General features: G+C 41.4%; 2 protein-coding genes across 5 annotated transcripts; one reads left to right on the forward strand and one right to left on the reverse strand.

Annotated features, from left to right (window-relative positions):
* The first annotated feature begins 970 nt into the window (after positions 1–970).
* On the forward strand, positions 971–32,744 carry UPK1B (uroplakin 1B). Its single transcript, XM_003893959.5, has 8 exons — positions 971–1,241; positions 13,842–13,929; positions 14,869–15,069; positions 17,320–17,394; positions 18,067–18,189; positions 21,264–21,443; positions 26,102–26,185; positions 31,513–32,744. Exons 2-8 carry the CDS (start codon positions 13,861–13,863, stop codon positions 31,561–31,563), a joined length of 783 nt encoding a protein of 260 aa, XP_003894008.1. The 5' UTR covers positions 971–1,241; positions 13,842–13,860; the 3' UTR covers positions 31,564–32,744.
* Positions 32,745–39,148: 6,404 nt separating this feature from the next.
* B4GALT4 (beta-1,4-galactosyltransferase 4) lies at positions 39,149–68,979 on the reverse strand. 4 transcript variants are annotated; one of them, XM_021934077.2, is made up of 9 exons: positions 68,726–68,979; positions 64,705–64,922; positions 57,497–57,894; positions 54,460–54,692; positions 51,423–51,610; positions 46,020–46,142; positions 43,678–43,782; positions 40,832–40,871; positions 39,149–40,088 (listed from the first exon to the last, which is right to left on the reverse strand). In XM_021934077.2, exons 3-8 carry the CDS (start codon positions 57,747–57,749, stop codon positions 40,868–40,870), a joined length of 906 nt encoding a protein of 301 aa, XP_021789769.1. In that variant the 5' UTR covers positions 57,750–57,894; positions 64,705–64,922; positions 68,726–68,979; the 3' UTR covers positions 39,149–40,088; positions 40,832–40,867. The 4 variants fall into 4 exon arrangements, with proteins under 4 accessions (XP_021789769.1, XP_003894010.1, XP_021789767.1 ...); XM_003893961.5 differs by lacking the exon at positions 40,832–40,871; XM_021934075.2 differs by lacking the exons at positions 40,832–40,871; positions 68,726–68,979 and adding an exon at positions 66,181–66,981.
* Between the last annotated feature and the right edge of the window lie 44,664 nt (positions 68,980–113,643).

Genomic DNA, 113,643 nt, shown 5'->3' on the forward strand with positions numbered 1-113,643 from the left:
GGGAGCTTGCCCTGCTGCTGGGAGTACTTGCAACCTCCAGCCTCCAGTTATCAGCCCCTTTCAGGACTTGCCTCAGCTACAGAAAGCTGCCTTCCCAGGGCAACCCACATTAAAGGGCAGATGATAGAGGAGCCCAGTGGCAGAGCTACATTGACAGGCCATCTTCCTCCAGAGTTTCCCAAGGGGGACTGCTTCAGACTGTCCCACCTATATTGCAGCTCAACTTCTTTCTCTGCCCAGTCCTGTTTCTTCCCTGTCCCTGCCATGGGTGTTCCTCTCAGGGCACTCCCTAATAAATATATTGAACACTAAATTTTGTCTCAAAGTCTGCTCCTGAACAATCTAACCTGAGACAGAGATGATGCTGACCCTTGAGGAACTCCCAAGTCTATTGATTAAAGCACTCAGTAAATTCTAACATTACTGCTGTTACCAACTCCTAACTCAGGTTAAACAAGCTATGGTGCATGTATACTACAATAGGTCATGCAGCCATTAAAATGATGCTCTGGGTGCCATGTATAACACATGATGGCTCCAGAAGTCAGGAAAGAAGGAAAAAAGAAAGGAAGGGAAGAGAAGAGAAAGGAAAGGGAGGAAGGAAGAGGGAAGAGAAGAATTGGACATCAGATAATCACTTGAGCCCTCTCTCTTTGCCTGAATTTTTCTCAATCTGTTTGTTTCCACATCTCTTGCTCCTTATCGGTCTTTGGGCTACCTACTGTATGAGCATTACTTGGGCAATGACTATGTCCATGAATTTGCCTATGCAAGGGTTATAGAAACTAAAACTGGACATGGCCCCGCACAGGTAAGCACGTATCAGTATCTCCGCGAGCGGTCAGGACTAACAAGCCTTCAACACACAAAAGCAGGAGTAAGGATCAAATTACACTAATAAAATAAATCAAAATAAAAGCCCTGAGTTTGTATTCCAGTAAAGTCCAGACCTAGGAGGGATCCAGGCAAGCAATGAGTGTGGCTGTCAAGGTGCTTCCATCTGTCAGAGTCACACATTCCAAAGCAGCAGAAATCTACTGACAGCCTCCGGTTACTCCCCGGTCTCAGCGAGGCAGGGCAGGCAGCGGCAAGCTCAGCCCATGTGAGGTGCTTCCTGCCAATCACAGACCACCCTTCCCTGGTCCTGGAGGTTCAAAGAATTGCAGGAGGGTAGAAAAGCACCTGGGGCTGCTGCAGACTGCGGAGCGGGCCGCACCCTGTGTGCAGAAAGAGGAGGCGCTGTGAGTAGACTGCTTTCCCTCTACAGGGAATCCCGCGGGCTCAAGGGTTGGGTTGCTCTCCTGGGAGGGAAGCTAGTGGTCTGGGAGCGAAAGGGGAAGAAGTTAGATTCCTGATTCGTAAAGTCTGTCATTTTTTTCTTTGTAATTTAGGGTATTGTGACTGTCCTGTTCTCTTTTACTTTGAACCGTTCAAATTGCTTTCTTAAAACCTTTGATATAAGTCTTGTTCTCATTAAAGTTCTGGAGATATTACGCAGCCATCCTGCTTTCAACCTGAAATATCCCCAAAGAAAGAACAAGAGAATCCAAGCACCTGAGAAACCCTGTATCTCCTGATTCAATCGCACATAGACAGACACCTTTGTAGACCCCCAATTTCCTTGTGGAGTCAGAAAAGCAATAGAAAATTTAACGAAATAGCTCGTGTCATTTCTGAATAATCCGTTCAGGCTAGCAGAGAGAAAGTTTCTTGGTCTTCTTGTCAGAAATCATTTGGTCCTGCCAACTTGTAATGAAATGTGTGAGGCAATTTACTCCCAGTTATTCTCTGCAAACACTTCTGCTTAATAAATGTGTCAGTTGAAGTAAGTCAACAAAGTAGCTTTATCTATGCAATGTTATTTTTACATAATTTGTTTTTACTCTTTGCCAATTCTTTGTTCCACAAGGATGTGCAGGACATAAAGATATTTTTCGTTCTACTGACATTTTCATACAAAATACAAATTTAAGTTTCAAATAATGCTAGTATTATTTTATGTTTGCATTTGTTTATAAACCTAAAACTCCACTTCTAACTAGTTTTAAAGATTTTTAAGCCATTTAAGAATTTGTAGCCAGTTGCAGTGGCACATGCCTCCAGTTCCAGCTGTTCGGGAAGCTGAGGCCATGGGATGAGGAGTTCTAGTCCAGGCTGGGCAACAAGTGAGATCCTGTCTCTAAAAAAATATAAATAAATTTTTAAAGAAGTTTTGTTAACTCGAATGTCTTCTTTTAATGAAAGACAATGTTTCTTGACCATTTCTTCCCTGAGTTGCTAAGCACAACAGGAAATGACTCGCTAGGTTTTATAGATATATATATATACTTTGAGTAAAAATAAAATTTAGGTTACATAGTTTTCAGACCCTGTGAAGAAGTGGATTTTCTTTTTATTAACCTTTTCTCCAGTGAGGAGAAAAATTTCTTACTTTGCTTTCGCTCCAACAGATTGTTTTGCTTTCTGCTGTAAAATAGTCTTTAAAATCAACTCACCTATTTTTTTTTTTAACTGCTGGGAAGAATCATAGACTTTTACATTCAAAGGGGACCTTAGACATCCTTTAATCAAGGAGAAGAAAAAAAAACTCAGAACTAGTTTTTGGTTTTTTTGGGTTTTTTTTTTTGTTTTTTTTTTTTTGAGACGGAGTCACTCTGACTCCCAAGCTGGAGAGCAGTAGTGCGATCTCAGCTCACTGCAAGCTCTGCCTCACAGGTTCACACCATTCTCCTGCCTCAGTCTCCCAAGTAGCTGGGACTACAGGTGCCCACCACCACAACCGGCTAATTTTTTGCATTTTTTAGTAGAGACAGGGTTTCACTGTATTAGCCAGGATGGTCTGGATCTCCTGACCTTGTGATCCACCTGCCTCAGCCTCCCAAAGTGCTGGGATTATAGGCGTGAGCCACAGCACCTGGCCAAAACTCAGAACTTCTTTTTGACTTCTCCTGCTTACGTTCTTAACCAGAATAAACACCAGTCAGCCTTTAAATATGCTCTGGAATTTGGGCCTGATAGCCATGCAGGCTGCCCACAAACTTGATGGGCCACCATTCGCCAACTGGGACAGAGACCACATTGGCGAGGGGCACCGTCATCACACACCACCCTCCCCGCCTCGTCCCCCTGCCCCAAGGATTCTCCACGGTACTCCTTTCCTGGAGCTGGGCATCCCTCTGGCAATGCCCACACCTGAGGCCTTCATGCAACTGAGTGCTCCTGAGCCATTGCTTACAGCTAGTCCCTGATTTCCAATAGATGGATGACTCCCATCATACTGGGAGCACCAGGAATCAAGAGTAGTGCTGTCCAGTAAAACTTTCTGTGATGAGGGAAATGTTCTAGACAATAGACACTAACCACATGTATCTAGGGAGTGCTTGAGATGTGGTTGGAGCAACTGAGGAACTGGTTTTTACTTTTATTTGAATTCATTTGACTTTGAATAACTGCACGCAACTACTAACTACTGTATTAGTGAATACAGGTTTTGAGCTTTAAAGCAAGAAAAACTTATGGGCACTGTGAGCTGTGGGTGACGGCCCTGGGAGAAAGCTCCTCTTTTTGTTATTTCCAGGGACTTATCCTACCTTAAATTGAAGCAGACCAGCAATTGTTGTGACCTACAGTCTCCACACCCATCTTTACTCTGAGCCACGCAAGTGTCTTTTCTTGTCCTGAGTTTCAGGGTCAGGGCTAAGGCAATAGCATATTGTGTTTCTTCGTTTCTTCCTCTCCTATTTTTCTTTTTCTTTTTTTCTCCTTTGTTAATTCAAATTTCTCTAGCATGAACTAGAGTTTGAGGTGTGGTTTGTGTGTTCTCTGGTGCAACAAACTTGGGTGAGGAAAAGAGGTAATGAACTTGAAAAAATGATCTCATGCTTACTGGGCGAGTCACACTTCTTTTTCTTCTGCTTTGCAAATTCGTTTGTTTAGTGAGCAATTGTTTTTAGAGCTTTTCAATGTGTCTGGAAACATCAACACTATGGGTATGATTAATTTTTATAAGAAAACAAACTGAATGAAAGCACAAGAAAGAAAAAACAGGAAATATAATTCTAGTTTTTTAAAAATCTGCACTCTTTAAAGCAAAGGAACTCCCAGGGTGTTGAGCAATTTGAGTAAATCACCATCGTACCAGGCCACAGGGCAGTTTTCCCACAGGGCGGGGTGCCTAGGGGCTATTCCTTTACATGGAAAATATTTCTAGGTGAGTTGCGTACTTTCAGTCTGGGGCGTTCCATCTCTAACGTGGGCAGTTGCTGCTCTGCCCTCTGCCTTCCACCACTTTCCACTTGTTAGATTTATCTCATCCCATTGGTTTCCTTCCCACCCCTGCCAGATAAATAATCCAATATATGTGAGGGAGGCATTGGTTTAGAATAATGTGGGGACGGTTCAGAAGACCACATATTTAAACCAGCTTCTACAAACTGTGGGCTAAAAAAGAAGGCAGGAAGGAGGACACATCATATCATTAGAAGTCAGTCTAGCCACAGAGACAGACCCAAACCCCCAAATCATAAGTTATGAGGTTTGTCTTTTTAGGCTCTACCCTCTCCTTGTGTCTCTTTCCTTCTCATGGTGTCTTCCCTCACCCTTTGAAAATTAAATAAGAGAAGGGAGCTGATAAATGAGGCATTGATATGGATGGCTCATGAAACTCAACACGCCTCTTTTATATGAGCTTGTATTTTAATCAGGAACGAAGGAGTGAGTCTCAAGTTGTGGCATTCCAAAGTTAGGGTAAACAGTGAGGAAGCCTTTGAATGAAGGAAGAGGATAGAAGGCTTTCTCCCTGCCAGCTTTGTTTATGTGGCTCCCTTTCTGGCTTACCTTGTAGTGAGTCTCATGGATAGGCTCACGGGTGGGAGGCCAAGAGTTTCTCTTAATTTAAAGAGACAAAAAGGGGAAGTGGATCTCCCTACCTTAAAAAGAATAATGATTGGTGACAAACCCAATAGAAGGCTGGGTTAAGAGTTATGAAACCTGGACTTGAATCTTAACTCTTTTAATAACACGGCATGATCGTGAACAAGTCGCTTCCTCTCTATGAGCCTTAAATTCCTCACCTGTACAAAGCCTCCAAGTTTGCAGCCAGAACTGATGTATCATGCTATGAACAGGCACCTGGCCAATAACTTTCCTAGGATAAATGACACTTTAATTTCTCTCAAATTACATATCTTCTAAGACAAACAAAAACTTCCAAAAGTGTAGTCATTGACTTCTAAGTGTGACACCCATCAATTAATTTAAAAGTTTTTAATTTGCTTTTTAATGCAATTCTTTGTCAAATTGGTTTTTTGATAGCAATCCATTTTTTGTGGGTTCAGAATATCTTATTAAACAAACTTGGGTGAAGAAAAGACGTAACAACATACCAGACTATATGGCTGTGACAGAGGCTAGTATGGAAGAAAAGCCATGAACACATATCCACAATGGTTTGAGCTTCCCTGGAGAGCTAGTTGCTAAAGGCAGAGAGAGGGATATAGGGAAGGAAGGATAATTCTGGGAAGTTGAGGAGAGAAGAGGTTTTTCAGTTGGGCTTCGGAAGATGGTAAAGAGTTCGATAAGCAGAAATGGGAGAAGGGATTCCAAAGACAGGGACACCCTAAGCATAGCATGGTGGCATGACCAGGACACCAAGGGGGGTGGGCAGTGAAAAATGGCAGGCAGGCCATTTGGAACCTGGACGAGTACTGCCTTGAATACAGGCTGAGGAGTTTGTACTTTATCTTTTAGGTGGTCCAACCACTCTTCCACTGGCTGAATGGAGAATAAAATAGTTGACTCTGGCCAAATACTATAAACTGGTCTTTCACAATGGAACAGGAGCAAATCTGGATTCAAAGAAACTGGTCAGCAACAGAGAGTGGGTGGACAAGTGATGCACCTGGCAATAGGAAGTAAGAAGGAGCTGGTACTGGGCTCGTGAGTGTAGAGGGAATGACCTAGGGCTCTCCTTTAAATTTAGGCTACAGGGAACCTTTGAAGGGTTTTAAGCAGTGGGGGAGATATAAATTCAGAGCTGTGTTTTAGGACAATGGATCTCAAGATTGGCTAACTGGCTGGCACTTGGAAGCCATGTTTATCTTTGTGGAATACCAGAACATTTTGGTCTACTAAATTTAAAATAAGTAAGTAGATCATTTTGGCCTAAATTCATACCAAAAACTAGATTCTAGCATAGACAGGTGGTAGTAGCATCCACAATTTAAGAAAAATGTGTAAGAGGAAAATGTTTAAAATGACAAATTTTGATAGTAATTCTTCCTCAAATTAGGAAATGACTGGAATCATTCAATATTGGCATCAAAACATGTCCCAGTAAATGGAACATCTGTGCTTTGGAGGATCATTTGAGAACCTCTGCTTGAGAGAGTTCACCATGGAAGCTCTGTGTGGAATGGAAACAGAAAATGTTTAATTCATCTGATCCAGAAGTTAGGGGCTGGCAGTGGGAATTGGTAAAATGGTATCAGGAGACATCAGAAAATGATCATATGTGCTTCTATCAAAAATATACATCAATCCCAATTGGCATGGTGTGTTACTCAGGGCTCTAACAGAGATAGAACCAAAAGGAGATACATAAAGAGAGAGGCAACATATGGTGGCTCACACCTATAATCCCCACACTTTGGAAGGCAGTTCCACACTTTGAGGACAGGAGTTCAAGACCAGCCTGGGCAACATGGTGAAACCCCTCCTCTACAAAAAATTTAAAAATTAGCCAGACATTGTGCATGCACCTGTGGTCCTAGCTACTTGAGAAGCTAAAGCCAGTGGATCACTTGAGCCTAGGAAGTCAAGGCTGCAGTGAGATATGATTGTGCCCCTGCACTCCTGGGTGACACACCAAGACCCTGTTGAGAGGTTGAGAGAGAGACAGAGAGAGAATGAGAGAGAGAGATAGATTAATTCTAAGGAATTAACCTATGTGATGTGATTGTGGGGGCTGACAAGTCCAAAATCTATACAGCAGGTGGGCAACCTGAAAATTTGGGGAAGAGTTGATGTTGCGGTCTTTTTTTTTTCTTTGAGACAGAGTCTCGCTCTGTCACCCAGGCTGGAGTGCAGTGGTGCAATCTCAGCTCACTGCAAACTCCGCCCTCCGGGTTCACCCCATTCTCCTGCTTCAACCTCCCGAGTAGCTGGGACTACAGGCGCCAGCCACCACGGTTGGCTAATTTTTTGTATTTTTAGTAGAGTCAGGGTTTCACCGTGTTAGCCAGGATGGTCTGGATCTCCCAACCTCGTGATCCACCCACGTTGGCCTCCCAAAGTGGTGGGATTACAGGCGTGAGCCACCACGCCCGGCATTTTATTATTTATTTTATTTATTTATTTATTTATTTTGAGACGTAGTTTTGCTCTTGTTGCCCAGGCTGGAGTGCAATGGCGCAATCTTGGCTCACTGCAACCTCCGCCTCCCCTGTTCAAGCGATTCTCCTGCCTCAGCCTCCTGAGTAGCTGGGATTACAGGCATGCGCCACCACGCCCAGCTAATTTTGTATTTTTAGTAGAGACGGGGTTTCTCCGTGTTGGTCAGGCTAGTTTCAAACTACCAACCTCAGGTGATCTGCCTGCCTCAGCCTCCCAAGGTGCTAGGATTACAGGTGTGAGCCACCGTGCCTGGCCTGATGTTGCAGTCTTAAAGCTAAAATCTGCATACTGAAAACCCAGAGTTTCTATGTTACAGTCCTCTTAGGGCAGAAATGCTGCTTATTCAGGAAACATCAGTTTTTGCTCTTAAGGTTTTCAGCTGATTGGAGGAGGCCAGCCACGTTATGGAAGGTAATCTGCTTTACTCAAAGTCTACTGATTTAAATGTTAATCACATATAAAAAATATCTTCACAGCAATATCTAGACTGATATCTGACCAAACAACTGAACACCATATCCCAGCCAAGTTGATACACAAAATTAACCAGCACAAGGTGTTCATTACAATACTTCTTTATCACGCAGGCAGAGACAAAACTCAAGAAGTTATTAACAAAGGCAAAAGTACTACCAGGACCTAGAGAACACCACAGTTTATATTCTGTATGGAGAGAAGTCACCATTTGTCCTTCCCTTTTGTTCTTCCTCCGTGCCTATCCTCTCTGGAAAGGTCAACAAATTCTTAACGTCTTTTTTTTTGTTTTAATATCCATTAGTGTGGAACTGCGTCAAAGCTTTTCTTTTTTAACCTAAAAAAAAAGTGCATTACTCTACCCCTTTGCACAGGCATTTATTAGTCTTCAAAAAACCCTAAACATCAGCCAGGCCTCATCTTTTCCTTTTGTAGAAATTATGTCACCTTTCCTCTAAGCGTGCCAGAAAAGCAGCTCTTTCTAAAGATCCATCCAGCTAACGTATTATAAAAGTAAAGTCACTTTTCTCAGTTTTCCAGGACTTTTCTAGACGTCTTCCATTGAATGGGGGGCAAGGGGGAGTCTTTGACACAGACTTTGTAAGGTCAGCTTACACGTTGTGACCAGAGTTTTTCAACTTCACTCTTGAGTGTCCTCTTACTTCTTGGGTAACTGCTTTCTGAGCTCAGTAATTTGCCTATTTCTTTCTTTTCCTTTAGTTCTAGAATAGTAGTTTTCAATTGCTCTGGGGCTAGCTATGTGTTTAGGAGGTTTAGAGCTGGTGAGAAGATGCTCTGTGAGCCCAGGATTCCTACTCCTGTTTCAGCCAGAGAAGTACCATTCCGATCTGGTTTCATATATTAGAGTTCCCTATTGAAATCATATTTCCCTATTTCCTTTGAAAATGTTTCTCTGTATCAAAAAAATAATAATAATAAATCACTGGTTTTAGGTACCTTCACCAACCACTGGGCTATTAGCTCTAGTCTGTCTCCTTTATAAGACAAAAATAAGCAAAATGAGTATTGGGTAACTAATATTGTATTAAAACTTCACATATATTCTCATTTAATTTTCGCAGTAACCCTTGAAGTTAAGTATTACCATACTCATTTGAAGATAAAGCTCGAGAGACTAAGTAATTTCTTGGGACCACAAAACTAGTGAGTGGTAGAGCTAAGATTCAAACCCAGGTCTATACAAAGGCCACATTAGTTTCACTTCACCGTATTCTCTAACTTGCTCTTCAACAAAGCTCTAGGCAAATTATTAATCTGCACACTCATTTATTCACATAAACATTTATTTATTTACTTTATCCTTTTATTTAGCAAAATAATTGAGTGTACCTACTATATGTCAGGTACTATGCCGCTTTGGACCTAGAAAGACAAATAAAACAGGGTCCCAAATGCCTCCTCCTACTTCGGAGACTCTTGCAATAAAGTGAAGGATGCCCTCCACAGGTTGGCAATGGGAGGAAAGAATGCAAAAGGGCAGCAGAGCAGAATCCTCTCTGAGTAATGTCTGTGTCAGGGAGAAAGTGGTCCCAGGACAAGCACAACCTCAGGGGCCATCTCTGTATCACCTCGCAGTCTGGGGCAGAAGCCTCAGAGCTGGCCAAAGCCAGAGGGATGAGGCCCAATGGCGAGTGTTAACTGTTCAAGAATGCTAATGGCATGCAAGGCGGGCCCCTCCCATGTGGATGTGCAGCTCGGTACCTGACTCTGGCCTCACCCCAAGCACAACTAGGAAGTGTTTTTCCTTTTCTCTCATGAATTCATCTATGAAAATAAAAAGAAGTACAAATGGGTATCTTTGTGTAAGGCCTCCCAATCCCTCAAGCAGAGCAGCCCCTGTGCAGTGAACAGAGAGAAGGTGGAAGGAAGGCTGCTTCTCCTCAATCTAAGAGTCCTTGGCCTGTGACCAGTCACTGTTAAAACCTCCCTTTTATCCCCCTGGGGTCACTGATGCAGAAAACAAAATCATAACCCAATACCCTGCCCTTCCTGAATATCCTCTGATTATAATTAATAGTTTCTTATGTGTGTAAACAATCTGAGTGCTTACCTATTACTTTTGTATCTTTTATCTCATTTAGTGATCACAGCAACCCCATCTAACAAGTTGTAGTCTACTAATTTTATAAATCAGGAATTAGACACTAAGGAAAATAATTGTCCAACTTTACACAGTAATGATAACGACAACACAAAGCTGGGACTTGAACTCTGGCATTCTGATGCCAAGTCCAGTGTGGTCACCATTATACTGCAGACATTAGACTATGATGTGAGCCACTGGAAGCCTACACTTGGCTCCCTCTTGACATTTGTGGCCATTTGGGGGATGCAGCAAATGTTTTAGGTCCTCTAGACACCAACCTAGTCTAAAATACAAGTGGCCAAGTAGAAGCTATGAAATGCTAACCTCTCATTGACTTGCACATTGCACCTTTTACTTCTAAGAATTCTGGTCTTGGGGGTAGGTGGATGAGCTGTAGATTTTTGATACATCTAGACAGGTTTTCTGGAAAAGCATATGGGTGGAGCACCGAGTTTGGGGGAAGTATGCAAATATGAGCATCATATCAAGGGGTTAAAGAGACAAGAAGCTGGAGATGTGAGTGAAGAAAGGCCTAGTGTTTCTGACCTTCACAAAGGTACAGTCTCCTGAGCAGGGAAATGTAGCTGGTCTCTCCGCTCCAGGTGCTTCTATTTCCACTGAAAGCATTTGCTATGTAGCAGGACTTGATAAACTGTAGAGTGTTTAGCAAATGATCTGGGGCCAGGCAGACCTGTGTTTCAGTCTCATTCAGTCTCAGCTTCTGCACTTTTTAGCAACGTGGCCTTGGGCAAATTAATCTCTCCAAGCTTCCTTTTTTTTTTTTTTTTTTTTGTGTGTGAAGACGGAGTTTTGCTCTGTTGCCCAGTGCAGTGGCCCAATCACGGCTCACCACAATCTCCACCTCCTGGGTTCCAGCGATTCTCCTGCCTCAGCCTCCCAAGTAGCTGGGATTACAGGCATCTGCCACCATGCCCAGCTAATTTTTGTATTTTTAGTAGAGACAGGGTTTTGCCATGTTGGCCAGGCTGATCTCGAACTCCTGACCTCAGGTGATCTGCCCACCTCAGCCTCCCAAAATGCTGGGATTACAGGCGTGAACCACCGCGCCCCGCCCCTTTTCTTTATACAAACAATGACAAGACAACAGATTCTCCCCCTAGATCCTTCGGAAGAAACACAGCCCTGATTTTAGCCTGGCATTTTCTGTCATGTCCTTGCCTAGGTTTCTTCAATTTATGCTTTTCTTTTTGCTCAGAGCAAGTTTCTACCTGTCTTCCTTCTTTTCTCCCACTTTTATCTGCATTTTCCACCCTAATTCTGACTCCTGCAGTTCTCCCACAGAATATTCATTGGCTCTTTCCCCTTTGTAAGGACTAAACTCTGTGTGGCAGAGTCATCTCTGGAAAAGTCTGTAAGTCACGGGGCATAATTGAGTCACCCAGGCCACCTCCCTTGATCAGGGCCCCTGCAGTTCCTTTCTGGACCAGTAAAGCCCCTCAGTAGTGCCTATCTAACTCCGTCCTTCTCCACAGCCCTCCTTGTCCCCTTGATGCGCACAGTCATTTTTGCTTTGAACCCATGCTGTAATCATACTTTAAACTCCTTGAGGTCAGGTGCAGTGGCTCACGCCTGTAATCCCAGCACTTTAGGAGGCCAAGGCAGGAAGATCACAAGGTCAGGAGCTCGAGACTAGCCTGGCCAATATGGTGAAACCCCATCTCTACTAAAAATACAAAAAAAAAAAAAAAAAAGCCGGGTGTGGTGGTGGGCGCCTATAGTCCCAGCTACTAGGGAGGCTGAGGCAGGAGAATAGCTTGAACCTGAGAGGTGGAGGTTGCAGTGAGCCAAGATCACGCCACTGCATTCCAGCCTGGGTTACAGAGTGAGACTCTGTCTCAAAAAATAATAATAAAAATAAAAATAAACTAGTTAAAAGAAGAAATTGTCTTCTTTCACACGGTACATAATCAGCACAAGTTGATATCGGTACTGAATTTGGCCTCTATTGATTTCTGCCCTTTCCTCTCTATGCTTCTTTTATCTGAACCCATACCTTTCACAGTCTATTTACTTTTGTCTCTAGTTTAGATACTAACCCAACTGGTCAGGAATAATGTCTGTACATACCAGTAATGAACTTTACAATGTGACTCAACCAGCTACACGAGTAAGTCTCCCCCTTGGGGGAATTTGTGCAGTCTAACACGCAACAATAACTAGCAAGAATGAATGAAATTTCTAAGCAGAAAGAAATGAATGGCATTTAAGCAGAAACTACACAGAGACCCAATGGCCCAGATTCTTCCATTTCTCCAGCAAACATGAATTGAGTACCCACTGTGTGCCAAATTCTGAGCCAAAAATGCTCATAAATTTTAACTCAAATTGTCACAGCTACCCAGGAAACAGATAAAGGAAAATATTTACAGATGTCTAAACTTACTCGGAAGGTTGTTAATACTTATAGTGTAACAACGAGGTTAAAATTAGCAAGGCTTGAGACAAATAGAAGGTTTGCCTCCCACTGCCACCCTACGAAACTAGGACTTTTGCCAAATTGACTGGTTTGCTATCTTGTGGGCACCTTGCTCTTCTGTCTCTACTCCCTAACTTTCCCTTCCTCTTTACCTGAATGTCACCCACCCCCACCTCACTCCCACACATATCCACCTCCACTCTATGTATCAAACCATACACATCCTGCAAGACTTATGTCTTCCCGCCTCAGGACTCCCACAATATTTAGTCTCACTACATGTAGTATAGTTATGTGGGAATGCATCTTTGTTTCCCTACTAACACAAAAAATCCTAGAATACAATAATCTCCCTTACATATCTTTGTATGCCTCAAAATGCATATTGAACCATTTAATACACTTTTTATTTATAGCAGGAATGCATGAATTGATTAATTAAATGTTGAGAGCTGTAGATCGCTTTTCTCAAGGTGCTTCAAGTGCAGAAGCCCAAGTGATTGACCCACACGCTTACCTTTTGTGTTCCTTCCAGAAAACCCTCAGGGAAGTGAAAGACCCATGTTCAGCTGTGTATGGCACCAAAGTCTATCAATAGTTTCTGGGAGTCATTGTGGGCTGTGGTGAAGCGCGTGGACTCCAGAGTATCTGGAGTCCACACACACCAAGGTCTCTAGCCTAGCTCTGCCACTTACTGGTTGTGTGACCCCAGGGAACTTAATTGACCAATTTAAGCTTTAGTTTCCTCATCTGCAAAATGGAGCCTCCTCACTTTTCTTCTTTTTCTACCTAATTGGGTTATGAGAATTAGATGCGTGCATGCAAAGCATCTGGTAGAGTGGCACACACCTGGTACAAGGAAGTAAATGCTAGTCCCCGTTTTTCACTTCCCCTCATATACAACAGGGCACTTTTCTATTTGCCAACTATTTCTTTGAAGATAATAAAATATTCAGAAAATGATAGTTTTTAAAAGCAACCTACAGTCCAGTCCACATGGGAACCAACCACTAACTGTAGCCATGAGTTTACCCTTTAGGTTTCCACTTGTCATGGCCAAGGGCAGTGAGGGCTATGCCAGTGACCCTCAGTGTGCTTTGGCCCTGCCCAATCACCACCTCAGGTCCACCCCTTGTGCTTTCCACCTTGCGGGGCTCAGTCTACCACTCAGAAGGATGCATTCTGCACACTCCTTGCCTGAAAGAACTCCTGAAAGGCACTGACCAGGCTCTGGAAGGCTATATTCTTTTCCTTCTCTATAAAAGTTATGTGATTACTAAGCTCAATAATCAAATGTCCTTCATTGCTAAAGGATTATATGGCTTTGGTTTGGTTCATTTGGGAACAAGGAGGCAATATGCAATGGCATGGTTTACTCATGTTACAGAAACTGTAGCAGTTATTTGGTAATGCTTTCAACTGTGCCTTCAGCTTGTGGGAAATCCTGAAGATGGCCAAAGACGACTCCACTGTTCGTTGCTTCCAGGGCCTGCTGATTTTTGGAAATGTGATTATTGGTGTAAGTAATGCTTATTTCTCAGGAAACTCTGCTCTTCCTGTAATCATAACTCTAGATTAATCAAAAGTAAGAGTTTCAAGGAAAATAATGCTGTAATTACTGGCTTCCTATATTTTTGCTTCATTTTAAGAAATATGTTAGTAAATATGCTAGCTAGAATTTAACCATATGTCAAAAGATCATGGTTGAAAAAATAGATATTTCCCTCCCAACTTTAAATTATAAGTATCTAAAAGGAGTCATGTCAACCATAGTCAGTGTCTAAACACTCTGACTACAAACACACTTCAGTGTTTCTTTTCTATGTCACCTTGGTTTGATTTCCATGGGACTCTGCTGTTAAGGTTTTTTGGGACAGATGTTTGCATCTTCTTGTTCTTACACAGAGGCCAGTACCAGGGTGTAAGAATAATACAGAGGTCACACTGTGTGGGTCTGATGGCATAGGAGAACATTTGTTTTGGAGTCCAGAGCTCTTGGCCCGGCTCTCCCCCTGACTCCCCACATGACTCTGGCCATCACCTTTCAAGGCCGAGATTCCTCATCTATAAAATGTGGGTGTTGGCAAAGATAAGCAGCAAGGTTCCTCCCAGCTGTCATTGATAAATATGCCCAGGACCAGCTCAAATATTACAACCCAGAAGTGTGGGTCATGACATGGGGGCAGGGGGAGATCATTCTCATACCAGAAGGCATTGTTTGAGTGATTCATGCCCCAAGGACATTGTGGATGGTCTGAAATTGTGTGGGTCTGTTTCTAAATAGACAGAATAACGTGTGAAGGGGTGTATGCAACCAGTTAGTAGGATGGAAGTAGTTGTTTAGATTAGTTGCATAAAGTCTGTGCAGGAAAGGGAGCCAGTCTCTTACCTTCCCCGCCCTCCACCCCCTTTCCCAAAGCTGCACTTCTGATGGAGCCTACCCTTCATTTGCCCCCAGTGTTGCGGCATTGCCCTGACCGCGGAGTGCATTTTCTTTGTATCTGACCAACACAGCCTCTACCCACTGCTTGAAGCCACTGACAATGATGACATCTATGGGGCTGCCTGGATCGGCATATTTGTGGGCATCTGCCTCTTCTGCCTGTCCGTTCTTGGCATCGTAGGTATCATGAAGTCCAGCAGGAAAATTCTTCTGGCGGTAAGACCTCAGATTTCTCTGGAGTTGTCTCCCTGAGCCAATTTTAATGGATTCTTTCTTCTTTACTGAGCAAAGATTTGGCTTTCAGTGGGGGAGCAGCAAGTACCAGATGAGGGGTGAGGAGGGGAACACTTTCCCTGCAGTGAAATTGTCCACGTGGAGGCAAAAATGCCCTCCACTATTGCAAGTCCAGAAGACTCCAGTACAGAGAAGCCAAAGGGGAGACACCTGGGGGTGGCCTGATGAGTATTTTCCATATTGTGCCTCTACAGCTGGTGTCTGCATACACCCAGGTACAACTAGGAGCAATATAGGCCAAAGGAGAGACACAGTGAGAATTCATTCGTTAGATTTTTTCTCTTGGCAATAAGTTGTTCAAAACATTTTATATTAATTAGGCATTAATATATTGGGATATAAAATACAAAATATGCATATATTTTTAAAAGAAAGTATAAGCTTTCAAAGATTTTTGAGCTCAAGGTTGATGATTCTGTATCATACCTATACTCCCCACATTATTATCCAATCTGCTTTTCAGGGACCCCAGAAAACTTTGATAAGCACCACTGTAGAGTTAGCCTTCAGCTCATACCTGCCTGTGGGGGCTTTACCTCTGTGCATCAAATAGAGGCTTCTGCCCCAAACCACAGATAGCAAGACCATGCCCTGCCTTTACAGATGAAAGCAAATTTGCAGGCAGCAGAGCTGAGAAACCTCAGTGTTAGGCCTGGACCCCTACTCTCTGCCCCAATACTTAGGGCAGCCATTTCACACTATGATGGAACACGCCTCCAATGCTCCACCCCTGAAATAAACCTTTTATTCAAATGCTGCAGGACCTCAGTTCCCCCTTTATAGACTCAGTCCAGCAACGTAAGGTGCTTCTTAGTTCACTCTTTCTTTGAACTAACCATTGTCCTGGTTCCAGCGGAATACAGAACATTTACATTCTCTGGTTCCTTAGTGTGGGTAAGTTCCAGGGCAAAAGTACCCACTTTTGGTGGGTGGGGAAAGGAATACAGGAAAAAGGGAGAGGAGACACAGGTGTTCCTAAAGACAAATTTGCCTGCATCCCAGCCTCACTTTGGGCCATCCATGTGCGTGCCTGACAGCCAGGAGAAGTGAGCTGGGGAGGCAAAGGGGCTAAAGGAGGAAACACCTCACTGTGTGCCTCCTTTCTGGAGCGTCTTTATGAGCAGCCAGCAAAGCTCTTGGCAAGGAGCAAGGCAGCAGCTAATACAGGAAAAAAATGTTCTGGGGCCTCTCAAGGTGTTCCTGCTGTTGACTGCAGCCAGAGCTTTATTCTGGGCTGGGTAGTGAGGGCGGCAGAGGGTCCTGCTCGGAGAGCCTCCCATACCCAAAAAGGACAGTTTTCCCTGCCTGCCCTGCTGACACTGACCACAGTGCCCCTTCTCCCAAGAGTGTGTGCAAGGCTGAGGAAGGCAAAAATGGAACTCTTGCAAACAGTCCCCATCCCAGATTCAGAGGTCATTTGCTGCTCAGATATTTTCCAGCCAGAAATCTTCCAGCACTGTCATGTGGAGGCATCACGTGCACATGCACCCATGTGCCCATGCACCCATGTGCCCATGCCCACACACACACACACACAACACCACTACCACACACGGCAAGTACCACTTCACTCACCTGAGCCGATGTACTTTGAGTGCAGGTGCATGTGAAAGAACGCCCGGCAAATCGCTGTGCACTTGGAGGCTGGCTCTCCTCTGATGAGGCTGGATGCTTGTTAGGAAGGACCCTAGATATTCAACATGATCCAGTTCATCTTTTTCTGAACTCTGTGATTCTAAATTCTCAGCAAATTGTAAAGAAAATTTCTCCAAAATTCCAAAATTAAAGTGGATTTATGAGGCCCTATATTGTATGTGATATACTAAGACTCTTTTGGTAGGCACTGAGCATGCACATGCATGTAAATGCACACACACACACACACCAGTTCATTCTCTTGTACTTGTTTCTCCCAGTTAAAATAGAAACTCAGAAAACTGGACTGAGGAAGCTCTCTATTCAATGGCTATTTGTTCTCTGGAGAAAGGGAGAGAATTGAGCTGACTAGCACCAAGCCCCAATCCAAGCCACTGATCAATGAGGGTTTGTTGAATAACTACATGAATGATTACATGATTATATGATGAATTTGCTGAAAAATCATAATTATTTGGGCAAGTCGCTCTTTGACAGGTAAATGTAATTATTTTATCTCATTTGTTTCCCTTCCAGTATTTCATTCTGATGTTTATAGTATATGCCTTTGAAGTGGCATCTTGTATCACAGCAGCAACACAACGAGACTTTGTGAGTACAACCTCAAAAAGCAAAATGATAATATGAATTATCATTATTATAACAACCAACATGTATTAACCCCTTACTGTATGCTCAGGCAATCCAATATGCATGGTAATAATACACACATCACTTCACTTAATCCTTATAAATCTATGAAATAGGCATTATCACTCTTGTCATTTTAGAAAAGAAAAAAATGAGACAGAAAGGTAAAGTGACTTGTCTAAAGTGACATAGTTGGCAACTGAAAGAGCAAGAATTCTGAACTCAAACAGCCTGACTCCCAGGGCCCAAGTTTGTAATCCCCTGTGGGTTTCACCACTCTGCCACGGCCATGGGCCTTCCAATGGGAGGATCTCTATATCTCTATTCTACCTCAGCTAACACTTGCTCTCAATTCTATGTATTTCCTTCTCTCACATTCTCTGTTGCCCTAGCCTAAGCCACGCTACAATATGTGTCCCCCTGGCCTCATAGTGATTTCTTTTAACACGAGAGTCTCTTCTCTGCATGGCGACTTATGCCAACCTCAGCCAGCTGTACTTGGTGTCTCTGAGTACAGTTTTGCTCCAGGAGAGAATGCTCAGTGTCCCCAGGAACTGACAGAGAAAAATATTTTCCTCTCCTTGAAAATTAGTGTGCTAACTCTCCCTCTTGTGTTGCCTCTTCTTATTATAGTTCACACCCAACCTCTTCCTGAAGCAGATGCTAGAGAGGTACCAAAACAACAGCCCTCCAAACAATGATGACCAGTGGAAAAACAATGGAGTCACCAAAACCTGGGACAGGCTCATGCTCCAGGTAAGACCTGGGGTCTTGGGGAGATGCCATTTTTATTTACTGGTGGGAGTGGGTGTCGTACACATGACTCAGTGGGACCCCATATTTTATTCCAAGCCATGATGATTAGCTTACATTCGTTGGAATGATTTTGTCAAGAAATTTAGATTAATCATATACTCTCCTTCTTAGAACTCAGGAATCATTTACATTAAAAGAAAAATATTTTCTCTGCCCCACAGTGAACTCAAGTGGTAATTACTGACCGTTTCGCCTTTTTGGTACCTCTTCACAAGCCCTGTAAGCCAGTCTTGCCAAGGACCAGGCACTATGTCTTGATTTGATCACCCAGTTTTCTCCTGGCAATCATAGTTTATGTCCATGTTTATCTCCAATGCCATCAAAAGTCCAAGTCTTCCAGAATATCCATCATCACCCCCACATTGCCCTCTGCACACAAATTGTTATCCTCTACATAACTACCAATCTGACCCAGCTTCCTCACTGGCCCCTGCTCCTACTCCACACCCCATCACCAACTTTTTACAGTCTGTCATCAGCAAACTCCCTTATAGCCATCACTCCTTCTATGAACTCTTTAGTATCTTTTTCTTGCTTCATTGGAAATTTGGCTATCTCCTGGGAGTATTGCCTGCCCTTCATTTTCCTCCCATATCCATGTACCATAGGACCTGGAAATTGGCTAGGCTCCTTCTTGCTCCCCTTGGCTTTCATACTATTTGCTTCCTCGATCTACATCACCCTTTATCCCTCCTTGTCATTACTTACCAGCCTCCCTACCCCCAATTGTTCTCCTGCCTTCATTAGGGATTTCAATATCTCACTCACTGTCTACCTCTTCAGTCATACTCCTGACATCTCACCTAGAAACTTCAGCAGCCATATGGATGACTCCGCAACATCTGGTCTCACAATTCCTTGTCCTACCCCGTTCCAAAGATTTTGCTTTCCACTCTACCTCCACCCTCTTCCATGACCATAGCCAGCATGCCATCACCAATAACTGTGCCACTAAGAACATTCTACTCTCTGACCACTAATTTCTGTTATTTATTTCATTTATTCTAATATCTCAATTCTAATAATTTTACCCCATTAGGACCTCCAATTAATTGACCACTTTTTAACTTTCTATCACCCCTTTCATGTTTTCTCTTTGCCCTTTGCCTAACCCATATTCAAGTCCAGCCCCATAGCCATTCCTTCCCTACCCTTCTCTGTTGGTCATTCTTTCCTAACCAAGCCCACTGAGTAGAATACAGCTTTTTGCTCACTCTTCATTTAAACTCTAAGAGCTAAACATTGCTGAGAAAAGTCACACAACTGTGATAATTTCAATTTAAACTTGTGACCACAGAGCTCAGATGGGCAGATAATATTTCCTAGTATATTTTCCCAGGAAATTCACTTGTCACTATTTCACATGTTCTTCCTTCATGCCTGCCACATTGCTCCTCACCCTCCCTCTCAGCTGATGACCTGACCTCATATGTTTTTAAGAATATAGAAGCAATTAGACAAGAACCAGCTCATCTTTCTACCACCAAATCTACATTGATCTACACCTGTGCATTTTGCCTTCTCTCTTGTTATGACACACGGGCTGTCCTTTGTCCAGCTCTTTTGCTTCTGTTCTGCATTCCATCTCCTTTGCCCCGACAGTCTTCCCTGCTCTGATCTGCCTCATCAGTTTCTCCCTTTCTTCAGCCTACATGGACACCTTAAATTGTCCATCTTATAAAAAGTCTCCCTTGTCCAACATTCACCCACTCTTCTGTTCTACTACTCTTTTGTTTTATTCCACAGCAAATCTCAGAAGAGACACCTACACTTGTGGTCCCCATTTTCATCCCCCTCATCTTCTTTCATCCAACTACAATTGGCCTCTGGCCCCACCACTCAACAAAAACAACCCTGGTCTTCATTACCAATTACCTCCATCCTGCCAAATCCAATGGCCAAGTTTCTGTCCTCATCTTCTTTGACATCTTATCGGTATTTGTCTCACTGGCTACTCCCGCTTAGTCTCTTCTGCTGGGCTGTCACTCTTTACCCAAATCTGAAGCTTGGAGCACTGCAGAGCTCAATTCTGGATGCTTAACTCTTCTCTGTCCCCATTTAAATCCTAGCTTGAAATAAGCCTGGCTTAGACTTAACCATTTTTTCCCAGAATGCAGAGCAATTCTTTTTCTTAGTTAGATATTTCTCATAATATAGTGACAAAATTGTACATCCTTTAAAGACGGTTGATTTATCATCAAGCTTACTTGAATATATTCATTCTAACAGTTCCAAGATACCCATAGTTTTAACTTCCTCCCTTTTGAAGGATTGTAGCAGAATTGATAATAAAGAAGGAAAGCTATATGAATTGTGTTTTGTCCTGTATTCTCAATTCTATCCAGAGTGTAAGGGATGCATTAACTGATCTCCCTTCCCTACGTGGAGACAGCTGTGTGTCACCAGGTTATTTTTTTCACTTTATTTTCTCCCATTATAAAAATAATACCTAATTACTCTTAAAAAATGTTTAAATGTACAGAAAAGCAAAACAAGAACAATTACTCATAACTTCATCACTAAAATTTTTAATTTTATGATTCTCAATTTGCTCATATATCACAATAATTATTCCTCTCTCACATTGTTATATCAAGATATCAGTACAGTATCAATCATTATTAACATTTATTAAGAGTTTAGCATAAGCCAGGCACTGTATTGAGCACATTAAGTAAATTAACTTATTTAATCCTTAAAAAAACTCTATGAGATAGGTACTATATTCGAATTTTACAGTTAAGGAAACTGAGGCTTAGAGAGTTTAAGTAACATGTCAGTGGCTACAGGGCTCACTAATGACTAGTAAAGTAATAGTGTAAAAATTATTTTACAAACTGTGAAATGTAAGTTGTAAGTTATCAATACCTTCAGCTGTCATTTGGGGACTTCTTAGTAAATGTAAGATACGGTACACTTTCCGTATCTTCTTTCTCTATAAAATTTCAGTTGCTACATCGATGGCTCTAGTAGGGACCACGAAAGAGAATTTTGTATCTCTCATCTGCTGACAGGACAACTGCTGTGGCGTAAATGGTCCATCAGACTGGCAAAAATACACGTCTGCCTTCCGGACTGAGAATAATGATGCTGACTATCCCTGGCCTCGTCAGTGCTGTGTTATGAACAATCTTAAAGAACCTCTCAACCTGGAGGCTTGTAAACTAGGCGTGCCTGGTTTTTATCACAATCAGGTGAGTCCTCTCTCCTCCCAAGACTTGCCAGGAGGTTCTGCTGCTCTTTATGAGGAAAATATTGGTCAACTGTAGGAAATAGTCTTTCAGTAAGGAATTCTACATTCTTTTCCCTAAACCTCATGTTAACTATTTCCTTCTCTGTTAATAAACTGCAAATGCTAAACTAGGACTGACAGGGGCAAATTTACATTTTAATAACATTAACAAAACATGAGAACTGCAATAGCAGAATCCAACTTCGTTTAAATAAAGACAATTTGTTCAATGTATAGAATTGGTATTTCAAGAAATATTTACATTAAACAAAGTTTTCCTCTAGTTTTGCAAAACATAAATTGGAAGGGATGATGTGCAAAAAGAATGTTTTGCCAATTCCAAAGCAATGACTATTGCTGAGGATAAATGTAGTAATTACACATCCACATTCCTTATTCAATGGTAAAGTAGTACAGTCTTAATAAACATTAGGTTGGTGATTTGGATGGAAAGTAGTTTACATACAGATAGTTTTTGAAAAAGTTGCCAGGCTGATGAGGATAATGTGATTACAGTCATGAAAACTAACATTTATTGAATACTTACTAATGCCAAACACTGTTTCAAGTGCCACACATCTACTATCTCCTTTAATGCTCAGTAGTAGGTGCCAGTAGGATCCCTGTTTTACAGATGAAGAACTTAGATATAGAGATGCTAACAAATACCTTGCCGAGGCCACACAACTAGTAAATGTCCATCTTTTCAAAAAACCCTCTGGCTTTTGAAACACGAGTTTTCTGGCTTCAAGCACAGACTCTAAGCCAATGAAGACTTGCTAATATTCCCCAAAAGTCCTGGTGAGGATCCCCATATACTTGCAGTCAGCATCTGCTGACACTGTACACTGAAACGCTGTGCTCTGCCCAGGAAAGCTTTCTTTAAGGAAAGCTAGTGGTGTACCAGCTCATTAAATAACTGAGAAATGTCAGGCTCTTTTGTTTGGGAGTAGAACAAACTGCACTTTCAGATTAAAGGACATGGCACTGTTGATCACCACATACCTGACAGGGTGCCGGGACTGGAACTGGATGCATTATTCCAGAAAAGGGCATGGGAGTGATCTAGATTATTTTGCAGCAGTGTGCAAAGCAACCCTCATTGAGCTTTACTGCAACATTGGCACTGTTTTGATCAATTATATTCAGACTGTTATTAAAAACCAAATTCACTGCTTATAATCATGCTGTGCAATATAATTATTCTCAGGACTATAAAAGGCTTTTGATATTTCAACATTGGAACTGGCTCATGCAAGTTGGATTGTAATTGTGTACAATTGATTGATTGTAATTGTGTACAGACTGTATTACCTCTTTGAAAGGGAAGAAAGTAAGACATTTGTCTTCAGATAACCAGTTTATTTCATAGTTACACATTTTTTTTCTAGCACATATAATATTGTAGTTATGAGGACAAACCTGAAGCAACTTCCTTTTCTCAAGTTTAGATACATGAGAAATTGAGGAGAAGATACAAATGAACTCTTTTCCTCTATCTTGGGACCTCCACACCCATTTTGACAATGCTTCTAACACGTTCCCTTGCAGTTCCCTGGCCTCATCTGTTCTAACAACTCCACCTCCACTGTCTACCAACTACAAATTCATCATCACTCAGCCCTACTCCTCCACTAAATTCCTGAATTCTGAAATTCCTCTTTTTGTTCCTGACATCCTGTGCTCCCTGTTTCTCAACCTCACTCATTCTGCTCCTTTGACATCATCTCTTATCTATTAATCCTTTCTGATTCTCCCTAGCCCAGCCTCCCAGATTCCCACACACCACCATTCTCTCTGGCTCATAGATCTTGCTAAGTCCCCTCTTGCTGTCCTTTTCCACCAAGCAAAAGGTGCCACCCCAAGACCTGGTATACTTTATTTCTATTATTGCATTCACCACCTGGAACTATATGTTGTTCCCAAGTCTATTTTTTTCTGAGTCTCCTTGAGGACTATGTATTATCTGATTCTACAGATTTGATATTTTTAGTACTTAGCATAATGCCTGGCACAAGGCAAGCACCGATGTTTGATAGATGGGTGAATAAAGAAGTGAATAGTGAATGGTTTTCCTTTTTCTTTTTTCTTTTTTTTTTTTTTTTTCCTGGGGATGGGTCCTGCCGTAAGCTGTGTGTAGGCTGAGAAGTGCAGTGGATGCGTTGGCTCACTGCAACTTCTACCTCCCAGGTTCAAGCGATTCTCCTGCCGCAGCCTCCCAAGTAGCTGGGACTACAGGTGCACACAACCACACCCAGCTAATTTTTGTATTTTTAGTAGAGATGGGGTTTCACCATGTTGGCCAGAGATGGTCTCCATCTCTTGACCTTGTGATCCGCCCACCTCGGCCTCCCAAAGTGCTGGGATTAAAGGCATGAGCCACCGTGCCCGGCCTGGTTTTTGTTTTGTTTTGTTTGAGAGACAGGGTATCACTCTGTCACCCAAGCTGGAGTGCCATGCCGCAATCACAGCTTATTGCAACCTGGAACTCCTGGGCACAAGTGATCCTCCCTTCCGCCTCAGCCTCCTAACTAACTGGGATTCCAGGCGTGTACCACCAGGCCTGGCTAATTTTATTTTTTGTAGAGACAAGGTCTCACTGTGTTGCCCAGGTTTCACTTTTTCACATCCATATTGTAGGTTTTCAGGATCTACAATGCACAAATGTGCTGCTATAGCTGTGAAGACTAATGAAATTAGGGAAGTCACTATAAGCCTGGTAATAGTAGAAATTAACTAGAATTTCACACAGCATGTCAGATGCAAATATATATATTCTATGTTCTGGTTTATGTGACTCAGAAATGCTATATGCAAATTGCCATCACTCTACCTCAAAAATGTTATGATGAAATGAAGGAAGATCAAGTAAAGAACCACTAAATTGACTAACATCACGAAAAGGCACTAAATGAGAAGAGGTGAAAAAAAATGGGGCTTCTGTCTGTGACCTTCATGAAGGCAAGGCCTGCTTCTGTTTGCCACAGCTAAATGCCCAGCCAGTACTTGGTACCTGGCATAAGTGGGCTCTTATATATATATAATTAAATGAATGCCCACCTCCTGGGATTGTTGGGAGGACTCAGGAGTAACAGACATGGGAGTGTTCTGTGAACCATCAAGTGTGTTGCAAGTTATACTGCTGTAAACATTACTTAATGTTCCATTCATTCTGTCAATGCTTATTAGGTGTCTACTATGTGCCAGGCACTTATTCTAGGTTCTAGAAATTCAACAGTGAACAACATAAAATCTCTGCCCTCGTGGAGCTTGCATTCTAGCATGGGAGACAGAAAATAAACATGTTACCAAACAAATACATGATAAAATTCCAGGCCCAAAAAGGCCATAAGCAGAAATAAAGCAGGGTGAGTATATAGAGTAGGATGGAGAAAGGGTCTTTTTCTCTGTCACTGTCAGGAAAGGCTTTGTTGAGATGATATTTGCAGAGGTCTGAATTAAGTGAGAAAATGAGACACTGGAAGACTGGGAAGGAAAATTCTACATGAAAGGAGCTGTGAGTGCAAAGGCCCTTAAGTGGGAGCAGGCCCAGCTTTTTGAAGGAGCACAAAGGAAATCAGTATGACAAGGCCAGAATGAGTGAAGGACGAGTAGAAGACAAGGATGGAGCTAGATTTTTTGTGGCTGGAACCCCCCACCCCCACCCTCACACACAAATTATAGGGAAGGATCCTTCTTAGGAAAAACAATAAAAATATGCATAAAAAATTAGGCACAGGGCCTTGAAAGGGTCTTTCAAGTAAGGGGCCCTGAAGCTTAAGCTCATTCGCTTTATAGAGAAACCTCCTCTGGTAGTGGAAGATGGGGTGAGAGGCAGGGCCGCATGGTCCATGGAACCAGCCCTGCTTATAGGATTTCCTAGGCATTCCCTTTGGTTCCCAGAGCTTTGGTAGAGGCTGCTCAGATGGCAGCTCTAGCCTTACACGTGTATATCACTCCAGAACTTAGCACAGTGACTAGGATAGAGTGTGCCATGTATAAATACTTACTGGATTGTGACATGCATGAATGAATGATTTAGTGAATAAAAAAATTATTCTTTTGCATGCTCACTGTGACCCTTCAAGGTCTCATCAGAATTCAGTAATGTTGAAATATAACATCAAATGAGAATTCAGGGAGCATAATGCAGGGGTTCCTTTAGTGATTATTAAAAATGGCAACAGGAGACCTCTGGTTTTCACGGACCGAAGCATTTTTATTTAAAAACAAACAAATCAAAAAGTAATTGCCTCCAAATAAATCACCAATAAAACCTTTGAGGAGGGAAAAATTCTAATTGAATTAAGATTTTTGAATTTATTGTCCACATATTCAGTATAGAAAGAGTGTTATGCTAAAATAGCAGTACTTTGTAGTGAGATTAAGTGATAAAGACACAAATAAATGTGATGTAGAATCACTGTTCAACAGCATTGTTTGTGTTCCCTCAGTAAAGCACTGTTAGTAGCTGGCTGTCCCCAGAGACATGGAAATAGCCTGGGCATGTGAAATCAGACTCTTAGGCAATATCGATTCCAAGAGGAACCTGCTTTCCATCAATCTCTTCTCTGCTTTCTGGTTCTTCTCACACTAATGCGGAATTGCCCACTCCTTCAGGGCTGCTATGAACTGATCTCTGGACCAATGAACCGACATGCCTGGGGGGTTGCCTGGTTTGGATTTGCCATTCTCTGCTGGACTGTGAGTATTTCCCAGCACATATGTTATCTCTGAGAGGATGATGATAGGGAGAGACCTTGAGAGTGCCACTGGTTACCTCAACCACACTAGAAAGTCTAGAAACAAAACCTCAGGCCTGAAGGCTAGCCGGGAAACTTCTGGCACCGGAGGAAGGACAGTGGGTTCCCTTGAGAGGCAAGGAGTTAACTTCCCCTACCAGGGAAAGGCTGTGCCCTGCCCACCAGCTCCTTCTTCCGGCTGACTGATGCGCAGGTGCCTTTAGAGGGCTGGAAAGCCTCTTTCCCTTGCCAGAGTTCTTAGTGAACTGCTCCTCCCGGTCTCCAGATCTCATTCATTCATTTCATCCACATATCAAAGACTGTCACCTATCTAGATGGCCCCTGCCTGACACTAATAAGCCCAGATCCTTCCAAAGAGCTGCCTCTGGCAGATTCATCCTTTCCTGCTGCCCACTTTATCTGACGTGTATGCAGCAAGAGGTTGGAGCAGTGGTTCTCAGCCCCGGCTACACATTAAAACCCTGTGGGGAAACGTTTTTAAAAAATTGCTTGGATCCCAACCTCTGAGACTTTGATTTAGTTGACCTGGGGGTTGAGCCAAGGCATTTTTTATTTCCCTCAGATGATCTGCTGTCAGGATTGAGAACCATTGCCTCAGAGAAGCAGTCACAAACTTTTGATTTCAGAACTCACTTATACTCTCAAAAATTATTGAGGACTCCAAAAGGCTTTTCTCTATGTGGCCTCTATCTATTGGCATTTATCCCATTGGAAATTAACATAGAAAATTTTAAATATTTATTTTAAAATAATAAGCCCATTAAAAATTATCACAACATATTTTTGTGGAAAATAACTATTTTATAATAGTGACTTTTTTGTAAATCTCTTCAATGACTAGCTAAATAGAAGACAGCTGGATTCTCATATTTGCGCCTTCATTCAGTCGGTTGTAATATGTTGCCTCGGTTGAATGATTTGAAGAAAATACATTCTAATTGAAAAAAATAGTATTTTAATAATATTCACAATTATCTGAACTTGTGAAGTGCAATCTGAAGATAATTGTGAATGTGAAGAAAATTGTGAATATTCTTCAATACTACACAAAACTCCACAAGTAGTAGTTTCATTTCATTTCTTTTCTTTTTTTGAGTCAGAGTCTCACTCTGTCACCCATGATGTAGTTCAGTGGCACAATCACAGCTCACTGCAGCCTCCAACTCCTGGACTCAAGTAATCGTCCTGCCTTGGCCTCCCCAGTAACTGGGACTACAGGTGCACACCATTGTGCCTAGGGCTTGCTTTGTTGCCTAGGTTGGTCTTGAACTCCTGGCCTCAAGCAATCCTCCCACCCTGGCCTCCCAAAGCACTGGGATTATGGCCATGAGCACTGCACCAGCCCACAAGTAGTAGCTTCTTAAAGATCAGTTGCAATTTGGAATCTGAAATTCTGTTAATGAGCTTTTCATACTCTGTTATGTTAAAAATACATTACATTAGTTTGTCTTGCACTTTGCATATATCTTTCAGCCATTTATAACTCTATAACATCATAGATTGCTTATTTGGAAAAAATATTAGTTCATTGTATTATGTAGATCTTCCAAATGTTAACTGATTTATTTATGCAATATCCAAAAAATCACATGTGGCATTGATATTGCCACATCAGAAAATACCTTAAGCAATGGGATGCTATCAAGTTCATGGTGACAGCTACAAGTTTTTCAAGGTTCTGATTTTTGCTTGAAAGCTCAAATTTATCATTAGCAATGAATATTGTCAGTTGTTTTCCTTGAAGTGACAGACTCACTTTGTAAATTTTCAAGAAAATATCTGCCACCTGTCCAAGTCTGAACAACCATAGCTTGTCTGTTCCTCATTTTTTCAAGTAAAAGTGGTGTTTCCTTTAAAAAAAAAAAAAAATTCAGTACACAACACAATCATGCAAGTGCTTTCAAGACAACCATATTACACTATGCAACAGACTCCTTTATCAATGAATACTTCCTTTATTGTCATGCAGAATATTTTAAAAGATGTGTACTCAAAGACCAAAATGTAATAAAATTAGTAGTTCTTACTGCTTCATTGAGGACAATCTCAAGTGAAACTGGCTTTTTAAATGTTTTTATTTTTTGGCTGGGCGCAGTGGCTCACACCTGTAATCCCAGCACTTTGGGAGGCCGAGGCGGGCGGATCACGAGGTCAGGAGATCGAGACCATCCTGGCTAACATGGTGAAACCCCATTTCTACTAAAAATACAAAAAAATTAGCCGGGCATGGTGGCAGGCACCTGTAGTCCCAGCTACTCAGGAGGCTGAGGCAGGAGAATGTCGTGAACCTGGGAGGGGGAGCTTGCAGTGAACCGAGATCAAGCCACTGCACTCCAGCCTGGGTGACAGAGCAAGACTCCATATCAAAAAAAAAAAAAAGTTTTTTTTTTTTTTTTACTGCAAATGCATAGCAGTGAAGACACAATGACCACTAACACAGTTTAGTGACTCTGCCTTGATTCTTGCTGATACTCCAGCAGTTTTACTTTCCACTGCTTTTACACCATCAGTGCAAATAGGAAAACAGTGAAAAGGCAAATAAGTTCTCATTATTATTCAGATAGTCTTACATAATGGACTCCTGAACCATCCTTCAGGTGTTTACTATGTGTATTCGTCCATTTTCATAGTCCTATGAAGAAATACCCCAAACCATGTACTTTATAAAGAAAAAGAAGTTTAACGGACTCACAGTTCCACATGGCTGGGGAGGCCTCACAATCATGGCAGAAGGCGAAGGAGGAGCAAAGGCATGTCTTACATGACAGCAGGCAACAGAGCGTGTGCAGGGGAACTGCCCTTTATAAAACCATCAGATCTCACGACACTTATTCACTGTCAGGATAACAGCATGGAAAAAACCCACTCCCATGATTCAATTCTCTCCCATCAGATCCCTCCCATGGCACATGGGGATTACAGGAGCTACAATTCAAGATGAGATTTGATTGGGGACATAGCTGAACCATAACACTATGCTTTAACAAATGCTGGCCTTTGGGAGGCCGAGGCGGGTGGATCACAAGGTCAAGAGATCAAGACCATCCTGGCCAACATGGTGAAACCCATCTCTACTAAAAATACAAAAGTTAGCTGGGTGTGGTGGCATGCACCTGTAGTCCCAGCTACTCGGGAGGCTGAGGCAGGAGAATCACTTGAACCCAGGACACGGAGGTTGCAGTGAGCCGAGATCATGCCACTGCACTCCGGCCTGGTGACAGAGCAAGACTCTATCTCAAAAAAAAAAAAAAAAAAGGAGAAAGAGAGAAATAAATGCTGGATTAGGGGGTGATAAACTGAGTGAGGCAGGAAGGAGAGGGAAATCAACTCCTTCAAGGGGTCTTTCATGATCCCTGAACCCAACCTGTTAGGAGCTCTCACAACATCCTGTGCACACCTCTATGATGGAACATGTCCATGATGACATATTTGACTGCAAAAAGCTGAGAACCAGCTGTTCTTTGTAACCCCAGTGCCAAGCACAGCATGTAATAAGAGCTCAATCATTTGTTGAATGAATGAAAGATAACAGTGAAGTTTCTATTTGTGCCATATTAGCAGGAACTGTGGGATAATGTTTAAAGGCTTTGAGTATCTCAGAACTCCAAACCAGTTGTAACCCTTGATTTTCTACAAGTATCAAATAAACTCTGTATCTAGTTAATTCCCTCTTGAAATTCAAAAGAGAGAAGGGAAGGGAATTAAATGATTAAATGTATTGAGAGCTGCTATAAACAAGGCGCCATGTCAAATATTTTTAATATTAAATCCCCACAACAGTAGCTAAGCAGGTCGCCAGTCTCCCATGTTACAAGGAACAGAGAAATTCAGTGGGGCTCTCAAGAATTGTGCTTAATGAGAGCTTTTAAGCATGCCCGTTTCACTGTTGCTTGCAAGGGGCTTTTTCTTAGTGATTAACTAGCTAAACTCTGAAGCTGACTGCTTGGATTTGAATCCCAGCTCCACCATCTACTAGTTCTATGACCTTGGGTAAGTTACTTCTCTGTGCCTCCATTTCTCCATAGGGTTTTGGAAGCATTAACTTCAGTTACATGGGTAACACTTAGAACAGTGCTTGATGCATAATAAGGTATTCTAATAAACATTAGATCCTATTATTTCATTATCTCATTCACTGCTCTAGCTCTGGGGTAGGCCTCGCCACCTATCCGCATTATGTCAGTTGCCCCATTATGTCAGTCATTTTATAAATTTTATAAAATATAAAATTTATTTTATAAATGTAGAAACTGGAGCTCAGGAAATTTAAGTGACTTGACTAAAGTTACCCAGGAGTAAGTGCCAGATCTAAAACAGAGCCCAAATAAACTAAAATAAAACTCAGCCCTTGCCTAAGTCAGGCATCTTCAGTTCTGTGGCATTCTTCAGAGGAAGCCATTCCAGGTCACAAGCATTTTAGGAAAAAAGAGAAGTTCCCTGGGAGAAGTTTAATACTAGAAGCAAGGAATGCTTACCCCAAAATGGTACATACTAGAAACAGGAAAGCATTGGAGGATAAGTGGCCTTGATGGCAAAAAGAGTTTAGCACAGACGAAAAGGGCAACCCCAGTAGAGAAGGAGTCTAGGATGAGAACTGGGATCAGAATGTGGCGAACAGAGAAGCTGCCTCTGAGTGGCAGGTAATAAGTGATGCTTTGGAGCAGGATGGATTTGGTGTCACATCTGGCCCAGTGATGTTGCTTATAACGAGATTACTCTTAAAAATCTGTTGTCTAACAAAGACATGGAACCAACCCAAATGCCCATCAGCAATAGACTGGATAAAGAAAATGCGGTCCATACACACTAGAATACTATGCAGCCATAAAACGGAATGAGATCACGTCCTTTGCAGGGACATGGATGAAGCTGGAAGTCACCATCCTCAGCAAACTAACACAGGAACAGAAAATCAAACACCGCATGTTCTCACTCATAAGCGGGAGGTGAACAATGAGAACATATGGGCACAGGGAGGGGAACACCACACACCAGGGCCTGTTGAGGGGTGATGGGTGAGGAGAAGGGACCTTAGAGGATGGGTCAATAGGTGCAGCAAACCACCATGGCACACGTATACCTGTGTAACAAACCTGCACGTTCTGCACATGTATCCCATTTTGGTTTTTTTTTTAAGAATAAAGAAAAACAAACAAAAATATCTGTTGTCACCTAAGCCTGAATGAACCTAACATCATTTTTTTCCAAGAATGAGGTGTTTCTAAAACAATCCCTTATTTATTTTTCCTTGTTTTTTTTCTATTCCAGTTTTGGGTTCTCCTGGGTACCATGTTCTACTGGAGCAGAATTGAGTATTAAGCATAAAGGATTGCCACCATACCTCCTTCCCCAAGTGACTCTGGATTTGGTGCTGGAACCAGCTCTCTCCTAATATTCCCAGTTTGTGCCCCACACTAACATGTGTGTCTTACATTGCCAAGTCAGATGGTACGGACTTCCTTTAGGATCTCAGGCTCCTGCAGTTCCCATGACTCCTACTTTTCATCCTAGTCTAGGATTCTGCAACATTTATATAGACTGTTGAAAAGAGAATTTGAAAAATGCATAATAACTACTTCCATCCCTGCTTATTTTTAATCTGGGAAAACAAATACATTCGAAAGAACCTGTGTTATCACAGTAACCCAGAGCTGTATTTGGCTAGCAATCTGCCCGTATCTCTTACCGTTATCTAAAAGAAGCTTCTAAGGATTCTATTGATCTCAGTATTGTCAGGGGAACAGAGAAGCCAGGAAAAGATTACTGAAATATACCTTTTGCATTTCTTTCTAGAGTAGCTCCCATGTATGGAGACAGGTGATTCTCTTCAGGCCACCTTCAGATCCTTTTATTCTCCAGAATAATTCTTAACAGTGGTTCAAATTTTCTTTCATACCTTGCAGAGTGGTATGTGTTTAGTAGCCTCAATTCTCCGTTAATTAAAAGTGTGGGCTGGGCACGGTGGCTCCTGCCTGTAATCCCAGCACTTTGGGAGGCCAAAGCGGACAGATCACTTCATGTCAGGAGTTCAACACCAGCCTGGCCAACATGGTGAAACTCTATCTCTACAAAAATACAAAAATTAGCCAGGCATGATGGCAGGTGCCTGTAATTCTAGCTACTTGGGATGCAGATGCAGGAGAATCACTTGAACCCGAGAGAGAGAGGTTGCAGTAAGCTGAGATCACACCACTGCACTCCAGACCGGATGAAAGAGCCAGACTCTGTCTCCAAACAAACAAAAGAAAGTGTGGGGACTTCTGTGGACAGACAAGGCGCCTGTTATATATTTACTCAGTCTTTGCCCTGAATGGTCTCAGCTTGAGACCTTTTCAAACTGAAGAGAAGCAAGCCAGCCAATAGAATGGGATGATTTACAGGGATTTCTGTTTACTGTCAAAATATTTCTCATCTGAACTGTTTCCATTTGTGGTCCTGAAGGAAATTCTTATAACTCAACATTTGTCTAGTCTTATAAATAAAGAGAGCTTTAAAATCTGTTCACTTTCATTTTTACCAATGTCATATACGACTCTAACAAAACAGTTTTCCAACAGAAAAGCCTAAAGCCTGGGAATTAAAGTGGAGGAAGTAGAAACTGCAGACACAGGGTGTGGCTTCCTGCTGGATGCTGGCAAACCCTGCCATACAGTTGAACGGTGGGAACTTCTACGCTCACTTTTACTTTTCGCTCCTGCTACACTTATCCCAGAAGCAGTGATGAAACTAAGGCTCTGCAAATCCTTTTCCTCTTGCAACTGGCAGCAGTGGAAACCTCGCCAATGCTAACTGCAGAACTGTGCGTTCTTCATGAAGAAAACATACCTGTCACTTTGGCGTCCTGCTCCCAGCTGACTCAGACGCAGGCAGCACCCCCATCCCATGTCCCCACCAGGTACCTGTGAGTGAGGCTGAGCGGTGGGGCAGCGGAGGGACAAGGAGGATTGGACGGGACTTGCCTCGGTTGTAAAGCTGGTGCAGGAGCCCAATCCCTGATTCCCAGAAGAGGGAACCAAAGGTCCATGTCCTGACAGCACAGCCAGCTCTCCTCTCCTTGACCCCCTTGTCTCTCCTGAATGAAGATCATGGGATATCGAGATAAATGACACTTGTGCTTGGCTGAGAAGGTTCTCTCTGTGGTCCTTGAGAAGACGGGAGGAGAGGGAAGAAGGTTCCTCTGGGCAAAGCTTTGAAACAGCTGTGCTCTCATCTCCCTCCCCACACTCTCTCCTGTGTGTTCTGGTGCCTTTTGCCTCTACCACTCACTGGGCTTTCCAGTGCCCTCATCTCCCCACCGCCTAAGCAATTCCTGCCCCAAACCCACTCCTGCCTTCCCTTGCAGGGCTTCATGCTCCAAGATTCTCTCTACATGCAAAATTCCCGTCTTATGATTGGATCTCGGCTAGGTCAGGGGAAGGCCTTTTTGGAAACCAATTCATACTAAGGAGTGGGTGACAACTCATCTCCACTCTCTCAATCTCTATGACATTTTCTTGATAACTGAGGTTGATCTCTAGTTGGTGGAATCCAGCACAGCAGTGGCAGCGTGAAAGAGCCATTGTGGGATAAGATGGCCCACCTGCTGCTCCTTCAATCATATCCCCTGACTTCCTTACCAAGCAATAACTAAAAGAGAAAGGGCCTTCAGTGAGCCCCTGCCCCCTGCCCCCTCTCCAGGTAGCTTCCTTCCTGGAGCCTCAGCCTCCTCCTTAATAGAAGGTGCAAAGTCTGCTGTAAATGGAGGTAGGCTCTGCTCCTTCCAAAACCAAATGAGGTCCTAAACACAGGCACCCACTATGTCCTGGGGCTCCAACACTTGAGGAGGACACACTTTTCAGCTAAGACAGAAACGAGGTCTGAGGATCACCCTGCAGAGTCCGGCCATTCAGGACTCCTGCGCTTCCCTCTAAGGGCTCTCCTGTTTTGACCTCAGGACAGTTTCTGTTCCGCCCAATTCCTGCTCCCACCTCCCTCCACCTTCCCTGGAGGCCCAGCCTTGCCCCTCTTCCTTCTGGCTCCAGGGACTGGAAGTGGCCCCAAGCCAATGCTCAGGCAGGCCCAGGCTCAGCCCCAGCCCCAGCCCCAGCCCCAGCCCCAGCAAAGCAGGGAGGCAAAGGGGAGCCAGGCGGCTTGGCTCTAGGGACCTGGCAGCTTGCTGAGCATGAGACAGGCCCAGACACAACTCTCTCGTGAAGTTTCCTTCTTCAACAGTTGACCTGCTTATCAGGTGGGCAAAGAATGATTACTACCTAACACCAAAAATGTGTCAGGATAATTTGCGCAAGTTTTACTTGATTGCAACACCAGGCGGGTCATCATGCTCTCTTGGCTGGCCATTTCCCTCCCCAGATTGCCCCACAGGCTCCTGGCAGGCAAACAGTTTGTCATTTAATGTTTGAAAGCCCACTGCTCCTACTTGTCAGCCTTGTAGCTTTTCTTTGTCTACATCAGCTGGAATAAACAGGAACTGCTTCTATTTTAAGCAGATCAGATATTTTCTGGCTACCCATAAAGAAAAGGAATACTAGTCATGTGAACTTGAAAATCTAATCTCCTCTCAATCTCACACCCCCACCCCAACCAATCTGACTGACAACCTGTGTTGTGGTTGAGGAATTAGAAACTAAGCTGGTTTCGCCTTTCTATTGATGGAACAATTTCCTTTCTCCTTCTGGGTCTAGTATTTCCTGTAATGCCTCTTCCAGTTCCTTCTCAGCTTGTATAAGTGAGACCGAATCAAAGAAGAACCCCAAGGGTAGCTGTAGACTATTGTGTTTGCTATTGTATTATAAGGCTCAAGTGGCCAGATCCCGTGAAGGGATCCAGGAACATTGCAGAGAAAGGCAGCCTTGCCGAGAAACACAGATCCCATGCCCTTCTCCAACCAACCCTTCCCCCAGCACACCCTCCCACTCCACATTGTTAAGACACAAATAGCCAAATCCTGGAATTTGGAGAAATGGTACTGTCATGCCCTACTTTCTAGAGGTTTCTACCCTGAGTTCCTCTTGAGAAAAAGAACAGAGCAACAGAAGCTGGTGAGGCACTCACAATTAGGCTCAACTATTCTCCTGTTAGACATAAACAATCTCACAGAATACCAGCCTCATAGGGTCACTCTGAGACCATGATAAAATGAGGCAAGCCAAGGCCACTGCATAATTTTGTCTACGCACAAAAACAAGGTCACTGTGCCACCCACAAAAAACCAAACACCTGCTTTCTTGGCTAAAATTAGTGACTGCTATGTCTTCCCAATTACAGCTTTATTCTCTTGCTAGTCTCCCTCCCAACAAATAAAACTTACTGAAATATACAACCACATACTTGCCCCTGCTTTCTGATAATATCCAACAGAGCAAACCCTTTCTTGGACCCTCCCCAAATGACCCAACCAAAGCCCAAATGCTGTAATAGTTCTAACTTCCTTCTACTGAGTTGCTTCATGGATCCCCCATGGTGTGTTCTCACTCACTGCAATGACTGCAACTAGTCACAATCCCAATTTTTTTCCAAACAGAGCTCTTGAATTTATTCCTCCAACTGAAATTTTGTACCTTTGATCAACTCTAACCCAATTAATTTATCTGCAATGTGTTCCTGGGGGGTTTTGGCTGAAAGGCATTGACACTCTCCAAGTTTCCTCAAGGAAACAAGGTTTATTTATTCCTCCCTAGTGTAGGTATATTTATTTATCCATCACCATGAAGTGGTTAAGAACATGAACTTTGGAGTCAAAGTACTTGGCTCCAAATCCCAGCTCTCTGACAAGTCACTTAGCTTCTTGGAGCCTGCTTCAGAAAAACTGGTCTCTCCTCCCACAGGACTGGGAGGATTCAGTAAGATACGTAAAGTGTGCATCAGCCTATAAGAGATGCCAATCAGGAAGTTATATCAGGGAAACTGATACAGAGCAAGCACTTAGTTTATTATTATGTCCCACCCTTCACCAACCTCTGCTCTAAGCCCCCACATCTCTCTCTCATTCTCTCTTTCTCTCTCTCTCTCTCACACACACACACACACTCCACACATGGGCACACAAGGTTTGATAATTTTATTTAAATCTTAAAAATTATCAATGGAACAATGGAGCCTTTACTGTACAGGTATACTTCCTAAGGGTGGAGCCTCTAAACCACTCCCTTGTGTATATTTTTAGAATGGTCATGCCCTCTCAGCAGGTATAAGATGGTTACGCATATACAAAAAAATCAACGATGGTAGAAATAGCGTAAAATATGGAAGGCACTAAGGATAGAGGGCTTTTTTTTAAGTTATAGAATGTGATTGGTGAAAAGGAACTAATGAAATGTACCTAAATATGCTTCATCTTGCAGAACATGTTAATGGTTTTTGGTAGGGACTGCATATATGAATAGGATTGGGGAAAGTAAATTTCAAATCTGGGAGAAAATGTCTTTTATCTCACTCAAGTCCATTCACAGAGCATTTTGGGGCTCCCAGGAAATCTATCCATTGGGGCTTGAGTAGAAGTGACAGGGGTAAGGGCAGAAAAACTAGGGAGGGAGTTGGGGACAAAGTTCTGAGAGCAGCTGAGAACAGGAATGCACTTTTCACGGTCCAGACCATACTAACTCTCTGCAGGAATTCCGACAAGGACATACATTCACGAAAATTACTGCAAAGTATAAGAGAAGCCAAGAAGAAGGCAATATGGTGTAATGGTCTTGAAAGTCAGAAGGCCTGAGTTTGGCTCTGACTCTGCCATTTGCTGCCTGTGAGACTCCTGGCAAGTCACTCTCCTGGCTGGGACCTCTACTTACTCATCTGCCCTCTTACCTCAAGAGTCAGAAGCATCGGCCAGGCACAGTGGCTCACGCCTGTAGTCCCAGCATTTTGGGAGGCCGAGGCAGGCAGATCACCTGAGGTCAGGAGTTCGAGACCAGCCCGGTCAACATGGTGAAACTCTGTCTCTACTAAAAATATAAAAATTAGCAGGGCATGGTGAGGCATGCCTGTAATCCCAGCTACTTGAGAGGCTGAGGCAGGAGAATCACTTGAACCCGGCAGGTGGAGGCTACAGTGAGCCGAGATTGTGCCACTGCACTCCAGCCTCGGTGACAGAGTGAGACTGTCTCAAAAAAAAAAAAAAGTCAGCAGCATCAATAAAGTGTGTCATAAAGATATCACAAACTGTAAAGCACTATAGAAATGAATGCCAGTATAGGTGAGGAAAAAAAAATCAATAAAAACTTCAAAGAACACACTCTTTGTGTTAGGTAGTTGTGATATCCAAATAGCCTGCCCCCATATAATCCTTAGAAATTATAGTAGGCACAGCTATCTCTACAATATTTAAAACGGTAGGCCTCTTTGTGGCAACTATGAAAAAATGCATAGGGCGGGAACTGGAGGAAGCCAGTTCCTTTGAAGCCTAACCCCCGCCCAGCGGGGAGGCAAGAGCATGGAGAGAGGCAGCAGTGAATGGGCAGGTAGCTTCATGCCCCATGTCACCAGTCTTTGACGCTCCAGTGCAGGGAAAGTGCCACAGTGGCAGTGTCAAGGTCTTAAAAATCTATCTTCCATCTCAAGAAGTTTCATAACAAGTCATTTAAGGGACTTTTAGATTATCTTGGTTGAAAGAACTACCTGAAGAAAAGTAAAAGGCATCGTTCAGTGTTTCCAACATTAAAAAATTGCAGATGTCAAAAAAACACAGAGAGTTTCTGCATGGTACTAGCTATGTTCCATTTCCATTGAGTAAGAAATTGAGTTCTCAAATACAGATCTTCAAATTCCTTGCACACACCATTCTCTTCCATTGCCCTTCCCAACCATGATGAGGGAGGGACCTACAACCTCTCAATTACCATCTGTTAATATGGTCATAGTCAAGCAAATTGGGACAGAGCTCTAGAGAAAGGTTCTAGAGAAGAGAAGGGACAGTGAGGGGGAGATTCACTCAACACACTACAGCCCCATTAGCAACTCTCCCAAGAATGAAGCTCCTTTACAAAGTTTGAGCAAAAAACATGAAAACCCTAAGTATTTCTCTGCTAGGTAAAGAAAAACCATGGCTGGGCACTGTGGCTCACACCTGTAATCCCAGCACTTTGGGCACCCTAGCCAGGCGGATTGATTTTGAGCTCTAGAGTTCAAGACAAGCCTGGGCAACACGGTGAGACCCCAACTCCACTAAAAACACAAAAAAAATAGCTGGGAGTGGTGGTGAGCACCTATGGTCCCAGCTATTTGGCAGGCTGAGGTGGAAGGATTGTCACTTGGGCCTGGGGAGCGGAGGCTGCAGGAAGCTGAGACTGCACCTCCACACTCCAGCCTGGGTGACAGAGCAAGACCCTGTCGCCAAAAAAAAAAAAAAAAAAAGGAAAAGAAAAAAAAAACACTTTTGCTCTTTTGCTCCCTGTGCTGAGTTAAAAGCTAAACTAAAACCAAGCCAGCCCTAGGTAAACCTGTCATGTCTATAAAGTGTATTGCCCTTTCAAATTCTCCTTCCCCATTTGGGTGGTGATAACTCTTGTTTTTTCTTAGCACCAAACCTTCCTACTCCCTCTCCCTGCTTGGGAAGGATTAGATGTTATTTAAACTTCCTGGCTGGCACTCATTCATGTTAAAGTTTAACTGTTGAGATGTCACACAATCATCATGGATTGAGAACCCCCAGGGCTTGCGTGATAAGCATAATGCATTCATGGAGGTGCCCAGGGAGTGAGACACAGATGGGCCTATCCTAAGACTGGAGCTGGTTCCACAAGGAGGTCACACATGAGACGAACAAGAGAGAGGAACAGAAGGATGGGAGACAGAGGGAGTGGAGGGCTTTGTTTCATTTGTTCTGTTTTTAACCTCTTTAGAATTATGGATACTGAAATGAATATATCTGTAGGCCTCAAAGATAAAAAAACACGAAGGAACACTGAAAGCTTTTTCACATTTTACTACAGAGGTACTTGATAGACGTACTGATTATCAGTTAATATGTAAACTTGTAAACTGCTAATTCATATCCTACTTGTACAAAATCATTTTACAAAAACTCTAAAAACTAATAGATAACGTGTCCTCTGGTGGGCATCACTGGAAGGCATACCTGGGCAGGTGCCTCCCCTGCAGGCTGTCAGCAGCTGCAACCAGCTCAGCTGCTGCTGCCTCTGCAGGAGACACTCTGCCCTCCTGCTACCTCTTCATTCCCAAGTTCACTCCATCTTGATTCGTCACCTTTTCTCCCCTCTTTTGTGGCCTTCTTCTCACCTGGGACCAACCACTTCACAGACGATTGTACAGGATAAATGAATAACAGTATTGTATCTTCGTACCTTTCTACACTGGACAAGAACAACTCTGGTTCTCTCAGACATTCAGCAGTCTTATTTCCTGTGGCCTTTTATCCCATAATATATCACTTCCAATTTAAATAAATCTCCTTCAACCAGAGTCCTCAAATTGCATTCATTTTATCCTGTGAGTCATCGTTTTATATAAAGTCCTTCAAGTATCCATATTACAATAGTTAACCCTCATGATCAAAACGACTAAGAAAGCTGTCTTGTTACAACTGTTTTATACTCCACATCACCAGGAGCTCTGCTAAGAAAATACAAAAAGGAAAAATTCAGCCCAACAAGGAGCTGAAACAGGTTCTTAATGTGTGCTACTATTTGAAGTCTCTAGGCCAAAATTATTGCAACCAAAGAATCAGTTCTTCCAAACATCACCAAAAGATCCAGGATCATGCACCAGACCAGAAATCCACTGTGATGTTGACATACAAAGGATTGTGTTCCACGGATACTAATTTATAAGAACAACTACTCAACCCATCTGTTCTCCAGACTCGTGACACTTGGTGTAAGAGCTTCATCCTAAAGATAAAAAGAACAAATGTGAATGATAAGACAAGAATTTAATGTATGTCTCCACTGCATTTTGCCTTGCCCCGAAGTGTAGCAAACATATTTTTGTAAATTATTGTACCTGTTGTGTTTCATACTATCACAAAGTTTGTTTTCCCCATTGAAGGTGACAGACGTGATAGCCATGTATTCATGTGTCAGACTACATGTGAGAACCCAGGGACCCATGATGAAAAGGGTCACTGCACTCAGTGAGCCCCCAGTCTACAGGACAGAAGGATGTGCAAGGAACACAGATACAACAGGATATGTGCCATCCACTGCTAACTGATCCTCAGCTGAGCTTCAGGGGATCTCTGAATCTTCCTGTGTTATAAGGAAAGTTTGTGTCTGTACGTGGGTACATAGCCTTCACAAGCCTCCAAAAATTTTGGAATGTATGTAGGTGAGGATGAATGAAGGGCAACCTAACCTAATGAGGAAGTCTGGCGAGGCGTCAGGGAGAAGGGAAATTTCAGTAAGGTTATTAAATGTTTATTAAAACAGAGAAATTCAACAAGTGAAGAAGGTGAAGGAAAGCGCACTCCAGGCAGAGAGACCACCCTGGGCAAGATGCACAGACACGCAAAAGAGCAGGATGCATTTAAAGAAGTCACTAGTGTGGCCACAGCCATGGAATCTGGGAAGACAAGCAGGCAGTGAACTGAATAGGTTCTACTTGCGCAGCAGTGAAAACAATAAATGCTGGTTACCCATGACAATATGGATGGGGATCAGATGCATCACGTTCAGCTAAATAAAGTCAGAGAAGAATAAATGCAGTGTGATTTCATTTACATAAAGTTGAAAAACATGCAGAACTAAGCAATCTTTTGTTTAGGGATATAAACATATGGGAAAACAAGAAAACCAAGAAACAGCAGAAATAACTATCATTATCACAAATACTTATCACGAAAATTCAGAGAGGTGTTACCTGGGTAGGTGGATAGGGGAGATGCAAAGGGGGAGACTACAGGATTAGGGAGGACCACACAGGTCATGCACTCAGAGTGGGGGTGGGAGATACCAGCAGTGCTCATGGCATCAAGAATCTTCACACTTTTCATACAATTTAGGAGCACTCTTGTATCTATTCAATAATTAATTTTTTAATATAAAAGAAAAATGCACACCTATGGACAATGACTAGAAAAACGTAGAAAATAGAAATAGCTATTTTGTTGGAGTGGTTGACTCTATCAAAAGGGCAAAAAGACATTTAATAATGCTTTAAAATATAAACTTTAGGCCAGGCATGGTAGCTCATGCTGTAATCCTAGAACTTTGGGAGGCTAAGGCAGGAGGATTGCTTGAGCCCAGGAGTTTGAGACCAGCCTTTGGCAACACAGGGGGACCCTGTCTTTACAAAAAATAAAAAAAATTAGCCAAGCATGGTGACACATGCCTGTGGTCCCAGCTACCTGGGAGGCTGAGCTGGGAGGATTGCTTGAGCCTGGGAGGTTGAGGCTGCAGTGAGCCATGGTCACGCCACTGCACTCCAGCTTGGGTAACAAACAGAGTGAGATCCTGCCTTGAAAAAAATAAATAAACTTTTAACAGGATTCTTTAATATCAGGCTGAAAGCACTTTAATATTGCTTTAAAATGTAGACTATAACAAAAGCACAAAAAGCCCCTTAATACTGTTTGAAAATTTAAGGGGAAAAATCAAAACAAAGAAATACAGATTCTTCAATCAAAGCCTCATAAGAACTGGCTTATCTGCCAGGATTCCTTGGTGAATAGGCCAATTCCCAAGGCATGAAAAGTACAAGAAGAACCTAGAACATCTCGTCACGGCAGAGCAGAGGGAGGGAAGCTCTTGAGGACTACTGGGATTCAGGACCCAGCTTGAAGAAGATCCCATTGGCCAAAGATGAGACAATATGAGTACCAAAAAGTACAAGAACTACATCCTGAAGGACGCTAGGAAACACCAAGCATTAGTCTGAAAAAATTTTAATCAGTGCTTGACTCTTTCTCTTTATTTTGCCTTTCCTGTAAAAACTATACCCTAGAGTACCCAAATACATGAAAAGAGAAAGTACTTTGTAGAAAAATCTAATAAATGCAGAAGGAACAACAGAATTAGAATATTACAATTTTGCAACTCCTAATTAAATAATACATTTAGAAATCCAGCATCAACGACTGCTGAAGTCATTAGGTAAAAAACTGATGGGGAATCTCACAATGCATAGGTTAGACTGGCGATATCGAAACTCACAGATCAATCCTAATATCCCAAAATGATACAACCAGACATTACATCCTCCTGCTGTGACACTGGAGGAAGTACACAACACCATAGATGAAAATTCTTGCCCACAAATAGTATTCAGATTCTGTTCAAGTCTCCAGAAATGAAGAGAAATCCCAGTATGACGGTTAATACTGAGTGTCAACTTAACTAGATTGAAGGATGCGAAGTATTGTTCCTGGGTGTATCTGTGAGGGTGTTGCCAAAGGAGATTAACAGTTGAGTCAGTGGGCTGGGAGAGGCAGATCTACCCTCCATGTGGGTGGGCACCATCTAATCAACTGCTAGCGTGGCTAAAATAAAGCAGGCAGAAGAAGGTGGGAGAAGCCGACTTGCTGAGTCTTCTAGCCTTCATCTTTCTCCTGGGCTTCCTGCCCCTGAACATCAGATTCCAAGTTCTTCAGCTTTAGGACTCTTGGACCTACACCAGTGGTTTGCCAGGGGCTCTCGGGCCTTTGGCCACAGACTGAAGGCTGCCCTGTCGGCTCCCCTACTTTTGAGGTTTTGGGACTTGGACTGGCTTCCTTGTTCCTCAGCTTGCAGAAGGCCTATTGTGGACTTCACCTGGGGATGGTGTGAGTCAATACTCCTTAATAAACTCCCCTTCATATATACATCTATCCTATTAGTTCTATCCCTCTAGAGAACCCTGACTAATACGCCCAGTTTATGAGAAAACAGAAGTCAGGAGGACACATTAAGTTATACTACCAGGATGCAATTGAAAAAATCCGTAATGTAAGGAATTCTATTGGACAAATAATCTGGCTTCTTCCACAAATAAATATCAAGGAACTCATAAAGAAGGGGAGAGGGAACCTACAGACTAAAAGAGATCATTCAAATGCCATGTGGACCTTGTTTAGACACTGATCTGACCAACTGGTTTTAAAAATAAAAAAGCTTTTAACACTGACTAGACATTTGATGACATTAAGGAGATATTGTTAATTTCATTCTAGGTATGATAATGGTATTGTGATTCCTTTTTTAAAACCGTTTATATTTTAAGATACTGAAACAGTTACACATGAAAGGCTATGACATCTGTCACACGTTTCTAAACCCAGTGGGGTCAGAAAAAAACTGAGGGAAAGAAGAGAGGCCACGAGTTGAGAACTGTAGACGTGAGAGTTCAGTGCACCACTTTCTCTCCTTTTGTGTCTGTTTGAAAATTTCTTTAATACAAATCTTTTAACACAATGAACTGGCTCAAATCTGATCGAATTCAACATAGTCCTTATTGACAGAACACACTAGGGGGGTAGCCTGCCAGGCAGGTGAAGCCAGGACTTACCGTTCCGCGTTCACCTCATTGCCTTTGTCTCTGGTGTGGAAGACCATTGTATATTTACCCACTTCAGGCAGGGGCCGGGATATTTTCATTCTATGGAGCTCAACCCTAGAACAATAATAGAGATTTTTTTTAAGTCCATCCTATTCATCTACCAGTAGGCAAATAAAAAGCATCATTTGCGAAAATTTATACACACACAGAGAGTCACAAACAGCTTGACTACTGGGGTATTAAAAAAAGAGAAACTTCTAAAATTTCCAATTTCTTATAATGGTGGAACTTCAGGTGATAAGCCCACAAAAGAATGAGATTTAACACTTATTCCTGGGGTACAAAGGAGATGCATTAATTTATACTTACTCATTTTCAAAAAGAAAAAAAAAACCTGATAAAGTAGTTATTTCAAAACAACATGAAGAATAGGAGAATCAAGTCTGTTAGGATCCCCAATTTACTTAGAGTTGCCGTCTTTTAACAAAGAAAGGAATGGCCATTTATGGTCACAAGCTTTAAAGCTACAATCCTAGGTTCAAATCTGGAGTCTGTTATTTACAACCTCAGTAAGTCAGTTCACTATTCCAAAGTCTCAGTTCCCTCATCTGTAAAATGACAGTGGTGACAGGGACTTGATTTCAAAGATTCAAATTATATAATCTGCATGGAACATGCTTGTACTCTGTAATGTATTGTATGTACTATATAAGTACAAAGAAGGGTAGTGCCTGTTGCACAGGTGAATAAGTAAGCAGTAAATCTCAACCAACTTTCCTATTCAAATCATCTTAGTTTATCCACCACATTAGTCAAAAACCATTCTGATGGCCACGATGGTCTTTTCAAGTTAAAGCAAAATTGGAGGCTCCCCTCTACTTTGAAGCTGAAGCGTAGCAGGAAAGAAGACAGTGAAGACATGTGATCAGGGCAAAATTCTACTAATCATCCCAGTGAAGTAGATTTGGGGAAGATAATGGGGATTGTTTGTCATTAGCCTTTGCTACTGTTGTCCTGAAATGTAGCAGGTACCCTCCGTCCAGTTCCTAAGTCATGACCACATAGGCTGCTGATGGGCTGGGCTGCGAAGAGCTGTTGCCCATCACTACAGCCATTTCTGTAGAGCCCTTGGTCAGGGAAATGCACTCCCTCCTGCTAGAAACATTCCAGAGGCTCTCAGGCTAGACATGGGAACCAGACCAGCATGGAGCTCCTGGGTTCTTTATCATGAGGCAAGAAAAAAATTTCTAACAGTCACATATCTAATAATTCAGAACCCCAGGTTAGAAATTTCCTTTCCAGCCAGGCATGGTGGCTCACACCTGTAATCCCAACACTTTGGGAGGCCAAGGCAGGCAGATCACCTGAGGTCAGGAGTTCGAGACCAGCCTGGCCAATATGGTGAAACCTGGCCTTTACTAAAAATACAAAAAAATTAGCCAGACACGGCAGCACATGCCTGTAGTCCCAGCTACTAGGGAGGCTGAGGCTGGAGAATCACTTGAACCCAGGAGGTGGAGGTTGAGGTGAGTCAAGATCGCATCACTGCACTCTTCTAAAAAAAAAAAAAAAAAAAAAAAAAGAAATTTCTTTTCCAAGAGGCAACAGCAAGAGGGAAGGGAGTCTCCTGACACCCAGAAGGGCCTTGTGATGACAAGTCTAAAGATACCAGCCCAAGCTCTTGAATAATTACTTATTTCTGCAAGGTAGGGATAACTATAACTATCTGGCCCCCAAATCCAAGTTCAGAGGAAGAAGCTGTGGGTGGAGGCCAGACTTATTCCCTTTGAGCCCCTCAGAGCAGAAAGCAGTCCAAGAGAACTGAGTTAGGCCTGGGGTCAGGCCACCTGCAGTCCCCACAGTGTGCAGGGCTGTCTAAAGCTTGAGGAGAGGACCTCTTTGCCTGCTTCAACATGTGCAGCTCGCCAGAGGCTGCTGGCACTCCCTGCGGAGGACACTGGGAACTGTGTGTGAGGACCCCCTGAGGTCTGACAGAAAGCATGAGGCTCTTAACAACCCGGTCTCCAAACTGCAGTTCAGCAGACATCCTGCAGTTTGAGGTTTCTCACTCACTGGTGTCTAAGTATGTCTTTCCCACTGCCAAGTCTATGAGGCCTCCACCAACACTTCTGGACCCCAAATGCCCCCAGGCCAGGAGTAAACTGTCACTGGCACAGAACGATGTGGGCCATCCTGCCTTCCCTCCACCCCCTGCACCCTTCAAGCCCAAATCTGCAGCCTAGTGACCTGCTGGACTGGCATCTAAAGGAATAAATATAAATGCAGGTCTCCAGAGCCACAGATCTCCAGATCGCAGAGCCCCGTGAAGGGGACCTTTCTCTGTTGTTCACCTGAGTCTGAGGTCATCGTCTTCGCCTCCCCATCCCCAGTAGTTGTTAGAGAATCCATTCACCTTGAAAAACTGCTCTCTGCTTAGGGCAGTAACACCCCCAAAATATCCACTGTAACGTAACCTGGAGCAAAAGAGATGAGAGAAATGGTAAGAATATTAGCACCACAAGTCTTTGATTTCAGGGCTGGCATTCTAGGAACACCTGGGAGACCATGTACTTCCAGCCACCCACTCCTGCTTCTCCTGCTTGACACCCACCTCCCAATGCTCCTGGCCTTCCCTGTCTTGTCTTTTTCCCTCTATCTAGACAAACGTTCACCTCTGCTCACTGAGCAAAGTGCCACCCGGCTGTTAGTGGTGGTGTTTGTGTGTAGAGGCCTACAGAGATACCTGTCAATGTGAACCACACCGTCAGATATTGATAACAGAATTCATCTCATGTGCCAATCCAAGGAATGGTAACAGTTGCCAAGGGCACTGGGTTAAGAAGGATTCTGAGGCTGCATCCGGGTTCTGCATGAATGTGTGTCATGATGAATATACCTTTTTTTTTCACTTTCACTTTTGCAAGGGAGGGTTGAAGGCAGGAGACAGCTCCTGCACACACACTGCATGCACACACTCTGTATGCAAATCTCCACTTCTCAGCATGCATCTCCAGCTCAGAGTCTGTTCCCAGGATAACCCAACATATGTCAACCCCCCTGAAGATTCTGGCCTGTCAGCCAGATAGAGTCTAGGTAGTACTTTTCATGAAAATAGGCTGTACAGAACAAGAACTAGGTTTTGAGAGGAAGGACAGTGAATCATGCTTCAGATAAGGTGAATTTTAGATACACCTGGGGCTTTGCCAGTAGGCAAAATGATACAGGGTCCAAGGTCACAAGAGAGGGGTGACTACAGATATGGTTTTGGAAATAAGCTGTTATCATGTAGTACCTGAAGGCACAGGTCGAGAAATCTCCAACAATCTAGTTGGTGAGAAGAGTACAAAGGGTAGACCCAAGGGGCTCAGCTCTGTGGAACCCTAGGAATACCGAAAAGAAAAGAGGCAAGAGGAGAAAGATCAGGAGGTAAAAGTAAGAGAGCACCTCCCAGCCTCCCAGTTATATAGGACTCTTATTATCAGTGAACGAATTTGTAAACCTCAGAAATAAAGGTATCCCTTAAATATAACATTTCAACAATCCAGAAATGCAGGTTAAGGTAGCTTAACAACTTGGATGTTACTACATAAAAAGATGTGAATATCTAGAGAATTTTTAACTTTAACTTCAGGTCAAACTGTTCCAGGACCGATAAAATATTTATGATTTTCTAGATAAAAAGAAAAACCGAAAAGAAAGATCAATAAACATGTAGACACTGGCCATCGAACAAGTGGCATCCCAAAAGCTAATTTGTAGTTCAGTTGTTTCTTTCTATGTTCTGAGAAAAGACTGGGGACTCTGTTTAACCCATAAGAGAAACAGATTTACTTATATGCCCCCAACTTAAAATTCTGGGAAACTGTATTTTTGCAGCCTATAATAAAAAAAAAAAAAAAGGAAATAAAGTGCTTAGAAGGTAAACATCACTGACCAAGACATCTACTAGGAGTGTCTCATTACCATGGTTATCAGAATGCATTTTATAGAGGGGAGGGATTCTTAGCTGCCTGAACAGGACATGGTGATAAGGCAGGCATAACCTGCTGATACCAACAAGCAATCAGCATGAGAACCAGGGCGATGATGTGGTAGCTTATCACAACCAATATCCACCCCATGCAAGACGGCTGGCTAAACACGGGAATGTAGAAGCCCTGCCCTCAGAGTTTATAACCTAACAAGAGAGGTGAACATTATCAGGGTTCTGAGGAGAGAGGTGTCACTACATCAAGAGGAGGGCACCTGGAAGGATTCAAATAGGCAGAAAAATAGGGGATTTCCTGGTGACCATAACTCTGTGAGGCAAAGCACAGGAGGGAGAAAGGCACAGGCTGCCCGAGGACCACTTGGAGAGGGGTGAGCTGGAGTGGGGAGGGACAGAAGAAGGCAAGTCAGCAAGAAGGGTTAAAGAATTGTTTCTCCACGCCTGTAATCTCAGCCCTGTGGGAGGCTGAAGCGGGTGGATCAAGAGGTCAGGAGATCGAGACCATCCTGGCTAACACCGCAAAACCCTGTCTCCACTAAAAATACAAATTATTAGCTGGGCATGGTGGCACGTGCCTATAGTACCAGCTACTCGGGAGGCTGAGGCAGAAGAATTGCTTGAACCCGGGAGGTGGAGGTTCCAATGAGCTGAGATCGTGCCATTGCACTCCAGCCTGGGTGACAGAGTGAGACTCTGTCTCAAAAAAAAAAAAAAAAAAAAAAAAGAACTGTTTATCGGGTGCCTGTCAGATGGCAACAATCTCTGTGTTTATTGATCTTTGCTTTTGGATTTTCTTCTTACCTGTAAAAGCATAAATATTTAATTGGCCCTGGAACCGTTTTATTTATTTTTTAAAGTGCTGTAAGGCCCAAGGGTGGGGAAAACGTAGTCATAAAATAACAATAGACTTCCTTGTAGGAAGGAGGCAGGTAACAAAGGAGTTCTTGCCAGTAAAATTTGCCACCGGCTGGTCCACAGCTTCATCACTGACCCCACAGCCAGTGAGAAACAAGATTTGTTTCTGGCTTCATCAGAGTCTGAGACATTTGGGGCAACTTACTTTAACTTCTTCACTCTGCATGTGTGTAAGGAGAAAACCTTTTCTGCACCTGTACTCATGGGGCTGGTGTGACAGTGATGAGGCATGTGCTGACTTAAGCTCTGTGGCACGGGGGCACACAGTTGCCAGCACGGGGCAGACACCCAGCTGCCTGGAAACGAACTTGTCTGCCACAGGGACTTTGCTTAGAGCAACAAACGCAAGTAGTCCAGGAGGAGGGCAACTTCTGCCTACATTACTTATACATACCTCTCTCCAGCCACAAAGATGAGGCTGCTTACATGATACATACAAAACAGAGAAAATCATAAATGATAAACCAGGACTCTAGAAACATTTAAATCAGAACAGAAAATTAAGATGGGAAATACATTAGAACTCTGATCTGCAAATAAGATTCTTTTCAATTTCTAAAAGAGGGCCATGGATTTGGCTCAGAGCCTCTCAATCAAAACATTCAATTACCTGAATCATATTAAGAAAACCTGTCAGTTACTCAACAAAGGCTTTCCGATACCTAGTTATAAAAGAAACATCTGGCCAGTTAGAATGGCAAGTTAGAAACAGCAAGAGTCATACATGCGCTGTTTCTCAGAGTGAGCAGCATCTGATGAAATCCACGACTGCGACACCAAAGCATGAGTGAAAATCAATTCCTGGCAGGAATGTCCAAGAGCTCAGCCTTCTTATGGTTCGGCTTAATAGAAAGATAAAATCTAGAAACCCAGCAAAAAAACCTGTCCTTAAGCAAGCCTCTGTGATTGCTTAGAAATGAATGGTGCAACCAGGTGTTTAAAAAAATCTGGGCAATGAGAAGTTTAAGATTATCATCTATGGCAAGTGTCTAAGGTATAGGTGTTCTGTGTTGTAAATAGTGACATCTTACTACGGAAAAAGTGAACAGATAGTGACATGCTTCTGAAAAAACCAAGTTGCCCAGCCATGATGCACTGTTTTCCTCAATGCAGAAGTGACTCAAAGAAACCAGAAAACAAAACCCCTAGATAATAAGATTAGATCCAAAGATCAAGTTTCCCCAAAGAGAAAAATCGTGGGATTCTCTCCTTGCCCTCTGGATCCACAGCCCTCACCCTAACTCAGACATGTAGCATCTCTCCCCTCAGTTTTCCCCTCTTCCCTTGCTTCATCCAATACATTCAAAATCAGCTGAACCAAGCTTTCTCCCGTCCTTCCCCAGCTGTAACATGTGTCAACAGCTGCCCAGCCCCGTCACAGCAAATTCGAACTCTTATCAGAGTAAGCAAGGCCTGCGTCATCTGGCCCCTGCCTAGCTTTAGTTCTTGCCTCTCCTCACAGACGTTCCTTCTAGAGTACCAGTGAACTACTTGCATTTCCCCCAAAACTGTACCGTGCTCTCTGGCATGTCTTGGAACTCTGCTGAGCAGCTCTTGTTGATTCCACAAGATTAAGGTATCACCTTACCTGGGGAACAGCTTTAAACCCTTCCCTTCAAGGTGTTTCTTAAAGGCACTGTGCCCTCACCCACCATAGTTTGTTGTAGGTGTTTATGTCCTGCAGCTTACATAGGGCTTGGGTTTAGTCAGTACCTGAGGCAACAGTCACTTACATCAATGTTACTTAAGAATTCTCTTTAATTGCCCAATGTGAGGGAGCAACATGGAAGCCCAGAACAAATGAGGTATCAAGAGACTCACTTTCCACTTCACACTCACGTAGAGTATATACTGGTGGAATCTCCAGCACCATTTGATAGTTTCACAGTTCTGTCTCTCCTTCTGCCTTCCTCTTCCTCTCTTCATTTGTCCCTCTCTCTCCTCCTTACCAAGTGCTTATAATTTTATTTGCAGAAATGCAAAAGTAACACAACTCCACTGTAGCTACCTGTCCTCCCCACACTGACACTCAACGGGGAGCCCTGTGAGGGCAGGTGCTCTGCCTTATTCAAAGTGGTCTCATGGCCTCCAGCACAGTCAGCACCACAGACATGAGCACCCATGAACGGCAGGGCTTGGGGAAAGCTGACAGGTAAGTGTGCACACAAATGAGGGAATATAATGTTTCATTTGCAGAGAAACATTCTGGGTCACTATTTCCCCATGGTTGTGCTTGAATAGGAGCTGGTGTAATCAAATAAGGCTGAAAAGCAGCTACGCCCTTCTTAGAGGTGGAGGGGATGGGGAATGAAGACACAGATGATGGCATCTGGCGCTTCTCACAGTGGCTTTGAGAGAAACGGACTTGTCCTGGGTGTCCGGGCTCCTGAGAAGACTACTCAGAGGATATGCCCTCCCCACGCTCTAGAAAGAGGCCACAGTCTGGAAAGTGGTATCTCAACAGAGGTCTCACTAAGGCACACCAGCCTGTTGCCTCCTAGAGGGGGAGTCAGGAATAGACAAATAAGTTACTTGCATTCCAGTCAGTGTGGAAAAGCTTGCAGAAGTCCCCGACAGGGGTGCAGTGGCTGAGGCTGGCCACCACCTGCAATGCTCGGACATTTCTCTCCAACGCTTTCCCTTGTCTCTGTGATCCTCTGCTGAAGTTGTTGTAGGGTTTTTTCCTCATTACATTCTCTCACTTCTGTTTTGCACTTTAAGTGATGTATATATCATGGAACATTTTTCCTATTTCTCATTTTCTTAAGACACTCTGGATGCTTGTTCCACCCAGTCTTGATCACAATAGTTGAGCTTCTCGACCTAAGCCACCCTCAGCAGACCACCTTACCTGTACCCAGTGCTGTTCCTGCCAACCACCAGATGCTTGGGATGCTCCTCACACTTGTAAAGGTTAAAGTCATTCTCAGGTACCAGGTCCACGTCATGGAATATAAAGCAGTCCCAATTTTCTTCCTTGAGAGCTTCTAGATAGCCCACATTCAAGAGTTTGGCTCGATTAAACTTTTTACCTTCAGCCTAGAGATACGAAAATTAAAACTTAAAAAGCTCCTGAGATAAAGTTTCATATTGTTCCCCTCTTAGTTAGGATTCAGGAGGTGGTATTATTCTTGTTAACGCACAAGACTATACTTGTGACATAAAGATCTGACAGAGAAGATGCAATGGCAATAAAAGACCATTTGATTTTTTCTTTGTGCTTCACACATACTTATATTCCAGAACTTAGAAACATTCCTTGAAATCTGAAGAGCTGTTGTGTAATGATAGAAAGTTCCAGTTTTGCAAGATTAAGTTCTGGAGATTGATTTCATAAATACACTGCATATATTTATGCAACCAATATATTGCATAATTATGCATAGATACATTGCATGTAAATATTCTTAACATTACTAAACTGTACACTCAATAATGGTTAAGACAGTAAAAATAAATAAAAGTTAAAAAAAAAAGGTTAAGATGGTAAATTTTACATTGTGTGTTTTACCACAATTTAAAAATTTTTAAATGCAGTTTTAAAATACAAAAAACTCAAATTATCAATAATAATGTATTGTACACTTAAAATGTATTAAGAGTACAGATCTCATGTTAAGTATTCTTACCACAGTTAACAAAAATAATTTTCACTTAAAATTTTACAAATACCTTTATGTATTCTGTATAAAACTACAAAACCTTTCTTTTATACTAGTCATGTCAATTAGTATTAGTGATTCACAGTTCAACCCCAGGTAATCCCAATCTTACCCTCTGTTATGAATTTACACTAAGCTTCTAAGAGACTTAGTTAACAGCCTGCCAGAAAGGATCAAGAAATCTCGACCTATAAAAAGAGAAGGTTATTGCTAACATTTCTAAGCTACTTTAAAGTTTCTTAGAAATCCCTGTAAGAGAATCCTGTTATAATGCTACTGGTAGAGGCTAATCCTCCCAGTGGCCTTATGGAGAGAGATTTGTCACTGGGTAATAAAAGAACACAGTTTGACCTGTGATATGATTGAAGCTGTAATAAAAAATTAAATAATTTTTTCATGGCTGCTTCATTCAAATTCCATCAGAATGAATTCCAGTTAAGGGGTTTATCATAAAAGTACAAGTATTTCTCAGAAGTTACCACAATGTTTTCCTGATAAGAATAACACAAAGCAGACATATTTTTCTCTTTCTCTTTCATTTTTAATTTGAGATGGAATCTTGCTCTGTTGCCCAGGCTGGAGTGCAGTGGTATGATCTTAGCTCACTGCAGCCTTCACCTCCTGGGTTCAAGTGATTCTCCTGCCTCAGCCTCCCCGGGTAGCTGGGACTACAGGTATGTGCCACCACACCCAGCTAATTATTTTTTTTTTCTTCGTATTTTTAGTAGAGACAGGGTTTCACCATGCTGGCCAGACTGGTCTCGAACTCCTAACCTCAAGTGATCCACCCACCTCAGCCTCCCAAAGTGCTGAGATCACAGGCATGAGCCACTGGGCCGGGCCCAAAGCAGACACGTTTTTCGATTCATAAAAATAGTACTATACCTTGTGGGTTACTGTCCTGAGCAAAAACTCAGAATCAAATAAATCATACCTATGACCAACAACCTTAAAAACAAAAATAGCTATAAAACAATATAATAGTAACATTCTGTTCCAAGTACTAAAATACAGGCATAGATGTGCTATATAAGCACACTGATTTTCAAGAGCCCCAGTTTATCACCAAGTCTATACTGAAGAGCTGGTCCTCTGAGTTGTCCAAAGTTTTACCTAAAAGACATATTACCAGTTCTAGGCCAGGCGCGGTGGCTCAAGCCTGTAATCCCAGCACTTTGGGAGGCCGAGATGGGCGGATCACGAGGTCAGGAGATCGAGACCATCCTGGCTAACCCCGTGAAACCCCGTCTCTACTAAAAAATACAAAAAACTAGCCAGGCGAGGTGGCGGGCGCCTGTAGTCCCAGCTACTCGGGAGGCTGAGGCAGGAGAATGGCGTAAACCCGGGAGGCGGAGCTTGCAGTGAGCTGAGATCCGGCCACTGCACTCCAGCCTGGGCGACAGAGCAAGACTCTGTCTCAAAAAAAAAAAAAAAAAGAAATATTACCAGTTCTAACAGTAGTCACGATTTTGCTGACATTCTTAGAATTTGTAAGAAGTTGAGGGGGAATTATTTGGATGGCCAAGGATAATTGTGAAAAGTTTAGGCACTGATGTTTAAACTGATGTCTTAGTTTTTTTTCAATAAACTTTAATGCCAAATAGAGGTATCTTTAATCACCCACTCCACTGACCTCAGAGGTAAGCTCTTCAAAAGCAGCCGATGATTATGCTGTGCTCCTACCAAATCATGCTTCTGGAAGCCAAGTAAGTGAATCCAGAAAGTGAAAATCAAACATAACATGTTTCACATAATGAAGAGTGGCAAAGTTCGGGGCAGAAATGTGCTGGCAGCCATAGCTACTGATACAGAATATTCTTTCAAATCCTCTGTCTAGATCCCCATTGAGTAGCTATGGTCGATAATGACAAGACAATTCCAGAATCTCATCATGTAGTGCACGTCACGCACAGAAAGAAACAGAAGGGGCCAGGAAGCCTCCGGGAAAATCTGAAGGCAGTCATTGGCTAACATAGAAGGGTTCACAAAATAGGCTTCCTCCAGAGGTTCCTTTAAGGGTAGTAAAATTTCCCAGAACTTGAACCCATAACTCCATGCTCTGAGACAATAATTTCCTCTACTCCTTTCAAGGATAAATGAGGTAAGAGAACTCTTTTTGATGATAGTCTGATGTTCCTTTTACCCAACATAGACAAAGAGTCACATGGCCAAGTCTGGCAGAGAGAGGAGGGTCTAGGGCAGGCCCTGGTCTGCCCCCACGCTCACCTGGTGGATGACGTAGATGCCATAATCCAGCTGCTGCCTCTGCAGGAAGGGATGCAGATGTTCCAGCAGGTACATCAGGTGTTTCTCTCTGTTCCGGTGGGGAATGAGGATGGCGACCCTCTGTAAAGCTTTACATTCCTCAGGGCGATACCGGCCTCTGGACACCTTGGGATTTTCTGCCTGTACCTCTTCCAAAGTGAGATCTGGTTTGAAAATGAGCTTGCTCTGGCCTCCTACAATGGACATAGAACACAGACAATAACAGTAGCTACTTCAAAAAGTGTTGAGGTTGACATGAGCTAATATGCATAGAAAGAACACTGACCAGTTCACAGTGAGCGCTACAAATGTCAGCTTTTATTATGATTACTTTAAAGACTCATTTAGTCATGATGATAGCCAGAGCATCATGTCACTAAGGTTACTGGCTGCAAAAGCAAGTGGCGGATATATAACATAAGCACTTCCTTGTGGCTGGTAAATCAACCTGCTCTATGATCCATCTGTAAGAAGGAATATCCTGGTGAATCCTGGTAAGAGCAAAGGTCAGGGCTAGACAGAGTAACTTCAACTTTGGTCTATCCTCTTTTCCTTCTCCAAATTCCAGGAGGATGGGAAAATCTCTTAAATGTCAATAGCATTCCACAGAATCAAGCACCTGGACAAGGCACTCTTCCTCCCCCTCCCCTAAACTCTGGAACTACCCCGGCTCCCTGTAAGCAAAGCACTAAAAAGAAGTAGAAACCAGTCTCCCTCCCTAACCCAGCTGTAACAGGTATGTGTGGCACTGCAACAACTCTCCCATTTTGTCACCACAACAGACGTTTCCAATCCAGCACAGCATTTGCTAAGTGTCTGGAAGCAATCCACACAGACGAAGCCCAAAGCCATCCACAGGAGGAAACAGCTCAGGTTTTTTGTGGCTGTTGTTGTTTTCTAAATTCCATGTATACTGGTCAGGCTGTCAAATCTCAAGATGCTTGCAAATTGAGCTATCCCCTTCTGAGTAAAGCAGTCACAGGCCCTTCCTGTGCATGTCTCTATGCCTTGTTCCATGTAATCATCCCCTACCCTGGTCATGGCTGCTTACACCAGGCTCACGTGTCTAATGGCACCTTGGGGCTCTGCCCAATAGCAGGCAAGGTAAGCAACTTCTTCAAGGCACCCAAAGAGAATAATTGGCCTACGAGAGCCTTCCTGAAGGGTCTGCATGCAAGACACAGCAGTCAGTAATGCCCTAAAAACAAAGAGTAAGGAATGGAGTTACACAGATGACAAGTACTACAGCTGATGCTGGGCTCTCGAGCTACCAGAGAAAATGGGGTAGCTGTTAAGATGGTCTCCTGTGTGGCCTGTTCACAATTCCCATCATTAACCTGACTGTGTCTCTGTTCTTGCACCCTCAAAGAGCCTCATGCAACAGGTCTAATATAAACTAGTCCCCCGGCTTACCTTCTCATTGTCATAACTTTTTACATGCCCTAACCTAGTATCTGCTTCCATTTACCCTCTATCAGTCTCCCTATCACTCCCCCTGCTCCAACATCTTCTCAAGATCTGCCCCTCCTTGGGTCACTAATGGCCCATTTTAAGTCATCACCAACCACATCACCAGTACTTGCCCAGTAATGCATCACTGCCCTCTATTCTTTATGAATGAGTTTACTGTTTAAATATACTGTGAGCATTTTAAGCAAGGGGAATAATCAGCCATATTTGCATTTCACTGACTCATTTTTACATCTCAACTTGTACTATCTGTGAAGGAACATACAAAGGAATAACACTTTGGCTCTTCCATGAGTAGAGAAGCAGCACGCCAATATGAATACGATACAGGACTGTGACTCAACTAGGAAAGGGGTGCACAGACTGAATGTTTGTGTCCCCAAAAATTCCTATGTTGAATCCCTAATCTCCACTGTGGGGCCTCTGGAAAGTAACTAGGTTTAGATGAGATCATCATAAGGGTGGAGCTGCCATGTGGGATTAAAGCCCTTATAAAAAGAGCAAGAGGCATGGGATCTATCTATCTCTGTCTTTCTCTCTCCCTCCCTCTTTCCCTTTCCCCCTGCATGTATGTGTGTGCACACACACACCAAGGAAAGGCATGTGAGGACAATATCCAGTAAGAGGGCCCTCACCAAGAAACTGACCATGCTGGCACCCTGATCTTAAGACTAATTTACTGTTTAATATAAGTTGAGAGGCAAGACATAAAAGGTGAACCAAAATATACAACATATTTAAGAAATAAACTACTAAAGACTATATTGAAAAACTTACCTAGTCTATCTCTTGACTCCATAGTTTTGGCCAAAGGAATACAACAGATGTGACCCCAGTGAAGCTTGAATGTGCTTGCATTTCTCCTCCCATGCTCTGGTGCTCTGCCGATGCCATGAGGAGAACATACCCAGGCTAGCCCACTAGTTTCAGCAGGAGAACAGGAGGCACATGGGGCAGAGCCACCAGCCTAGATCAATGGACCCTATAAATGTGTGCTGCTGAGACTTTTGTGGCTGGATAATAAAAGTGGGTCTGTTCCTATGACGGAATACTATACATCAATGAAAATGGACAAACCATAGCCACACGAAACCATAAGAATAGGTCTCACAAAAATAATGTTGAGCAACAGAAGCCAAACACAAAAGAGTACATAACGTATGCTTCTAATTTGTAAAGTTCAAAAATAGGAAAAATCTAATGTGTAGAGTTAGAATCTTGAAGCCAGAGTGGTGACTGAAAGAAGCATGGGAATTCCTATGGTTCCTGCAAGATTCCATTTCTTAATTTACATGCCAGTTAGACAAGTATGTTCATTTTCTGAAACTTAACCAAGTGGTACACTTCTGAGTTTTGTACTTTCTTGTACATGTCATAGTTATTTTATTTGAATTGACAGTTTTTGTGACACAGGAGATATATATATTTATGGGGTACATGAGATGTTTTGATACAAGCAAGTACCTGTTATTTTTAAATTAAAAAAAAAATGCATACTACTTAATCAAAGGAAAAAGAGAACACTTACTGAGGTAAGGAGATACAGAAGGGCAGTTGTCAAGTTCTGCTTTCTTCGTGGATGCTTCATTAGTCAGAGTTTTTCCCTTCCCCAAAATGAGGGCCTTATGGAAATTAGCCACAAGCTCCTTTGCTTTAGGAATCTCTTGAATGGCACCCACGAAGTAGTTACTGGTGGCCCACCCAACCACCGTCAGGCACAAAGTCAGAAGCAACAGTAACCGTAATTTGTAGGAAAGGTGGAAAGTCAGGTTGAAGCCCATGTTTTTTATTACGTGAATAATATGTATCTCTCTGCTTCACTGCAGGCAAGAAAGCTTCAAGTTGAACTTTTCCAATCTGATTGCGAACTTGATGACAACTGAGGATACAATGCCTGCTTTTGCTCAGTAGTTCTGCTCCAACAATCTAAAACACAATCACAAAAGACACGTTGTTTCAAATGGAAATGCTATCCTGAAATGATTCACTCCAGCACAAACTGAAAACCCATCCCTGATGGACCTTGACTAACCATAATGGTAGGTCTCCCACTTAGGGTTTAGAGATCCGAAAACCAGAGGTTTTAGAGGTTCTAAGCACCGATACATCACAGAAGCACTCTCTAGGTTATCGGTCAGGCTGGCTGTCACCCAAGAAGGGAAGCCATTTCCAGATGTTGGACAGAACAAATAGGCAAAGGAGACAAGGGAGACTACAAACGCCCTAAGACCTGAGCTGGGCACAGCCTAAGACACAGCCCTAATGGTTCTCTGCCTCAGCTGCCCCTTCCTGGCACAGTTTTAAGGGAGGATTTTAAAAATGTGAAGCCTTGTTACAGAAGCACATTTTGACCCAAAGAGAAAATGAAAAGGGAAAAGTCCTTCTTCCTTGTGAGAGCCAGAAAAACATGGTCCTCAACAACAGGGAATGAATGCTATATTCTCAAAGAGGCACTGGCACAGGGCACATTGCAATGGGGGCCAGAAAGAAGTCTGTCAAGAAACATAGAGAATCCCTAACAGGAGGTCAACAATCTATCTGTAAGAATAACAAAACTACAGCATAGTGTTTAAGATCAGGAGTCTGGACTTAGACAGAAACTATAGTTCTACTACATAACAGCTACATAACCTTGGGCCAGTCATTTAACCAAGCCTCAGTTTCCTTATCTGTAAAATGGGGATAAAAATAGTATCTACCTAGAAAAGTTATTGTGGGGCTTAGATGACTTAATTTATTAATATATAAAGTGTTATCCCACCTTGGCCAACAAGCAGACACACTGAAACACCACTTTCTGTACTGTATTTCTCACTGTCAGCTGACAAATTGCCACTCTGATTTCATACTTCAGCAGCATGAGATGGGATAATATGAATTCACCTCAAAGAGGGGGCTATGCCCTTAATTATTGACAAAAGTCATGTTTTTAAGATCACCAAGCTGAGGGCCCACCCTGGACCACAGAAAATACACTAAAGTGGTAAAGGCAACCTGACAAGGATCCCTGGGTTGCCGCCAGGAACATCCGCTATATCCTCTCTGTGTGGACAAATCACATCTCTCCTCAAATTCTAAACATGTTCTCAGAAGAACACAGAAAATGCTAAAGCTAAGGCATCATCTCCATAGACAAACATATTCTCAATTACACAAATAAAATGAAGACCAAAATATTTTCTATGCTAAATAATCACATGGAAACACTTATGATTAAATCTTAAATGACAAAAAGAAAAACAAAAAATAAACCCTGTATCTGTGCTATGATTACAACTAAAGACATACAATTAAGGAAAGTCTAGAAAGAAATATACTCAAAAGCTAATAATAATTATATTAGGAGAATGGGATTAGCTAGGGGTGGTTTTTTTCTCTTTTCTTTTTAGAATTTTTAATAATATAGTTTTTATATTATCATACATATTTTTGTATATCACATATTGTCATATTTACATATATTTTACATATATCATTTTAGATACTCTTACAATGAAAACAAAGTGAATTTTTTTAATGGTGAATACAGAGGCAGTAAGTAACTGTAAAAAACAACCACCACCTCAGAAACTCTCAAGATAGTGTCACACTTACTAAAGGATACAATTCCAAAAATTTAGTTTCAGGTTAGTTTGAAGGAAACCTAGAAACTATTTCTCTCTAAACACAATGCTATAGATAAAATGGGAGGTTAGGTTCTTGGGGAATGTTTGACCCAGGAAGCAATTAAACAGTATGGCCTGTGTTCAGGGTCCTGTGAAGGTATCACAGGAAGTCAATGCTGAAGGCAGTAACAACTAATAAAAAAGGGCAATTTATGTGTGCATTTACTCTGTGCCATGCAATGGGGTAAAATCACTTGTATTAACCTATTTAATTCTCATTTAACCATATGATGTAAGAATTACTAGTCTCCTCATCTTACAGGTAAGAAAAGGAAAGGAAGGTTTGGACAGATTTAAGTACCTTGCCAAAGCCCACACAACTAGTAAGTGGTAGCATGCCCTCTCAGCCCAGGTGCTCAGCTCCACATCCTTCACATGGATATTTCCTCTTTTCTCCCCTTGGTGCCTGGGTCGTCCCAACACAAACCCTTGAATATTCAGGTTCCCTTGGGGGCCTTCTATCTCTCTCCCACATCTACCTACCCTTTCCTAGGGCCTGTCTGTTCAAATGCCTTCCTAGAGGTCTATTCTTTTCCCACCTGCTAACAGTAAGTCATCAGGTTCCTGAGGCCAATCAGACAACCTCTTGCAGACTTAATTGTAGGAGGCTTAAATGCTACGATTGGCAATTTTTAAAATAAAGATCTCAATCTTAGAAAATTCAGACTGGGAACATTGCTTTTCTTTATTTTTTATTTTTATTTTTATTTTTTGAGACAGGGCCTCACTCTGTTGCCCAGGCTGGAGTGCCGAGGCGCAATCCCAGCTCACTGCAACCTCCACCTCCTGGGTTCAAGCAATTCTAGTGCCTCAGCCTCCCAAGCAGCTGGGATTACAGGTGTGCACCACTATGCCTGGCTAATTTTTGTATTTTTAGTAGAGCTGAGGTTTCACCATGTTGACCAGGCTGGTCTTGAACTCCTGGCCTCAAGTGATCCATCTACCTTGGCCTCCCAAAGTGCTGGGATTACAGGCATGAGCCATTGCACCCAGCCCTGGAAGCATTGCTTTTCTAAGAACTATTTTCAGAGGGAGAGTCCCCTGGAAGAGAGACTCGCAGAGTGGAAGGAGGTTATGACCCTAAAATTACTGCAGTGTTGAAATCAGAAAATATCTCAAAGAACACACATCGACCTCCCTCATTCTACAGACGGGTACGAGATTTAAAAACCTACACAAGGCAGGGGATACATGGGAAATATCTGTACTTTCTGCTCAGTTTTGTTGAGAATCTAAAACTGTCCTAAAAAATACAGCTGAACCTTGAACAACACGGGTCTGAACTGCACGGCTCCACTTACACTCAGATATTTTTCAAACAAATGCGGACCAAAAATACAATATTCCCGGGATGCAAAACCTGTGTATACAGAGGGCCAACTTTTCCAATATGTGGGTTCCTCAGGGCTCACTACAGTACTTGAGCACGCATGAATGTGGGTAGATGCAAGGGTCCTGAAGCCAATCCCTTCCACATACTGAGGGATGACTGTAATTTAAAAAAACAAAAACAGAAACACCTACCCAAGAACTAAATAGCTGTGAATATTCATAAACTAATATTGCTCAACTGTAGCTTATGGATTCTGTTCAAAGGTAAGACATTTATTCTAAAAGCAAGGAGCCTGGCCGGGCGCGGTGGCTCACGCCTGTAATCCCAGCACTTTGGGAGGCCGAGATAGGCGGATCACGAGGTCTGGAGATCGAGACCATCCTGGCTAATATAGTGAAACCCCATCTCTACTAAAAATATAAAAAAGTAGCCGGCCTGGTGGTGGGCGCCTGTAGTCCCAGCTACTCGGGAGGCTGAGGCAGGAGAATGGCATGAACCCGGGAGGCGGAGCTTGCAGTGAGCCGAGATCGCGCCACTGCACTCCAGCCTGGGCGACGGAGCGAGACGCTGTCTCAAAAAAAACAAAAAAGCAAGGAGCCATTATTAACAATTACTTAAGTATTAGTTAGGCCTTTATTACTAATCCTGCTTTTGAGACAACATCTGACCCAGTTAAAAATAATTACTTACCTATCTTTCTAAGTCTAAGTGCTCTCCCAAAAACTGTACAGAGAGCCAGCATAAGTAAGTTCAAGGGTAAGATTTCCTTAGCTCCTGTGAGTAAACATCTGAAGTGTGAAGGGTCTGTCATCTGTCTGTCCATCTATGTTTCAAGAGAGACCACCCAAGTGACTGGAGGCAACCCCTCTCAGCGTGTGTCCCAGCGACAAAATGATGAAAAATACTTATCTCACAAAGTTGCTCTAAGAATGTAATGAGATGATGCACCCAAGTACATTGGCATATCTGGTACATTTCCAGGACACAAGTTTTTTTTTTTTTCTTTTTTGAGATGGAGTCTACCTCTTGCTGCCTAGCTGGAGTGCACTGGTGTGATCTTAGCTCACTGCAACTTCCACCTCCCAGGTTGAAGAGATTCTCCTGCCTCAGCCTCCCAAGTAGCTGGGATTACAGGCTTGCGCCACCATACCCAGCTAATTTTTTTTTTATTTTTAGTAGAGACAGGGTTTCACCATGTTGGCCAGGCTGATCTCAAACTCCTGACCCCAAATGATCCACCCACCTCAGCCTCCCAAAGTGCTGGGATTACAGGTGTGAGCCACTGTGCCTGGCGAGGAACACACGTATTTATTGGCTCTAATTACCAATGTGATTCATGTTCAGATGTTATCAGAATATTGCCCAAGATAATGTTATCTCTGGAATTAATGAGATGATTTTTACTTTCTAACTCTGTAATTTCCATTTTTTCTTTTAATGAGTATGTAATATTTTTATAATCAGAAAAACATAATGACGTTTTAAAGAAAGTTATTTTTAGGGCAAGTGACTCCCGATTGGTGTTTGGGAAAGTGCCATCATATTGGATTTATTTACACCAACGTTTAAATAATTGAGAGACCTTTAATTGTCACAAGAGTCTCAGAGTTTTCTTTTTCAGTCATGGCTGTCTTGAAGCGGCAAGGGAATCATCATGACTACCGAGAACAAATTCAGGCAACATGAAAGAAGTTATTTAGGGCAAGATTTACCACTCTTTCCCTTTCTAGAAGTCTGTCCTGTAGTTAAAAATGATCATGTTCTCATATTTGGTTTTCTTCCACTAGATTCAACCAGTCTTTTCTGAGTACCTGCTATTTTCAAGCAAAGGGGATATGATATAAAGAGAATGAAAGCCCAGTCTTTGTACTCAGAGTTTATTTCTATCTTTTTCTAGATCTCAATGTCTGCAATTTCCTGTCAAATATGAGAACGACTCCATCCCAAAGTGGGAGAACAGATGAAACAAGATGGATAAAATACTGAGAAGTCTTGAAGATAGGTGATAGGTACCTGAGAGTCCATTTTCTTTCTCTCTACTTTTGTGTATGCTTGAAATTTCCCATAATAGTTTTTAAAATCTGGCAAGGAAGATAAGCTATAACAAAAGGAAGGGCAACGTAAGTGCTAAGTATCATTCTTGGAGAATCTCTAACCACACACATCTTTACTCCACCAAAGTGGGTGGGGAGGACACCATGTATCACTCTATAAATATTTACTAAGCATTTGCACCAAGGAGGTAGGGTGTGTTCATTCGGCAGCTAAGAGCACCAAAATCAGCATTGCAATGTCTCTGAACCTATCAGGTAATTTTGCAGACACAGGGCATGTGAGTGGGCTTGATGTTATCCCACACACATGATCCTGATGCCTTGGGGCTCCGTGGGGCAACACCAGAAGAAAGACTGACTATTTTGCTACTCTTTTGACTCCTGCAGAGTTCCTAGGAGTTTACCTTTTACACATGCATTGCCCCACCTTCCTTAGGCCTTGGTATTCATTATCCCAATTACAACTCCTTTAGGAGGCTTCTGAAAGATCACTGGCCAGATTCTAAAGGGGCAGTGGTTCCCTGGGCAGGATAAGGAATGGGATAAAAATGATGACAGCCATTTACATGTAAAGTCATTTAAACCCAAAGATTAAGCTCCTAATGGCCCAACCTACAAGCATTTGAGCAATTAAAAAGAAAAAGGAAAAAAAAAAAAAAAGATGGCACTGTATTTTAACCCATAGGATAAAGTGAATATCCACTAGTCTATACTGATAAAAATGATCAAACAAATAAATGAATAGAAGGGGCGGCTCTTTTCTTACAGTAAATTAAAACTAGTAAGAAATTGAGAGATGGAAAAAAAATCACCCTCGGCAAACACCACTTAATAACCATTGCAGACAAGGTTCACCAATGGATGCTAAACTAATAGGCAAAAATCTGAGGATAAAAACAGTATAGTCTCAAAGTATGTCTCCCAAGGTAATTCTTAACTACAAAGGGAAAGACAGTAACTTTGTAGTGGAGAAGCCCAATCGCTCACCACAAGTTCATTCCACAACATACCTAACTGGTACTCTTCGAAAGAATCAAAATCATGAAAGACAAGGAAAAACTGAGGAACTATTTCAGATTGGAGGAGACTAAGGAGAAAGAAAAACTAAATAAAATGCAGGATCCTTGATAAAATACAGTGGGAACAGAAAAAAAAAAAAAAAGAGAGAGTAGGAAAATTGATGAACTTTAAATAAAGTTTGTAGTTTAGTTAATAGTATTGATCAATGTAGTATGGTTATGTAATGGGTTAATATTAGGGGAAGCTAGGTGAACTCTCAGTACCATTTTTACAACTTTTCTGTAAGTCTAAAGTTAACTAAACATAAAAATAAAGAGTCAGAGACTAGGTATAACCCAAGTCAACAAATGCTAGTAAATTAACTTACTTCTCAAGGAGAATCATTGTTTTTGTATTTCTAGTGCCTCAAACCAACCTGACACACAGCAGGTACTCAATTTAGTAACAAATGATGGACTAGGATATACTAGTTGAAATATATAAGGACACATCATAATTCCAGGCTACTGCTAAAAGGAATGAAACATAAAGTGGGAAATAAAGATTAATCAAATGAGTGCAAAATTCCATCTGAGGAGGATTTTAAAAACTAAAAAGGCTCACCCCGACACTAGCTCCCTTCAGTTCACTAACATCAACACTTTTCTAAGGGTAGGGTCCTCACCTTTAATAAATGACACTTTTGGTCACGCCCACTGCCTTCCGCTCCTCTGCCTCTAAAAGTGCTACTTCTCCTTGGCTTGGGGAGGAAGTGTTGCGTGGCCTGCCTCTTCCTTCATGAAGCCACAAAGTGCCACTGTGTGAGTTCCATGGCACACTGGAACACAGCGTACCCGCCTCTGAGCAAGAGCCGTGGAAATCCACACTTGAAGCGAGGTGGTCCTGCAACACCCAAATGACCAAAGTTATTTTATGTAGTATATGTTATGCAACATAATACAGAATTCACCAAAATTTCTGATGGAAGGTTTCAATAGAAGTTCATCGTGTACTTATATGTTACTTTCAGCTGTCCCTAAAAAATCAACAGTGGAGTCAGTAGGAGTTTACTTTCTGCAGTCATTAGGGGCACCTCACCCTAAACCTTCTTAAAAAGGTTTAAAAAGCTCTGAGATCATGGGTATAACAGGCTGTGAAGTCACATAGAGCTGAGTTCATATTCTTGTTATCAGATGCATGAATGGCTTTTGACAAGTAACCTAAATGTTTTGAGTCTGTTTGGCCATTTATTTAAAAAGCATTTCTCAACGTCTGGTTCCAAGAGTGCCTTTATCAAATACATAAGGGAATGTGTTAAAACTGTAGATTCCTGGGCCCCACTCCAAAGCCAACGGGTCAGAACAACAGCCTCTGGGACTCAGAAAAACGAAATTTTAACAAGCTCCCCAAATGATTCTTAGCTGCATTAAGGTTTGAGAACCACTGATATAAGAGAATGGACCTGGAATGCAATAGATCTTTCAGATATGTTAATTTTCCCTCTGGTTAGGAAAAGCAGTAAAGAAGATATGTCAAAATGAGATTTTTAAAAATGCATTTGAAAGGTTTTTGATTCCATCATTTAGAAATGTATTCTAAGAAAACAATCAGAGAGGTATACCACGATATTGAAACCAACATTGCTAAAATAACCAAAAATTTAAGAGTCTAAATATTAACAATAGCAATCTGATTTAATTAATTATAATACATCCATATGATGGCATATATGCTTCCATTAAAATGTTTACAATAACTACATGGAAAAGTGCTCATAATAGCTAAGTAGAAAAAAGATATAAAGATGTATATAAAATATAGGCTGGGTGTGATGACTCATGCCTGTAATCCCAGCACTTTGGAAGGCAGAGGCGGGCGGATCACTTGAGGCCAGGAGTTCGAGACCAACCTGGCCAACATGTTGAAACCCCTTCGCTACTAAAAGTACAAAAATTAGCTGGGCATGGTGGCGCATGCCTGTAGTTCCAGCAACTTGGGAGGCTAAGGAAGGAGGATCACCTGAACTGGGGACGCGGAGGCTGCAGTGAGCCAAGATCATGCCACTGCACTCCAGCCTGGGCATCAGAGTGAGAACCTGTCTCTAAAAGAAAAAGTATATAAAATATACTACCAATTATGCAATACATATGTATGTGCATACCTTTTACATACAAAATGACAGAGTCACTGGTGGTCATCTCTTAATTGTAGGATTAGGGAAAAACTTTTATTTCTTCTGTATCTTCTAATTTTTCTAAAATGGAGTTTTCATCAACAGAAACAATGTTGTTTTCTGATAAAATGACTATATAGTTTTCCTTTAAAATACAGTCGTCCTTGGTTTCACTTTCTGCGGTTTCAGTTAACCGCAATAAAATACAGTAAGATATTCTGAGAAACAGGTGACATTCATATAACTTTTATCACAGCATATTATAATAACTGTTCTATTATTAGACATTATTCATCTCTTACTGTGCCTAACTTATAAGTTATGCTTTATTATAGATATGTATGTATATAGAGAAAAAAACAGTGTATATAAGGTTTGGCACTATCTATGGTTTCAGGCATCCACTGTCAGTCTTGCAACATATCCCCCAAGAATAAGGGGGACGACTGTACATTAAAATTTAAAGATAACATCACAGACAGGAATTCTAACTTTTAGTTACATAAGTTTGACAATTCATTCACATAACCTTTAAGAAAACCTGTTCTAAATAGGCCAAAAAGCCCCAATCTCAAAGAAAAACTTCAGAGGCTGTTAGTTATCTTCAGTGCCAGAGAACCCTGGGGTCTCTGTTTGAAATGCCTATTCCCAGGCTGCAGCCCCAGAGATTTTTATTTCAAAGGCCTCAAGTGGGGTCAAGAAACTGATATTTTTGCCTGGACCCATGGCTCACACCTGTAATCCCAGCACTTTGGGAGGCCGAGGCAAACGGATCACTTGGGGTCAGGAGTTCCAGACCAGCCTGGCCATCATGGTGCAACCCCACCTACTAAAAACATAAAAATTAACTGGGAGTAGTGGCCTGGGCCTGTAGTCCCAGCTACTTGGGAGGCTGAGGTTGGAGAATGGCTTGAACCTGGGAGGTGTAGGTTGCAGCGAGCTGAAATCGTGCCACTGCACTCCAGCCTGGGCCACAGAGCCAGACTCTGTCTCAAAAAAAAAAAAAAAAAAAAAAAAGATATTTTTAACAAGAACCTAGGTAACTCTGAGACATGCAGCCAGGTTTTAGAAACCACTGTTCATTGATGGCTTAAAACAAAGAACAGAAAACCATCACTGACTTGCTTTGGATGTTTCCACTGAATAAAAGATCTTCAAAGAGAAGGTTAGTTCCCAAAACATGTGCAAGCGTTTCTGGAAAAGGCAGGCATTACTATTAGCTCGGCTTAAAGTAGATACTAAATACTTATTATATTAAGTGGCATATAAACTATAATCACAGAGCTGATTTTATTGCCCTCTCTACCCACTTCCCCTTAGATTATGTAGTCAAGACAGTTCAATTCAGGTCAGTACTTCTTCACAACGTATGTTTTCAATCCGATCAAAGCTATAGGTAGACGAAAGTTATTGCAGTTTCATGGGGTTTACAATTTCCATAAAGAACAAACCTGCTCTAGAAGACAAAATTCCAAAAACTTCTGAACTATATCCAATCAAGCATTATCTCCTCCCGCAAGAGAGACCTTCCAGCACTCCCCACCTGGGTCTCGGGAATAGCTTTCTGCATCCTCTTCTGAATCCCAATTTCTCAATCTGGACCCTGAATCCCATTCATCCTCATCTCTCCTTGATTTTCTAGGATCTTCAAGGTGTTATTTTCCTTTCTTTAAAAATTTAAAAAAAAAAAAAAAAGCCACGACTCTCCTCCACACTCAAATTACCATCTTCTCATTCCTCCTCTTCATCACCAAACGGCTGAGGAGGTCTACCAGTGCCCTCACCACCTCCACATCCCCATCCCTCACCCACTCTGGAACACTTTGCAACAGGATGCACACCCACCTTCTGTTGATAACTACTCTCCTAAGGCTACCAACCCATAGGCCTTTTCTCGGTCCAGAGCCCCTGGACTTGTCTGGTTTTTTTCAAACCAAAAGTTAACAGCTCTTAGCTAATGGAAGACAGAACATCAAGAAATACAGATCAACAGACACTGGATGGCTGTCTCCGAAGTCCTTTATAATCCAGGTGACCAGGCCCTTCGGAGAAAGGTGAAAGGTTGCCCGCCCCTCGCAGGACTGGGGCTGGAGTCAGCTGATCAGTTTCCCCGTTGAAACGCTGGAGAAAGAGGGTTTCCAGGAAGAAGGGGCTTTTTCAGGTTGATGCACTCGGCGGAGAGGTGCTGGGGGCGACCCCGGATCGTGACCTGGGTTATGAGTGAGCCCTGGATCTTTTCCTACCTGGCAGCAAGCACCTCGCCTGGCTCCCGGCCTGCAGCAGAGGCGGGGCTGCGCGGGATGCCAGCACCTGAGCCGGTGCCTCCCGCCAGGCTCGGCCTCCGCAGGCCCCCGGCCCGGCGCACCGCTCCAGCTGAGGAGGGACGGCCCACGGAGGCCGCGCTATCCCCACGGTCGCCCCGCCCCAGCCCCGGGAACGACCCCGGCCGTCGCCCGGCCACCCTCGCACGGCGCCCGTGTCCCGGGAACTGCATTTCCCGAGCTCCGGCGGAGCCAGGGCCGCGTGTACTCACCCCAGATGCGGCCGCAGCGAGCTAGTACTGCCCAGGGAAACGCGAGGCCGCGGAAAGCGGCTCGGGGACCGCCCCGGCCGCCCGGGAGGCGGCTCCTGAGTACGAGCTCCGCCTCCCGCCCGGCCTTGGCCCGAGGGGCGGGTCCGCCCGGCTCTGCACGCGCCTGGCGCTCCACCCCTGCCAAATCGACCACACCAGGGGCTGGAAGGAGCACCGGCAGGGAAACGGAGTGTTGACGCCTCGGCCTCTGGGTGGCTTTAAAACCCTGTGCCAGTAGTAGACAAAGTGCTGGGCGCTTCCCAAATTACATCCGTTTAAATACTCACAAAGCAGTAGGAAAGTACTTCCATTTTACAGAGTAGGAAACTGAGGCTTTGGAGAAGCTAATAAACTTGCTTTAATCACCCTGCGAGATTTCAGCCCTCTCAACTGCAAAAATAATAATAATATTGTTCCCATGTTGCAGGTCTACTTAGAATATTAAATGAATAACTTTTTTTAAATCCTTATTTCTTCAAAGGTATTATTACAGAAGGCCAAGACAATTAGATTTATACTAAAGATGTGAGTGAAAAATTATGGTAGGCTCTGTGTAGCCAGTCGGGATAGCTAGATTCTCCAACACAGCCTCCCACTGCACGCACGGGAAAGTAGTAGATTCTCCAAGAACCACCCATCCACTCCACCCAAAAAGGAACAAACCATAGCTAGAGCCAGTGCTGGGCTCATTAAGTTCATAGCAGGAAATCTGAGCCTATACTGAGGCCACATAGGCCAAATGTAGGCCCTTGGAAGCTGGAAAAGAGGGCCACCTAGTGGCAGTTGAGCATAGGTCAGTGAAATAGGTCAGCACTGCTCCTGAAGAAGGTCCAATGTGAAACTTACTTTTTTGTTTGTGTTCCCTTTGTAACATGCTGTAAGGTTGTATAACCACATTTAGTGAAAAAGGACATTACTGAATTTAATCCAGTGACATTATACAATAAGTTACTTGTACCTACATAGATAGTCCCCAAGTCTTCAGTATGTGATGCCCGGAAGCATAATACACCTTTTGCAAGAATCACTCAGCTTTTCTGTATTTGGTAGCTGGTAGGTTATTAATTGGAAAAGTTGGGCTAGGAAAGCAAGTAGCAGTGATATCTACAAAATCAAAGATAGATTTCCAATCTGCTTTTGAGGTTTTAGGGTGGCTTTCACTGGAACACAGAGAGGCACTGGCATTAATAAAATGGTTTCCTAGGGTAGTGTTTGGTTTTTTTTTTTTTTTGGCATCAGTCCAGAAACCCAACAGTTGCGTTGGTTTTTCTTGTTAGAGCATGAGCCTTAGCTAAAGCCATCTATAAATTATGGTCCCATGGATTTCCCAGCAGGAAATAAGGGGAAAATAGAAAAAAGGATAAGATATTCATGATAGCAGAGAAGTCTTGATCCATGATCTTGAGAAAGCTGTCCATGTCTAGGATGCCATCTGCTTCTGGGGAGAAACTTCCCTACCTTAAGGTCTCTAATAGGTGTATAGTTCCAAGAGTTTGAAGGGGCTCTTTTGAGTCACAAGGTATGGACTCAAGACTCAAGACCCTAAAGTTTTACTGTGGGTGGTGAGAGGAGAACATGATATAATCTCTGCTAATGGGGTACAAGAGCAGTTTTTCTCAGATGGGATGTTATTTCCAGAAGACTCAATCTCTGAGTTCTAGATTGTGAAAGGTTGGTCGTACTCAGTGTATCACAAAAGGCTTTTACTTGGTGAAAATATACTTTGGTATAATGGATTAAAGCTTTGCAGTATTTAGTTATAGCAAAGCTTATAAGAGCAGGAGATACAGGAGATTCTGTTATTAAGGATATGGGTCTTCCCAGAACTAGATTTTGTCTACTCCATGATGAGTAATGGAGTACAGAGTTTGTAATAATGGAAGATTTAAGGACTCAGGAAGAACCAGGTGGCCATATGGGGCCTCCATGAGTCCACACTTAGCAATAAATTTACATCCTTTTAAATGTGTTTTGGTTTGTCTGTTCTAAGATGGCAGATAGTAGGCAGTGCTAGTGTGTCTCTCCCACTTGGAAGGACAGAACAGTGTGTAGCAATTAACACTGTGAACTTTTATTCCAAGAACCACTGCAAGAAGTTAGCAGGAAACCAAAAGAATTCACAGATCCTATGAAAGAAGGAACACACCACAACAAACTCCGTGGAACAGGCAAAAAACTGTGAATTCTCAGTGTAGGAGAAGGGGAGAACCTGCCTCTGAACACACATTCCTACTGGGGAATCTGAAAATCCAGATCATGGGAGAAGACTTTAACCTTACCTAGAGCTGGGATGGACTTAGGGAGAAGCACAAAATATAAAAGTAGAAGCAGCAGCAGGAAGAGCCTTGGAGGCATTCTCAGTCTCCAACTCGAGGCCAGGGAAGCCATCCCTGACTATATCTCACAGGGCCCCCAGAGAAGGCAGCCACCAAACTTAGGAAGGAGTCACAGAGTGAAAGAAGCTGCCAACTGAATTTTTTGGAAATTTCAAGTGGGCGTGAACACCCTTGAACAGAATCCGGGGGTGGGCGGACAAATGGAAACTAATGCAGATACAAGGGCAGAAACTGGGCACCCAGCATTGCAGGCAGATGGGAGGGGTGTGACCTGAAAGCCATGTTTCTTTCTCAGCAGGAAAGCTCATGGCCCAGGGCAGGTCTGAGTTCTGCACACCAGCTGTCTGAATCTAAACTCAGTGCCGTTAGTGGGGCACCATGGGAACAAGACTGGCCTCGCCAACTCTGTGGGAGCTGGATGAGGACTTTCACTATGAGCTAATCCCCCCTCCCCTTGCAAACTCTACTGCACAGCAGAGGGAGCCATACTCCCCTCTAGAACATAACCCCATTGGCCTGAGAACCACCCCTCCTATCCCCCAGAGGGGCCACAGCAGGCCTTGCCCGGGGAAAATCTGAACTCAGGCCCGCCCAACCCTGCCCCTACCTGATGGTATTTCTCTACCTGCCCTGTAGCTTAACACAAAAGACATAAACTCTTGAGAGCTTTATGGCCCTGCCCATTGCCTGGGAAACCAGAATACTTCCCCTAGACAACTTAGGCCAAGCTCAAATGTCGTTACTACTACCACAGCTGGTGTTCTCTTGCAAGTGTCCCCTCCTGGCTGGAAGTCAACCAACTCAGGCCATTACAGTAACTCTTGGCAGAATAACACTGCTTACAGGAAGGAGAAAACAACAGCTAACACCACTCCCTGCTAAACCCTGGCTAACCAGAGGTCCTGAGTCTGTCCACATGACAACTTCACCACTAGCATAACCAGCATTCAAGAAAGCCAGCACACTGAGCCTATCTACAACCAAGAAATCTCACAGACTACATCACTCTCCTGCCACCTCCGTCAGAACAGGTGTTGGTATGCATGCTGGGAAACCTGAAGACAGATAACATCACAGGACTCTTTGCAGACATTTCCCAGCACCAGCCCAGAGCCTAGCTGGGTGGCTAGACCCAGAAGAAGAGTAACAATCACTTCAGTCTGGTTCTCAGGAAGCCCCATTCGTAGGGAAAGAGGGAGAGCACCACATCAAGGGATCACCCCATGGGACAAAAGAATCCGAAAACCAACCCATGAGTTCCAGATCTTTCGCTGGTGGGAAGTTTGTCACAGCAGAGACACAATTGCAGTGCTGGGTACAGTAGGGAAAGTCTGAACCTATACCCCAACAGGCAAGCGGCCTCTGTGATCATGAAGGGCCTTGGAGAAGAGGTCCTTGTTCCCCTCTGGCACTCCACTGCAGACACAGCTGGGGCTTCCTCCACAGGAATGCAGCATGGAGGCAGCTATAGACAGCCTTGCTGGAACAAACCAGAGTTAGCACAGCCCCACAGGAGAAGCACCCCCCAGATTGAAGCCTGCACAAGGGGCAGGGTCACAATTCCTCCCTACTTGAAACATCAACATTCCTATAGATGAAATGAGGTGCCTGACTGATCCAAATAGCTGAAACAATGGGACAAGAATGAGACTGTGAGGTGAACAGCTTGCTGGCCTAAGAGGGGAGCTGAAGTAGCTCCTACTCCTCACCCTGATAAAACCTCAGGACATCAAATTGCGAGCTCCCCCAGCTATCCTCATCAAGGCTGGGGTCTGAGCCCACCATTGGGATTATATCTATTCACCTGCTTTAGCTACAACTAGTACCTACCCAAGAATACCTCCCCTATTGGCCTGAAGCCTGAATCATCAACTCAGTAAATAAAATACTGGGGGAAAAATAAATAAATAAATATAGACCACAAGAGAATGAGATAAGCTTCAAGAGATCCCTGCCATTCCAACTTCATAGGAGACAGTGAACTTGCCCACAAACCAAGTACATAATTACTACAACCAGCATCAGGAAAGCCATCACACAAAGACTCTCTGTAACTAAGGAACTCATACAGAGTCTTCACCCCTACAAGCACCAAGAATCAAATTAGGCTGAAATAAATATTAAGGTCTAATCCTTAAGAGGGAAAAAATAAATTAAAAAAAAACACAATTCAATCAAAAATAAATTCAAGAACAATTCGAAGAAATAGTCTACCAAAAGAAACCAGAAAAGTAATTCTGATAAGATGACAAAACAGGGTTCTCTAATACCCCCAAAATATCACACTAGCTCCCCAACAATGGATCCAAACAAACAAAAAAATCTCTGAATTGCTGATAAAGAATTCAGAGGGTTGATAATTAAGCCACTCAAGGAGAAGCCAGAGAAAGATGAAAACCAACTTAAAGAAATGTAAAAAACAATATAGAATATGAATGAAAAATTTTTCAAAGAAATAGATATCATAATGATAAAGCAATCACAACTCCTGGAAATGAAAGACACACTTAGAGAAATACAAAACACAGGGGAAAGTTTCAACAATAGACTAGAACAAGTAGAAGAAAGAACTTTAGAGCTCAAAGACAAGGCTTTCAGATTAACCCAATCAGACAAAAAATAAAATAAAAAAGAATTTTAAAAACTGAACAAAGCCTTCAAAAAATATGGGATTATATTAAATGGCCAAAGCTAAAAATAATTGTTATTCCTGAGGAAGAGAAATCTAAAAGTTTGGAAAGCTTATTTGAGGGGATAATTGAGGAAAACTTCAAAGGCCTTGCTAGATATCTAGACATCCAAATACAAGAAGCTCAAAGTACTCCTAGGAAATTCACTGCAAATAGACCACCACCAAGGCACATAGTCATCAGGTTATCTAAAATCAAGACAAAGAAAAGAATCTTAAAAGCTGTGAGACTGGCCGGGTATGGTGGTGCACATCTGTAATCCCAGAACTTTGGGAGGCCAAGGCAAGAGGATCACCTGAGGTCAAGAGTTTGAGACCAACCTGGTCAACATGGTGAAACCCCATCTCTACTAAAAATACAAAAATTAACCAGGCGTGGTGGCACATGCCTGTAATTCCAGCTGCTTGGGAGGCTGAAGGAGGAGAATTACTTGAACGTGGGAGGCAGAGGTTGCAGTGAACTGAAATTATGCCATTGCACTCCAGCCTGGGCAACAAGAGTGAAACATCATCTCAGAAAAAAAAAAAAAAATCTGTGAGACAAAAGCATAGGGTAACCTATAAAGGAAAACCTATCAATTAACAGCATATTTCTCAAAAGAAACCTGAGAAGCTAGAGAGTATTGGGGTCCTATCTTTAGCCTCCTTAAAGAACATAATTATCTACCAAGAATTTTGTATCCAACAAAACTAAGCTTAATCAATGAAACAGAGATAAAGTTTTTTTCAGACAAATGCTGAGAGAATTTGCCATTACCAAACCAGCACTACGAGAAATGCTGAAAGGAGTTTTAATCTTAAAACACAATGTTTAAATACACCAATATAGAACCTCCTTCAAGCATAGATCTCACAAGGACTATAACGCAATAAGACAATTAAAGAAAAAGGTATTTAGGCAACAGCTAAAATGATGAATAGAGCAGTACCTCACATCTCAATACTAACGTTGAATGTAATGGCCTAAATGCTCCACTTAAAAGATATAGCATGGCGGCCGGGCGCGGTGGCTCAAGCCTGTAATCCCAGCACTTTGGGAGGCCGAGACGGGCGGATCACAAGGTCAGGAGATCGAGACCATCCTGGCTAACACGGCGAAACCCCGTCTCTACTAAAAACACAAAAAATTAGCCGGGCGAGGTGGCGGCGCCTGTGGTCCCAGCTACTCGGGAGGCTGAGGCAGGAGAATGGCGGGAACCCGGGAGGCGGAGCTTGCAGTGAGCTGAGATCTGGCCACTGCACTCCAGCCTGGGCGACAGAGCCAGACTCCGTCTCAAAAAAAAAAAAAAAAAAGATATAGCATGGCAAAATGGATAAAAATCCACCAACCAAGTATCTACTGTTTACAGGAGACTCACTTAACACATAAGGACTCACATAAACTTAAGGGAAAAGGGTGGAAAAAGATATTTCACGCAAATGGAAATCAAAAGCAAGCAGGACTAGCTATTCTTATATCAGACAAAACAGATTTTAAAGCAACAGCAGTAAAAATAGGCAAAGAAGGACATTATATAACAATAAAAGAATTAGTCCAACAGGAAGATATTACAATTCTAAATATATATGCACCTGAGACTGGAGCTCCCAAATTTATAAAACAATGACTACTAGACCTAAGAAATGGGATAGACAGTAACACAATAATAATAGGGGACTTCAATACTCCACTGACAGCACTAGACAGGTCATCAAGACAGAAATTCAACAAAGAAACAATGGACTTAAACTATACTCTAGAACAAATGAACTTAACAGATATTTACAGAACATTCTGCCCAACAACTCCAGAATATACAATACATTTTTCTCGTCAGCACATAGAATATTCTCCAAGATAGTCCATATGATAGGCCGTGAAACAAGTCTCAATAAATTTAAGAAAACTGAAATCATGTCAAGTATATCCACAGACCATAATAGAATAAAACTGGAAATTAACTCCAAAAGGATCCCTCAAAACTAGACAACCACCTGGAAATTAAATAACCTGTTCTTGAATGATCTTTGGGTAACAATGAAATCAAGATAAGAATTTAAAAGTTATTTGAACAGAATGATAGTACTGACATAATTTATCCAAACCTCTGGGATACAGCAAAAGTGGTGTTAAGAGGAAAGTTCATAGCATTAAATACCTACATCAAAAAGTCTGAAAGAGCAAAAATAAACAACCTAACGTCACACCTCAAGGAACTAAAGAAACAAGAACAAACTAAACCCAAATCCAGCAGAAGAAAATAAATAACAATGATCAGAAGAGAACAAATGAAATTGAAACAACAAAAAAAATACAAAAGATAAATAAAACAAAAACCTGGTTCTTTGAAATAATAAACAAAATTGATAGACCATTAGTAAGATTAACCAAGAAAAGAAGAAAGAAAATTCAAATAAGCTCAATTAGAAATGAAATGGGAGATATTACAGCTGATACCACAGAAACCCAAAGATCATTCAAAGCTACTGTAAACACCATGGACACCTTTATGTGTGCAAACTAGAAAACCTAAAGGAGATGGATAAATTCCTAGAAATATACACCGTCCTAGATTAAAACAGAAAGAAATAAAAACTCTGAGCAGACCAATAATAAGTAGCGAGATTGAAACGACTGAAACAGTAATTTAAAAAATGCCAACAAAAAAAGTCCAGGACCAGATGGATTCACAGCTGATTCACACACTCAAAGAAGAATTGGCACCACTGCTGAAACTATTCCAAAAGCTAGAGAAAGAGGGAATCCTCCCTATATCATCCTGAATCCAGTATTACCCTAGTATCAAAATCAGGAAAGGGCATAGCAAAAAAAGAAAGTTACAGACCGATATCACTAATGAACATAGATGCAAAAATCCTCAACAAAATACTAACTCATCAAATCCAACAGCACGTCAAAAAGATAATCCACCATGATCAAGAGCATTTTATACCAGGGATACAGGGTTAGTTTAACATATGCAAGTTGATAAATGTAGTATATCCATGAATAGAATTAAAAACAAAAATCATATGACCATCTCAATAGACTCTGAAAAAGCATTTTACAAAATCTAGCATCCCTTTATGATTAAAAAACTCAGCAAAATGGGCATACAAGGGACATACCTCAATGTAATAAAAGCCATCTATGACAAACCCACAGCCAACATTATGGTAAATGTGAAAAAATTGAAAGCATTCCCCCGAGAACTGGAACAAAACAAGGATGCCCTTTTCACCACTTCTATTCAACATAGTACTGTAAGTCCTAGCCAGAACTATCAGACAAAAGAAAGAAATAAAGGGCCTCTAAATCAGTAAAGAGGAAGTCAAACTGTCACTGTTTGCAAGTGATATGATTGTATACCTAGGAAACCCTAAAGACTCATCCAAAAAGCTCCTAGATCTCATTAATGAATCCAGCAAAGTTTCAGGATACAAAATCAATGTACAAAAGTCAGTAGCACTGCTATACACCAACAATGACCAAGCTGAGAATCAAATTAAGAACTCAGTCCATTTTACAACAGCTGCAAAAAATAAAATAAAATACTTCAGAATATACTTAACCAAGGAGGTGAAAGATCTCTACAAGTAAAAATACAAAACACTGCTGAAAGAAATAATTGACAACACAAACAAATGGAAACACATCTCATGATCATGGATGGGTAGAATCAATATGGTGAAAATGACCATATGGCTTAAAGAAATCTACAGATTCCCACAATTCCCATCAAAATACCATTATCATTCTTCACAGAACTAGAAAAAACAATACTAAAATTCACATGGGACCAAAAAGGAGCCCTAATAGCCAAAGCGATACTAAGCAAAGAGAACAAATCTGGAAGCATCACATTACCCAACTTCAAAGTATACTACAAGGCTATGGTTACCAAAACAGCATGGTACTGGTATAAAATAGGCACATAGACCAATGGAACAGTATAGAGAACTGAGAAATAAAGCCAAATACTTACAGCCAACTAACCTTTCACAAAGCATACAAAAACATAAGGCAGGGAAAGGACATCATATTCAATAAACGGTGCTGGGATAACTGGCAAGCCACATTAGAAAAATGAAACTGGATCTTCATCTCTCACCTTATATAAAAATCAACTGAAGATCAATAAAAGACTTAAATCTAAAACCAGAAACCATAAGAATTCTGGAAGATGACATTAGAGAAACTTCTAGACATTGGCTTCAGCAAAGACTTCATGACTAAGAACCCAAAAGTAAATGCAACAAAAACAGAAATAAATAAATGAGGCCTAATTAAACTAAAAAGCTTCTGCAGAGCAAAAGAAATAGTTGGCAGAGTAAACAGATAACCTACAGAGTGGGAGAAAGTATTTGTAAACTATGGATCTGGCAAAGCACTAATATCCAGAATCTATAAGGACCTCAAACAAATCGGCAAGGAAAAAATAATTCCATCAAAAGGAGCTAAGGACATGAATAGACAATTATCAAAAGAAGATATACAAACAGCCAATAAACATATGAAAAAATGCTCAGCATCACTAATTATCAAGGAAATGCAAATAAAAACCACAATGAGATACTACCTTACTCCTTCTAGAATGCCCATAATCAAAAAATAATAGATACTGGCATGGACGTGGTGAAAATGGAACACTTTTACACTGCTGGTCGGAGTGTAAACTAGTACAATTGCTATGGAAAACAGTATGGAGATTCCTTAAAGAACTAAAAGTAGAACTACCATTTGATCCAGCAATCCCACCACTGGGTATTTACCCTAAGGAAAAGAAGTCATTATATGGAAAAGACATATGTACACACATGTTTATAGCAGCACAATTCGCAATTGCAAAACTATGGAACCAACCTAAAAGGCCATCAACCAATAAGTAGATAAAGAACATGTAGTATATATACACCACAGAATACTACTCAGACATAAAATGGAACATAATAATGGGCTTTGCAGCAACTTGGATGGAATGGGAGGACATTATTTTAACTGAAGTAACTCAGGAGTGGAAAACCTATTATCATATGTTCTTGCTTATAAGTGGGAGTTAGGCTATGAGGATACAAAGGCATAAGAGTGATATAATGGACTTTGGGAACTTGGTGGGAAGGCTGAAAGGGGGTGAGGGATAAAAGACTACATATTGGGTATAGATACACTGCCTGTGTGTTGGGTGCACCAAAATCTCAGAAGTCACCACTAAATCACTTATCCATGTAACCAAAAACCACCTGTTCCCCAAAAACTATTGAAATAAAAATAAAATAAATAACAGTTTTGTTTCTCTAATTTAGTGCATAGCACTGTTTGTTAAATAGGTTAATGAATGTAATTTGAGTCAGATCAATCTTTACTCAAATTTATTCAAATTGCATATTGTATTAGTCTATTCTCACGCTGTTAATAAAGACATACTCGAGACTTGGCAACCTATAAAGGAAAGAAGTTTAATTGACTCACAGTTCAGCATGGCTGGGAAGGCCTCAGGAAACTTACAATCATGGCAGAGGGGAAGCAAACACATCCTTCTTCACATGGCAGCAGCAAGGAGAAGTGCCAAGCAGAAGCGGGGGAAGCACCTTATAAAACCATCAGATCTCATGAGAACTCACTATCACCAGGACAGCATGAGGGTAACTGCCCCCATGATTAAATTACTTCCTACCGGGTCTCTCCCACGACACATGGGGATTACAGGAACAACAATTCAAAATGAGATTTGGGTGGGGACACAGCCAAACCATATCACATACCTTAACAATTTTGATACTAGCTCACTTAGCGTGAAAATCTGGCAAAGCATTTCTTTGATTTCAGTTAATTCTTGTTCTGCTTGATGTTGGGTTAGTAGTTTTATGAACCAATCAGTTTCCTCATTAAACTTATGGAAATTCTTAGTCCAGTGGTATGATATTAAAGTTATCAGAAAGCTGTACTTGTCAGAGTCTCTTCCATGAATCTTCTAAAAGATAAAATACTCTATGTTTATACTGTAGTTGCCTGCAACAGCTTTTAGGGAAGTACAAGAGTAAAGCAATTAACTGTCTATGAATCACAACACTTAAAATGGCCATGTTAAAGATTTGTTGAGAGTTCATCATAACAATGACACAATTGACAAGGAACTTTGGTTATTTCAGCAGCACGCAATATTTTAAGATAATAACTAGAATCGTGACTGGATTGTAACTAGGTTATATTAAGACTATCAGATTTCTAGGAATTTCATACAACTTCTGGAATACATATTAATAACACATCCATACAAATATAACTCAGTGAAGGCTTATCATTTCTTATTTGAAAATGCTTCATAGCTGGGCAAAGTGGTTCATGTCAGTAATCTCAGCACTTTGGGAGGCCAAAGGGGGAGGGTCACTTGAAGCCAGGAGTTTGAGACCAGCCTGGGCAACAAAGCAAGACCCATCTCTAAAAATCTAAAACATAAGTAAAGTAAAAGAAAATGCTTCCTATATAATTTAATATATAATCCTAATTAGTTTAATATTTTGTTTTATAAGGAGGGAAACAATCCTTTAAGACATTCAAGATGCCCGCTAGAACATTCTAAAGTTAGTTCAAGGTTTAAAAAACTTAATTTAGAATATGATATTGAAAAGTTGTCAAAAATGTCAGAAGGTTTAAAATAATTTTAAAAGATCACAAGTTACTATAAAGCAATATCATAGTGACAAAATATTTTAAAAGCAAAATGCAGAAAGTTACATAGTTGTAAAACAAAATGAAACAAACAAAAACCTTATCTCTAATACTGAGAAGGCTCACTTTTCTTAAGTAATTGAAGACCTAATAAAAGATAACATGAGGCACAAGAAATTATCTTGATAAAACCCAAGTCTTTGTTTCCTAAACCGATTACTTAAGAGGTAAAAATATCTTTACATTATCAAACTAATAATACTCCAGGAAAATGTGATTTTAATCAAGAATACTAAATTATAGTTTTGCATCAGTGTACTATAAATGCTAAAGCTAATTTTAGTACAGGCTTTTAAATAAATTCATCCAATCTCAGCCTGCTACGAAAGAAAGATAAGATTTATTTCCCTGATCTTTTTTTTAATCAGCTTTTTTCTCTTCCATTTTTTTCTCTCATGCTGGAACAAGCAGTCATTCTACTTCAGTACAGAATTAATTACTCCTTTTTCCTTTAACAGAAAACACACTCTCATGCCTTAGAACTTTCCTTATCAAAAATACGTTTTGTTTTTTCTATATTTGCATACAGAATTGTTTCCCTTGTGATTTCTAGTTTTCATTACACATATTAATTAGAATTTTAATCCTTAGTAATTGTGAGCAAGCATTCTGTAACACTATTTTATAACTTTTAGAAATGTGCTTCTTCATAGTATAATTGTTCATGTCTACTAACAAATTCAAATGTATTTAACTTCTCTATAACCATACTAAAACAAGATGCCAAAAGCATATAAAGTTAAGCCTATATTCAGCAATTAGAATTTCAGCATTTTATCTTATTTGGAAATGATCTAAATATTCAATAAATATCCATTACTTAGCCTAGCAAAACTCCATTAAGTGTAAGTTACCTAAGAGACTTTATAATATGTCTATTAAAACAAAGCTAGGCCGGGCGAAGTGGCTCACGCCTGTAATCCCCACACTTTGGGAGGCCAAGATGGGCGGATCACGAGGTCAGGAGATCGAGATCATCCTGGTTGACACGGTGAAACCCCGTCTCCACTAAAAATACAAAAAAAAAAATTAGCCGGGCGTGGTGGCGGGCACCTGTAGTCCCAGCTACTCGGGAAGCTGAGGCAGGAGAATGGCGTGAACCTGGGAGGTGGAGGTTGCAGAGAGCCGAGATCGCGCCACTGCACTCCAGCCGGGGTGACAGAGTGAGATTCCATCTCAAAAAAAGAGAAAAAAAACAAAGCTAGCTATCATTGAGTTATTCCTCTGTTAGTACATGTGTGTTAGGTAGTCATCACAAAGGCAAGAACCTAAAAGTTAAATATGTGATTTTGTTTGTTTTACTGCTGTGCTTGATATATATGGAGTAATGGACACTGAATTTCCATTTGGACATTTGTTCGTAGACTGAACTCAAAGATCTATATTCGTAAACATCTGAGTTAGTTCCTATACTTCTAAGAGTTTTAGGAATACTTAATTTATATTGGTACTTATTATTATTTAAGCAAATTAAATTATAATTAATGTAATATTGTTTCTTAAACTAATTTAATTAATAAATGTGATACATTTATAAAATTTAATAACTTTAATAATAAATCATTTGTAGCAATACCATCTGGAGGTAGAAAAATATTACACATACATACATATAAAGACTTACATAAACATATAGGCAGAAGCAGATCTGACAGGTTTTTTCCTGAAATTTTAGCCATGTGTCAGGTATAGCAATACAAAACTCACTAGTTTATAAAAGAATATTTAGATCACAAAAAATTATGTTTCCAGCCAATGGAGCAAGATTATCCACATCGATGGCAAAAACTTTTTACTAATATTTGTGAGAGGAAAAAAGACTTCTAACATTTTTTTATTCAGCAATTTTCAGATTTCCCTTTTTTCTTATTTTGCTTTTTCTTCTTCCCCCCGAGTCATCTCCCCTAAATTTGCATTTTCAAAGGGAGGACTCTCAGGTAAGATGAGGTGGAAAATTGTCATCTCGGCCAGGCGCAGTGGCTCACACCTGTAATCCCAGCACTTTGGGAGGCTGAGGCAGGTGGATCACGATGTCAGGAGTTTGAGACCAGCCTGGCCAACATGGCAAAACCGTGTCTCTATTAAAAATACAAAAATTAGCCAGGCATGGTGCTGGGCACCTATAATCCCAGCTACTCAGGAGGCTGAGGCAGGAGAATCGCTTGAACCTGGGAGACGGAAGGTTGCAGGGAGCCGAGATCGTGCCTTTGGGCTCCAGCCTAGGCAACAAGAGCAAGACTCAGCCTCAAAAAAAAAAAAGAAAAGAAAAGAAAAGAAAACTGACATCTCAAAGGCACATGCTTCAGGCTGAAAACCATCATTTTCCAAAACAAAGAAAGGTGAAAAGTACCTTAAACAAAGGTAAGGCTTGTTATGTACATTTAAACCAGATTCCTTCCCCATTAAAAGAGTTTTCGATGATTCAGTCCTCTTTCTCCTGGTGCAGAAAGAGAGACAAACTTAAAAACTGAAATTTCTTTTATAGATGTAAATTTATCTTACAAAAGAGTCTCAAAATAACCAGCTGAATGCCAGAATGAGTATTTTGGAGACCAATCCAGCTAGATAGGCAGCTTCTCAGCTTCTGTTTTCCAACTAGACTATTGAGTCAGATTGGTTCATTCTTTTTTTCTCTTTGTAAGATTCAATAACAGATCAGTCAGTTTTTGTATTTTTTTGTTTTTATTTTTGTTTTGTTTTTCAGAAAATGCTTTAGGGATGAATTCTAAGAGATCATCTGCTATTTTCCTAGTTTCTTTGGTCCATCCCTAAAAGAAACAGGAATTGAATATTTGATATCTTCCTTGGGTACCTCTCATTTGGCCTCAGCCCTCCATTTATGGGCTCCTTCAGGTCCCCATGTCATGTGTATAAATTAGTAAAGATCAATGAGTCCTGGATGAGATGCTCCGGTTAGAATTCTAAATTTCTTAGCAAATTTCTGGGAGTTCTCCTTTGAGAGAAATATTTCAATATTGCTCAGAACTCAAGATTTTGAACAAGGGGTAAAGGTAGTTAAAGCAGTAGACATGGCTGATCTGAGGACCTAAATTTATAAGGCATTTTTCTAGCTTTCTTTTTTCCTTTGGAATGAAAAGTTAACTGAGTGAAAAGTTTAGACGGTTCAGAGTATGCTGAGGGAAATAAAGAGAAAGGTAGAGAGAAGTGCAATCAGAGTTAAGTCAGTCAATGTACAATTCTAAATTACTTGAGACAAGGTTGACTCATTTCTCTAGAAAAGCACAGGTTTCCAAATGGAGAAGCCCCAGATGCCTTGGATTCAAATGAACCCATCATTGTAGGTCTTCTTGTAACCTTACCTACCAGATGCCTTTTACTGAACTCAGTCCAGTTTTGGTTGAGTCCAATCTGACACAAAACCCAGTCCAACTTGTGAACCCAGTCTGGATTTAAGATGCTCAAATAAACTCGGGGATCACAACACAAGTTATGGAGCTCATATTCAAATGGGACTTACTGATGACAACCTCCAAATGTGCAGTGAGAAGCAGTGAGCACAAGGGGTTTAGGAAGATACCTACAACTGTTTGCTCCTTGCTTCTAAAGGTCATCATCAGGAGGGCACCTTTGGATCTCACTTACAATGTAGCAGGACAAGCCGCAGACAAAACCCCTCAGACACTGAGTTAAAGAAGGAAGGGCTTTATTCGGCCGGGAGCATCGGCAATACTCACGTCTCAAAAACTGAGCTCCCTGAGTGAGCAATTCCTGTTCCTTTTAAGGGCTTACAACTCTAAGGGGTTCCGCGTGAGAGGGTCATGATTGATTGAGCAAGCGAGGGTACGTGACTGGGGGCTGCATGCACCAGTAATCAGAACCGAGCAGAACAAGACAGGGATTTTCACAATGCTTTTCCATACAATGTCTGGAATCTATAGATAACATAACTGGTTAGGTCAGGGGTCAATCTTTACCTACCAGGCCCAGGGCAAGGCACCAGGCTGTCTGCCTATGGATTTCATTTCTGCCTTTTAGTTTTTATTTCTTCTTTCTTTGGAGGCAGAAATTGGGCATAAGACAGTATGAGGGGTGGTCTCCTCCCTTAACAACACCAGATCTGTTCAAATAAAAACTTTTGACAAACTAAATTTAACAGTTTGTTTGAGAAAAGAACAATTTATGAATCAGGCAGCACTCAAGACCAGAAAAGGTTCAGAGAGCTCCACTCTGCAAGGGGAAGAGTGAGTATTTATAGACAGAAAAAGGAAGTAAAGTTCAGAAATAGCTTGATTGGTTACAGCTAGACACTTGCCTTATTTGGACATGGTCTGAACAGTTGGCAGCCTGTGATTGTCTGAAGCTCAGCTGCTTGTGATTGGCTGAAACCCAGCTATCTTATATGAAAAATGTGCTTCTAAGTTAGATTTCAGTTTGTTTACATACTAAATTAGGCTGCAGTTTGTTATGCAAGGACACAAAATATGTTTTTGTTTTTGTTGTTCTTTTCTTTTTTAAAACGAGCTTTCTCTTTTCATTTTCCAAAAAGATTCAAAATATGAAGACAGCTTCAAGGCCAAATTTAATTTAACAGACAACAGATAATGGAATTGCCTGACACAGAATAGAGAAGAGCTTCTTTTTGAAATTTTTAAAGAAAAAAAAATTTCCCTAGAGATTACTTACCAATTACAAAGGGAAACAGGGACCTTTCCTTCAGAGAAAACTGGCAGATACCACCTTAACCAAGCACTAAAGTTAATTTCACCAATAGTAGAAATTGACATCACATCACACATGAGATGATACTTTGAGGACATAACATTATGTTATTGTACTCCTACCAAAAATGCATACCTGTAATGAGGAAACAGACAAGCTCAAATTAAGCAACATTCTATGAAACAACTAACCCATACACTTCAGAAATGTTAGTGTCATAAAAGACATGGAAACATGAGGAACAGTTTCAGATTACAGGAGACTAAGTAGATTTTACATCTAAATTTGATATATGGTCTTGGATTTCCAAAAAAAGTTACTATAAAGTACATTATTGAGAATTGGAAATAACTACGTACAGTGTGGTAGATTAAAAACAACCTCAAATTATTTAACATTCGTTTCACTGAGGAATGGGGACATATTTCCCTTCCCTTTAAATCTTGGCTGGTAGTCTGTGACTGCTTTGACAAATGTATAGTGAAGGAGGAAGCAGAATCAGCCTTGTAAAGGCTGGGCTCAAAATTGGCATAGCTTTACTTCCACTCTACTCCATTTGTCAAAGCAGTCACAGACCAGCCAAGATTTAAAAGGAGGGGAAATATGCCCCCATTCCTGAGTGAAAGGAATGCCAAAAAATTGATGCCATTTTTAATCTACCATACTATACATATTCATTTCCAATTTTCTTGATAATATACTTTATAGCAGCTGTATTTCCAATCCAGGACCACACATAAAGAAATCCCTTTAGTCCCTGTTATGGGCTGAATTCTGACTTGTGTCCCTCATCCGCTGTTCCCAGCCCCTACAATTCATGCTGAAGCTCTAACTAACACCTAGTACCTCAGAATGTGACTATATTTTAAGACAGGGTCTTTAGAAAGGTAATTAAGTTAAAATCAGGTCATAAATATGAGCCTTAATCCAGTATGACTGCTGTCTTTATAAGAAGAGGAGATTAGGACACAGATGACACGGACGGATGACCACATGGCCATGTGAGCACCTCAGCAAGAGGGTGGCTGCCTGCAAGTGGAGGAAAGAGGACGGAAGAAACCAAACCTGTTGTCTTCAACTTGGACTTCCAGCTTCCAAATTTGTCGGAAAACAAATATCTGTTCTTTAAGCCACCCAGTCTGTGGTATTTTGTTATGCCAACACACTAGCACATAGATATAGTCTCCTTTAATCTGAAACAGTTTGTAATTTTCCTCGTCTTTAATGACACTGACATTTTTAAAGTATACAGGCCAGGTGTTTCATAGAATGTTTCGTAATTTTGACTCAGCTGATTGTTTCTCATGATGAAATACCAATTACGTATTTTGGGCAAGAATATGATAAAGATAATGTTATGTCCTCAGAGCATCATCTTGTGTGGGATGCCAGTTTGTATTATTAGTGACCCTAGAGGCACTCATGCTTGGAACTTTGAGCCGCCAGGTTGGAAGTTCCACTATCCTGAAGGTACCGCGCTGTGGAAAGCCCAAACTAGCCAGCGGGAGAAGCCATGTTGTGGGGCGGGGCGGGGGGCAGGGGAACAGATATCCAGCCACCTCCCAGCTATTCCAGCCCCCAGCCACTGAGTCACCACAGCGAAGGTTGAAGACATCATATAGCGGAGATGAGCCCTCCCCAGTGTGCCATATCTGAATTCCCCTGATCCGTGGAATCGTGATACAGGAATAGTAAGTTGTTTTAATCCTCTAAGTTTTGAGATCATCTGATACACAGCAATAGACAATCAAAGCAGAACATATATTAGATAATATTCTATCGATGTTACATTTCCTGAAATTTATCATTATATTGTGGTTATATAGGAAAATTTCTTTGTTCTTAAGAGTTATTTAATGATGAAGTATCATAATGTCTGCAATTTACTCTCAAATGATTTAGCTAATGTGTGTGAAAAAGAGAAAGAGAGATGGGGAGGAGAGGGATGGAGACAGAGCACACAAACAGAAAAATGTTAATGATCGGTGAATCTAGAGAAAATGCGTACGGGTGTTCCTTGATAATTTTTACAACTTTTCAAAGACTTGAAACTCTTCAAAATAAAAAGCTGAAATGAAAGAGAAAATATTAAATCTCAAAGAGAAAAAGCAATGACTAGACTTCCCTTTCTGGCCATGAAGAAGTAGCAGGAAAGAGATTTACCATCCCACCTGAAGCATCTGGAAAAAAAAAAAAGACAAAACATATAAAACAATGTTCAAAACATTTGATATCAGGCAACAAAGAACACTGATTTCTGCGAGGCAGGAAACGAGCAAGTTGAGTCCTACAGTTACGTCATCTTACTACCTCAAGGGAGTTTCCAAACTGTGACAGAGGGAGGGAAAACAGAGGCAGAGCTTAGCAGACTCCCTGAATTGAGGAGACAAACCATGAAGTCCAAGAGACCCAGGCAGCTACAGTTCATAGGACAGAATACCAGAGATAAGACAGATGCACACAGGCAGAATCCTGGAGATCTTCAGGGAGTCACCCCCAAATATGCATGATCAATGCCTATGTGTAAGGAAAACACCCCAGGCCAGGAAATATACATCTGTAAAGATTAGTGGGAACAGTTCCTGTCACTCACACTGGCCTGAAGATAATGTGCTTCCAGGAATTAGACAGGAAAAACTCATAATTCACAAGGCATTAGGTGGAATACTAAGGATGGTCTTGCCTCAGTAACCAAGAAGAATAAGCCCTACGCTGAGCAATGGTCCAGACCTGCCTGACATATTCTCAAAACAAGACCCAAAAGGATCAAACTTTATCCAAGTAATTTAAGTATCTCCCAGAACAAAGCTCAAGAAGATGTATATAAATGCAACAATATCTAGCACACAAGATAAAATTCACAATATCTGGCATTCAAAGATTACCAAGCACACAAAGAGGCAGGAAAACGTAACCAATAGTAAGGAGCATAATCAATTGAAAGCAACCCAGAGCTGAAGTAGATGTTAGAATTCACAGAGGACAGTAAGACAGTTAATTTCATATATTCAAAAAGTTAGAAACATTTAAAGTATAAAGAAAAATCAAATTGAACTTGTAGAGATGAAAAGATCCATGACAACAACAACATACATGCCGGAAGAGAAGAAATGGAATTATCCTATTGTAAGATTCCTATACTATATTGGAAGGTTTTATACAATGTGAGTATAATACAACTTTAAGGTAGACTGTGATAGATAAACATGTACAGACATACCTCAGAGATACTGCAGGTTCAGTTCCAGACCACTGCAATAAAGCAAATATTGCAATAAAGTATATCATACAATTTTTTTGTTTTTCAGTGCATATGAAAAGTTATGTTTAGACTATACTGTAGTCTGTTAAGTGTGCAATAGCATTATGTCTAATGAAACAAAGTAAATACCTTAATTTTAAAATACTTTATTGTTAAAAATGCTAGTGGAGTGAGCTGAGCACATGCTGGAGGGAAAATGGTGCCAATAAATTTGCTTGGTAAAGGATTACCACAAACCTTAAATTTGTAAAAACAAAAACAAACAACAAACAAACGAACAAACAAAAAAACACAATATCGGATAAGCACAGGGGCTCATGCCTGTAATCCCAGCACACTTTGGGAGGTCGAGGTGGGCAGATCACCTGAGGTCAGGAGTTCAAGACAAGGCTAGCCAACATGGAGAAACCCTGTCTTTACTAAAAACACAAAAATTAGCCAGGTGTGATGGCGGGCGCCTGTAATCCCAGCTATTCCTACTCAGGAGGCTGAGGCAGGAGAATCGCTTGAACCTGGGAGGCAGAGGTTGCAGTGAGCCAAGATCACATCATTGCACTCCAGCCTGGGCAACAGAGCAAGACTCGGTCTCAAAACAACAACAACAACAACAACAACAAAAACAACAAAAACCCACAATATCTGTGACGTGCAATAAAGCAAAGTGCAATAAAATGATATATGCCTATATACAATAAACCCTTGAGCATCACTAAAAAAACAAAATAAATAATTATAGCTAATATGGCAATGAAAGGGATAAAACAAAATCATTTAAAAATTGATTGGTTCAAAAGAAGATGGCAAAAGAGAAAAACTGGAACAAATAACAGATGGGACAAATAGAAAACAAACAGCAAGATGACATATCAAACCTACAACATTAATAATCAAATTAATGTAAATAGTGTAAACACCCTGATTAAAAGGCAGAGATTGTCAGATTAGATTTACAAAGACCCGACTGTATGCTGCCTACAAAAGCATACTATAAATATAAAAGTAATATAATAAATAGATTAAAAGAATGGAAAGGGCTATACCCTGCTAACCCTAGTCAAAAGAAACAAGACAGGCTACTTTAAAATCAGACAAAATATTGCAGAGCAAACAATATTATCAAGGATAAAGATCATTTTATAATGATAAGAGGTAAATTTATCAAGAGGAAATAATAATCCTACACACTTATGAACCTAATAACAAAGCTTCAATATACATAAAGTAAAAACTATTAGAACTACACAAGGAAATAGACAAATGCACAATTATAGTTAGAGATTTCAACATACCTATCTCAATAGTTGCTAGAATAAGTATAAAGAAAGTAAGAATATAGAAGATTTGAACAATACTATTAACACTTGACCTGATTGACAATTTTATAACACTGTACCCAGAAATGGCAGAATACACACTTTTCTCAAGTGCACAGAGAACTCTTCTGGGTTACAAAACAAGATTCAATAAATTCAAAGGAATTAAAGTTTTACAAAGTATACCTTCTGACCACAGAAGAATTAAATTAGAAATCAATAATAGAAATATCTTTGGAAAATCCACAAATATTTAACAACAAAGCAACACCCTTCTAAGTAACCCAGAGATGAAAGAAGAAATCAAAAGAGAAATAAAAAAATATTTTGAACTGAATGAAAGTGAAAACACAATATATCAGAAATTGTAGATGCCGCTAAAGCAGTCTCTAAGAGAAAATTTATAGCATTAAATGTCTATATTAGAAAAGAAGAAAGTTCTCAAAGCAATGATCTCAGTGTCTACTATAAAAAACTAGAAAAAAAAGACCAAATTAGACATGAAGTAAGCAGAAGGAAAGAAGTAATAAAGATCAAAGTAGGAATTAATGAAATAGGAAAGAGAAATTCAATAGAAGAAATCAAAAAAGGCAGGGCGTGGTGGCTCATGCCTGTAATCCCAACACTTTTGGAGGCCAAAGCAGGCAGATTGCTTGAGCTCAGGAGTTCGAGACCAACTTAGGCAACATTGTGAAACCCTGTCTCTACAAAAAATACAAAAATTAGTTGAGTTTGGTGGTTCACACCTGTAGTCCCAGCTACTCAAGAGGCTGAGGTGGGAGGATGGCTTGAATCCAGAAGGTGGAGGTTGCAGTGAGCCAAGATCATGCCACTGCACTCCAGTCTAGGCAAAAGAGCCAGACCCTGTCTCAAAAAAAAAGAAAGAAAGAGAAGAGAAGAGAAGAACTGGTTCTTGAGAGGATCAATAAATATATTAAGCTCCTGAAGGACTGATCGGGACAAAAGAGAAAATATGCAAATTACTAATATCAGGAATGAGAGAAGCGACATCACTATAGATTCTACAGATACTGAAAAGAGATAATTTTGAATCATTTTATGCCAGTGAATTCCACAATTTGGAGAAAATGGACACACTCTTGAAAGATACAAATTACTGAAGTTCACTCAAGAAGAAACAGGCTGAGCATGGTGGCTCACGCCTGTAATCCCAGCACTTTGGGAGGCCAAGGGAGGTAGATCACCTGAGGTCAGGAGTTTGAGTCCAGCCTGGCCAACATGGCAAAACCCCGTCTCTACTAAAAATAGAAAAACTAGCCAGTGTGGTAGCACACACCTGTAATCCCAGCTACACGAGAGGCTGAGGCAGGAGAATTGCTTGAACCTGAGGAGCAGAGGTTGCAGTGAGCTGAGATTGAGATCATGCCACTGCACTCCAGCCTGGGCAACAGAGTGAGAGTCTGTCAAAAAAAAAAAAAAAAAAAAAAAAAGAAGAAGAAGAAGAGGAAGAGGAAGAGGAAGAAAGAAGAAGAACAAAGAACAAAGAAGAAAGAAGAAGAAGAAATAGACAACCTAAATAGCCCTATATCTCTTAAGGAAATTTAAATTGTAGATAAAAGCCTTCTCACAAAGAAAACTCTAGGTCCCAGATAGCTAGTGAATTCCACAAACAGTTAAAGAAGAAATACCCAGGCATGGTGTCACCTGTGGTCCCTGGACTTTGGGAAGTTGAAGTGGAAGGATGGCTTGAGTCCAGGAGTTCAAGGTTACAGTGAGCTATGATTGCACCACTGCACTCCAGCCTGGGCAGCAGAGCAAGACTCTATCTCTAAAAAAGTAAAAATAAAAACAAATTTTAAAAGAAGAAATAATACTAATTTTACACAAACTTTTCCAAAAAAGTTGAAGGGAGGAAACACTTCCCAACTCACTCTGAGCCCAGCATTATCCTGATACCAAAGCCGGTCAAAGACATTATAATAAATGAAAACTAAAGACCAATATCTTTCTTGTACATACATATAAAACTTCAAAACAAAATTTTAGCAAATTGAATCCAATACTATAAAAAGGATACTACAAAGCATGACCAAGTGGGCTTCATCTCAAGAATGCAGGATTGGTTTAACACTCAGAATTTATTCAATGTAATTCATTATATAAACAAACAAAAAAACATATGATCATCTAAATAGATATAGAAAATGTATTTCACAAAATCCAATTTCCTTTTTCTGATAAAAATTCTCAGCAAATTAGGAATGTGAAAGAACTTCCTCAACCTGATAAAAGGCACTTATAAAAATCTGTAACTAACATCATACTGAATGATGAAAGACTGCTTTTATACTAAGATCATTAACAAGACAGGGATGTCTTCTGTCACTACTTCTATCCAACATTATACATAGGTGCAAAATTTCTAAACACAATTGTAACAAATCCAATGCATCACAACTAAGATCCATTCCAGGAATAAGTATTGGTTTAATACCCACAAATCAATAAATGTCATTCATCATATTTGTAAACTAAAAAGAAAATCCATATAAAACCATAGTTTTTAAAAAATGAGAAGAATCCAGATTAGAAAGGAAGAGAAAAACTATACTAATTGATAGTGCCATTGTCTTTGTAGATATTCCAACAGTGTATACAAAAAAGCTACTAGTAGTAATAAGTAAGGTCAGTGAGATTGATGGAACAAGATCAATATACAAAAGCAAATTGAATTTCTACATATTGGCACTTACAAGAGCATGAAGCCATTAAGAAAGATCAATTAACCAGTAGTAAAATGGGCAAAGTATCTGAAGGGATAATCACAGATATGGAAATGTAAAGACATCTTTATTTTATGAAAAGAAGCTCACTCTCTTTTCTACTAAAATTAATACAATTCAAACGTCAGTTAAAACTACACTGAGAGAATCAGAGGCACAGATTTTTTAAACTTGTATTGACATTGGTGTGGAACAACAGGCAATCTTTTAGACAGCTAATGAGAATGTAAATTAGTTTAACTCTGTCAAGGACAATTTGTCAATATTATTAACTTTTAAAAAATGCACATTGTGCCTGGGTGTGGCGGCTCATGCCTGTAATCCCAGCACTTTGGGAACTCAAGGTGGGCGGATCACCTGAGGTTAGGAGTTCAAGACCAGCCTGGCCAACATGGTGAAACCCTGTCTCTACTAAAAATACAAAAAAAAATTAGCCAGGCATGGTGGCATGCACCTGTAATCCCAGCTACTTGGGAGGCTGAGGCAGGAGAATTGCTTGAACCCAGGAAGCAGAGGTTGCAGTGAGCCAGGATCGTCCCATTGCACTTCAGCCTGGGTGACAAGAGTGAAACTCTGTCTCAAAAAAAGAAAAATGCACAATTGCATCCCATAAATATGTATACCTATTATATATACCTACAAAAATTAAAAGTTAAATAAAAAAAATAAAGTAAAATAAGGTATATTGCCTCTGACCTAACAACTCTTCTGTAGATATTTTTCTACAGATATTCAAGCATATGTGTCTGTGGGTAGTCAATGAAGCATCAATTTATCATAGCAAAATCAGAAACTGACTAAAGGCCATCAGTAGGCCCAGTTAAACAAATTATGGCACTGATTAGGCAGTAAGTGCAGCACACAGAGGGCGAGCAGAAGCAGGTTCAAATGTCGCCTCACCAGGGAAGTGCAAGAAGCCGGGGGCCTCCCTCTCCCACCCAAAGGAAGTCATGAGGGACTGTGTTATCCAGCCCATATACTAAGCTTTTCCCATGGTTTTTGCAATCTGCAGACCAGGAGATTCCCTCGTGTGTCTACACTACCAGGGCCCCGGGTTTCAAGCACAAAACTGGGCAGCTGTTTGGGCAGGCATTGAGGTAGCTGCAGGAGTTGTAGCACCTGGAACCCCAGCAAGACAGAATCGTTCACTCCCCTAGAAAAGGGACTGAAGCCAGGGAGCCAAGTGGTCTCGCTCAGCAGGTCCCACTCCCACAGAGCCCAGCAAGCTAAGAACCACTAGCTTGAAATTCTCACTGCCAGCACAGCAGTCTGAAGTTGACCTGGGACAATCGCAGGTGGAAGAAGGGGCGTCCACCATTACTGAGGCTTGAGTAGGCGGTTTTCCCCTGACAGTGCTAAGGAGGCCCAGAAGTTCAGACTGGGAGGAACTCACCAGCATGGCAAAGCGGCTGTGTCCAGACTGCCTCTCTAGATTCCTCCTCACTGGGCAGGGCATCTCTGAAAGAAAGGCAACAGCCCCAGTCAGGGCCTTAGAGATAAAACTCCCATCTCCCTGGGACAGACACCTGGGGAAAGGGGTGCTGTGGGCGAAGCTTTAGCAGAGTTAATCATTCCTGCCTGCTGGCTCTGAAGAGACCAGCTGATCCTGAGAAAAGGGATTCTCCCAGCACAGCACACCAGCTCCGCTAAGGGACAGACTGCCTCCTCAAGTGGGTCCCTGACCCCTGTGCCTCCTGACTGGGAGAGACCTCGCTGCAGGGGTTGACAGGCACCTCATACAGGAGAGCTCCAGCTGGCATCAGGCCAGTGCCCCCTGGGATGAAACTTCTGGAGGAAGGAGCAGGCAGTAATCTTTACTGTTCTGCAGCCTCTGTTGGTGATACCTAGGCAAACAGGGTCTGGAGTGGACCCCCAGCAAACTGCAGCAGACCTGCAGAAGAGGGGCCTGACTGTTAGAAGAAAAACTAACAAACAGAAAGCAGTAACATCAACATCAACATCAACATAAAGGATGGCCACACAAAAACCCCATCCAAAGGTCATCATCCTCAAAGAACAAAGGTAGCTAAATCCACGAAGATGAGGGAAAAGCAATACAAAAAAAATGCTGAAAATCCCAAAACCCAGAATGCCTCTTCTCTTCCAAATGATTGCAACCCCTCTCCTGCAAGGGCACAAAACTGGACTGAGAATGAGCTTGATGAATTGACAGAAGTAGGCTTCAGAAGGTGGGTAATAACAAACCCCTCTGCACTAAAGGAGCATGTTCTAACCCAATACAAAGAAGCTAAGAACCTTGATAAAAGGTTACAGGAACTGCTAACTAAAATAACCAGCTTAAAGAAGAACATAAATGACTTGATGGAGCTGAAAAACACAGTATAAGAACTTCATGAAGCATACACAAGTATCAATAGCCAAATCAATCAAGCAGAAGAAAGGATATCAGAGATTGAAGATCAATTTAATGAAATAAGGCATGAAAACAAGATTAGAGAAAAATGAATGAAAAGGAACAAACAAAACCTCCAAAAAATATGGGACTATGTGAAAAGACTAAATGTATCACTGATAGGTATACCTGAAAGTGACAGGGAGATTGGAACCAAGTTGGAAAACACACTTCAGGATATTATCCAGGAGAACTTCACCAACCTAGCAAGACAAGCCAACATCCAAATTCAGGAAATACCAACAACACCACAAAGATACTCCTTGAGAAGAGCAACCCCAAGACACATAATCGTTAGATTCTCCAAGGTTGAAACGAAGGAAAAAATGTTAAGGGCAGCCAGAGAGAAAGGTCAGGTTACCTACAAAGGGAAGCCCATTAGACTAACAGCAGATCTTTCTGCAGAAACCCTCAAGCCAGAAGAGAGTGGGGGGCAATATTCAACACTCTTAAAGAAAGGAACTTTCAACCAGAATTTCATATCCAGCCAAACTAAACTTCATAAGCAAGGAGAATTAAAATCCTTTACAGACAAGCAAATGCTGAGGGATTTTGTCACCACCAGGCCTGCCTTACAAGAGCTCCTGAAGGAAGCACTAAATATGGAAAGGAAAAATCTGTACTAGCCACTGCAAAAACACACCAAAATATAAAGACCAATGACACTATGAAGAAACATCTAATGCGCAAAATAACCAGCTAGCATCATGATGACAGGATCAAATTCACACATAACAATATTAACCTTAAATGTAAATGGACTAAACGCCCCAATTAAAAGACACAGACAGGCAAACTGCATAAAGAGTCGAGACCCATCAGCGTGCTGTATTCAGGAGACACATCTCACATGCAAAGACATACACAGGCTCAAAATAAAGGGATGCAGAAACATTTATCAAGCAAATGGAAAGCAAAAAAAAAAGCAGGGGTTGCAATCCTAGTCTCTGATAAAACAGACTTTAAACAAACAAGGATCAAAAAAGACAAAGGAGAGAATTACATAATGGTAAAGGGATCAATTCAACAAGAAGAGCCAACTATCCTAAATATATATGTACCCAATACAGGAGCACCCAGATTCATAAAACAAGTTCTTAGAGACCTACAAAGAGACTTAGACTCCCACACAATAATAGTGGGAGACTTTAACACCCCACTGCCAATATTAGACACATCAACAAGACAGAAAATTAACAAGGATATTCAGGACTTGAACTCAGCTCTGGACCAAGCAGACCTAATAGACATCTACAGAACTCTCCACCCCAAACCAACAGAATATACATTCTTCTCAGCACCACATAACTTATTCTAAAATCGACCACATAATTGGAAGTAAACACTCCTCAGCAAATGCAAAAGAACAGAAATCATAACAAACTGTCTCTCAGACCACAGTGCAATCAAATTAGAACTCAGGATTAAGAAACTCACTCAAAACTGCACAACTACATGGAAACTGAACAACCTACTCCTGAATGACTACTGGGTAAATAACAAAATTAAGGCACAAATAAAGGGAAGTTATTTGAAACCAATGAGGACAAAAACACAACTTACCAGAATCTCTGGGACACAGCTAAAGCAGTGTTTAGAGGGAAATTCATAGCACTAAAAGCCCACAGGACAAAGTGGAAAGATGTAAAATTGACACCCTAACATCACAATTAAAAGAACTAGAGAAACAAGAGCAACCAAATTCAAAAGCTAGCACAAGACAAGAAATAACTGACATCAGAGCACAAACGAAGGAGAAAGAGACACAAAAACCCTTCATAAAATCAATGAATCCAGGAGTTGGTTTTTTAAAAAGGTTAACAAAATAGACCACTAGCTAGACTAATAAAGAAGAAAAGAGAGAAGAATCAAACAGGCACAATAAAAAATGATAAAGGGGGATATCACCACCGATCCCACAGAAATACAAACTACCATCAGAGAATACCATAAACACCTCTACGCAAATAAACTAGAAAATCTAGAAGAAATTGATAAATTCCTGGACACATACACCCTCCCAAGACTAAACCAGAAAGAAGTCAAACCCCTGGATAGACCAATAACAAGTTCTGAAATTAAGGCAGTAATGAATAGCCTACCAATAAAAAAAAAAAAAAAAGCCCAGGACCAGATGGATTCACAGCTGAATTCTACCAGAGGTACAAAGAAGAGTTGCTACCATCCCTTCTGAAACTACTCCAAACAATGAAAAAGAGGGACTCCTCCCTAACTCATTTTATAAAGCCAGCATCATCCTGATACCAAAACTTGGCAGAGACACAACAAAAAAAGAAAATTACAGGCCAATATCCCTGATGAATATTGATGCGAAAATTCTCAATAAAATACTGGCAAACTGAATCCAGCAGCACATCAAAAAACTTGTCCCCCATGACCAAGTCAACTTCATCCTGGGATGCAAGACTGGTTCAAAATATGCAAATCAATAAACGTAACCCATCACATAAATAGAACCAATGACGAAACCCACATGATTATCTCAATAGATGCAGAAAAGGCCTTCAATAAAATTCAACACCCTTTCATGCTAAAAACATTAAATAAACTAGGTATTGATTGAACATATCTCAAAATAATAAGAGCTATTTATGACAAACCCATAGTTAATATCATACTGAATGGGCAAAAGCTGGAAGCATTCCCTTTGAAAATCAGCACAAGACAAGGAGGCCCTCTCTCACCACTCCTATTCAACATAGTATTGGAAATTCTGGCCAGGGCAATCGGGCAAGAGAAAGAAATAAAGGGGATTCAAATAGGAAGAGAGGAAGTCAAATTGTCTCTATTTGCAGATGATGTGAATGTATATTTAGAAAACCCCATCGTCTCAGCCCAAAAACTCCTTAAGCTCATAAGCAACTTCAGCAAAGTCTCAGGATACAAAAATCAATCTGCAAAAATTACAAGCATTCCTATACACCAATAATAGGCAAGCAGAGAGCCAAATGATGAGTGAACTCCCATTCACAATTGCTACAAAGAGAATAAAATACCTAGGAATACAACTTACAAGGGATGTGAAGGACCTCTTCAAGGAGAACTACAAAACCACTGCTCAAGGAAATAAGAGAGGGCAGAAACAAATGGAAAAAAAATTCTATGCTCATGGATAGGAAGAATCTAAAAGGAACTTAAACAAATTTACAAGAAGAAAACAACCCCATCAAAAAGTGGGCAAAGGATATGAACAGACACTTCTCAAAAGAAGACATTTTTGCGGCCAACAAACATACGAAAAAAAGTTCATCATCACAGATCATTAGAGAAATGCAAGTCAAAACCACGATGAGATGCCATCTCACACCAGTTAGAATGGCGATTATTAAAAAGTCAGGAAACAACAGATGCTGGCGAGGCTGTGGAGAAATAGGAACATTTTTACACTATTGGTGGGAGTGTAAATTAGTTCAACCATTGTGGAAGACAGTGTGGCAATTCCTCAAGGATATAGAACCAGAAATACCATTTGACCCGCAATCCCATTACTGGGTATATACTCAAAAGATTATAAGTCATTCTACTACAAAGACACATGCACACGTATGTTTATTGCAGCACTATTTACAATATCAAAGACTTGGAACCAACCCAAATGCTCATCGATGATAGACTGGATAAAGAAAATGTGGCGGATCAGCCGGGCGCGGTGGCTCAAGCCTGTAATCCCAGCACTTTGGGAGGCCCAGACAGGCGGATCACGAGGTCAGGAGATCGAGACCATCCTGGCTAACACGGTGAAACCCCGTCTCTACTAAAAATACAAAAAACTAGCCGGGCGAAGTGGCGGGCGCCTGTAGTCCCAGCTACTCCGGAGGCTGAGGCAGGAGAATGGCGTAAACCCGGAAGGCGGAGCTTGCAGTGAGCTGAGATCTGGCCACTGCACTCCAGCCTGGGCAAAAGAGCAAGACTCCGTCTCAAAAAAAAAAAAAAAAAGAAAGAAAGAAAATGTGGTACATATACACCATGGAATACTGTGCAACCATGAAAAAGGATGAGTTCATGTCCTTTGCCTGGACATGGATGAAGCTGGAAACCATCATTCTCAGCAAACTAACACAGGAACAGAAAACCAAACACTGCATATTCCCACTTATAAGTGGGAGCTGAAAAATGAGAACACATGGACACAGGGAGGGGAACGTCACACACCAGGGCCCACCGGGGGGTGGGGGACAAAGGGAGGGAGAGCATTAGGACAAATACCTAATGCATGCGGGGCTTGAAACCTAGAGGACCGGATGATAGGTGCAGCAAACCACCATGGCACATGTATACCTATGTAACAAACCTCACGTTCAGCACATGTATCCCAGAATTTAAAGTAAAATTTTAAAAATATATAATAAAAATTATTAATGGGAAAAAAGAATTAAAAACAAGCTCTTGAAGCTAGTTACCTTTGGGTGGTGAGACATAGGGGTGAAATGGAGGTTTGGAGAATAAAGCAGGAAATGTTTTTCTTTTTCCCTTTAATGTCATTCTGTACTTTTGAATTTTTTAACTAAGTACATGTATTACTGTTAAAACAGACATTCCTTCTATAATTTCATCATTTTGGTTTTGTTTAATTTTAGGTTTAAGACACATGAGGAAAGTATAATGTATCTATTTTTAAAGTTTTATGGTCTGAACATTTATGTTTTCCAGATAAAGCTAAGCCATTTCATAGCCTATCTCTGCATGGTACTATTTTCCAAAGAAACACTAACCCATATCCAAAAATAACAGAAAGGCAATTTAAATCTTTACTTTAGTGCCATGAAAGCATCAAAGGGGGATTCCATTTACAATACATAACAAAACCTCTTAAAATCTTCTTGCCCGACCTCTCAATATCTCACACCATATGGTAGCTGCTTCTAAAACTCTCTCCACCCATCTTCAAACCTTTACAGAATGCATCCCATACTGTCTCTAGTTTCCTCTACTCCCCATTTCTCTCCCTTCTCTTTCTGGGCCTATTGTCTTCTAAGTCTCAGTCCTTTCAAATATAAATCAAGCTGTTCCTGATGTTCATTTTATCCCTTATCACAAGGATCCTTCTTCTTAGTCTGGGAAAACTAGCATTATTGTTTATTTGTCTGTTTGTTTGTTTTTGTTGGAGACATAGTCTCACTCTGTCACCCAGGCTGGAGTGCAGTGGTGCAGTCTTGCTTCACTGCAACCTCTGCCTGCCTGGTTCAAGCAATTCTCATGCCTCAGCCTCCCGAGTAGCTGGGACTACAGATGCGTGCCACCACTCCTGGATAATTTTTTGTATTTTGATAGAGATGGAGTTTCACTATGTTGCCCAGCTGGTCTCGAACTTCTGAGCTCAGGCAATCTGCCTGCCTTGGCCTCCAGCGTGCTGGGATTACAGGTATCAGCCACCGTGCTAGGCCAGCATCATTGCATTATTACTTCTAAAGAAAACCCAAATTCATATTTACAAAACATCTACCACAACCAAAGATTTGAGACATAACCTGCTAGAATATAGTCGTAAAACTGAAAGTTTCTCTCCTGTAAGCATCTTAGAGATAGGGACTGGGTTTTATTCATGTTTGCATTCACCGGACCTACAAAGTGCTTTACGCACCAAGTACACACAGAACTATTAAAGCTGTAATTTGGAATTATAGCTTTTATGAGAGAGGTCGTAGGGAGAAAAGGAAGGAAGCTAATTTTTACTGAGTATCTGCTATGGAGCAGTCACTGTACCTTTCTAGTGGTGAAGTGTCTTTCTCCTTTTCTAGATCAATAATTGTCACAGGGGAGCAAGAAAGGCAGATGGGAAGTACGTAAAGTTTGAAGAGACCCTCCATGTGATGCTGGGATTCCCACATTAAACAACATCCTCATACCTCCCACATGTAAACTAAGTCACTTCTACAAATGCGGATGTGTCCAAAGTACCATCCTGACCTTTAAGTGCTGGGGATGAGGTAGAAAGATTAGGAACTACTGATGGAAACTCTGTGTGTGTGTGTGTGTGTGTGTGTGTGTGTATTTAAAACACATACACATTCAAAAATGCCCACTAGATGGCAAACCCACATCTCAAATGTTAACCATTGCTGGAGTGACCCTTCTGGAAGGCGAAGGCACTTTAATAATTCAAGCCAACTGCTAAAAGGCCAAGATTTTGTATACAGTTTAAGGGGCATGCAAGTTAGCTTTGCGATGATGGTCTTACAAATAGTTTCTAGGAATAGAGGCTAAACTTATAACTCCACCATTTCCAGAACCTACTGTGATTTATTTTCCACGAAAATTCGGTATGAACGAGGTCAATTAAATTTCTTTATTAGACCATCTGATTTCATATCTAGGTTTCATAACTTTGTGGGAGTAAAGCAAGTGATGGGACTAGAATGTGACCCTATGTAGTCCCATTCTGGAAGTTAGGCATTTTATCCAGGATGCATTTCAACCTTCCGCTAATGTGAGAGGGAAGGCACCAAGGAAGAATACGTAGCTTGCCGCCCTCCTCCCCAGCCTCCTACATTGCTGCCAGATTTAGCTGAACCTGCACTGCTCAAAATTCTCCAGTGGCTCCCCACTAAAGGATCAACTCTATCAATGGTATCACACACACAGTTCCACCTTACGGACAAGTTAGGTATATCACCAATCTCTCTCACACCCAACCGCACTGATTTGCTCTCCAGTCCCTGAACAAGTCCTGATCTCACACACCTCTGTGACTCTAGAAATGCTATTCTTGCTGTCCTGAAAACCCTCTCCCCTATTATCTGCAGGTGCAACTACTCTTCAAGTCTCCACAAGGGTCACTTTCTCTAAGAGGCCCTCTGACTCTGCCGGCCAATCAGGTACTCCAACTTCAATATAACCGTTCATGCCATTTGTTGCACAGTGCACCTCTCTCTTGCCACAAAAATGAGGGCTTCATGAGGGTCTGGATGGTATCTTTCCATCTTTGTGTCCTCAGCGCCGAACCCAAGGCCTAGCATACAGACAGTGCTTAGTAAGTTATCGACTGGCTGGCCAAATAAATGTATAAATAGGCTTTGCACATATCCTTTAAAATTTCAGTGCTCAGCTCCCAGAATATAGCAGGGAGATAGCTCCTTCACTGAGTCCCTTGCAGAGACATAGGTGGGGATGGAGGATCAGGGAGCCAGAGCCAGAGAAGTCAGCTCAGGGAGGCTACAGGGCTGATAGAGTGGCTCTGCAGAGCTTCCTGTCTCTGGTGCTACAAGAACAGTCTTTGAAAACATGAAAGCCATGTGGGAAGGAGCCCCGTGACCTCCCACCTCCCAGCATCCTCTATAGTCAGGTGAATCCCTGGCTGTTTCCAAAACTATCCTCCTTGACCTCCACTGGAGCTCCTTGCTGAAACCAGCATTTGTATAAAATTGCTTAATCCTAGTGCCAGCTAGAGATACAGGTATTTACAGGGGGCTCCACCAAGAGAGACTTCTGAGGTTTGACTGTTACCAATTTGATCATTAAAGTAATAGATTCCGGTGCAGGACTGAGGGCTAGTTCTGTTCCTTAATTATGTGGGCTGGATTCATCTGCTAGGGCTGCCAGTGTCACAAACCAGGTGGTTTAAAGAATAGAAATGTATCGTTTCACAGTTCTGGAGGCTAGAAGTCTGAGATCAAAGTGCCAGCAGAGCTGCTTCCTTTTGAGGGCTGTGAGAGAGAATCTGTTCCATGTCTCTTCCCTAGCTTCTGGTGGCTTGCTGGCAATGTCTGACACTCCTTGGCTTGAAGCATCATTCCAATCTCTGCCTTCATCTTCACATCTTCACGTGGCATTCTCCCTGTATAAGCGGACAGGGAGGATGTCCACATTTCCCCTTTTATAATGACACCTGCCAGACTGGATTAGTGACTCACCCTACTCCAGTTTGACTGTATATTAACTAATTAGTAGCACCCATCCTATTTCCAAATAAGGTCATATTCTGAGGTACTAGGGGTTAGGACAATAACATTTGAAACTGGGGGCACACAATTCAACTCAAAACATTAGCCATGTTTGCAAAGCAAAAATCAGAACACGTCTTTTGGCACATGGTTTGAATATAGGGCAGAATGTTTGAAATCAGGACTATCAGAGCAATGTGGGTGTATGGGGGAATCCTTTTCGAGAGTAAATCTAGGCAAGCTCATATTATAGAAAAAATTTAAAAACATCCAGGTGGATACCCAGTTGAAAAAGTTCTGCTAAATACCTGGCTGGGTGCAGTGGCTCATGCTTGTAATCCCACCACTTTGGGAGGCCAGGATGGACAGATCACTAGAGGTCAGGAGTTGGAGGCCAGCCTGGCCAACATGGTGAAACCCCGTCTCTACTAAAAATATAAAAATTAGCCGGGTGTGGTGGCACAGGCCTGTAGCCCCAGCTACTCTGAGGCTGAGGCACGAAAATCACTTGAACCTGTGAGGTGGAGGCTGCAGTGAGTCGAGATCATACCACTGCACTCCAGACTACGTGACAGAGCGAGACCCTGTCTCGAAAAAATTTAAAAATAAGGAAAAGTTCTGCTAAATACCTAGAATTAGAACAGAATCTGTGGCTGCTTTATATAATCAGGTTCCACAAAATCAAATTAATGTGAGCAATGCAGATATAGAAATAGATATAGATATATACATATCTACATACATACACATGCATCTTACTTTGAAAAAGTGCATAAGTAAATGAGATCTGTGTGCATTTGATTGGCTTCTTTTAAGATCAAAATGGAGATTAAAATACTTCTGTATTGGAGATTGAAAAAAGAAGAATGTTCCCTGAAATAAATGTTAAGATTCCAGTGTGATTTTGAGTACAAAGTGGGACCCCTTCTCCCCCACTTCTACCCATCCCCCCACAAGCTTAGAAACATATATCCAAAAGGTGGAATAAAAAATAACAGGACTGTATTATCCAACTTACAAACGTTCACAACTTTAGGGGAGAGATTATATATTGAGCATAATTTGTATCTGTGACCTATTAGAACTCTTGTCTCCAAACTAACTTCTGCATACTGTATTCCCAAGATGGGAATGAAAGCACGTCCTGCGATACCAGAGATGTAAGAAAAGTGTGAGCCACAATCAAAATCATTTCCCAAATAGCCCACAAAAAGCAATGTACCCTCCGTGTTAGAAAACTGTTTTACGGCCAGATGCGGTGGCTCAGGCATGTAATCCCAGCACTTTGGGAAGCCAAGGCAGGTGGATCACCTGAGGTCAGGAGTTCGAGACCAGCTTGGCCAACGTGGTGAAACCCCGTCTCTACTAAAAATACAAAAATTAGCCGGGGGTGGTGGCACGCATCTGTAGTCCCAGCTACTCGGGAGGCTGAAGCAAAAGAATCGCTTGAACCCAGGAGGTGGAGGTTGTGGTGAGCCGAGATCTCATCCCTGTACTCCAGCCTGGGTGACAGAGCAAGACTCCGTCTCAAAAAAAGAAAAGAAAAGAAAACTGTTTTATAAGAAACAGTCTTGTCCTTTCTGAAAAATTTTCCAGGTTCTAAGCACTTAAGTGTAAAGTAAATCATCTCAAACTACATTGGAACTGGGAATGGTAAAAATAAATTAATGAAAATAAAATAAACTTCAAGTCTTATAAATATATTTAACATGGGACAAGGGACCAGGATAAGGAAATGAGAAAAAGACATGAATAAATTGGATGATGATGGAGGAAATGGAAGAATTGCTCAGTGACAAGACAATAAAAATCACTCTCATTTATGTACCAAGCTTTTACCTCGGTATAAACAAAGTGCTAGGCATTTTCATTACCTTATTTAATCCTCGCAACAGCCTTACAAGGTAGATACTATCACTCCAATTTAACAGATGGGAAAACTGTGGCTCAGAGGGGTTAAGTTATGTGTCCAATCACTGGGCAAATCAGTGGCAGAGTCAGGCATGGAGCCTAGGTTGGCCTCAGTCCACAGTCTGTGTGCCCAGAGCTGGGGAGGAGCCTCTGGGGACACAAATGTTTACAAGAACCTTTACAGCACCTCCATCTCACAGACAGAACTGAGTAGGAAAACCAGGCCTGTAGGGAGGGCTTAAATGGAAGGGGAAGAGAGTACAGAGGCAGATTACTAGGCATCAAGGCCTAACAACAACTGTGTATTGGGGAAAACAATTTTGTTCAAGAGGGCTATTTATAGGGATGTTTTTCCTCAGTACTCCCTTCCCCCATCTCCTCCCTTTTGTGTTGAGAGGCGCCTGGCAGATTGGTAAAGGGTTACAGGCAGTGGACAGGAAACCATGGAACACAATGAACGGGGCGGGGACAGATCCCCACCCACCTAAGAAAATCGCTGGCTCCAGTATTCAGAGACCCTGGGGGGAGACAGACTGAGCTCAGGGTTCTGCTCCTTCCCTGGTTGTCTTTCTCAAAGCCAGAAAGAGGCAACGTGCCCAAAGGGGTGCGAAACAGAGCAAGTTCGGGAGAAGGGCAGAATGAGGTAACAAAACATAACAAGATTATTAAAAGTAAGTCAAATGGGCAGTTCACTGTCTTTCAGGAGGACTGCTGTATTCTGTGAGAGATGAAGGTTTTTCTGCCCAAAGATACTGTCCAGTGTGGGAACTCCAAAGATACAGCACAAGAGGCAAGAGAAATCATCTCAAACCCAGCTGCAGAGAGGGACCCCAGAGCCCACGGTGAGGTCCTTGGGACACACCCTGCCAGGCTTCTGGGGGCTGCTACTTCGGGCAACAGCCCCCTGTATCCTTCCCTCTGGGCCACTGGACACAAATCTTAACCCAAATGGATCAAATTCAGACTTAAAACCTAATGCCAGACCCTGTGAAGATTCAGGCATTGGTATAATAATAATTCCACTCACGGCACTTGGCTCTTTCGGTGGCCTTGTGAAGTCTCTTGTCCACATGTGACTCTAGGAAGGAAGTGTCCTGCTGCTGTTTGGCAGTGTCTAGTGCCCATGGTGGAGTGGGACAAGGGGGTCTTGTGCTGCCTGGTTTGTTCATTTCTGAAAAACTGAAGTTTGATTTAATGCTACAACTGTGCATATGGGTCAAATGTTATTATTGTTTTTTAAGCACTATAGAACACAAAAGATTTCCAAACCTCTATTTTTGAATACTATTCAATACAAAGAAATTAGAGCATAAGTAAAATATTGGTGAGGAAAAACTTACTTCTCAAATAATTTCAAATAATGCATGTTGATGTCTCATCTAATCTCTAGTCCTAACTTCCCAGCTTCTCCTGAGTCTTGCATTTTATACTATCGAGGACATTTCCTCCTGATATTTCTGATATGGCCCTTGACGTGTAGAGAAGTATGTATTGTCATTCTCCAAAAAAAAACCAACAAAAAAAACCAGTTTTTACTCTTACCAGTCCCCAGTCTTATAAACCTGCAGAAGTTTTGGACTCTGTTCTCTCCTACATCTAGTCTTTTAAATAAATGTCTGAGATTTTGAGTTAGCAGTTAGGGGCTCTGATCAATGCACGGTTATGATAAAAAATAAGACTTCATTTGTCACCTACTCTTTTTCTTTCTTGCTATTCACTTTACATCGCCCTTTCTACCCCAAAATTGGTAGTTGATAGTAAAGTAACTGAATTACATTCTCAGCTGGGGAAGTGAGGATATAAAGCAGTCTTCCAGTGCTTTTTTGTTTTTTTGCCCTAACTAATGCAGCTTTGCAATTCTGGGAACTATAATATTCAATGTAGGGGGAGGAGAGAGAAAGACGGAAAGAAATTATGTTTAATAATGACAAGATCTGTTCAACTTTTAGGCTGAGAGTGAAGTCATTTAAAGCCTTCTTTTTCTCCACTTTTATTATGGCACCTGCTTGATCTTGGAAGCCCTTTTAGAAGGAAAACTGACTTTACTAATTGCAGAGATGGTGGAGCAATGGGAGGTCAGGTGGTCAGGATAGCAAACTGACTCCGATTCTCATTTCTTCTCTCCCATCAATTTAACTTCTCCTCCACTCAGTAATGTTTGATTAGGGATTGGTAATGTAGACCTCCCTGCTCCAGTCCACTAAGGATGCTTAATTTGGAAACTTAGAAGCAACAATTTGCAGCATAACCTAAATCTGGAAACTGATGCACAGGGAAATACAATAATGGAACCTGGGATACACAACTTTTTAGAAGATCTTTTGCTCTGATCAAGTGCATCTTCTACTGGCTTCAGAACCCCTGACATTGGTGGCTGGACTAAGGGGGTGCATAAGTCCTCTCTCATAAGAGAGCATCACCTAACAATTGATCTCAATACTACACACCACTGATATGATTAGACTCTGTGTCCCCAACCAATCTCATGTCAAATTGTAATCCCCATGTGTCAAGGGCAGGACCTGCTGGGAGGTGATTAAATCATGGGTGTGAATTTCCCCAGTGCTGTTCTCATGATAGTGAATTCTTGTGAGATCTGATGGTTAAATGTGTGGCACTTCCCTGCCCACTCTCTCTCTCCTGCTCTGCCATGAGAAGATGTGCTTTGCTTCCCCTTCACCTTCTGCCATGATTGTAAGTTTCCTGAGGCCTCACAGTTATGCTTCCTATTAAGCCTGCAGAATTGTGAGTCAATTAAACCTCTTTTCCTCATAAATTACCCAGTCTCAGGTAGTTCTTTACACCAGTGTGAAAATGGACTAATACAGAAAAATGGTACTGGGAGAGTGATGCTCTGCTAAAAAGATACTTGAAAATGTGGACGCAACTTTGGAACTGGGTAACAGGCAGAGGTTGGAACAGTTCTGAGGGCTCAGAAGAAGAAAGGAAGATGTGGGAAAGTTTGGAACTTCCTAGAGACTTGTTGAATGGTTTTGACCAAAATGCTGATAGTGACATAAACAATGAAGTCCAGACTGAGATGGTCTCAGATGGAGATGAGGAATTTATTGGGAGTAAAGGTCACTTTTGCTATGATTTAGCAAAGAGACTGGTGGTGGCATTTTTCCCCTGCCCTAGAGATCTGTGGAACTTTGAACTTGAGAGAGATGATACAGGGCATCTGGCAGAAGAAATTTCTAAACAGCAATGAATTCAAGATTTGGTCTGGCTGCTTCTAACAGGATACAGTCATATGCATTCACAAATAGATGGTCTGAAATTGAAACTTATGTTTAAAAGGGAAGCAGAGCATAAAAGTTTGGAAAATGTGCTGCTTGAACATATTGTCAAAAATAAAAACCTATTTTTGGGGAGAAATTCAAGCCAGTTGCAGAAATTTGCATAAATAAAGAGGAGCCAAATGTTAATAGCCAAGACAATGGGGAATGTCTCCAGGACATCGCAGAGATCTTCACAGAAGCCCCACCCATCACAAGTCATGAGGCCTAGGAGACAAAATGGTTTCATGGGCCAGACCCAGGGCTCTGCTATTCTGTGCAGGCTTGGGACATGGCACCTCAGTCCCAGTTGCTCCAGCCCCAGTTGTGGCTAAAAGGGGCCAAGGTACAGCTCAGGCCATTGCTTCAGAGTGTGCAAGCCCCAAGCCTTGGTGACTTCCATGTGGTGTTGGGCCTGCAGGTACACAGAAGGCAAGAATTGAGGTTTGGAACCCTCCACTTAGATTTCAGAGAATGTATGAAAGTGTCTGCATGTCCAGGTAGAAGTCTTCTGCAGCGGTGGAGCCCTCATAGAGAACCTCCACTAGGACAGTCTGGAGGGAAAATGTGGGGTAGGAGCACGCACACAGAGTCCCCTCTGTGGGGCACTGCCTAGTGGAGCTGTGAAAAGAGGGCCACTGTCTTCCAGACCCCAGAATGGTAGATCTGCAAAGAGCTTTCACTGTTCACCTGGAAAAGCCACAGGCACTCAATGCCAGCCTATAGAACAGCTATGGGGACTGTATCCTGCAGAGCCACAGGGGTGGAGCTGCCCAAGGCCTGAGAGCCCACCCCTTGTGTCAGTGTGTCCTGGATGTGAGACATAGAGTCAAAGTAGACTATCTGGGGGCTTTAAGATTTAATGACTGCCCTGCTAGGTTTCAGACTTGCATGGGCCTTGTAGCCCCTTTGTTTTGGCCAATTTCTCCCTTTTAGAATGGGAGTATTTACCCAATGCTTATACCCTCACTGAATATTGGAAGTAACTAACTTGCTTTTGATTTTACAAGCTCATAGGCAGAAGAGACTTGCCTTGTCTCAGATGAGACTTTGGACTTGGACTTTTGAGTTAATGCTGGAATGAGTTAAGACTTTGAGGGACTGTTGGGAAGGCATGATTAATTTTGCAATGTAAGAAAGACATGAGATTTGGAAGGGGTCGGGGCAGAATGATATGGTTTGGCTCTACATCCCCACCCAAATCTCATGTAAAATTGTAATCCCCATGTGTCAGGGGAGGGACCTGGTGGGAGGTGATTGGATCATGGGGGCAGATTTTCCCATGCTGTTCTCATGATAGTAAGTGAGTTTTCATGAGATCTGATGATTTAAAAGTGTGGCACTTCCCTCCCTCACTCTCTGTCTCCTGCTTCACCACGGGAAGATGTGACTTGCTACCCCTTAACCTTCTACCATGATTGTAAGTTTCCTGAGGCCTCCCAGTTATGCTTCCTGTTAAGCCTGCAGAATTGTGAGTCAATTAACCCTGTTTTCTTCATGAATTACTCAGTCTCAGGTGGTTCTTTATAGTGGTGTGAAATGGACTAATACAAGCACCTTTAAAATAGAGGTGACTGGATGTGTGGCCATTTCTATGTCTTCTTTGGAGAAATATCTGTTCAGATCATTTGCTAATTTTTTAATTGGATTGTTTGTTTGTTTGTTTTTGCTGTTGAGATATTTGAGTTCCTTGTATATTCTGGATATTAATTCCCTCTCAGATGAGTAATTCGTAAATATTTTCTCCCATTCTATAGATTGTCTTTTCACTCTGTTGAATGTTTCATTTGCAGTACAGAAGCTTTTCAGTTTGCTGTGATTTCATTTGTTCATTTGTTTTCTTTCCATTGGCTAGGATTTTGAGGTCTCATTCACAAAATATTTTCCCAGACAAATGTCCTGAAGCATGTGCCCTATGTTTTCTTCTTGTAGTTTTATTGTTTCAGGTCTTACATTTAGGTCTTTGATACAGTTAGAGTTGATTTTTATAGAGAGTACATGGTGAGGGTCTATTTTCATTCTTTTGCATGTAGATATCCAGTTTTCCCAGCACCATTTATTAAAGAGACTTTTCTTTACCCAGTGAGTATTCTTGACACCTTTGTCAAAAATTAATTGGCTATAAACATATGGATTAGTTTCTGGGATCTTGACTTTGTTCCATCGGTCTGAGTGTCTGTTTTTTTCCAGTATCATGCTGTTTTACTGTTAAAAAAATCTGTACTACTACAGTTTTGTAGTATATTTTGAGATATAATATTGTGATACTCCCAGCTTTGTTTCTTTTGCTTAGGATTGCCTTGGCTATTTGGGATCTTTGTGGTTCCATAGAAATGTCAGGGCTTTTTTTTTTATTTTTATAAAGAATGTCATTGGTATTTTGATAGGGATTGCATTAAATATATAGATTTCTTTGAGTAATTTTAACAATGTTAATTTATCTAATCAATGAGCATAAGATGTTTTTCCATTTGTACCATCTTCAATTTCCTTCATCAGTGTTTTGTAGTTTTCCTTGTAGAGGTCTTTTACCTCCTTGGTTAAATTTATTTTCAGATTTTTTATTGTAGCTATTGAAAATGGGATTGCCTTCTTGATTGCTTTTTCAACTACTTTGTTGTTTGTGTAGGAAACACTACTGATTTTTGTATGTTAATTTTGTATCCCGTAACTTTACTGAACTTAAAAATTCTAAAAGTTTTTTGATAGAGTCTTTAGGTCTTTCTATATGTAAAATCATTATCTGCAAATGGGGACAGTCTGACTTATTTCTCTCCTATTTAGATGTCCTTTATTTCTTTCTCTTGCCTAATTACTCTAGCTAGGACTTCCAGTACTATTTTGAATAAGAATGGTGAAAATAGGCATCCTTGTTTTGTTTTAGTTCTCAGGGGAAAAGTTTTCTGCTTTTCCTTGTTCAGTAAGATGTTAACTGTAGGTGTGTCATATATGGCCTTTATTATGTTGAGGTACTTTTCTTCTATTCTTAATTTACTAGGAGTTTTTATCATAGAGGGCTGTTGAATTTTGTCAAATGTTTTTCTGCATCTATTGAGATGATCATATAGTTTTTGTCCTTCATTTAACTGATGTGATGTATGACATTTATTGATTTGTATGTGTTGAACCATTCTTGCATCCTTGGGATAAATCCCACTTGATCATAGTGTAGTATCTTTTGGATGTGTTGTTGGATTTGGGTTGCTACTATTTTTTGAGGATTTTTGTTACTATGTTCATCAGCGATATTGACCTGTAGTTTTCCTTTTTTTATTGTGTCTTTGTCTGGTTTTGGTATCAGGGTCATGCTATACCCATAGAATGAGTTAAGAAGAATTCCTTCTGCTTCAGGTTTTTTTTTTTTTTTTAATTGCTTGAGGATAATTGGCATTAGTACTTCTTTAAAGGTTCAATAGAATTCAGTGGTGAAGGGATCCCATTCTAGACTTTTCCTTGTTGGGAGATTTTTTTATTACTAATTCAATCTCATTACATGTTACTAGCCTGCTCAGATTTTCTATTTCTTCTTGATTCAATCTTGGTAGGCTATATGTGTCCAGGCACTTATCCATTTTCTCTAGGTTTTCTAATTTTTTAGCATATAGCTGTTCGTAGAGTCTCTAATGAGCCTTTGTATTTCAGTGGTATCCATTGTGACATCTTTTTCATGTCTGATTTTCTTTATTTGGGTCTTCTTTCTTTTTCTAATAATCTGGCTAATGGTTTGTCAATTTTGTTTATCTTTTTTTTAAAAAAAGCAGCTTTTTGTTTCATTGATTTTTTTTGTTTTTAGTCTCAATTTTTAAATATTTTGCTCTGATCTTCATTGTTTCTACCCTTCTACTAACTGGATTTGGTTTGTTCTTGCTTTTCTAGTTCCTTGAGGTGCATTGTTAGGTTGTTTATTTGAACTCTTTCTACTTGTTTGATGCTGGTGTTTAGTACTCTAAATTTCCCTCTTAACACTGTTTTTGCTGTATTCCATAAGCTTTGGTATGTTGTATTTCAATTTTTATTTGTTTCAAAGAATTCTTAAATTTCATTCTTAATTTCTTCTTTCACCTGTTGGTTCTTCAGATACAAGTAGCCTAATTTCCACGTATTTCTACAGTTTTTAATATCCATCTTGTTATAGTGTCTAGTGTTATTCCATTGTAGTCCAGTAAGATACTTGATATGATTTTAATTTTTTAATATTTTCTGAGATTTGTTTGTGTGTTAATATATGGTCAAACCTGGAGAATGTTCAATGTGCTGCTAAAAAGAATGTGTATTCTGCAGCTGTTTGGTGAAATGTTTTGTAAACACCTGTTTGGTCTACCTGGTCTATGGTGCAGTTTAAATCTGATGTTTCTTTGTTTTTATGTCTAGATGATCTGTGCAATGCTGTGAGTGGGGTGTTGAAGTCCCAAACTATTATTCTATCGGGGTCTATCTTGCCCTTTAGATATAGCAATATTTGTTTTATATATCTAGGTGCTGCAGTGTTGAGTGCATATATGTTTATAATTGTTATATTATCTTGCTGAATGGATTCCTTTATTATTATATAATGACCTTCTTCGTCTCTTTTTACAGCTTTTAACTTAATGTCTATTGTTCCTGATATAAATATAGCTACTTCTGCTTACTTTTGGTTTCCATTTGCATGGAATATCTTCTTCCATACCTTCACTTTCAGGCTATATGTGTCTTTACAAGTGAGGTAGATTTATTGTAGGCATCATATAGTTAGATCTGGGTTTCTAATGCATTCGGCCAATCTATATCTTTTAAATGGGGTCTTTAATCTATTTACATTTAAGGTTATTATTGACTGGTGAGGACTTACTCCTGTCATTTTATTGTTTTTTCATTATTTTGTATATCCTTTGCTCCTTGCTTCCTCTCTTGTTGTTTATTCTTGTGGTTGGGTGGTTTTCTGTAGTAATAAGATTTGATTCCTTTTTCCTTACCCTTTAGTGTATTGACTCTAACAGAGGTTTATTTTACATAAGTTTTGCATACTTTCGTGATTGCAGTTATCATCCTCTCACTTCCAGATGTAAGACTCCCTTGAGTATTTCTTGTAAGACCAGTTTAGAGGTGATGACTTCTCTAAATTTTGCTTGTTTGTGAAATTTTACATTTCCTTCATTTGTAAAGGATAGCTTTGCTGGATACAAAATACTTGAGTGGCAATTTTGTCCTTCAGTATTTGGAATAGATCACCCCAGTGTCTCCTGGCCTATAACGTTTTTGCTGATAAATCCACTAATATTTATAATAATCTAACAGAGATTCCCTTTTGTGTGACTTGATACTTTTCTCTTGTTCCTTTTAAAATTCTTTGTCTTTCAATTTTGAAAATTTGACTATAATGTACCTCAAAGAGGATTTGTTTAAGTTGAATCTCTTTGGGGTTCTTTGAGCTTCCTGGATCTGAATGTCCGTCATCTGTCTCCCAAGACTTGGGAAGTTTTCTGCTGTGGGTTCATTAAATATGTTTTACTCACCTTCTTCTTTCTGTTCTCCTGGAATGCCCATAATACAAACATTTGTTCACTTAACAGTGTTCCATAAACCCTATAGGCTTGCTTCACTCTTTTTCATTCTTTTTTTTTTTCTTCCTTACTTCTTTCTTCCTTTTTTCTTTCTCTCTTT

Source organism: Papio anubis, chromosome 2, assembly GCF_008728515.1.
Source record: "Papio anubis isolate 15944 chromosome 2, Panubis1.0, whole genome shotgun sequence".
In the NCBI taxonomy this organism is placed as follows: domain Eukaryota; kingdom Metazoa; phylum Chordata; class Mammalia; order Primates; family Cercopithecidae; genus Papio; species Papio anubis.

Bases quoted from the DNA above. Each gene is read 5' to 3' on its own strand.
- UPK1B (XM_003893959.5), top strand. From the start codon at position 13,861: ATGGCCAAAGACGACTCCACTGTTCGTTGCTTCCAGGGCCTGCTGATT. The intron at 18,190-21,263 runs GTAAGACCTGGG...ATCTGCTGACAG, and splicing joins GGGACAGGCTCATGCTCCAG to GACAACTGCTGTGGCGTAAA. The intron at 21,444-26,101 runs GTGAGTCCTCTC...CCACTCCTTCAG, and splicing joins CTGGTTTTTATCACAATCAG to GGCTGCTATGAACTGATCTC.
- B4GALT4 (XM_003893961.5), bottom strand. From the start codon at position 57,749: ATGGGCTTCAACCTGACTTTCCACCTTTCCTACAAATTACGGTTACTG. The intron at 51,611-54,459 runs GTGAGCGTGGGG...TCGTATCTCTAG, and splicing joins GCATCTACGTCATCCACCAG to GCTGAAGGTAAAAAGTTTAA. The intron at 46,143-51,422 runs GTAAGGTGGTCT...CTTTTGCTCCAG, and splicing joins AGGAACAGCACTGGGTACAG to GTTACGTTACAGTGGATATT.